This window comes from Gavia stellata, chromosome 2, assembly GCF_030936135.1.
Source record: "Gavia stellata isolate bGavSte3 chromosome 2, bGavSte3.hap2, whole genome shotgun sequence".
NCBI lineage: Eukaryota > Metazoa > Chordata > Aves > Gaviiformes > Gaviidae > Gavia > Gavia stellata.
Window position 1 is genome coordinate 47,585,860 of NC_082595.1, and position 143,837 is coordinate 47,729,696.

Genomic DNA, 143,837 nt, shown 5'->3' on the forward strand with positions numbered 1-143,837 from the left:
TTATCTTTCAAAAATACCCTCTCATAAGAGAGGTGAATGCCTCGTCCTCTCCCTCTGCGGTGCCCATCTGTGGTTTCCACTGGTGCCGCAGTGGTCTTTCGCCTCCCATCCCCTGTTGTTAAAGCCCCTAGCTGAGTGCCCAGCAACGTCTGTGCTGCAGATCCTCTCTCCTCAATGGCTTTGGCTGAAATTCAGAAAGCAAGAGATGAAGTGACATCGGTTCTTCAGCCCACTCTCTCTAAGTAGTTTTGGTCCTACAAGTCACTTACAATTTTTCCAAAGTAGTGTTATATGAGTCCTTCCAATTTTTAAGACAATAAAAGCTGGGTTTCCTGAAGCATCTTTCTCTGCCCTTAATGTGGAATAATGGCAAGCAGGCTGTTCTCGTCACAGTTGGTCAGCGAAGTTTGCCAGGGAGAAGTGGTTTAATCAGCAAATGTGAACTACTCAGCTCAGAAATGATGTGTGGCAACTGGCTGAATGCATTCTCTTGCAAAGCCCCAAGTGTTTTTCAAGTCCTGGGAGCTTCAGTTCCAGAGCAGCACATTCAAAGCTTTTGCAACTACTGAGGGAAAATCGGCACCTTCCCTGCTGCTATTCAGAAGTGGGTAGGTGACGAAGTTAAAGGATATTATATCAGTTTCTCATAGTTATCGCTGAGATGGCAGGCAGTGCACAGATTTTCCAAGGGAATATCATGCATCTGTGAAAAGTACCCATTTTATGCAAAGTTACAAAACACAGAATTATCCACAACCTGGAAATTTTTTCAGTTCTCCATGAGTGTTTACTGCAAAGAAGTTGTTAGCATTTCTTCCAGGCATTTCCTAACAAAAAAAAAGGAAGCACAACATGTAATCTGTGAACTGTTACTCATTCTTTGAACAATGGATGCTATTTTTTGCAAAGACCCCAAGCGGCGCAGGGGCAAGTTTTCTCAGCATCTGTAGGAAGGTGGTATGGCAACAGTTGTTGAAGGAGAAGGGACAAAGAAGTCTTCATATCGCTTTTGTGGTGTTTACTTTTGAAAAACCAGATTGAGTTTCCAGACATCCAGTGGGGAAGTATTTGCCATCCCTGGGACTTGTCTCCTACATTGAGGGGAGCGGCAGGCAGGGGATCAGACTCCTGCTGTCACTAACTATGTGTAAACACCTGGGTTTGGGGATTTATAATGAGGTCTCCTGAGATGGGTTCTGCTACTACTAATTGCTATTACTCATTTGAACGGGAAGAATGTTTTAGACATCTGTGGTAGCGAAACTGCAAAGCACTGCAGAGCTGTAGGCAAAATTAAGTGAAGTGGTGGAGTGTGCAGTTCCTTGTGCTCAATGAGTTTGAGCACAAAGGTCAAATAGGTGAAGGTCCTGACTCCGGCAAAGCGAGAGCGTGATGTTCAGCTTGTGCTGAAACCCGTTCCCGTCACCTCAGACCTTATTTCGCGGTACTGGGACCAGGGCAGCTGTGGCCGCAGCACAGGCACGGGGTTTCTCCAGCCCCCTGAGCACACCCAGGGCAGCAGGCTTACCTGTCCCTCCCCAGTCACAAGGTAAAGCCTGGCATGGTGATAACGGTCAGTTATTCCATATTCCATGTCTGAAGGCATTGCCGAGGTTTGTAATAATTGCATATGCCCTCCGCTGTAAGCAGCAGGGCAGGCTGAGTTCAGCACTTGCTGCGCTCCCACCATCCTCACGCTTGCAAACAGATGGGCCTCGTGTACAAGTCATGTCTCAGTTGCATTTAGCTAACAAAAGCAGCAATCAAAATCACCACTGCGTCCACAAAGAATAATGAGGATTAGAGTCTCGTCCAGTGTGCCGGGAGGCTCATTTGCATTCCCTGATCTGGCTAGTCCCCATTTTTCCATTTTATCAAAGGACCCCCCCCAACGTCTTTCTGTCCCCAAGACAAGAGAGCTAAAAAGCTTTCGTTGATGGCGGGGCAGGGAAGATCATGTTCATCACATCTCCTTTATACATAATTCTTACACATCATATACTTCTGCCACAATTATCATTTAATTTATGCCTCTCCAGAAAAAGACACCAGTCATCTCCGTGGCTGCCCTGTTTATCATCTCCGGCTGCGGGAGCCGGTACCGGCCAGGTGCAAGGACAATGGCTGGCTATTCATTTCTCTGCACCAGCTGTTCCCCTCAGCATGCGCCGAGTCTGGGTCCTGCTGATGACAACCCTGTTATGGCTGCTGCTGTGAGTTCCATTTTATTTTAAGAGCTAATCCAGACTGATCATTCTGAAAGTGTGTGTAAGTATAGCAAGAGGGAAGTATATTTTATAGAAAGGCATGTATTATAGAGTAGCTTATAGGCCTGTGTGAGCTTTTGGGTTTTTTTCCCCAGATTCACGGGAGATGTGGACTGGTATGATTGATCATGCCACGTAGTGAATCAGTGTCCACCGAATTCTGTGTTCCAGTATATGGGTCAAATCTTTACTTAAGCCACCAGCGATAGCTGTCACGAGTGCAGTACCTGATAAAAATGGGTGGATGCCAAAGAAGAGTACATCTCGGCCCCACAAAGACCCCGGAGCCAGCAGAGCCTGTTTCCTTGGATCTGCTTGTGACCATAGGAGTCGGTCTGTACCAGCAGCTTAGAGGTCCTAGGACAAGGCTGCTTCTGGCTTTCTGTTACATGGACCCCCAAACAAGAAGAGGAGAGGAGAGGGTGCTGGTGTTGAGGAGTTCATAATGACTTGATGGCACAGGAAAGAAAAGAAAATTTGCGTACTAAATGTCACGAGGCCTCAGAAGCCCGGATTGAGGATCCAGGTCCCAGGCATTTGCTTTCAGGAGCATGAAACCCATAGTTTCCCATTTAAAAAGCAAATAAGACTACCTGGGTTTTCAGGGCATTTCTGGTTCTGGTTTCAAGTTCTGCTCTTCACCAAAACATTATCTGCTAGCTTTTTAAAAATTGCTTTGAACAAGACATTTTGTAACAAAGGGGGAGATATAATTTGCAGCTGTATGAAAACAATGCAAAAAAATGAGAAATTAATCTCAGAAAATCTTTACTTAGCCTCAATGATGTCATTCACAGATCTCTTCCAACTTTAAATTTTAAATTAATTTTTCAACTAATTGTTTTGTTTCCAAAACTTTTTCATTAACATTAAATGGAGACAAAACCCCCTGGCTTATAGCTATGGCAGTTACATCTAACTTACATCAATGGAGATTTTCCTCCCCCTCTTTCTTCTCCCAGCTCATTCTACTATACTCTCAGTCAAAATTCCCCACCGAAGAACGTGCTTCTGCCTCTTAAGATTTCTGCTCGCTTCCCTCCAGCTGAGAGGAGGAATTTGCCAGTACTTTGACCTTTCTCTCTCTACTAATCTAACTAGAGTTGGTAGATGCCAAAGGTAGCTTAGTTATTTCATACTTTTCCAGTTTTATCTGCCAATAGTCTGTCATTCTTTGTGTAGACTCAGGTGTCTGCAGAATAGTATATTCTGTTCTTCTACAGGCCAACAAGACAAATGGGATGATGTAAATATGGCAATAGAACCCCCGAAAAAAATTAAACTTTGAGAAAAGTCACTCAAAAATAGCTTAAATTCCAATGGACCCTGTATTAGTGACTCAAAATTGTGTACAAAGCCAATTAAACCAGTAGTTCATGCTGAGATACAGAGATGGGGACCGATGGCTATTTTTTGCGAATATTGATTTTCCTTCCAGGAGATCTGCATTCTCTTCCCAGCCATTCCAGAGGTTTATGGTGTGATGTTGAGAAGATCATCCTCTCTCCCTAGTTTAAAATTTCCCATTCATTAGAATAAGGACCATGATATGGCTGTCCTTTGTAAAATGCCTTGAAATCCATGGATGAAGTCAAGCCTTACACTGAAAAATCATCAGCAGTATGGATTTACATAGCAACTTCTAAGAGCCTCAGAATGCTATCCTGAAATTATACAAAAATACATACATTAATTCAGAAGTGTTCTAGTTAGATAAAGCTGTCTGAAAAGGCCATATTCCCAGTTCATGGACAATTATCCTTTTTTTTTTTTTTAATTGGGTTTTGGCCCAAATCACACCAAACTCAGAAATTATTAATATTTCCTGCAAATGGGAAATTCCAAGGGAAAAAAAAATAAATCAGAAATACCGAGGAAGGATGGCTTCCAAAAGAAATTACATTCCCGAGTGAATCCTGCATTATAGACAATGGGTGTCTTGGGTGGGGAGTAAGGAGGAAAAGAAAATTAGTCTTGCAGGATGCCTGAAGAGAACCAGACACACCTTGTGTATTTAAATTACTGTTCCTCTTCTTTTTGTGTTTTAAGCCTAACGCTTAGCCAAAATTCAAGGTTCTGTAGTCATTTTCTGTTAGGAAGATAAATTAATGATAAGAGGTGGGTGTCTTTGACACAGCTCGACTTGTTTACAAATAATGTATAAAATCTTGTTTCCTTGAACAAGGCAGAAACCAGAAAGCTGGAGACAGCTTCTCAGAAGGGGGTCCGGAGTGGCCAGCTGCCAGCGCTCGGCTCAGCAAGATCCCAGGAGATTTTCCCAGCACCATCTTCCCCCTGCTTATTCACGCCGTAACTTATGCTTGGCTTTACCTCCTCCCTCTCGGGTACGCAGGTGCTCCGGGCTGCTTGCACGGAGGCACCGTCCAGGCAGCGAGTCAACACTTGAGGTCTCTCTCAAAGCCCCCACTGCTGGGCACAGCATCGAATTAACAGAGTCTGCCTCGGATAATTTCAGAGAAAAAAAAGCTCTCAGGGCAATCTGAAAGCTCAAAAAAGAGAAGACAAGAGAACCCCCGATGTACTTTCTTCACCATAGAAAAATAACATTAATGTGAGGGCATTTGTTACTCTGGGCCTGGCTGCTGCTTTGAATATCTGAGATTGGTGATTTTCAGGATCCGACTCCATTAGGTAACAATTCAGTACACTTCTGCCACAAGATGTGCTGGTTTTGGCTGGGATAGAGTTCACTTTCTTCAGAGCAGCTAGTATGGGGCTGTGTTTTGGATTTGTGCTGGAAACAAGGTTGATAAAGCAGGGATGTTTTAGTTACTGCTAAGCAGTGCTTACACAGAGTCGAGGCCTTTTCTGCTTCTCACACCACCCCATCCACGAGTAGGCTGGGGGTGCACAAGAAGTTGGGAGGGGACACAGCAGGGACAGCTGACCCCAACTGACCAAAGGGACATTCCATACCATATGGTGTCATGCTCAGCATATAAAGCTGGGGGAAGAAGAAGGAAGGGGGGGACATTCGGAGTAATGTCGTTTGTCTTCCCAAGCAACCATCACACATGATGGAGCCCTGCTTTCCTGGAGATGGCTGAACACCTGCCTGCTGATGGGAAGTGGTGAATGAATTCCTTGCTTTGCTTTGCTTCCTTGCGCGGCTTTTGCTCTACCTATTAAGCTGTCTTTATCTCAACCCACGTGTTTTCTCACTTCTACTCTTCTGATTCTCTCCCCCATCCCACCTGGGGGGAGTGAGTGAGCGGCTGTGTGGTGCTTAGTTGCCGGCTGGGACTAAACCACGACACAAGGAATAGTCAGGATGACGCAGGCAGGATGGGGATGGGCAAAGGTGATAAATAGCTTAACACAAAGGTGGTCCACAGATGCCAACAGCATCTCTGCTTGACATAGCCGTCACTGCCAGACTCAACCTCCTCACCATTACTGTCACACGCTGAAAGGTCTCTCTTGCTTAAGAAGTAGAATTCTTTTTTCAACTCCCAAAGGAAAAGTGGATCCTCTCACACCAGGAAACATTCATGAACTCAGTGTAAATGATAATAATGAAATTGTAGTATATATGTAATTTCCAGCAGCAAAAAATCTGCCACCAGTCAGGAAGGATGAACTGGAAGAAAAATCGAGAGGACTTCATTATCTAATTTGCCATCATTCCTTGGTTTCTCCAAGTGAGGCTGTGGGCTCTGGGGTAGATCATGAAAGCTCCTTCCCTCTTTTCTTTATTATAGACCTCTGCACTACGCAAAAGAGAAGCTGGCATTGGAACCTGTAGGGATGCTATGAGCTCTAGCAATTCTAGCGAATCCATAGAGATGTTATGGAGGATAGCCCCAGGCACATGATCAAAAGAGCAGAGAGAGTGAAGGTGACGTTCAGTCTTTGGAAACACTAAGAATAGCTGAAGTTTCTTGGAAGAGCTAAACTTTTTTCCTAAGTTCCCTCATCTCTAATGAGCAAGAGTACTTCCGTCAGGTATTGAGTTTAGATGTAGATTGCAGTGTTGTTCACTACTCTGTTACAAAAGTCAAATAGATTTAACGTCCAGACCTGTAAATCCTCTGCAGTGAAACAGTGGAAAAAAATGAAGTTACAGAATGAAGACCAGTTAATGGGAGTGTATGGATGAATGGTTTGTAGGGTTTTCTCATTAACTGCCGGGCTGATTTATATTGTTGTCATTGCAATCTTTTTGTATTACGTTTCATTATGTTCAAAGAATATCATTACAATTAGATTGAAATTTGTCTTCATGGGAGGCATTGCCCTCACTGAAGGACAAGCATGATATTCCTGGGCAACCTGTAATGCAGTTTGCCACCTACAGCTGCCAGCTCACGTCCACTGGATCTTCATCACGATGCACAGGGCCAGCCCAGAATCTGGGGAAGAGTTAACAAGGTGATTTCAAAACACCCACATCTGCACTAAGCCTTCAGGTGAAAGACAAACAACCACCTTTGTGCAGGACTGAGGAAGGGAAAACCCAGGCACCTCCTTCCCTGGTTCAGCAAGGGTTGAAAGCAGCTGCTTCTGCTGGGGTCCATGCTCATGCCACCAAAAGCAGCCTGAAGACAGCCTGCCCGGGGGGATGTGTGCACACATTGCAACTAATCCCACCCTATACATCAGACTGCAAAACCAAAGACCAATTATTCACCATTTCACCTTGCCAATTAAGAGAATACTACTACCCTCGTCTTACATACAGGAAAAACGAGTCATCAAGCTATCACAGAAAGAGCTGGGGCCGGTGCCAGGACTGGGAAACAGGTATCCAAACTCCCCAGTTTGATTTCACCCTGCTTCTCTCAGGCAACAAAACCAATTTCCCACAGAGTCAGGCTCAAGCTGGCTCCTCTGGAACAGGGGAAGGCAGCAGCCAACCTATCCTGATGCCCCATGGACCATCATGGGCAGCAGGACCCTGCTGTCTGCCAGGAGCACATTGCACTTCCTAATTTTTGGCTTCTCGTAACTTGTTATTTGTTGAGAGGAACTGGGGTCTTGAAGAGACCCATGCAGTAGTTCTAGGGGCTTCTGGTTGCCTCTACAGTAGCAAAATAGCAGGCACAAAAAATAACAGTGACAAGCTTTGAAAACCAGCTTGAAAACCAAAATGTTTCATTTCCATTTAATTTTCAACATTTCATATGTGTGCATACAAGCACAGGTGTGTATTAAAAGCTTCACATGAAAAAATAAAACCAATAGCCTGGACTTCCTTAAACTCAGAGGCATCACAGTAGGTGCCTCACAGGTCCCATAGCTGACTCTGTCCTTTTCAAAGGCAGGCCAATACAAACTTCTTGCTCCTGCTGTTATAACTCAGTTCATCCTATAGACTCACAGCTTGTAGGTCCATGAGACTGCTTGTCTTGAAATAAGCACGCAGGTATTTTTCAGCTTGCAACCCTTTCCTCTTACAGCAGAACAAAGAAAGAAAATATAATAAATAAATAAATAGTTTAAAAAAAAACAACCTGAAACTTAGCAGAGAAAACAAGATGCTTGGCCAAACCTAGTTCTCTGGGGGAGCTGACAGTTGATTTGCCCTACTAACACATCTGTAATTCTCCATGCTGCAAAATAACTTCGTGGTTCAGTTTGTTTGCTCTCGGGGTTGGTGCTGAAATCCCCTAGCCACGTACTCAGGAAGGCATTCTTTTATCAAAAAAGCTTGGCTCTCTGCACTGCAAGTATTGTACGTAGCTGATATTGCCCTTCCATTATACTCTTGAATGGGATTGATCGTAGTGATGTGGCAGCAATGTGCTGACAGCAGAATTTAGTCCCAGTTTGATGGGATAAGGCAAACAGACAGATTTGGGCACTTACATTCAGGAGTGCTAATATCAAGGTGTAGATCTCTGTGGACATTACTAGCTCAATGGCAAAACTGCTGAGCCAAATTCAAGAGGCTAGTCCCAAGGAAGACATTGTATTAGGATGCTGGGAGAAAAGGAAAGGAGGGTTCAGAAGCTGAAGTCACTGGCCCAGGAGAAGCAATTAGAGTTCACTGTAGTTCTGAGGTTACATATACCAGTGGGGACTCCAACTGAATGGGAAAACAAAAGTGCTGTAGAGCAAAAGGAATATGAAGAAGAGACAAGGATTTGAACCTGGCTGGAGGAGTCCATCTCCAGGCAGACCCAGCGTGAGTGAAGGTGGTGTTTGTACGCACAAGGATAGAGGGGACAGATTCTGTGCTTGCAGCTGGTTAGGGAAGGCAATAAGCTCTGCCCTTTTTTTTTTTTGGAAGGTAAAAGGACACCCTGTTCTGCATGTTAAAAAAAAAGGAAACCAGGAGAATTTCCACACTGGAAATTCTTACACCACCTGTGCAAATACCTTTGTATCCATTGGCAACAAATCTGGAAGGTCCGTCTGCTTCCAACCAACACCCACTGATCCAACCTCACATGCTCTTACTCTATGCCCCCTCATTTTACTAGATCATAGAAAGGGAGGAGGAGGGAGAAATCCAGCCGATTTACTCTAATCCCTGAATGCAGCTTTGGATCTGCTTTGTATGGTCTCTGACCCACCCCCTTTTCTATATAAACAATACCCCGTGCTGAACAGGCGATTCTGTATTGCCCGTGGAGAAGAAAAAGGAGAGAAGAAAGGGTAGTGAGAAACAGAGATAGTATATAGTTTAGGTAAGCATATTATAATAGTGTCAGAGTTTCCATTTTATGCAAAAAAAAAAATCCCACCAGTTTTCTTAGCTTTTTTACTAGAACTTGCTGAAGTTAAGAGCAGAGAGTAATTTTATAGACTCTTACACGTTTAGCCGAATGATAGAGCAAAAAGCTTGGGAAATACCTTTCACATTTGAATGTACAAAATAATACATCTTGTGGTTTATATCAGCCTGGCTTTCTACACGCCTAGGATTTAAATGTAAATCTTTGCCAAACATAAGGAGTTTTTAAGGGTGTTAATCACATAGCCCTTTTTACAGTGTGCGAAGTGATTTGAAATCATTGGGGAGCATTAATACCTTGCGGGGAGAGTTCCAAGTTAGAAGACTGCAGTTTGCAGCACTGCTAAGACATATAAATAATTTCAGCTACAGTGGAATGTGATGATTTGAAACCATCAGTTTTGGAAATGGAAAAAAGACATGATCTTGAAAGATTCAAACCGCTGTGAATATGCTCAGCCCAATCCTACAGCGCTGATTGAGACATATTCAACAAACATCAAAGTACAAGCTGCAAGATCAAATACTTTCTGCTGGAAAACTTCCAGTAAAACTTACCCTTTCTAGCTGTGCATATCTTTAGAAACACTGGGCCTAATTGTACAGCAGTTTGCACTTGGCGTAATCACCTGCTGTTGTGTAAACTGAGCATAAAACACCTTTTCTGATCTAGTAATAATTGTACGTCATTTTGCCATCTTTGTGAGGTGCAAAGCCACAGTGAACGAATGCTTTGTTCTGCAAGGAGAAAGAAGTTGGAGAGACAATGTTCTTGCTCCCACGAGATTGCCAGGCTATAATAAGCAGAAAAAGATGGCAAGTTGAAGGGCATCCACAAAATTGTGGAAGTTACATGAAACTGAAGTAGAAAAAAAAAGGAAGTGCAGCAGCTTCATCCCTATGAGCAATATCAGCCGGAGAGTAGGAAAACATTATCATCTTTACCATCTTGTCCTTTAACCTTTCTCACAGGCAGTCTTGAGGACTGGAGGGAAAACACAGCTTGCATCCAGTTTATGTATTATTTATGTTGGACCTGCACTGTTTGAGACCTAGTACTGCGCTAATAGGAAATTTTAAGAAAAGAAAGCTCTAAAAGGGTGTAGGAACAAACAGCTGTCAACTGTTGATGCTCAGTAAGATGTAATTAGTGACATTGGATCAGATGGGATGTGTTTAAACATTACATTTGCTTCTAAAAGCCATTGTGTATCTACAGAGAAAAGAATAAAACATATTTCTAAGTCTACCAAATTTCTAAGTATACCGAAATCGTTCTTCTGAAGAAGTTTCCCTGCCTTTTGCCATGATTTAGTTCAGCAGTAAGGATGGTATGAGAGAGCAAACTGGACTTGTATGTGCAGGTTCTGAGGCATTGCATATTTAGCTTGATGAATATTTGCTATTGCAAAAGATATCTGACTTTTTTTTGAGGAGCTTGGTTGCTACCTCTGCCTCGTAGCAAGCCTTTGCAAGTCTGGAGGGGAGTGGCGACAAGTGCTCTGCCTGCCTTCCATGGAGCTCCATTCAAGCTTGGATAACAAACAGCATTTTTCAGGTTGCTGTGGTCCTTCTGCCATCTGCATTTGCACCGCCAAGATCCTGCCAAAATAACTGAGCACGAGCCCTTTCGAAGGCGGAGGATGGAGTGTGCTACCAGGAACAACTCATACATGGATCCAGAGTGAGACTCTGCTTATCCATCTTCCTCATGGAGGACTTGTATGTATAAATGCTTATGGAGCTATGCTTATCAATATGTATATATGCTCTTACATACAGCACTTACATAATATGCTCTAGGCTGGGGTTAAACAGTCTAGAATTATAATTAACACCTTCCATGCAGCCTTAATTCAGTTCCTTGTGTATGTGCAATGGGAGATAACCTCTAATTAAATGTGGGGTTTTTTTCACAGGGATCTTGTCATATGGGGAGAACCACGATAAGAAAAAGAAGCAAGATTGGGAAGTAATGAGGCTTCTTGCTTCATTTCCTCCACCGTGTAGAAAATGAAACTTCTGCAAAGAGCAAAGGAAGGAGACTGCAGGAGAGAGCATGACTTTTGGAACAAAGCAAGTGAATATTATAAAATAAAACTCAAGTCATGTCCCGGCCACTGCTGCAGAGTCCCGCCCTGACCTTAACCACAGTTCCCTCATACTGCTTCACCGACAGTGAATCTACAGTTTAGGCATGACAGGGTAGAAAAGAAGTGTGCGGGTCACTATAACAGGGTCCGACATTAGAGTGCCTGGCAGCTTTGAAAAACAGAAAAGGCCAAGTCTTTGCAAGAATAGGAAGGCACACAAACAGGACATGACACCCAGTAGGATTAGGTACCTACTAATATCCTAACTCTATGTGATGTGATATAGTTCTTTCACAACAGAAAATTTGCATTTGGCAAAATTCCCCTTGGGACAGTTTTTAAGCTCCACTCCCACATGTGAAACACCCAAGACCAGTTACTCTACTTGAAAACAGCAACAGAAAGCACTTCCCCAATTTTTCTTCCTATTACCACCGGTACATTAAATGACTTCATTTCGGAGGCAAGCTAAGGAGTAGCTTAGCAGTTTGTTAGAAGAAATAAACTAAAGATTTGAAAGCATCTGGGTAGTGATCCTGACCGGGAGACCGCTGTGCATCGAGGAGTCGGTCATCCACATCACAGCAAACCTGAGCAGTCCCAGGCCTGGGCCATGCCGTGCCACATGTCCAGCGTGGCCTTCAGCCTGCGTTGTGCTGCGCAGATCCCTTGGCCATGGGACAAACTCGTTATAACAGAGGAGCCTGAGGGCAGCTCCCGCTTGGTACCAGCGATTACGCCACCCGCCTGGCCTTGCCCTTATCTGAAAGTGCAGCAAGAACTCCTCGTGCAAACATCCTTTAGGAATAGAGTTGTTTTCTTGTAAGGCAATTATTTAATAGCTCAAAGGACCAAAAAGGAGGAACCTCTCCTTGGAAGGATCTGCCATGAGAAAATCCAGCTGGGGCCTGTCCGATGCACAAACGTGGGGTGCCCAGCATCTGAAGGAACATAAGAATTACTCACTATCTGTGTTCCTCTCTTTATTCTATCTTATTAAAATGGCTATTTTATTAACATGTTTGTTATTGGGCCTTTCTTACTGAGCTCCAGAAAGAGCCCTGCACCATTTTTCTCTCTCTCCATTTCTCTCTCTCTCACCTCACCACCACCCCCGGTGCAAAATAATGTCTTATACAGATTTTTTAAGAAACATTTTGCTGTATTTGTGGGAAACTCTGACAAGAAAAAAATACTTGGAAAGCTACTAAATGTAAGTTTAGATGATACTATCATTTGCACCATTACATCAGTAAAAGCAGATGTTCCAGTCAGGACTAGGTTGGTGCATAACATGCATGGACTAATTCAAAGAAACAATACTAACTATGGAGAGTTTCCACCAAAACGCCCTGGTGCTACCTGGAAAGCCACAGGGATGGGCTCTGTGATCAGCGGCCTTTACAAGAGCTTTTTCTATGATTTATGGGCTAAGACCTCTCAAAATAACCTCAGGTTATTTTGCCTACCCGTTATGCAAAGACGGAGACATTTTGCAGTATAACAGGTAGGGGTATGCTGCTTGGGCTTTAGGGGATGGAACAGAGCACGGAGGGATGTAATTCTGTTTAATTTACATGTTTACCCTAGAGATGTGAACTAAAACAAAAAATAGAGACCTGTAAAATGGACTGCTGTTGTTACAAAGACACAAACTCACACTTTACTTTCTCCACCGAGGGCAGAGATAGATAGTCACGCTTTTGGACAGTCACCCAAAGAGCCACATCTCAGAGCAGCGGGAGGTGGGCGCAGCACACCCACCCCTCATACTGCAGACCACCGAGCGAGGAGGAGCTAGGCGAGTGTTTCCCAGGTGGAGACAGCAGTGTCCCCGGAGCAGAGCCCCACCTCGCAACCGTGGGCAGGACTGGGCTGAGCACCCAGCGGGACCTCGGGCTCACTCAGGAGTTTCAGCCTGGGCTTCTCCCCCAGGATTGCTGCCTTCCCACAGCCAGGGCACCGGGTCACCCAGCAGCCTTCACACCTGTACTACCCCAGTGAACCTTTAAACCTGAAACACATCTCATGCCAGGTGTATTTTTTTTAAACAGTAATGTTAATGGGTTAAAATGGTAATATAAACCTCTCTCCTGAGACAAATGTATCTAGATTATGCTTGTATGTCCAAGCTGTGGCCTTGGTACCATCTGGTCAATGGTATGGTATCACTAACTACCATGGCCATGAAGCCACAAGATCATGACGTTGTGCCTGAATGGCTCACAAACTACCTGTGCTGGGGATGGCAACGTGCATAAATAGTGAGTGCAGTGATGAGACCTGTGATTTTCACACCTATTGCCCCCTTGCTTCTATAGCCAGCGCCATATACATGGCATGATCGCGTGTGAACTGCCCCATTGACTCCTAAACATTTGCAAAGATAAAGGTCCTATGAAAAGCAGAAAAATTCTTAGAAATTTGATGCAAAAAAATTTATTTCTCTTGTGGCCTCACCTTAACCATAGAATACACTCAGATTTTAGATTTAATGAAAAACCTGCCCTTGTACTGCAGACAGTGGCTTGGAAATATGACCCATTCACAGCCCGAAAAAAGGAAGGCAAAGAAAAAGCACCTCAAGCATTCTTTACAAAAGAATTTTCCAAAACCTCATCTTTGCATCAGCCTCTTGATTTTTTCGCAGCCTGACTCATAAAATGCTGAGTGTGTGTGGGAGAGGTAGAGTAGGAGTGAAGGGATGGCACTGCCATTTTAAAAATGATTATAAATAGATAAAATGCCAACTGCCTGCATTTTACCCTCAAGACATCATTAACTGGCCAAGATTACTGCCATCGTCTAGAACTAATAATGCAAAGATGATTAGTTTTGTTTCTTAGATTTAAAGGAGAGTGTCATAAGATGACAGCAACACATGCAGCTTTCAAGGTACGGCTCAAGTCAGGATTTTTCTAGACAGTTTCAGTGATGATCCTTTTTTTGTTTAAAATGGGGGCTATCAACATGGCAATTTAAAATATGTGCTTGCATGATGACTAGCAGTCTGGATTGCAATAAAACAAAAATTCGCAGTATCATTTACTTTCCACTGTTTATACCATTTACTTCCTCTTGCTTCTGCTGAAGTGACTTGGTTTCGTTTTCCCTTCTGCAGAAGCCCAGAGCGGGTTTCACCCCTGGCTGTCACCCACCGCCACATCCTGCCAGCGCTCGGGCTGCGGACTGCGGAGGGGAAGGTCTGACTTGGACATCCAAATGCAAAGCCTGCTGTTGTTGGCTGTTTTAAAAACGTAACGGAAGCATGTTGGGTACAGGCCTAAACTTCGTGATGACAGCGGGACTGTGCTATTGCCATTTTTTTAACCCTTCATTTTCTGGACCGCGTGTTGTTGCACTTTGGAGACGAGATGTGTTCAGTAATGTTAACAAAGCTGTCAAGACCCTTACTAGGGTGCACACCTATGAATGGGGTCCCAAGCATGATTGGGAGCTCTTTTGCTCACTGTGCAAGGTACTTGAGAGGGACCCAAGCTGATGTGTTCTACAAACTTATAGGTCCCTTCCAACTTGAGATACTCTATGATTCTATAAACTGCCAAGTGTGTTTATAGAGAAGAAAACAATTCTGAGAAGTCCCACTACGGCAGTTCCCTGCTATCAGGCCAGCTGGCGGGGCTTGCTTGAGTGTAACACAATACAAATGTAAGCACACAGAGCGTGCATTGTTTTCCACAACACAAAGTAAGACACAGGTTAGGGAATCCCACTCTTGGCTCTGAGCAAACCGTTCAACCTCGGTGTTGCTAACACAGGCGCACGGACCAACTTCCCAAGGAGCCCGAGGCACAGTTTTTTACACAGTCATTTCTCTTGATCTGCTGACATGTTTTTCAGCGCACCAGGTGCCATGCAGGGGGTAAGCACACAGGGCCTAGCAGCAATCTGCGCCCATCCACTGCAGATGCTCCCACACCCTTCAAGCCAGAACCATTTGCCAAAATAACGAAAGGACTCTTACGAAGAAAATTACATACATTCCTGTACAGGGCTGAGGACTGCTCGGTGTCTATGCTTCCCAGCACAGATCCTGGGGGAGTTTAGGCATGAGTGTGTGCTCATCCCCTGTGGACTTTAAGTCTGAGACAGGCACTTTGGCATTCAGCACAGACAAGGTGGCAATGCCTCTGGGTATATTGAGGCTCACATGATTTTAGGTTCCCAGAAAAGTTTTCCAGTCAAACCTTAGATGCCTGTGGACTTAGACCTAGCCAAGTACCTTGCAGATGTTATGAATCACGTACTTCAATTCAGGGACTCAAATGCCACCGAAAGTGCCTATAATGCAACTATTTACATCTTTGGATCTTGACTTCTGTGTCAGCTGCTACATAGTGCTGAACTCCTGCTGAACACTGGTGTCTTCAACTGTTGTTGCCTTTATGTCTTTTTCTTTCTAAGAAAACTGGAAGTAGATTTCCAAGAAAATCATACTGTGCTCCAAAAGACAGCTTTATAAAGGAAGCTTTTTATAACGTTAGCTACAGAGAGAGACCAAGGCCTCTTGACTAAAAAGACCTGGCAATAATATGTCTTCTATCACCAAAGCTTCACAAAGACCTAATTCTGCAAGATATAAACTCTCAATTATTCTAATGTGATCTGCTGTGGCATTTAGCAGACTTAGCAACGACCAGAAAATGCAGCTCACTAGATTCCCATTCAAACATAATTGTCATTTACTGAGTGTTTCCCCACTGGGAAAAAATAGTCAGGTTTTCAGTACATGTTGTACCAATATGTATGCATAATATGCATATACAAATACATAGCACATACTGTCCCCTCTGGAGAACAGCTTTAAGCATGGCAAGGTGACCTTAAGACTCTTAGCGTAACTCAGCTTCCAGTGGTTGTGCAGGAAAAAGGTCCGAAAAGGAACAAGGTCATGGACATAATGCTGCTATATTTGTGAAAATGCTGTACTGGAAAATGCCCGGGTCTGACTCTAAGCATTTCTCTGAAAGGAGGTTTGATCTGGATCTGATCTGACAAGACTCTGGAGCATGTTTGTAGATTACACTACTCCCTCCCCAGGTACCAGGCTGGTATTTAACCTCTGCGAGTTGCTCAGGTGCTCTGGCGGAGATAAGCATAATCTGCAATGACATCTATGCTACACCGCAAGATAATGCTTCTTCTGGTGCGTTATTCAAAATACCTGCCAGGAGACTAGCTTCAGCTGCTTAAATATGCATCTACAGTGCATTTGTGGCTAAAGCTGTACTCAGAGTGGCAGAATTAAACTGAACTGCCACCCTCAGGAAAACTTCATTAGAACCATTTCACATTAAGCAGTTTATGTAACTAGATCCTAAATACACCAGCTTTCTAGAAACACTGTCAAGCACTTATCCCTAACTAACCCATTCAGCTTTTTTTTAAAAAAGGAGTACGTGGAAATATTGACCATACAGATTCCTTGAAATCATTGCACTGGCGCAACTCTTCAACCTGCTATTGATTTTCTTTGAGAATACCATTTCAGATCAAAACACTGAAGATATCTTGCCTTGAAAATCAAATCCTTAGGTGATCTAAGTTGGTATGGGTGCTGGACCTTTGAGCAAAGGCAGACCATTGTTTTTTAGTGTCACCTGTAACCTCAGCAGTCTTGACTTGGATCCTGTCTGCATGTATTGGAGACCATTAAGAAGTTCTTTTGTCCTCATCTTTTTCTCTGGTACATAGTAAATGCACCAAAGGGGACAGTTTGGGTCTTTTTCATAAGCTTAATGGACAGTTTCCAAAGCAAAATTTGACTGCTCTGTAGGGAAGCAGAAAAAAACCCCAGAGTACTTGGGCATCGTCATCTTTTGGGTTGCAAAACAAAGCAAGTCTTACTGACTTTTGTCCTGAAAGGTATTCAGGCTTAAATATGTCACTGGGTCACCAAACTCATGTTCTTCAACCTAGCCAGATCACCTGTTCCAAATAGCTGTAAGAGCACTGAAACATACTTTTTGCTCTAGGGTTTCACTTTCCCTCAAATTGCTTTGTTCATATTTAGTTCGACTGTTTGTGGCTGGCTTTGGACTGAATCACTTTCTTACACATCAGAAAAAAAGATCCACTACAGACCAAATGTCCCATATTTGCTTGAGAAGGACATGAATGAGAACACAAATTTTGCAAAATTACTGACTTTGCCAGCTACCAAAACAAATGCATGTTGGGCTCTTTTGCTTTTTTAAAGTCTTTGAAACCATGATTCCCATCAAACGATTATGAGACAGAGGATTTTAGGCAATACTGAACATGAATTGTGCTGCAGCGTGTAGACCAAACCTTTAGGACTGTTCTTTAATATCAGGCGGAGGTAATAAAAAAATATCATTAATGGTTAGTGCTTTGATATGGAGCCACAAGGCTCCGTGGACATAATGCTCCATGCCATGTCCTGTGGCATTCATTGGTTCATGCTGTGTCACCTTAGCAAAGGCTCTGCAACTATTTAAACATGCTTAATAGTCACTTCGTGCTGCTGGAGTAGAAGAGAATCTCAGCCTATTTCTGAAACATCCAACTATTTTAAAATAAAACTGCTAAGTATCAGTGGCAATATAATCAGTTTTCAGCATGTTAGAACTTCCTTCTCCTGTTACTCTTTTTCTTTCATTCAAGTGTTGTGACAAAGAAACTAAGTAAAGATAACCAACTTTACACAGATATGAATGGCAAAAGCGACATTCATTGTCACTGAGAGAAATCCCTTGAAGCGGAAAGAACATCTCCAGCAAAGCTTTGGAAGCAAGATGAGAAATGAGCAAAACACAACATGCATTTTCAAAATTTATTCCAACATGAGAGGCATAGAAAAGATAGTATCATATACATTTCAACCCCTCCTTTGCAAAAGTTCCCAGCAAAAACCTATGCTCACAAGAGAAATAGCTGTAATGTTTAAGATGTTACCACCCCTCGCCAGAAGTTATGCAGACGTGCGCCTCAGTGCCTTCACAGCTTAGTCAAAACTGCTTTGAAAAGCACATTTATCTCCAGTCACTGGATTTTGCATGGAAACAGCTGAGGTGAGTGCATACACTCCACTCCATCAGTTTCTCTAACAGTCCTTGCAGAAGACATACAGTAGTAACATCTTAAATTGTACCAGCTAGATTTGCCTGGGGCTCATCTAAACTCTTTTCAAGGTTCCACCATGCTCTCAGAGCTTATGTAGATGGAGACTGAATTAGCTAAGCTACTCTTTCACTGGTTTCCCAGCATTATGAATGGTGAATGGAGTGAAATCCAGTTGGCAGCCAGTCACAAGTGGTATTCCCCAGGGCTCGGTACTGGGGCCCGTCTTGTTTAATATATTTATCGATGATCTGGATGAGGGGATCGAGTGCACCCTCAGCAAGTTTGCAGACGACACCAAGTTGGGCGGGAGTGTTGATCTGCTCGAGGGTCGGAAGGCTCTGCAGAGGGATCTGGACAGGCTGGATCGATGGGCCCAGGCCAATTGTATGAGGTTCAGCAAGGCCAAGTGCCGGGTCCTGCACTTGGGTCACAACAACCCCATGCAACGCTACAGGCTTGGGGACGAGTGGCTGGAAAGCTCCCCCGCAGAAAAGGCCCTGGGGGTGTTGATTGACAGCCGGTTGAAGATGAGCCAGCAGTGTGCCCAGGTGGCCAAGAAGGCCAACAGCATCCTGGCCTGTATCAGAAACAGTGTGGCCAGCAGGAGTAGGGAGGTGATCGTGCCCCCGTACTCGGCACTGGTGAGGCCGCACCTCGAATCCTGTGTTCAGTTTTGGGCCCCTCACTACAAGAAGGACATTGAGGTGCTGGAGCGTGTCCAGAGAAGGGCAACAAAGCTGGTGAGGGGTCTGGAGCACAAGTCTTATGAGGAGCGGCTGAGGGAACTGGGGTTGTTTAGTCTGCAGAAGAGGAGGCTGAGGGGAGACCTCATCGCTCTCTACAATTACCTGAAAGGAGGTTGCAGAGAGGTGGGTGTTGGCCTCTTCTCCCAAGTGAGGAGTGACAGGACAAGAGGAAATGGCCTCAAGTTGCGCCAGGGGAGGTTCAGACTGGATATTAGGAAAAATTTCTTTACTGAGAGAGTGGTGACACGCTGGAATAAACTGCCCAGGGAAGTGGTGGAGTCACCCTCCCTGGAGGTATTCAAGGAACGTGTGGATGAGGCATTGTGGGACATGGTTTAATGGGCGTGGTGGTGTTTGTTTTTTGATGGTTGGACTTGATGATCTTACAGGTCTTTTCCAACCTTTGTGATTCTGTGATTATCACAGGCAGGTAACCGCTCTACTGACCACTCTTTTATGCTGTTGTCAAAGATCTCTGTATCTTCCTACTTCCCAGCAGTCAGGAGAATGACTTGCTATTTTGGAATCGCTGGTGCTCCTGGCTGACCCACTAACTTCCTGCAGACCCACGGCTGGCAAGGTCATGAACCCATCACAGGGGACTGCGGATTGTCCTACTGTTTAGAAAAATAGGTAATGCCTTCCCCATAGTTAGCTTTTCCATTATTGTGTCAGGTGCTCCAGGAACTACATCTTGTATTCAGGCCATTTGTTGTAGTAATTATTTCCTTAACAGAAATGCGGTCCCATGCATGTGAAGCGATGTTAGTATCTGATTTTCTCTGAAAAAATATAATTTAGAAATGAAGTCTTGAGTTCTTGTATACAACCTGAAGTGAAGAAGCCTACAGAATTCTGGGGCCAGTAGACACATTAAGTGTTGCACTGAGGGCAAGTTCTTGGATATATGTCCTTGTTCATGCTGTTCCTCTTCTGCTTTCAGAAACAGAGGGAAAATGAATCTCAACTCCCCCAGGCAGTACGCAGTCACACTCTCCTCTGGTTGTTACAGATTTGTTTTAGTTCCAAGTTTCTCTGTCTCTTTCTACACAGTGTTCCCAGAAGACCTGAATACATTTATTTGCATTCTTAAGAGGATAAATCCAAAATGAGACATAAAGGTCTCTTCATAGCCCCATCTCAGCTCCAACCCAGCATCGAGCCTTAAATTTACCGGTACCTAAATTTTCAAGATGGAGGCCCCTTCAGTGCTTTAAAGAGCTGTTGTGAACACACACTGAGAACTATATCCTGGCTGGGGCAGGCTGACGCCCTCCCATACCAAAACGGGCATCTCAGACAATCACAAAGCACTTGGTATCTGTCAGCATACTCAGGCTATCCTGTGAACCCAGACAATGACTCAGGCTGTCGACAAAATAGAGGCAGAGGAAAACACAACTGTGGTTATTTGGTAATGCAGAGCTGTCTGGTCTCACCCCTAATGCAGAAGGCCTGGGTCTCAGTCGTCCTCCTTTCCACCTCTGGGGCGCAGTGGTGTAGGCACTTGTCAGCTCAGATCTGGAAGCAGAACAGCTGCATTGGAGTGACAGGGCACTGGAGCCAGTAAGCTGTGCTGAGCTCCTACTCTGCTTCTGAGCTCCTACTCTGCTTCTGAGCTCCTACTCTGCTTCTGAGCTCCTACTCTGCTTCTGAGCTCCTACTCTGCTTCTGAGCTCCTACTCTGCTTCTGAGCTCCAGCTGGCTTGGACCCAGACAGCTCAAGTTTCTCTGAGTATCACTTTCCTGCTCTCCAGATTCTGGGGCCAGCACAGGCAGAGGCAGCCCAGATCTGTTTGCACACAGGATTTGAGTTGTTTTCCTGTTGTCGAAGCAGAGCAAACAAAGATGAAAGAGGCAGCAGCTGGAATTACACAGCTTTGTAGAGATTCCATAATGGTACGTGCATTTCCTGTATCTGGAAATAAGGAGACACTTTCCAAGCATTTTGCACTTGTAAAAGGCTGCTAAGTAAAGGGAAATTCACCCATCTTGCAACTTTAAGATCTGCAGCTGCAGAGTGGAAACACAGAGCAGTAAGCAGTTTGCTTACCCATTGCTGCTTTCCCCATGCAATTCTTTCTCCCTACTGGAAGGAGCATTTTTGCCAGCAAAGAAGAATTATCAGTAAGCTAGAAAACAATCAAAAGGGCTTTTTTTCCTCCCCTTACATTTTTTGACTGGAGTGATTTACAGAAAGTATGATTTCTGTGGGGAAATAATCACAATCTGAAGCTGCTGTACCATCTTCTGGTTAACACTGCATGAAAGTATTCAGGGAGCTCCCCACCCACTTCCTTCAAAAGTTTAGAGGACAAAAAAAATGAAAGCATATTACACTGCCAGAGATGAATGAGGTACATCTATCATTCATGGCTTTTTGTGCACAATCTGGTTACTGCAAAGGAGAGTGATTCCTCAGCTGAATCGTGGTGCAAAATTACTTCTATCTCACCGGCATGCTTTCTGTACAGTTACTTAACTATGTTCCTTACAGGAATTCAGTTTGCTTTCATTTTAGACTGCAAATAAAAAGAGAAACAACAGCAATTAAGAATTATATAAATTTAAGTATGTGCTTTTATTTTATACTTTCATGGCACATTTTGATTTGTAAACATTAAATTACCAGTCCCCTTCTTCATATGTTGAAAATAACCACCAGACATTTAATAGCATTACCTGAGATTAAAAAAAAAAAAAAAAAAAGGGAGATCTGGCATCTTTTACCTTACTCACATACAGTACCATTTTAGAAAGAATTACAAAAGGGAATGTTATATTTTCCAAAATAGGGCAGTTTCCTTTTGACTATAAAGATATAGAAAATACATCAAAACACCTTAGAATGATCAGCCTTATTCAGAGGATGTTGGAAGTCACTGTCTCAAACAATTCTATTAATGCATAGCTGAAACACTGCATCAGTCCTGCAGTAGCATGATATCAACGTTGTCATGAACACCTTGTAAAAGTAGCTCCCCTTGATAAGTGACAATCTTCCGTCGTTTTGCAGCCTTAAGAGTTCCCACTAGGGCTTCAAAGAGGTTGGCACACTTTTCATCAGCAAAGAGCACACCAAATTTCACGCTCACTTGTCCATCAGCATCTAAATCAAAGATATAACATGAAAACACATGCAGATTTTCTTTCAGTTAGGAGATTACTGGGGAAACGAAGTGACACGTAGTCAGAACGTTGCAAGTAAACCCCATGGTGTTTCCCAATTTATTGGGGAACATATTATGAATGCTGCTATAAACAGTAGGCAAAACTCCTGCCTGGTATGACTTTCCCTTTTTTCCAGAGACTCATCAAGGACTGCCTATCTGCTGTGTTTGTTTTTACTGATGACTTTCTGAAATCTGTGACCAGCACAGGCTATTGAACCTCTTCAAAGCATAAGGAGGAAATTAGTTTTAGATAATTAAAATGTTAAAATATTTTTTTTCAAATATTTTTTCCACTTATTAATATTTGAGGTTCACATTGGAGAAGGTGCAATGTGAATTCATTTGTCACACAAAACAAGAATTCTAAAATATATGTTAGGGTTATTCCTAAAAGGCGGATGCAGTCATACAAAATGCAAGGTGCACGTATCTATTTAGGCTTTGAAAAACGAATGGAACTGAACGAAATTGCATCAGAACGGAAATACATGACTAGGTAGCACATCCACAAATTGCATGAGTATTTGTAAAGAAAAAGAAGTTTTAACAACGAAAAACAATCTTCAGAGAAAAGGTTGCCTTTAAGCAAGTTTAAGGAAGGTTGGGACTACACCTATAACTCCTGGTTTAGTTTTAGGCATACAGATCAATTCCTTCCAAATAATACTATGATGAACAGAATACTGAAGTTCAGAAGTTACCAAGGAAGGAGTGGAAGGAAAAGGTGCAACTTTCTTCTTTGATGGCTGTAGCGAGTATTGGAAGTCTAAAGAAAAGGGTAATTTTGCAGTTGATTTTAGTGGGAGCAGGATTTCAGGCCTACATCCTCTGTGCTGCAGAGGCTTAAATGTTTAACTTCATAACAGAACTACTTCAGAGGATGGGACACAGGGAGTACCATACAGTCCAACATCAAGTATATATGCAAGTTTTCAGGTTACCTGAGCCTGCTTAATTAAATTTGCCAGGTTCATAGGTTAATATAACATGACTACATCTGTATGACATGTACGTGAAACACATACATGTATGTATAACATGACTACATCTGTATGGTCAGAGAGATTACAATACTTACTTTTGGTTCCCAACCGCCGAATCTCCTCAACTAAGAGGCTAATTTCATGTTCCACATTCATTGTGGTCTAAAAAGTAAAATAAATTTTGACAAAGTTATTAGGAGACCTGTAAATCCTTTGCACCGTCTTGGCCTGTTCTCAGTTCATCAGAAATGTAACAGCACTTTGTAAATCCCCATAGCCTGGAGACACATGGCTACAGGATAATCTGAGATTTCAGCCTTGAATGGATAAGGAGCCTCCACATCTCCACATTTGAGGGGAAGTGGACAGAAACTACAACCTTGGTACATTAGGAGCTCATCTCAAAATATGAAAAATGTTGGAAGGTCGGGGCAGAGGGGGAAGGTTGTTTGTTTTAAAGAATGAGCTTAGGCTGCCACAAAATCAGAGCATCCTGGTAACATCACAGGTCTTCAGGGGCTTTGCAACTTTCTACCAATGCCCTCAATAAAATTGGAACATCTTCCTTTAAATTACACTCTGGGATATGGAATATGTGGTAGATTTGGGGTTTTTTTTTAAAACACGCCACAGCTTTCCACTTATCCATACCGCAGACATCCAGCTGGTTAGAGCAGGTCTACACACGCGGTGTCTGAAGGGACAGCAGCTACTGTACGCCTGCTACTGAGAGCGGAACTGAACCAGAGACAAACCATGCAAGTGTCCTAAGGAGGACAACATTTATTTCCATTCATAGCGATCCCAAGGAATTGCTACACCCCCAAACATATCCTGCGCACCTCTTTGCTGTGAAACACGGCAATTTTCACTAATGTGCACCAATGCCTTGCAACAGTTTAGCCATACGCAACTTCGTAGATGCCAACACTACAGTCACACAAAACACTATTTGGCTACAAAGCGCCCATGGTTAATAACTGCAGTCACCTGAAAGGTGTTTTGGGATCTGTGCTGTGCAAAGCGGCATCAACACAATGAAACCTTTAGATGTGAAGCTCCTTATGCAAATACCGGCATCAAGGTAAGCACAAGAAACTGGGCCGCACAGACAAAGCTAAGTGTCAAATGCAGCTTCCACAGGCGCTAACAATGCAGCCTGGAACAAAAGCTATAAAGAGAGCTTCTGGAGCGGAGCACTGTCCCAAAGGGGCTCAGTGAGCACTGAGATAGATTCATAGAATGGTTTGGGTTGGAAGGGACCTTAAAGATCATCTAGTTCCAACCCACCTTCCATAGGCAGGGACACATTCCACTAGACCAGCTTGCTCAAAGCCCTGTCCAACCTGGCCTAGAATGCTTCCAGGGTTGGGGCATCCACAACTTCTCTGGGCAACCTGTTCCAGTGCCTCACCACCCTCTTGGTGAAGATGGTGAAGAGATGGTCTCTACTGTTGAAGAAACCAGGATTTCGGCACTGATCTGGTAAGTAAGCAGAGTTAAAAAACTGACATTTGTATGCATGAAAAACTCTTCCTAAGAGAAAAGACTCCCCTTCTTTTTTTTTTATTGAGTTAAAGTAGGAAGAGTGACATAGTTCCACCTCCTGACCCCTCATGATTTACCCAAGCGGCAAAAAAGCTTTGTCACAGAGTCTGATTTTCAGATCCCAGGTTCACTTGCAAAAATATGTCTTTTTAACATGCAAAATTGAGCAAGCTTAGTATCAGCACGGGTTTCAGGCAAAGCCCCATCCAAACCACAGTTTCATCCCTAACACCTGTAACAACAAACTCTCAAGTGGATATTAACAGGCTAACACCTAACATTGCAACAGGATGTGCTGCGCTGGTACCACCTCTGCAAAGCTGCCTGAAAAGGGCATGGCAACAGGACCGCAGAATTTTAATTGCCTTAGATGAATTCTACAAACTTTCAGATTTTGTTTAACTGAGCACTAACTATACTGTTAGAAGTCACCGGGGTAAATATGACTCATGTACCACAAAGCTTACGCTATCATTATTAATTTGTCAAATTGCCAATTTTAATATTGGTCATTACAAGGTCTCTTTAAAGATGTTCTTTTAACTTTAAAAGCTTTTTTACTTTAACTTTTAACTCTTTAAATTCACGTTAATTTAAAATTATTTTCCCTCATACACATACACTGTCAATTTAAATAGCAACATTTAGAATTTAAAAAAAAATTAGTTCTACATTATTATGCAACACCTTTGAGATCAGAGAACTGGGCTGTATAAGAAGTAAGGAAGAAGGGATTCTAGGTATTTTAAGAACACTTAAATATTTACTTTAAATTGTCACATACTCAACACACCAACTATCAAAAGCGCATGGCTACTATTAAACCCTAATATTTCTGGTGCCAACACATTGCTGAAAGCCAGCATGACTTTTCAGTACGAAAACTCAACTTCTCTTTAGTTGCCGGAAACGCACCTAACCGTTATTGAGCACAAACACATCTTCGTAACCAACCGCACCGACCTCTCCCGTTGCAGATACTACAAATACCTGAGAAGATGGCTCCTCGGTGGGCCCGCGTTTGGGGGCAGAGCGCGGCCCCCTTTCCACCGAGGCACCACCCGGCAGGATCCCCCCCCGCCTCCCCGGGCTCTGACGGGGCACGGCCGGGCCGGGGCTCCCACCGCCGCCTGCGCAGGGCGCATCGGGAAACAGGCCCCGCCCGGGCAAGGGGCAAGAGCCAGCCGGCCGCCGCTGCCGGCGGCTGCCCGGACAGCGCCTCTCTCTCTCTCCGGAGCGGAGAGAAGGACGGCTCACCTCGGCACGGCGCCCCCGGTCCGCTCCCGCTCCCCGCCACTCACCCGCTGCCGTCGCCGCTCTCGCCGCGAGGGGCCGCCGCCGGCGGAGCCGCGTGAGGCAGCGCGGGGGCGGCGGAAGGCGGGGGCAGGACGAGGCGGCGGTTACCCGGCCTCCGCCGGGGCCTCGCCCCGCCCGGCCGCCGCGGGGCCAGGCCCCCTCCCAGCGCTCAGCTCCCCGCTGCCCCGGTGCGGCGCCCTCGGCCATTTTGGGTTCTGCCGTTGCTCGCTGCAGTAGGCGTTGCCCTGCCCTGCCCTGCCGGGGTCCCTCTCCCCGTGGCATGCGAGGGCTGCCGGGCGGCAGCGTCCGGCGGGCACCGCGCCTCTGGCGCCAGGCCCAGCTCTCCCTCGGCCCCTCGTAAGGGCCTGGCCGCGCGTTCACAGTTGAAGGAGCGTGTCGTTCTCCCTGCTGCGAGGATCTCGCTCTTTTCCACATCAGCGACTCCCAACTTTGTGCCATCTGCAGGTTTCACCAGCACGCCTCGTTCTTCTCATGACAAAGGCATTAGTGAGTTTGTTAGGCAAAATGCCTTCCAAGGCCTGCCCTTCAGTAACTCTCTTCCAGTAGGCCAGCTTTCAACACACTGTGTTGCTTCAGTCACTTTCTGTTACCGTACTGTGCCTCGCACTCTCCATCTCTGCTGGCTTCCTGGGGTGACATCAGGCCACATTCTCTTCGTATGCCCCCCCCCCCTTTTTTTCTGGGAAAAAACCCTCTCTTTTCAGAGAAAGTGAATGAGCTAGGTTAACATCATTTACCTTTGATAAAGTCATGTTGCAGTTTATCTAATTTTTGATTCAGTGCTGCATCCTTGCACTCTACACTGTGGAAAGACTGCAATTCAATTTTTGCTGTCTCGTATCTTGGTATTTGCTACTGCTCTTGTCTCTCTTGCTTCCTCTTCACCACACAGAAATGTTTACATCTTTTCTCAAGGAGACAGGCATTCAAACTGAGAGCTGCATTAACTCCTACACAGCAATGAGGCTGCCGCAACCTGCTAGTCAGAGGCATGCTCACACCAAACGTCTCCAGAAAATTCTCACTGACAGAGCTCAAGGCATTGCCGTTCCCAGCTGTCTCTCCCACCTCCTTATCAGGCGTGACTGCCCATAAAGCAGATTTGGTATGAGAAGCTATTTGCAGCCCTTGCAATTCACATTTTCATGCATTAGCTTCTGAAGGTGAGGCTGAGATACTTTCTGAGACTGTGAGATGTGTCAGCTAGGTCTGGTCCCTTACTACATTCTCCCATCCCTGGCGTAAGGATGAATAAATAGCTAACAGCACCCTAAACCACTACAGAAAGCTCTGCTAGGGGTCGTTTGGCAGAACCTGCAGCTAGATACATTGATTTGCACATTGGAAATGATGCTAAGAAGATCACATTTTTATCACTCCAAGGACGTATAACTGGAGTCCCAAGCCCTTTGCTTTTCTGAGGGGTTTTTTTGATGTTGGTGTTTCTATTAAAAGATTAACTTTTTCTTAGAATAATCACTATTTATCAGTAACAGAATCTTTGATTAGTCAAAAAAACCCCACACTGCCTTCTGTTTAAGGAGCTATATATTCAGCAGGTGACAGCATATCAAAACATTTTCCTGAACAGTTTAGCTGTATTTAAAATCAGTAAGGGGTGCTCTTTTAAAAAAACCAAACCCTGATAGTTAGGAAAACGAGTTAAGACTGAAAGGGCTACATTCCTAAGTCGATAATGAAATGAATGACATTTAAATCCATCTGAATTGAAGCAAAAGACAGTGGAGAATTCTCAGAAAAATGTAGTACCTGAAGAGCATTGATGCTCTGTAGATATGATGCTGTATGTTCTTATATTAAGGCATACTGCTTTTCCTAAGATTTTCATTTTGTTGGCCAACACAATGCTAAATACGACAGTAAAAAGGATAGACTTTTAAGGAAAATCTGAGACAAACCTTTTAAAAGATAATGTAATTAGCATGTTAGAAAATATGGCAAATATTCCAGTAATTTAGCAGCATAGAATAAAAGTGCTTCTCTTCTGTTTTTATTGTTAACAACATGCTTTCAGTTGTATCATGCCCATACTGTAGATTTCTTAATCATCAGAACACCATTACATTTGCACAAATAATGTAGGCCTTTGCTTTGCATAATGTGATTGTTATTATGGATAATTTATGTTTGATCAAGTAATAGTTTGGGACTTTTCAGACCAAAGGTATTATTATGATGATGATGAAATCTATGTTAGAAATTCTTTTCTTATCTGTTTTGAATCATAACCCCTGATTTATAAGAAGCAGATCAACTATACATCTGAGAAAGATGAACAAAAATCTGTAATTCTTTATTTTATTTTTTTTAACCCTCTTTTTTGAGGAAGTACTTTTTTTTTTTTTTAAATTCTGTCTTCTGAAAAGAAAGTCTTATGTCCCCAGGAACACATCAGGAGATTATCAAAACACATTACTTTCATTACTATTTCTTTCAGGGCCCTTCCTTGTCATGTAATGTTAAAACAATTCTAGGTAAATAAGTAATCAAAACCATCTGTTACCATGACAATTAAAGGAACAGTGATGCTGCCAAAGTATGAAAATGAGCTGGGCAGCATCGGGACTAAGTGACTGATTATGTCCTTACAGGGGCAGCAGCAGAGAGCAGGAAACATGCAGATTATGGAGCTGGTGATTGTAGGTCGTTCTGCTTCCACAAAATGATACTTTAAAAAAAAAAGAAGAAGTGCAAAGCTGTCCTTTACAAGCTGACAGGACAGACATGGAAATGTTGCCTATACATATTTCATATCACTGGTTAAGGTCATAATCGGACTCATAATTCATTATGCATTTTAGCTGCATTTACTAGGAGTGGTCCCTGAAAGTCATGAGATTCTGCCTTAAAACAGACTATTCTAATTTGACCCTCCTTGCATCTCGCTGTACTGTTACTGTCCCCCCAGATGCACAGTTTTACATGAAGGCAACCAAACAGAGGAATTATGCAAGGCAAGATTTAAAAAACATAGCTTGAGAACACCACAGTAGATGTACTGGATCTGATCAAACAATCAATTTAACCCAAACTTTGCCTCCAGCAGTGACCAAGAGCAGGCATTTGGAAAGCAGTATAATCAACGAAAACTATCGGTTGATCCCCTGGTTTCTCTCTTGGCTCCTGGCACTTATTGGAGCAAGTAATTATTCCATCTTCTTCTTTCCCAATCATGTTCATGCCTATAGCTCTCCCATCACTCATTTATTTTCAAGCTGAAGAGCCCTAGCTTTGTTTAATCTCATGTAAAATGAATGCCTTTCCAGGTTGCTGATCCTTCTTGTTCTGCTTTAAAATTTTCCAGATAATTCCATGTTCTTTTCCGGGATTGAATTAGTAGAACTGTCAGCATCATTCAGCACGTGGATATAGTACATACAAAGACATAACAATGTTTTCTGTTTTGTTCTCACTCCTAATAATTCCCAACATTATACTTGCCTTTTTGAAAAGTGTTGAGCACTATCCACAGTGGTTTTCAAAAACTGTTTCCAAAGTAATAGTAATTAATTGTTCTGTTACAGATAAGTAGGATTATTTCCCCCCCAGTATATTACTTCACATTTTTCAGTACCATTGGCTGTTTTACTGTGTGATTTGAAATAGGATCACACAAACTTTCTCACCTCTTTTCCCATGTCATCAATGACAGCTTTGAACAACATAGGTCCAAACAGAGATGGTATTAAGAGTGCACTAGTAACTTCTCTCCCTCATGAAAGTTGACCATCAGCTCTACCTCTTTGTCTCCTACTTTTCAGCTGTTTATTGATTCTGAATGGAGCCTGTCTTCTTACCCCCTGAGAAATTAGTTTTGTAAAAACATTTAATGTTTACAGTAAATACATTGTAAACATATCTGCTGTAACAGGCTTCTCCAGAAACAGGAGTGTAGCAGCACAGGCCAAGCCTGAAAAATGTAGGAGAAAGTTACAAGGTCATTTGATCGGTAATGGCCATTTTTTCTGTTTTCCAGCATATATTAACTAAATATTCTCACTTTACTAGTATATCTTGATAACTCATGCTATTTTTGTTTTGTACAATACTGTTCTCTTGAATTTTTGTTGCATTATATGTACTTGTGAATAGGCAGACGTATGCACCACACATGCATACACACAGTTTTCTGTTGAGATCCTCCCCAGCTAAAAACAATTAGAACTGCCACCATGATTTTTCACTGCCAGAAGAGATCATCTTATCTGTCTTCTTACATAGTCCAGGTCTTACTTTCAACATATTTTCTTTCAACATATTTTTGTTTGACTTATTAATTTAATAGAGATATGAGTTCCTGCTGCATGTGCCTCTGTCCCATCCATTTGCTTTAACACCAGCAACTTACACCTGTGCAAAGTGCCAGAGATTCTCCTTACTGTCTCCAAAGCTGGACAGAAACTACAGCACTGTGATTCAACCAGGAGTGTGCGTACGTGTCTTGTCTTAGCCCAGCCCCACCACGTATCTGTGTCATTGGCCTGCCGTGAGTCACTTCTCAACATGGGTGTGCCGTATTATGCAACCCACTGTAGGGTTATGACTCAACATGAAGTCATAAAGCCACTTCAGCCCAGGCTAAACCAGGTCTTTAAAAATATGTCTTTGCATGATTTAAAGGTTTCAAGTGGTAGAGGGTATACTACATTCCTTAATCCTGTGGACTTCGTAACACCACAGAAGAAGTAAGATATCCTAGAACAAGACAAAAAAATAAAAACCACTGCAAGTTAATTTGGCTGCAAAAAAAATAAAAACCACAGCAAGTCAATGCTGTTATGGAAATCTGAGGGGTGTAAGCAATATTCAGAGAGTATGGCTGTTATAGATAGTCAGAAGAACAACTATATTGTTTGAGACAAGCCAATCAACCAGCGAATACCACCCTATTCTCTTACAAACTCCATATCCAAAGCATCTCCATCATTCTTGGTCCAATCATTAGTCTTACTTGGCCACTCTCTCTGTCTTAAGTCAGCAGTTGTTTCAAGGGAGAAAATCATTTTACCTAAATGTAAAGCATAGTGATGGTCTGGAAAACTTTCCAAGAATTTTCTTGTAAAGCTATGTTTTAGAATATTAATTGTATGGGCTTTTAGCTTTACTTTTCCTATAATGACCAAAAAAGCCCAAATCAAAACCGAAATAGAACAACAAAAAAACTGCACTTTCTCTTTTTTCTCTCTCAGTGAGTTGAAAAAGTAATCTAGCAAAACATACGCCTTTCTTTAATGTAAAAGCAAACACGAAGGACCAGACTCAGAACATGAGACTACAAATACAAACACAGTGACTGCTGACAGTCTTGGCACTTGAACGAGCACTTCCATTGAGGTAAATGGAGTGATTCACTTATGCTGTTACTCACCTGTGTCTATGCAGCAGAGGGGACTTATTTCAGAAATGGCCTCAGGGCATCATACCCTTCTTGTTATCCATTAGGTGCCTCAAACAATGTAATGCTGCTTCTTCCTAAATTAAGCATGTAAATCTTTACTACAGTTCACAGAATCACAGAATGACAAAGATTGGAAAAGACCTGCAAGATCATCAGGTCCAACCATCAACCAACAAACACCACCATGCCCATTAAACCATGTCCCACAATGCCTCGTCCATATGTTCCTTGAACACCTCCAGGGAGGGTGACTCCACCACTTCCCTGGGCAGTTTATTCCAGCGTGTCACCACTCTCTCAGTAAAGAAATTTTCCCTAATATCCAGTCTGAACCTCCCCTGGCGCAACCTGAGGCCATTTCCTCTTGTCCTGTCACTAGTCGCTTGGGAGAAGAGACCAACACCCACCTCTCTGCAACCCCCTTTCAGGTAACTGTAGAGAGCGATGAGGTCTCCCCTCAGCCTCCTCTTCTCCAGACTGAACAACCCCAGCTCCCTCGGCCGCTCCTCATAAGACTTGTGCTCCAGACCCCTCACCAGCTTCGTCGCCCTTCTCTGGACATGCTCCAGCACCTCCATGTCCTTCTTGTAGTGAGGGGCCCAAAACTGAACACAGGATTCGAGGTGCGGCCTCACCAGCACTGAGTACAGGGGCACGATCACCTCCCTGCTCCTGCTGGCCACACTGTTTCTGATACAGGCCAGGATGCCGTTGGCCTTCTTGGCCACCTGGGCACACTGCTGGCTCATCTTCAGCCGGCTGTCGATCAACACTCCCAGGTCCTTTTCCGCCAGGCAGCTTTCCAGCCACTCTCCCCCAAGCCTGTAGCGTTGCATGGGGTTGTTGTGACCCAAGTGCAGGACCTGGCACTTGGCCTTGTTGAACCTCATACAATTGGCCTGGGCCCATCAATCCAGCCTGTCCAGATCCCTCTGCAGAGCCTTCCTACCCTCCAGCCGATCAACACTCCCACCCAACTTGGTGTCGTCTGCAAACTTGCTGAGGGTGCACTCTATCCCCTCATCCAGATCATCAATAAAGACGTTAAACAAGACGGGCCCCAAAACGGAGCCCTGGGGGACTCTGCTTGTGACCAGCCGCCAACTGGATTTCACTCCATTCACCACAACTCTTTGGGCTCGGCCGTCCAGCCAGTTTTTTACCCAGCGAAGAGTGCACCTGCCTAAGCCACAATTCGCCAGCTTCTCCAGAAGAATACTGTGGGAGACAGTGTCAAAGGCTTTACTGAAGTCCAGGCAGACAACGTCGACAGCTTTAATAGTTGAACAGAAAAGAGAAGGAGTACTTAAAATCTTGATGTAAATCACCAAAATTACTTGCTCTACCCCCTAACCCAAGAGTAAACCTCTGTATGGAGTGACAGAAAGATGCTGTATCAGCACAGGCTAAAAGACTGGGCCCATAATGTTAGTTATACAGCATGCACTGTAAAAAGAATTACAAGATGGCCCTAATCATGTGTCTGAGAGTAGTTGCTTGAAAACTGTAAGACTGAACTCAAAACTTCCTTAAATATGCACAAAGTCAGAATTAGTAGAGGGTGTATTTAGAGCTTGGGTGATGCTTTTCTACACAACAGGATGTGAAGTAAAGAGGATGTGCAGTAATGTCTTGAGGGAGCAGAGTATCAAAAAGTATTTGGAGACAGTTTACAAAGAGAAAAAGAAATATATAAATAGTTGATTATATTTAATGTGTTTTATGGTGTTCTTTGCTATAACAGCTGACTATTTGAGAGAGGAACATGAAGACTAATTACTGTCTCAGATTCCTAGTATCAACAAATCTCTTCTAGCAAGGAAACAGCAGTACATCTCCTGATCTCCAGACAGCATGGTAACAGCTGAATCATCCAGTCCCTCTGTCCTCTTCTTTGGTATGCATCACGAAAAAAAATCACCTCCCCTTCTCCCTTTCCCTCTACACATATACATACACATACTGACATTTTGGGGACTTCTTCAGAAAGCCAAAAATACTGCCTTTGCATAAAGATGTCAAGTAATGGTAGCAGAGATGACAGTTACATTAATATAGAATTACTATTCACATCCACATCAAATACAGCTGTAGGTGTAATATCTTTATTTATTAGTTTCATATAAATTTCCTTCCTAAAGCTCAGGCATTTATAATGACTCATGACAGAAGTACATCAAATCTTTTCCTGAAGGAAATCTTACTGAAATGGAACTGTGGATTGACGTTTGTCAGAATGCATTTACTTAACATATGAAATCTTGTCATGGCAAAAGTCATTACATTGATTTTTTTTTTTTTTTTTAGTTAAATGTCAAGACATCCTGCTGGCCATGCAAGCATGGTTCACAGAAGTTTATAGTCAGTTAAAAAGCATAAGAAAACTTTCTTTATCGCTCGATTAATGACAATTAATAATAATTTAATGCAACAATCCTGTTTATAAGCATTTTTAGGGAGAAACCTGTAATTTTGCTAGTCTACATTCCAGGTTCTGAGCTCAAAAACTGTGCTGAAGGTGCACATTGGATCATTTGAATCTGATAATCTTTGCAATTGCACTGAGTTTATATTTTGAAGTCAAGTACAGGAGCACTTTATTGGTTCCTGCATATGTGAAGTGTATTTTTAGGGTCAAATTTATATATGAACTACCTTTTAAGAATTCTTTTCTGGCTTCAAGATGCAATGCCAGCTCTAAAATCCAAATGAGGTTCAAATTCATAACTGATCAAACTTTATTCATTTCACTGGCACTGCAGCCACAAGTCTTTTCATCCTAAATCATTTGATTTCATGCTGTTTGAAACTGCAACACAGAACAATGATCAGACTCCAACACAGCTTCCCATAGAGCACTGCTAATGGTCTCACCTATTGACCTAATAGCCTAGGAGGAATTTCTGTCACAGTGTAGGTCAAACTGTATGCTGATTTCAAATAGTAGACAAATATCTACCATGGGACTACTATGAGAACACCAAATAAATTTACGCTTTTAAACACACCATATGGTTTGATTACAAATGGCGTGCCAGTTTTCTTCTTCATCTAACACCTAAATTTTATAAATTTTCATGAATTTTTCATCTGCAAAGTTAATTGTAATTGTGAATCCCAAACTTCTGGGATAAGTCTTACCCTTCCTTATTTTTCCTCGAGGAAATTTTGTCCAAGCATCTCTGACATCTTGGAGAAGCTTAGATTTAAAAACATAGTTCAGAAAATTAAGTATAACCATCTTCTTGTTTGGTTCATAGTTATCCTATGTAATTGTGTTACACATATATAAATAATATTTGTTTCTCAAGGTGTTGTAACGTAGTATTTTGAAGCAAATATTATTTGTTCTCTGTCACACAAATAGCACAAATGAATCTCACTTCCTTTGTATTTACTGAAGGAAAGCACAAAAGCTGTGCAGACAAGTGTTTGTGAACTGTTACAGAAGCTTCCCAATGCACTTCCTCTGAATCCAAATCTTCCTTAAGCAAGTTTAGACCAGCTTCAACTTCCTTCCGCTATTAGGAACCAGCGTATTACTCCATTTTAAAAAGTTCATCTCCATTCTGAATTTAATGGAAGCTTATAAAATAACATTAGATGACATGGAAGTATGCTTCTGATGGTCTGCAAATTTGGCAGAAACAAGGCGGGGGGCTGATGATTCCAGAATTTATGTATGTATTTCTGCTCTAAAAACCATAAACTGTGTAATTACAGTGCTAACAGGAAACAGAAACGGGAGGGATAGTTTTATTTTTTCTTTAGGCAATCAGTTGCATCATAGATTGGGTAAAGTAAGTCAATGTAGGATGAGGAACTTCCCAGCTCCATAAACAAGGTATGCATGTCCATTAGAGGGAAAAGGTGCAGGTGGGCACAGGTACAGTATTTGGGATAAAGTATAGAGGAAATCATAGCTGTCTTCCTCAGGAGTACATTCGGGAGAGGTGGGGGTCTTAAAGTGGAAATAAAAAACAAAACAAGGACTTATTCTCAGTTGTTTTACACAGTGACATAGCTGGAGCTGCAAGAGGACAGTTGACGGAAGTCCTCTGGGTGGAGAAAAACTGGAGAAATGGTCTTTAAAACAGAGGCAACCAATCATTACATCAGTCAGTGGATCAGTTCTGTCCAGTACTAGGGAGGCATGCAAAGCCAAAGTCTCCAGCCAGCCAACTTTCCCTTTTTCCTCCTATTGAATCATTTCACTTGCCAGGGGAAGCAAAGGAGAAAAGAGATATGATGGGAAAATGTAATGAGAGCCTAACCTCTTGTTTTTCCTTAAAAGGGTGGGTTGTGACCCTTCACACTCTAATTTTTTAGAAGACTTCCCTTGACCTCAGTTGGCATTTTCTTAGTCCACTTTTCAGAAGAAAGACTGACCATGATGAACACTGTTTAAAATGGCTGGCATTGCATAGGATGTACATCAGCCATGGAAAACTCTTTCTCTGCAGATGCTAGCAAAGTAGGACTGCTGTCAACTGTGTAGAGAATGATTAACAATCTTCCTGAAAAGTCAGCAGGTGTTTAAGAAATCATTGGGTAAAGTGCAGTGGCTAAGATTTTGGGTAGGAGTTGAAAGATCCCTCATTTTCAGTCAGGCTTTTAAATTATGTTACTTGTGTGTACACCTTACATCAGTATTCATCTCACCAGACTTTAGCTACCTGAAAGTAAGGTGTCTATTTTAAGTTAGTTGCTTGACTAACTCTCTGCATGTATACATAGTTATGTCTCTATAGTAAAGAAGAGAGATAAAGACCTCACCTTCCAAAAAGCACCACTATAGAGAGAGCTTCAAGGAGTAGGTCAGAGGTGACAACTAACTAAAGACACATGGAACAAATAACAGTTCTTTGGTCACAACTGTAGGCTAAGAGACACATAAACTAAAGTACCAAGGCTGTATTGTTGACCCCATTCTATCAATTAACCAAGGATTCTCTAAGAAAACACAGAAATTATCCTCAGTATTAACAGCTTCTTACAATAGCAGATAGTCATCAATAAAGACTTGGTACGTCGGTTAATTGGTTACTATAGATCAGAATGTTTCCATCACAGAGGCAAACAGAAGATGGAAAGACTAGTATCTCACACCAGAAGAAATGCAGGCATTTTTTCGTTCACTTACCTTCTAAAGAACACACATCCTTTATTTCATTACTGGGAAATAGAGTTTGTATGCGTTCCCAAGCTGAAAACTGACTGCCCAGGCTATTTTTCTCACAGGTCAGATGTGAGGAAACAGAGCCATTTCACTTCCTTCAAAATCTCTATATAAAGAGAGGAGGAAAATGGGACCAGACCTATTGTTCTTACAGTTTCCTGCCTCCTTTTTCACTATGCCTCATTTGAAAAAGCAAGGGTCTGCCACTTTGAGTGCATTATCTCTATTTAGTGTATTTGGATATCTAATAATGTATAAATGGCTCTTGTAGTACACAGAAAAGCCTTTACTTGATAAAAAGGTTGCACGTCAAAGCTAGCTGCTGCCGCTGCTTTTCTTTTGCATAAAATATAGTACCTCTTCATTCAAAGCGTTCTCTCTCTTCCAAGAGAATAAGATCAAACTATACAAGTAAATTACCTGCCCACAAAATCCCGATAAACTATTTCTGGGTTTCTTTTTCTCAGCTGTTTTTCCCAAGTCTTCAGTCCTTTGAATGGCTGGAGTATGATGATCAAATATAAACAGGAGAAAGGTCTCAGTTATGAAGTACATTTGGCCCACTCTTGGCTACCCTAGTCCCAGGCTTTTTGCCAGGGTTGCAACAATTCCCGTTGGAATGAACTGGGAGGCAGTACAAGAAGTTTCTGCTCTCACTTAGCAACGAGCTGTAACTGGAGATTTGGAGAAGTAAGCATGAGACCACTGTACGCTCCCAGCAGGCCCTGCTTTGCTGTCTGGTGCTATTTCTTCTATCTGTACGAGATCCTCTGCAAAGGAATTGCAGTGATCATGCCTGAGGCTTGTCCTCACTCAGTCTCTCAGCCATTTGTAAGACACCTATAAAAACAAGCACTAGGCAGACATCTCCCAAACCTGGCCATGAAGAAACCTACTAGTACATCTCTCTGGGTCAGGAGAGGAAGAGGAAGATGAGATAGCCTGCTACTTCCTAGCACCTGTTCAAGCTAGGAAATCGAGGCTACCGCCTTAGCCAGGCAACAGCAGTGCTTGGATTCCTGCAAAGAATCAGCGTTGCCTTTTATCACAACCATTGTTTGATCTGTTGGGGAGTATGGGAGAGGTACCAATTCGGGACACAACCTTTTTATCAGAGGGGTGACTATACATTCTAATCCCTTCCTAATGAAATTATTTTCTCTATAAGAGAGCCAAACTGCTCTTAGCCTGAAAGAAAAGGCAGGTGGGATGAGTAATGATGCAAAGAGCTGCTTTTCTTCACCTTTTATTTCACCCTCCAGTAAAAGAGAGATATGTGCTTCATGCACTCAGAGCATTCTCTCTCCTCTGTCACAGACACAAATCCTGGCAAAGGACTTTGGTGGGAAGCACACACAAGGGCACACACAAGTTAACAGTTACATGAAAAAAATGTGTGGATAGCAAAAGGTGATTGTCTCTCTGTATTTACACACATATATTCATTCCATCCTGCCAGTTTCTACTATGCTCATTTTATGATTCATTTCAAGAACTGTAAGATCTGAACCTTTTTCTCAAAGGCACAGGGAGAAATAAAGTACTTGGCAATGATTCCACTTAAATTCAGAGAGCTGTAGCACTATGTAGGCTTAGCACCCATTCTACCAAATATAGTCCCTCTAAAATGACTGGAACAGAACATGATGTTTCAAAAATAAAGAAATGTCATTTCTTTAGAACATCTGAATGTATGTTAATTAAGTATATTTCCACTCTGCTCAAATAATAGGTTCAGTTCAAGTAACATTTATTGATTTTACATTACAGAACTGTCCTTAGCATTTGCTAACTGAGTCAAGTTTAGCAGGAAGTTATGATGGTAAGAGCTATGCTTCAGGAATTATTGATACACTAACAGGAAAACTACATCTTTCTTTTCTGACATCTTGAAAGTCGTAATGCAAACAGAAGTTTCAGTTTCTGTGTATGTTGTATATATCTTACTGTCAAACTAAAAAAATGGGGGTTTTGTGGATAGGAATGGCAGTGCAATGAAAATGCAACCATATTTCAAAATCAATTTCTGCTCCCAAGTACACTAATGTAAATGCAAAGTTATACTCCTCAATGTGATGGAATTATTCTAGCTTTTACAACAATATATGTAAGTTGGGGACATGGAGGTGAGGTCAACAACCTAAAGGTAAGTGGGGGTTTGGCTGTGGGGGTCAGGGCCAGCTGCAAGCCAGCTGCTGGAGGGGTAGCCACAGCCAGGGCTGACCTCATCCCATGGGAGCTGCCTTCATCTGAGGCTCTGCTGTGGGGCCTGGCTGGAGCTCCAGCCCCACCACATTGCAACCATGCCTGTCCCTGGCCATGGGCCGCTGGTCCAGACCTCCTGGCCCTGCCCAGTGCCCTGGCTGGCTCAATCTGGCCATGGTCGTAAGGGATAACGAAATATGTTTTTACAAATATATTAACAACAAAAAGAGAGCCAAGGAGAATCTCCATCTTTTACTGGATGCCGGGGGGAAACATAGTGACAAAGAATGAGGAAAAGGCTGAGGTACTTAATGCCTTCTTTGCCTCAGTCTTTAACAGCCACACCAGGTATCCTCAGGGTATTCAGCTCCCTGAGCTGGATGACAGGGATGGAGAGCAAAATAAACTCCCCATGATCCAGGAGGAAGCAGTTAACGACCTGCTATGCCACCTGGACACTCACAAGTCCATGGGGCCTGATGGCATCCACCCAAGAGGACTGAGGGAGCTGGCGGAGGAGCTTGCCAAGCCACTCTCCATCATTTATCAACAGTCCTGGTTAACAGGGGAGGTCCCGGACGACTGGAGGCTTGCCAGCGTGACGCCCATCTACAAGAAGGGCCAGAAGGAGGATCCAGAGAACTACAGGCCTGTCAGCCTGACCTCGGTGCTGGGGAAGATTATGGAGAGGTTCATCCTGAGGGCGCTCATAGGACACATGCAGGACAACCAAGGGATCAGGCCCAGCCAGCACGGGTTCATGAAAGGCAGGTCCTGCTTGACCAACCTGATCTCCTTCTATGACCAGGTGACCTGCCTAGTGGACGAGGGAAAGGCTGTGGATGTTGTCTACCTGGACTTTAGTAAAGCCTTCGACACTGTGTCCCACAGTATTCTTCTGGAGAAACTGGCGAATTGTGGCTTAGGCAGGTGCACTCTTCGCTGGGTAAAAAACTGGCTGGATGGCCGAGCCCAGAGAGTTGTGGTGAATGGAGTGAAATCCAGTTGGTGGCCGGTCACAAGTGGAGTCCCCCAGGGCTCAGTTTTGGGACCGGTCTTGTTTACTGTCTTTATTGATGATCTGGATGAGGGGATTGAGTGCACCCTCAGCAAGTTTGCAGATGACACCAAGTTGGGCGGGAGTGTTGATCTGCTCGAGGGTCGGAAGGCTCTGCAGAGGGATCTGGACAGGCTGGATCCATGGGCCCAGGCCAATTGTATGAGGTTCAACAAGGCCAAGTGCCGGGTCCTGCACTTGGGTCACAACAACCCCATGCAACACTACAGGCTTGGGGACGAGTGGCTGGAAAGCTGCCCCGCAGAAAAGGCCCTGGGGGTGTTGATTGACAGCCGGCTGAAGATGAGCCAGCAGTGTGCCCAGGTGGCCACGAAGGCCAACGGCATCCTGGCCTGTATCAGAAACAGTGTGGCCAGCAGGAGTAGGGAGGTGATCGTGCCCCTGTACTCAGTGCTGGTGAGGCCGCACCTCGAATACCGTGTTCAGTTTTGGGCCCCTCACTACAAGAAGGACATTGAGGTGCTGGAGCGTGTCCAGAGAAGGGCGACGAAGCTGGTGAGGGGTCTGGAGCACAAGTCTTATGAGGAGCGGCTGAGGGAACTGGGGTTGTTCAGCCTGGAGAAGAAGAGGCTGAGGGGAGACCTCATCGCTCTCTAAAACTACCTGAAAGGGGGTTGCAGAGAGGTGGGTGTTGGTCTCTTCTCCCAAGCGACTAGTGACAGGACAAGAGGAAATGGCCTCAAGTTGCGCCAGGGGACGTTCAGGCTGTATATTAGGAAAAAATTCTTTACTGGGAGAGTGGTAAAGTATTGGAACAGGCTGCCCAGGAAGGTGGTGGAGTCACCATCCCTGGAGGCATTCAAGGAACGTGTGGATGTGGCAATTCGGGACATGGTTTAGTGGGCATGGTGGTTTTGGGTTGATGGTTGGACTTGATGATCTTACAGGTCTTTTCCAACCTTAATGATTCTGTGATTCTGTGACTTTTGTCGGCAAAGATGGATGCTGCCTGTCTTGTCATCACACTCGGCTCCTGGCTTCCCTTGCTAATCCCTGATGATAAATGTGGATAAAGAGATGTAACTTGGAAACAGATCTTCAAAATAGGTCAAGATGTTTGGAAGAAAAAAAAAGGAAGAAAAAGATAAGACAGGGGACAGAAAAAAGTAACAAAAAATTTAGAAAGTGAAATGAGTCTGTAAAACATATTAAAGCAAAGCTATATATAGGGAGAGACCTTTAATTATTAGACTCCTTCCTACAGCCACCACAGACGGAGTATACAGCATTCTTAATATCCCTCCTATACCTGACTCAAACATCAGAGAAATGTCATTGTAAGTTTTTTTTTTAACAAAATAAGCAGATCTGAAAGCTCGTTGGGGTGGTTTTGATCTAGAGGACTTTAAGAAAAATAAATAAATGAGATTATTGCTATCTTAAACAAATATAAGACATAGAGGGAATTTTACATTTTATTTATCTTAACATATCAAGAGCAGCCCACATCACCATGGAGAAAAAGGAAGGGATTAAAATCCTAGGGAAACTCATCTTAATGGAAAACAGCTAAAAGAACAGGCTGAATCAAATTCTGACCAAGAGGCAGAATCACACTGTGAAATAACAAACTGGTGAATCCAGAATAGAAAAGACACCAAAGCACAAGGAAAAGGCGAGTTGGAGTACGAATCCCAAGACCGTCAATATTGTGGAGGATTGTATTGCTAGTGTGAAGAAGAAATATGTAGAAAGAAAGGTTAAAGGGGGAAATTAAAATCCTTGAGTAACTGATTTTAACTGACAACTGCTAAGGAAAAAAAAGATAGCAAGATGGAAACTAAAATATTAGAAGTGAAATGGAAAAGGAAACATACATTTATATATACAGCTAAAAGCAGAGAACAGAAGAAGGAAGAAGGTGTGAGTATGCATGTAATATGGGAAAGACAGATGTGCAATTTTGCTTTCAGCACTTCTTCCCACCTCATAACCAATTTCTGACAAATTCAGTAATGTGCCAGAAGTTTCCTGAAGTAGCCATTAACAACCGTCCCAGATGGAGATCATTATACAGTGGAATAATGATCCATTAGGAAGGGCTAACATCCTCTTCCATCAGCAAGTTACAGTGCACTTCCACATTCAGGGAGCAAGAGGAAAGAGTAAAAAGTATGAGAACAATGAGAACTGCTCAGGAATCCAGGGAGACGGGAGCTAAGTAAATAAAGGTAGTGATGGAGGTATAAGACTGTTTTCAGACTATCTGGGGCTTCAGTAATGTAAATTTTAGGGCTTCAAAACAAAGAAAGATATTGAGGGACTACAAAGGTAACCCAAATTATTAAGGAAAAGTAATTTGCATATATCCTCATCATACTTCAAGGCAGTTGTTATCAATATATAAATAATTTGATGAATAATTATGTATGTTAGATAGTGCCAAAAAGTACTAAGAAATGTTAAACTTACCCCTCCTGACTCTATGAAATGCTAGAGAATTTCTTTATAAAAGAGGATGTAAACACTGTCATGAATAATCTGTAAATAAACACAGCAGCAAGACCAGATGGATTTATAGTTAAATGTTGAAGGGCTCTAAAAGGAGTTTTCATTTCTGTAAGAAGAGATTTGATAGTATAGCAGGAGACGTCCTCTCCTTTTGGAAGAAACAAGGATAGTTTTAAAATCTAAAGAGAGGTGGGATTTGACCAGCTGCTCAGGCTTTTGAGGTGCTGAAGTTAAGATGAAAAGTCACTCTCCCTTCAATCCATTCTCTAAAGGAATTCCTCTCTGGAGCCTACCAAACACCTATAGCTGTGCTGGGGTGAGGGTAGGTGCCCCATACCTTTTGAGATGTGGAGATGAAATCTCATGTAGAAATCTGCCGAAATCATAAAGGAGTAAAGGTTTCTCCTTTCCAGTATCTTCCATGTCAATTGTTTTAATCAAACAAGTTTTTCTTTAGAGGCTTTCATTTGACTGCTTACTCCTTTCAATCAATTGACGTATTTGGATGAAAGAGAAAAGGAGGCAATTTTTTAAATATGGGCAACTTTTACAAGGACCATGATAGAGATATACAAATTAAAAGCTTGAAGGAGAGACCAGGGAAAACTGAGCAGGCACAATGGTGAATGATATGGAAAAGGTATTATTCAGTCTCCACTGAGGACATTTACGCAGAGAAATATTATTAAATACTCCACAGATAGTAGATGTCTCCAGCCAGGATCCCATCCATATTTCAGTGGTGACACAACACGCTAGGGAGGCTGCTGAGAAAGAAGTTATTATTTTCCTTTATGGGATGTGCCTGCGAGAGGTGCAGGAGGGACCAGAATGACCACATTGTGGTGAGTAACAACATTGCTTTAGTTCCACCATTTGCTTGCTGAACGCTCCTTGCAAAGGCGCTCTCCTTGTACAGAAGGAAAAAAACCATACCCGCCTTGTTGTTACTGTCTGCTCGGTGGCTCTGTGTAGAAAGGATTTTTTCATCCACCATGGAAAATCTCATAGCCTTAAATGTGGGATGCCCTTTTGATGGAGAAACAATCCCAGCAGAACTGGTAGAACAGAGAGTAAGTAAGTTCTTTGAAATATGGATGCCATTTCATAGAAAGTAAAAACAGCAGCAAGTGAAACCTGACCACAAGACAAAACTGATGTTTTTCAAAATTGCAAGAATGTAAACATCAACGTTGGAAAGAGGTTGTAAACTGGAACACACAGAACACACATGCAGAATTTTACAAAAGTATGGGTACAAACATCTCTGAAGTAGCTACATTTGCATTAAAATGTTGCTTCTATACAAAGGAAATAAGGATGCTTTTAGAAAAGCAGAACATTTAATTTGTAAGTGTTAACACTACTCTCAAAATATTCTTCTGTCTGGTAATAAAGTACCCTACCTCCAAAGGTATCTTCTTTTTTGAAAAGATCAGGCAGTAACAACAAAACAGCTCTAAAGTCTGAGACAGGTGTTTTTTTAAAACATGTCTTATTCATTTCTAGCCTTAATCTACTTGTCTTTGCACTAAAGAATCAGGACAGAACAAGTTCCTGTAACTCTTGATGAGCTGCAAGTAAAGGAGTATTATTGACAGAGATTGTAAAACCTGCTCCACAGCATTATGTATGCGGAAGAATTTAGAAAGGCAATGACAAATAACCTCAGGGCCATTTTTCTAAACTTGAGGAACCAGGTGCAAGATCGAAAGTGAACCCAAATACATACTTTATAAGGTTGAAAGTTATTTGAAGGTGTTTTAACTAAAAAAAAAAATAAAAATCTGAGCATATAACTTACTGAGCATATAACTTACTATATATACTGAGCATATAACTTACTTCCCAAGTGACTAGTGACAGGACTAGAGGAAATGGCCTCAAGTTGCGCCAGGGGAGGTTCAGGCTGGATATTAGGAAAAAGTTCTTTACTGAGAGAGTAGTGAAACATTGGAATAGGCTGCCCAGGGAGGTGGTAGAGTCACCCTCCCTGGAGATATTCAAGGAGCGTGTGGATGTGCCATTGTGGCATGTAGCTTGATGGACATGGTGCTGTGTGGTGTTGGGTGGGTTGTGGCTTGTTGTTGGTGTGTGGTGGGTTTTGGTTTTTTGTGGTGGTGGGTTTTTTTTCTTTTTTCTTTTTTTTTTTTTCCCCAGGTTGGACTTGATGATCTTACAGGTCTTTTCCAACCGTTGTGATTCTGTGATTCTGTGATTCTGTGATACTTTAGTGGAAATAAAATAGTACGTGAGACCCACCAACTGTAATAAGAACTCAGAAATTCAGAGGCCCATCAAAAGCAGGTAGACCCTAGACATGGCACTCCCATGACACTTGATGAAAACTAGACCCTGCATATGTGTATGAATTATATTTATTTTCAGAAATGAGTCTTAGCATGTGTAACAACTAGTTTTTAGAAACCAATAGTAATTTCATAGCTGATAAAAGATACTGAAACCTGAGCAGTGTTTTAAACATTTTTTTTTTTTTAGTAGCAATGGACATACATATTTCTGGTAATATATCAAGTTGTAAAAGTATTCCTTTTCTAAAAAAAAAAGTGTTTTATTGATGTATAATTTAGCTCTGATTCTAAGAGTTGTTATGGGCAGCAAAATAACCTTGCACTTCCTTCTATCTGGGTCATTAGACTTGGCTTTCCTATGATGATGATGATTTTCTCTGACTTTGATCTCTTAAAAGGATGACTGCTTTGATATCAATATATGTCATCTAATAATTGCTTCACAGAAAATACAATACAGTAAAAATGTGGAGAATAGGTTAACTCTTAGGTATTCAGAGCTCTGAATTCTAAGAAGATACATTAAAAAGAGACAATAAAAGGTACAATACCTAAAAAGCCAAGAAAAGTTCCTCTTCTTGCTCTGTTTAAATCATAATTCAAGGCAGTTAAATCAAGTTTTTCATGTACCAAAGGCTCAACCTTCTATATCAAAAGTGTATCACCAACAATAACATTTTGGTGGGTATTTTGCCATAACCTTCTTCTTTGCATATCTAATATGAGCTCTGGGAAGTGCTGTGATACTGATCTTTCCAAAACAAAAGAACTAAAAATAGAAGTATCGTTTTATTGTTTGGGTCAGTTGCATTGAAAAGTGCAAATACGGAGAAGTTAAGATACCTTGCAAACATGCAGGAATACTACTTTCCTCAGTTCATCCTGTAGCAAACAGCATATCCTCAGGCCAAACAAAATGAATCCTCATAGAGAATCCACAGAAAAGGTTTTATTGTTTTTTCATCTCAGTAAATGCTAAGTCTGGCTTGATGGGAACAGGTTAACGTTCTGAACAGAAGATCCCTCCTCAGCCTGGAGGTTTGCAGGGGGCCAATCAGGCAAAGGGAGATCCCAGAGCCAAACACAGAAACATTTTACTGGGGCTCTCTGAGGCAAAGATGCTTCTCCCACATGTAGATCTTGGGAATCAGAAATTAATTTGCTACATGTCATGTCATTCTTAGTCTTTCTGCTCAGTCTTTGACCTAGCACAAAGCAAGAAGGTAAGTTTATGGTATGGGAGCTGAAAATGATACTCAACAACGTGTTTTCCAAAATAGCTACCTGAACGGCTTCAGAGTGGTGCTATACAGAATGAAAAGCCTGTCATATTCCCCCAAAGTATTCAACTCTCCAGTAAGCAATGACATGACATTTTCACATAACACATCATGGTTTTAGTGAAATACAGTTATTGTCTGCATTTGGACATGTGGGAATAGTCCATACTACGGAACCTCCTCCCTGTATTATTCTTTGTGTCTTGTACAAACTGTTGCAGCCAAGTGATCCCCATTAACGTCAAAAGAGTGCTCCTGCTGCAAAAATGCAAATAATAAAATGGCAACTCAATTAAAATAATGAGATGTTCAGATTACTTTTAGATATAAATATCAAAATTATTTTGACAATAAAAGTATTTTGGCGTCCTTACACTAATTTATGAAAAACTTTATAGCTACATACATATATTAATCTTTCAAACTCCAGTGCCCGAACTAGCATACAATTACTGAACCTGTAAGAAGCAAAGGCACTTGAACCCAATCATCTGCTAGTAACTAATAGATTTGCAGTATGCAATTTAGCTGTGGAGGAAAGGTTACATTTGTTTTACTTGCCGCAATACTGATGTGACTATAGCTCCAATTAAGTGACCGATGTTGCTAAGCTGGCCTTATCTAAGTCTATAAAATCATAACAACTAGATATAAAAAAGTTAATTATTTCTTCAGTATAGCCTATTTTGAGAATTTTAACTAACTGAGAAATGTGATCAATCTGTGTAGTTTCATCATTAGTATCAAATGGCCTCAAGTTGTGCCAGGGGAGGTTCAGGCTGGATATTAGAAAAAATTTCTTTACTGAGAGAGTGGTGAAACACTGGAACAGGCTGCCCAGGGAAGTGGTGGAGTCACCATCACTGGAGGTGTTCAAGGAACGTGTGGACGTGGCAATTCGAGACATGGTTTAGTGGGCATGGTGGTGTTAGGTTGATAGTTGGACTTGATGATCTTACAGGTCTTTTCCCACAGTAGTGATTCTGTGATTCCGTGATTTGGGGTTGCAAAAGCTTGATAACGGTACATTTCTGGGAAGATCCTTTTGCCTGTTACTTGAACTATAAGCTAACATATCAGTGATTTTCAGAAACTTTAGTTAGCAGCAAAAGGATATACTGTGTATTACAAATAGTAAGGAAGATGAATCTCTGCTTTAAGTTTAGAACATCACTATCTTAAGAGGCAGAAAGGGTGAGGCACTCAAGGGAAGTAGAGCGGTTGGCAACAGCAATCTGGAAAGAGAAAAATTGGAAGAGTTGTGGAGGAAGGTGAAGTGGAAAAAGGGAAGAAGGATAAATTAAAAATGAGAGGATGCCTCTAAGTATGAAGTACTGGACTGCCACCTCAGCAGGATTTAAATCAGATCAGGTAGTCAAAAGGGTCTAGCAAGAGACTATGGCATTCTGCATAGGCCCTTTACTCTGTCAGGGATGTTAGACTCACTCCAAAAGCCAAAGTAGCTTGGAGGGAACTTTGTTATGGTACTGCAGCGACAGCATAGATTTACCCAGGGAAACACACAGAATCCAGGAAAAGTCAGGAGAGACACACAGAGCAAGAGCTCTGGCTGAAGAGATAAGCGAGCTCTTGCCTGTTCTTTCTTGCAAGACTGATGTATGGAGTTATTATCCAGGCCACTTCATGTTGTGTGTTATGTGGTGTTGCTGCATAAAGCATTGACGGTGGGAAGGGACAGCGTACTTAGGAAGGCAATCATTTATAGCAAGGGCCTACACAGCAGAATGGGTAATTCTTCACCAGGTACCAGGAGAACCTGCACTCGTGATGATCCCGTGTGCCCCTGGAAGGTGGGCTCAGCACTGCCTCAGCCTCTCACGCGACCCGCTGAGCCTCGCGGGACCAGGACGGCTGTGTGGGCAGGGCTGCCGCGCATCCCCGCGGGATCTTCTGGGGAGCTTCCCTGGGGGCCTGCGCAGCCGGCGGCCGAGGCCCCTGCGGCGGCGGAAATCGCTGCACGCAGTCACGGCCAAGCCAGAGAGCGAGACGCCAACGCCGCTGTCTCGAGGAAAGCGGCGGTTCCCCGCGGGGAGCCGAGTGCCTGCGCACCGGCGCTGCAGGCCCGGCACCCCAAAGAAAGCTCAAGGGGTCCCCGAGGAGAGCTCCCAGCGCGGAACCGCCGCCGCCGCCCCGTCCACCTCCCCGCACCGCCTCAGCTGTAGGGGGCGCTGCCGCGCACGGCCTCACCGCACATCCAGGCCCGGGGAAGGGGGCGGTGCGCCCCGGCTGCCACCACGCCCCCTCACCCTCCCTACCGGGGGCGCCGCCGGTGGCGTCGGCAGCGCGACGCAGGGAGGGGGCGGGCCCGCAGGTGGCGGGGGACGCTGTTGGCCCTTTTCCCCGCTAACCCCGCCCCCGGGGGCCTGGCGCTGCTGCCGCCGCCGCTCGCGCAGAGGGGACGGTGACGCTCGGCGCTGGGCGCTCTGTCCCGCCTCCCTCTCCGGGGCGCGCGCTCGCCGGGCGATCGGCGCAGGCGCGGAGGAAGGCGCGCAGGCGCGCCGCTGTGTGGGCGGGAGGGCGTGGCGGGTGGGCGGTTGGTGGGGGGAAGGTGTGAGCAGCCGCTCGCGCGCGGCGGTTGGCTGGGGCGCGCGGCGGCGGCCGGCGGCGGCGTTCCCCCCCCGCCCCACCGCGACCGGCTGCGCGACGCGAGGCAGCCCCGCGCGCTCTCCGCTGCCCCCCCGCCGCCCCGGCCGCCGCTGTTGGATGCGGGGCAGCGGCGGTGCAAGCGCCGCGCGGAGCCGGGGTGTAAGATGGAGGGCCTGACGCTGAGCGAGGCGGAGCAGCGCTACTACTGCGATCTCTTCTCCTACTGCGACACCGAGAGCACCAAGAAGGTGGCGTCCAACGGGCGGGTCCTGGAGCTCTTCCGCGCCGCGCAGCTGCCCAACGACGTGGTCATGCAGGTAGCCGTTGCGGGCCCCCGGGGGGCGGCGGGCCTGGGCACCGCCCCGCCGTTACAGCCCGCGGGGAGACAGCCCCGTTCCGGTGCTGCCGCCCCTCCCCTCCGCCGCCTTCGGCTCGGCCCTCGCCCCCTTGCCCGCCCAGCAGCCCTTTGGTGGGGGTCGTCCCGCCGGCGGTGGCGGGCCAGGGTGGAGAGGCCGGAGCGGGACCCGCCGGGAGACTCGGGAGCTGTTGTCCGGCCCAGGAGCCGGCCACCTGAGCCAGGGCAGGAGGGGAAGGCTGAGCCTCTCCGGCGGAGAGGTGAGGGAAGGGCGGCGGGTGCAGCGAGTTGCAGCGCTGAGCATGCCTGTAGCAGGCCCCCGCTCATGTACTTGTGGGGTCTCTGACTGTAAGGCTAGGAAGGGGCTGTTGATAATCTCTGCTGGCGACGACCAGCAACTGGTAGGAAAGTGTCTTGTTTGCTTTGTGTCGGTAGAGGCCATCCAAAGCGTGAGAACCCCAAAGCGTTTTGGGGATGTGAGGGAAATGTGTCCCACAGTCTGCCGATGAAGAGCAACACGGAAGAAAATCTGGGTTTGTATCGTTGGGTGCTACTGATGCTAATCCACTTCACCTAAGCCGTGCAGTCTCTTTTGGACATCAGTTCCTGGCAGGTATTAACGTAACCTGTAGTCATCAAAACACTTCTAACAAAGAAATATGCAGTGCTAAGAATGACACGGGCCCGTACTTGCAATATGTATGTGCACAGTTTTAGCACTTATTTCCTTGGCCAGGTTACATCTAAAAGGTGTAGCAGTATTACAGAGCTACTGACATAAAAAAGTGAAAGTCTGCTCTGATGTGCTTTGTGTAATTATTTGAGGAAAGTATTCCTAGTGAACCATTCTTATGAAAAGCTATTTGTAATAACTTGCTGCTTCTGCAGTTCCCTCTGTCATTGTTCAACGCTTTCAAGTTTATGTAGTGTTTTGAGCTGCTGTGGGTAAAACTGCATCTAAAAAGCCATGCTGCCTTTTATGCAGTTTCATCCTCAGCCTAGTGAGATAAGCAGCAGCCCTTTTAACAAAGCATTAAAGTTGGTGTAGGCAGAAATACAGTACACAAATTTCAGCATTCTGCAATTTAGTACCAGGTTTCAGGAGAATACTTACATGTAGCTAGGGTTACTGTTGGTGTGTTTTGGGCTCCCAAGAGCAACTTGATTAGTTAAAATGAGTTTAAGCTGCAAAAAAGTGGAAGAGAGCTGAATAAGAAATGCTTCTTACTAGTAAAACTAGGAATCTCTTATTTGATGACTTGCTAGACTGGACTTAATGGTAAGAGAGTCGGCATGCTCAGTATTGTAAGTGAGGTTTCTCAAGGGCCACCCGCTGCTTCTCTTTGTGTGTGGCCAACCAATTTCAGAAGAATCATCTCAAGAAAGTGAATGTTTACATGTTTGTTGTATTTATAATCTATTTTCAATAAAACTTGCCTGGATCACTGTAAAGATAAAGTAGACTAGTGTTAGAGATTTTGTTTTATGCAGGTATTTAGTGCAAGAACTAGGAAAGACTTGGAATTCTGAATACAAGTGGCCAAAGATTGTATCCTTATCTGTTGCAGAGGAGGTCAAGTATTTTCTTGCAAAGTAGATCACATCTGAAGAAGAGAAACTACTTGGGCATCATTCCATGGGTTCTAAATAAGTTAGCTCAAGAAGCAGACCTGGCTTATCGCTGTAGTCATCTCAAGGAAAACCTTGCAGTTAAAATGGCAAACAAGATATTAGATTGCATGAGGAATGAGACTGTAAATAATACAAAGAAAGTCAAAATGCCCTTAGCAGTTTGACCCATTACGAATATCTTGTGCAATCACTGTTGGTCACCTGTAAAGTACCTTGTACTTGCGAGGGAGTGAATCTAGTTGTCTAGTGATTTTATGTTCCCCTTGAAGTAGGGCTGTACCTCAGGTTAACACAGGCATGAATACATTGGGTGGGGGTTCCTCCAAGGGAAATAGCATTTGATGCTTTGGAAGCTCTGACTATGTAACTAAAACCTCAGATGATACAGCTTAAGAAATAAGGAAACCCTGTGAAGGAGATGGAATTTCTTTTGACCACATAGTGCTGTGTTCTTACCCCTTCATTTGAAGCTCATGGGGAAAGGAACTTGATGCAGTTACCCAATGCTTATAAAATCCTCAAATGCAAGTGTAGTACCAGTCATGTGAATGCTAAGTACCTTTGTAGGTGTGCAAAACATAGTACAAAATTACTGCTCTTCAAACTTGCAGGGATCAAGTAGTCCAGAGGAACTACCTCAGAGTTTTGCCTCTTCAGTAGTACAGGTCTGTAGATACCTTTGAATAATTCAGAATAGATTCTCTTGGAAATGAAAAGTGTGTGACAGTTTCATTTTTAGACCCATAACTTGTTTTGCTTGCAAATCTGTTGTTTAAAGGCTGGATACACATGCAACTTTTCCTGCAGAGAGTTATGTTTATGTGAGATTGCTGTCTTGCAACAGGAAAAGTTAATACATGTGACTAATTGTTCCTAATCATTCTCATTTCTGCCTCTAAGGGACACTGTTAGCTGCCTATTAAATGGGAATAAATGAACAAATAGAAGACTGAAACAGTTATAGTTGCTGTATACAAATCATGTGCTCACAAAGCAACAAAACCCTGGAAAACAAAAGCTATATGTCAACTTAATACACATCTACAAAAGGACAGCCTTATTACCAGAACAAAAATACCACAAACTATGTTACAATCTTAACTGCACATGTGAGAACACCAGCCTTTATTGACCCATATTTCTGCCTTTTTGTGCACATCCTTGAAATCAGCATTAAGGTAGATTTGCATAAAACAGTGATTAAAAGTACATGTGTTGGGATAACAAGTCCAACTACTTCACAACAGTTACATGAGTCTTTAAATTGCTCTCAGGGTGTGGTTTCCCACTGCAGCTAAACCCATCTTAAGGTGAGCTGCCACTGAAGGAGGTGGTTCAGTCTTCCCCCTTCCCCCAGCCATGTGCTCTTGCTGCTGCTTCTGCTTGCAAAAGTGCTGGTGCCTGTCTGATGCTGTTGTACACTGGCGTCAGGGGCTATGCAGGCAGAAAATTAATCACAATTTTTTGTTGATTTTAACTCTGTATCACTAACAGTGAGGTTGAATGAATGTCAGTGCTGGCACAAAGAAGGAGGCAGGAAAACCATTTGCTGATGGAGGGGAAGAGGAGAAATTTCCTCTTTCTAGAGTAATTGGGGATTTCAGTTGTGATCTAGCATGGGTTTCACAGTAGCTTAAACCACTAGAAGCTGGAGCTGCCTTACGCTGGCACTGACATTCATTTGAACAGACAGTGAGCTGGTTCAGGGAGCTTGTTCAGCCAAAAGTTAGGGCTTTTTTTCAAGTTATTTTTCACTTGACTCAGCTGCCTGAGCTCGTGGCTCAGTTGCATCTGTGTCTGTGTTTGTATTAGCAAGTAGTATGACACAACACAAGTGATGCTGAGGAGCTGCCACCCACCCTGTACATGTATATCAAAAGCTTTCCTTTGATCAAGTTCTGGCATGGTCCCGAAGACTGAATGTTAGCTGGGATTTATTAGGTGCACTCCTAGAGTGTATCTTCTAGGTTAGCTTCATACAAAAGAAATCTAGTTGCTTATTCGGGAGTGGCTGCACAGTATGAACCAGAGCAGTGAGGGTCATCAGGAGATTGGTTTCAAAGGCACATTTCACATCTGACCTAAAATGCTAATGTAGGCATGCTATTAAAGTCAGTTCTTGGTGTCTGTACTGGTGGTGAAGTTGCTTGTAAAAGCTATGGTCAGCCAAAAAATGTATTGTGTAGTTCATTACTTGTGCATGGGATTAATATAATAGCTGTCCCACTTGTTCAGTTTGTAGAATTCTTATTTAGGTGATTTAATCACAGAAAGTTTTTTTTGAACTTGCACTCTTTTCTTTGATTTTGAATCATAGAAACTTTGCAAGACAAGAAGCAAATCAGCTGTGCATATGATACTCAACTGAAATTAATGAGTCAAGGCATCTTACTTTAAAATACAACATTACTGTAAAACAACAAATATATGAGAATTTGCATGTACTTTCTCTAAAACGAATGAATTGTCATCTTCAGTGTTGGCAATGTACGGCACGTAACCTGACATCTAATTTAGTGTTAGAAAGTCTTTGAAATGACAGATAAATCATACAGTTATGCCCAGTTTCTTTGATTACAATATGCTTTTTGTCATTTCTAAGGAGTCTTTACAGACAGATTAGTTTTGATTGTTCTTGTATCATTGATGGAAAAAATTACTGTCTCTGGTTGTCTGCCTCAACTCTCTGACAGAGTTTGCTGCCTTTGTATGAAAAGTTGTAAGAAAGTGCGTACCTGTGATGCAGCTGCTTCATTGCGAAGTCCAGACTCTTAGCGTAAAGCCTCATTCATCAGCTACAATTTCTGCACTGTGCAGAAAAATGGCTAAGGTGCCTTCTGTTGTTCTTGGGGTGATAGCTTTTGGCAAACAAAGGGAACGGAGAACATGGAATGCTAGTTTCCTCAGATGCCAGAGCTCATCAGTGGCATGCGGTGCAATTATAATTGGAATTATAATCCCCAGGCAGAACAAGGCAAAACAAAATTGCAGGTTCTTGATTTAAAATGTTGGCCTCTTTGTTGGCTATAGAGAGAAAGGGATCTAGGAAAATAAAAACTTGTTCACAGTGATTTTATTGTTGTACTTAGTGTTTCAGTGAATTCTCCTACACAAAGACTACCTATTTATCAAATCAGTAGAATTTACTAAATGCGAACTGCCAATGGAACCTGAGCCAGGGCATGTTTAGGATTACCTGTGTGGTAGAGACATGTAGAAGACTCAACCTTGTTCTGGTTAATTTGCTGAATTTATTATCTTTTCAGAACTGGAGGGGTAAGAAGTTAGAATTCCTTATACACTGCAAATCCCATGCCTTCCTTTCAGCGTTTTGGAGTATATTTAAAAACACATTGCAGTTTCAGATCTTTTAAAAAAATGTATGCTGTATAAAAGCTTTCCTCTCCTAATACTGACCTTTACCTAATCTGCAAACAAGCACAAATTTTAAAAAGAAATCACTTAATTGAATCCAACCCATACATTTTGGGTTTATATTTTTTATTTTAAAGCTTACAGCTTTTCTACATGACATTTTAAAATAAAATTAGTTTAGATTTCTTCTGAGGCAATATTCTCAACAGATCATTATTAATGTATTCTTCCAGTGTAGAAATGTATAACTATAGCATTTTTCTTACTCATTCTTAATATTGTGTTAGCCTGAGCCTCATAAAGTTGATGAGTCTGTAGCCTTTTAGGATTATAATAATATGTAATTTATATATAACATTTGTGTGTAATATTATATGTATTTAAAGGATGTTTGTACATACCTTATGCTGTATGTCAGTTCTTGTTTAGGACATAAGAATTGTTAGAAAGCTGTTGTAAATACAAACAGTGCCTGGATCCACAGTTAAGAATATCCAATTTGTGAATTATGTATTTTTCTCTCTCAAATGTTATTGTAATATTTCTTTCCTCTCAGCTGAGCAGTAGGTTTGTTTTGTTTCTCTGTAATGATGAGATATATAAGCAGTCTACTTTCTGTTAGTGCCAGAAATGGCTCTTAGTCTGCTTTGTATCCTGTGAACTGTGCTTTGAGTTTTCTGCAGAATTCTGGTAAAAACGTTTTTTAATGATGTTACCTTCATAGCAACTATAGTGGGCTGCAAATTGTTTTCTCTGTACAGTTAATTAGAGTAGTCTCATATCTCAGCAGCGTTTAGTCAGAGAACAATCATTGTTTTTGAAACGCAAGGCAGGAAGTTAATGACAAACCTTTAGGGAGTATAGATTAGGTCTATTAGACTTAGATTTGTTTTCAGCTGGTTTATCAGTGTAATTGACTGGCATTCATACTGTGTAGTCACTTATTTCATAATTCTATATGCCAACACAGCACTCAGCTAATTTCAAGTATCGCAGCTCAGCTTTGTTTGAAAACAGTTTATTTTTTTCTTTTTAAATTTGCTGTCAGATGACAGCAGGGATGATTAATATCCATTCTGACATGACCGGATAGAATTCTAAAATTACTCAGAAATATCAGGGCCTTTGGCAAATGCAGCTGTCTTAGAATCAAGTTAGTTGTACAAAATTATGTGTTGTAAACATGATCTTTTTCCTGTAAAGAAGATTCTTTTCTATTAGAAGTTGTGAGCACTTCACCCACTGTCTGTAAAAAATTGCAAACATGCCTTCATTTTAATCTAATCTTCAATAAATACTACTGCAGGTAATGTGAAATTGTAGGACTTTTCTGGCAGTCTCTATGACTTTTCAATTATATTTGCTAGCTTTCAAAATATTAGTCCTTACAGACAAGTTTCACACCTACCAGGTCATAAATATTTGTCGTTTAGATTAGTCCTTCTTGTAGAATTCCTAGACTTCAAATTGGAGTTCTGCTCTTTGCTTAAACGAGTTTGAAGTCAGAAGTGAGTGTGGGAGCAATATGTTGACTACCAGATTTTTCTCTCTGGAGTTCCAGTAACAATTAGTGTAAGAATATATTTCCAATTTGTGCTTTTTTCTTTACCATTTCTTTAGACCATAGGGATACTGGTAAGCCAGTGGTGTCATTTTTTTCTAAACTTACTGAGTTGGTGACCATGTGTTTTACTTGCTTGCTTTTCCAACTGGGCTTGATGTCTAAAGAGTTAAATTATCCCCTGCACTTGTTATACAAAAAACACATTATAACTTAGGCATGCCTGTCTGTGTATAGGAACTGTGTTTTGATAGATTAAAGGACTTGGAAAAGATGACGGTCTGACCTGAATTTCTGGAATGATTGACTTCTGACATCTAAAATGCTCCTGCAATATGGTAACAGAGCAATTAGTAGACTCGGTTTCAAATACCTCTTTCAAATTCAGTAGTCCCAGAAAAGGGTGACCACAACCAAGCTGTGTAAAATGTAGCATTAGGTGCTTACTCCTGCTTCAGACTATTAGTTGTGAATGTTGTAGAAAGATCCGTTCTTACTGCAATGGTGTGTATGACTTGTTTTTTCTGAATTAAAATGTCTTAAATCATTAAGACCTAGTGGTAGCAGCTCTATTCTGAGTTTGAAATGTAGCTCTGTAAACATGCAGTTTTTAAAATTTTAACTGAGGTTTGTTTAAACTTTGGTAGACACATTGTTAAGACTTGTAAAGGCCTTACTGGGACTAGAGCAGTGCAAAGCTAAGTAACTAATTAACACTGGTCAGATTGATGCTCAGAGGAAAACAGATTGAGATGGGAAAGCAGTGTAAATTAATGAGCACAGTAGCTTCAAGTAGACTTGTATGGAAGTGCTCAGGAATAACAAGATCAGATCTGAGCAGTCCTATTTGACCAGGCCACAATACGACCACTAATTCTGGGATCAGAGAATGCCTTAATCTTAATTTTTCATTAGCAAAAAGCTGGAACCTTGTTCTCATTCTTTGAGGCTTTTCTGTCTTACGTTTGTTCTGGCATAGTGATGAAAGGTGATGTGTGGAGAAAATATTAAAATCAAAAAAGAAAATAATTATTAGCAAGGAATATCAATCACTGGAACGCTTCAATTATAAAGGAGGTCTGGAAGGAATCAAAACGTCTATATAAATACTGCTCTCTTCATCATTTAGTGCTTAAGTAGAAGTTTTGCGGGAAAAATGTTCAGCTTAATGCTGCATGGCAGGAGCATCCACAGTTACAACATCCACGTGACCTCCCTTGCGCTATTTGTTATTGGAGTAATAATTTGAAATACTAAATATGTTATTGATGTAAAATATCTCTGCCTGCTGAAGCTAGATGCTTTCTTGGTGTTTATATGGATACTTTGGCTGCTACCATTTGTTCCAGAAAATACAATCACTTGAGTGTTATAGAATCATCCTGGAGTCTCAAAGTGTCACAGACTGGCTCAGGCATTGAGAGTTCTTGCTAAAGTATGTTTCTTCATCTCCTGTTGCTTGAACTCTTTGTGGCACCACCAGGAGAAAGGAGACACCCTTGTTTTGAGTGCAATTCTTATCAGCTTGATACGTGAATGTATCTTTCCTTTCTAAGGAGGGTTTCTTTGGGCAAGGCAAAGAAGTTGGAGTTCCAAGTGCTCTTGATGTGACATTCTGTTCGGTTGCCTCATCTCAACCTTTTCTGCTCCTCTTAAGTGCAAAACATAAAACTTTCTTGAGGCTGCAGCCTTACAAGAAGTTTAGGGTCAAATGAACAAACTTGCTACCAGCCACATATTCCTAGGTATCTTGTAGCTGCTGAGGTGTTCATTGGTTGTACAGTAGACAGATTCAGTTTATTAAAAGAGCAGATAACTAACACAGCAACTTTTGGTGGCTTACTGAGTGGAGTAATCATACTGTGTGATCAGATAGATGAGCAACAGCAAGTGCTCAGGAATGGGGAACTGTGCAGCTGAGAGCAGAGGAGAGAGGGGCTATTTAGGTTAAGCAGTAATATAAAATTGCATAGGAAGAGGAGGCAGGTATGTGGAGTATCTCCTTTTAAAAAACCTCTCTTTATGCATCAAGAATAAAAAATGGTTCTTGTAGGTCCTCAGGCTGTCTTTTGCTGCTTCAGATTTTTTTTATTTCCAGTTCTTCTTGCTGCTTTATTACCATTACTGCTCGTAAGGTACCTTTCTCATGAGCACCTACTCTGCCAGATGAACATCAGTAGAGAGAATCTTAATGCAAGCAAAGAGCAACTCTGCCTTGAGGTCTTCCAGCTATGACTTTTTACTTGGGAGGATAGTAGTTGCTTTCTAAGTGAGTGTTCATCTGGCTGTCTGGATTTTCCTTTGTTGGTGCTATTGAACATGTCAGAAGGGAATATGCTTATTTATTCTGTCCTCTTTTTGAGGGTATTTGGCAATAATTTGTTATAGTTGAGCAGGACAGTCTATGGCTCCAAATCTTTGGGGAAATGGCCCCTCTAAATCAGCATCTTGAACTTTTTTGTAGTTGCATGTGGGGTGCACCTGCCTCATCTTTGTGGATTGATTGATGGTGGTTACCATGTACTACCAAATCAAGAAGGGAACCACTGACCTCTAAAGAGCTGTGGAGCTCTGCATAAGAGGCTCTGCAGGTATGATTCATGTGTATGGCTTGTAACAGCTTTTGCAGGAGCTGTTAGCAAGACCACAAACTTTGATTGCAAATGGAAAAGTCAAAGCTACTGTATTAGGAAGTGTCTTTGATAAGTGAGGCTAATCCACCATGAACATACGTGTTACCAGGAATAATAGGAGATGCTGCAGACCACTTTTGGAATGGGTTGAAGTTAGGAATGACCTAAAATACAACTAGTTCAAAGAGTGCTGCAGTAGGTGAAAATTCTGTGAGTATTTGTGTGTGCGTGTGGTGTTCAACATATTCACTTGTTAAGATACGTATTTATTATGTGCATCTGTCATAAATCAGAGTTTTAAATTTTCAGTGCTTTTTGTCTGCTGCTTTTCTATTAACACAGTGAAAGCATGACTCCAGATCTGCCAACCGTTACTTAGGGAGTGGACATCTTTGTAAAACAGATCCCAAAGTACGGGCGCAGAATCATTCCTCTGAGGCTTAAAATACTGGGTCATTTTTTGACCAGCTAATTATTTCTGATGTGATTAATTCTGAAATTTCATTTGATTGAAACATATGTATGTTTGAACCTGAAATGACCTGTGGAATGGGAAAGTTTAGTTCTAAGTGTCTATAAAGAACTAATTGTCAGAGCCGATGAGTAGTTTTTTCTTCCTGTTGGTGTTTTAGCAGTCTGCTTCCACTGTGGATACCTGCAGTGTGAAAATCAAGGGCGGAGAAGTATTAGGAGAGGCTCAGACAGTAGGAGACTCTAAATTAAAGTTCATTGCAGAGAGCGTGTGTTATCTTGGAAGTCCTCCAATACTATTGGTTTTATTTCTTTAAAGGCCTGTGTTCTGAAGCCAGGTTTGTGGCATTGACTGAGCTCCATCTTTGTGGGTCAGTAAGACTTAAAAGGAAGACCTTGCTATTTGTTATGCAACAAAGTACAACAATGTTCCAAATATACCCTGTGCCTGGGAATTCTTAGTATCAACTAATTAAGTATATTTACTACTATGCTTCTTAAGTATCTAAGATAAATTTATGTATTAGAGGTAATAATATACTTGCTGTTCAGCACATGGACATTGCCTACTTCACACTTAGTGAATTAAATATAGCAATTCTTAATATCCTTCATAAAAGCATTTTGCAAATTATGTTTGGATAGGTTTAAGGCTGTTTAAATGTTTGTCATATAGTGCTAATAGTGCTGAAACATAGAATTCAGAACAATACTTTGACTGTTTCTTTTAGTGGCTTTTTTGTCTTCAGTTTTTTTCTTGTGTGCCACCATGTGCCAAGGTTTGTGGAGCCTTGCGGAGAACTAGGTCAGAGACTTGACTTGGTTAAAAATAACTCATCAAAAGAAAGATCTTTGTCAGTTCTCTGTCTTGTTCCTGCTACGCAGTGCTGTTGTCAACTGTTGCATCTGAGAAGCTACCTGTCAAGGGAGATTTTTCTGAAGAAAAGTTAAAAATCCTCGATGAATAACTAATCAGTATTGCTTTGTCCAGTTGATGATAGATGAGAGACTGTAGTTAGAAAACTGTGTCAGTCTATGGTCTGCAATTAGTGAGACAGACTGAGAGAAATGAAGTGACAGGAGTTGATCTATTGAACAGTGGTTGCAGAATAACAAGATTAGAAGGTAACTGATTGTGAGGAAAGAAATGTGTTCAGTCTAGGAAAAAAGCATGAAGGAAGTTTTCGTAGGTATTTGGTATGTAGTGATGGTCATGCTTTTTTCTGCTACAGTAGCAATGATTAAGAAATATTCTTCTACTTCCCTTATACATCCCCAGACTATATTACACTCTAGAGATATGGTAAATTTTTGTTGTAGCTGAGGTCAGTGGATTACATGACTTCAGGAGAGCACCTTTGTAGGACAGCATATTCTAGTACCCAATTTGAGGCTGTATTCCAATAAACTTTTAATTTGGAAAACATCCTGTCATATTTGTTTGCTTGCAAAGAGCTTAGAATTCTCATCAATGAATTGCTGCGCATGGGATACAGAAATAACATTGTTGACATGATAATGTTTTTCATTTTAAACTGTGAATCAAAATTGATCTGTATTCAGTTACATTTTTATTATCTTTTTAATTTTTTAGCTTTTTAAAATTTATTGCTTGCTTTTCATGAAAAGGTTATTGTCAAGATGCACATAAACTCAAAAATCGTGTACTAAACACTGAAGCACAAGTATATTCATATGGTCTGGTTTAACTCAAGTTTGTATCAAATATTGTAAAATGAATGCGAAAACTTGTTTTGCACCTCTGGTCCATGGTTTATATGATATTGTTCCTGATGATTGTTTCATTTAAACGTAAGGGGAAACTTTCTTACTGTAAGTGTGATCAAACATTGGAAGAGTTTGCTCAGAGGGGTTGTAGAGTCTCCCTCCTTGGATATACTCAAAATCCACCTGGGCATGGTCCTAAGCAACCTGCTGTAGCTGAGGCTGCTTTGAGCAGTGGGAGTGGAGTGGATGATCTCCAGAGGACCTTTCCAAGCTCAACTATTCTGTGATTCTATGTAGGGTTTCTTTGTGTTTATTTAGGGGGGGGGGGGGGGGAAAGTCTTACACCAACAATACAAACATGAAAATTCCTGCCAAGTCACAGTAAGACTACTAGAATACCTCAAATTAAGAATGTGTTAATAAAATCAGGACCAAAATGTATATTCTGAATCCCAGTTCTTCTTTTTTGCTTCATATCAATATGTGATATTTTTTGAAAATTTTTTTTAGTGGATAGACTTGTGTTTAATGTCATAGTTCAGATGAGGTGATACAAAAGGTCCTCCTTTGAGTTTGTTCACTCCTCTCTCCTGTCAGCATAAACGATGTGTGTTGTAACTTCCAGCCTTCATAAGTTGCCTTAAAGTCTTGCCTCTTACCACCCTCTGGTATGGAACAGTAGGTACTTCAGTAAAGTCTCTCCAAGCAGATGAAGTATTTTTATCTCTACTGTGTAGGTGGCATACATGTTGCTTCATTTATTGTTTTGCCATTGAAGTCATCCCTGCTTAAATACTGTTGTACTTTTGCATGAATAGTGTTTACAGATAATGGGCTTGATTTGCCTTGTAGAAGAACCTGGGGGCAAGGAGCCTGTGATATTTTGGAAGACTCTTCCAGAGAGGTTTTCTGAGTTCTGGGAAGTGTGTTTCACCACATTTGATAGAGATGTGATTGATTCCACTTCACCTGGAATTTTTAAAGGTTCTCAAGTCTTAGTTTTTTTGGTTCACAAACCTTTCCAAGTTCAAGGACCTCTTATTTGAAACCTGTAAGAGTTCTAGAAGGTATGTGTTTGAAATGGTGCCCTTTGTCAACATACGGCTTCCTGTGCATGTCTGATCGGTGCCAACTCCTGATACTGTTGATGCTACTGTTAATTCTTTGCAGTATGATGACTGAGTGTGCAATTTCATAATTTACAGCTACTGCACTGAAGTTTTTTTCTTTTATATCAACAGCTTCCAGCAATTCTGGAGCTTCACAGAGTTGTTGGCCTTAATCTGGTTAATTGCAGTAGTGTGACCTCAGGATCTTCATATCTAAGGAGATGAAAACAGTCATGGAACATTTTGTCTTGAAGATGGCTCTGCATTCCTTGAAGAGTTTAAGGAAATTCCTTGCCCTCTCTCTTCCTAAGAAGATGAAAGCCCCAAACACAAATCTCGGACAACCAATCCCTTGATTATTTTTTTATTATTATTCCCCCACCCCCCCGCCCCAATCAGTATAGTTATTACCTGTTGAATGTTTAAATCCTCCTTCAAGGAGATTATAGGTAGGTTGTTTTGGGCATGCTGTCAGTCAGCTGAGGAGTCTCCACTAGATGTTTGCATTTAACGATTTTACTCAACCTTCTTCAGTCATGTTTCTAATTGGGTTATATTCTGTGTTTGAAATAGAGGACTCCTTTAGCTAGTTATGGGTGGATTTGACAGCTACTTGTTCAGCAACATAAGGGCATTCTTTTTTGTTGGTTGGGGTTTTTTTTGTATCCTTAGCTTTTTCCTTTTCTTGATACTTACATCCGGCGTATTTTGTACATTTATATTTATTTACTTTGAATCATGCTTGTCTTTGCTTTCTACTACTTATCTGCCATGGTAGCTTAATTATTAATTCAGTTTTTCACTGAAGGTTTTTTCAATCTGGCAGTACTGACTAGCTCCAAACAAGATAATTTCTAGTCCAGCACTGGCTTTGAAATTGCCCAAAGCCATTACTGGCTGATGATTCCATAGGGTCCAAATGATTGCTTCCTTTCAAAAGAAGGTTTTCCACAGTCTGCTCAGTTATTCATCTGCAATGCTAGGCCACTGGATCCGCAAGCTTTTTCTGTGTTAGGGGTGGTAAAGTACATGGATGTTCATCAGTCTTCCAGGACACAGTGCTTTAAAGGAATTGCACTTGCTGTCACGCTGGTTTCAATTGCTAGTTGTCACTTGAATCTCCACTGCTTCAGTTCTGCCAGTTATTTAAACTTAGTGTAATTATTTTTGGCATTAGATTGGGTACAGGCAATTTACTTTAGATGTTGATGCCTTAAAGTTTTTATTGTTTGAATTGTCACCTGTCAATTTAGACTCACTTCTTTCCTCGTGGCACTTTTTGTAGTCCAACTAACCTATTGAAACTAATGTATTGTATTCAACTGTATTGAATTATTTTCTTTTACTTAATGAGCTTTAGAAAGTGCCCTGACTTCTGTCCAGATATCATGCTGCAGAAATACTATAATGGGAAAATACAAATAACACAGGTGCTGTAGGACTATGTGGGAGGTGTAATGCAGACATAGCCAAGTGATTTAATGCAGCTAGCTTCTGTCCAGCAGGATTTGAGCTGCATGCACAGCCCTAGACCTGCTGATCCTCTTGGGACTTCTTTGGGACTAAGCGTTTGTCAACTTCCCACACCTTCCTGTGACAGGTTTTACAACAGCTTATTTTCATGAGGTCCTAGAATCCTGGTGCTTGGTAAGGAAATACCCAAGCAGCTTTTTGTTGAGCCATATCTAGCTCAGCTGTCATTAATAAACCCATCCTTTTGCTTGATTGTACAGAGTTACCAAAGTCTATTTCCTGTTTCGGCAGTGCTGAAGCATACAGGCTAACTCCTCATAGATCATTTGGTTCAGTTGCTGCTGTGTGAAAATGTAGTTGACTTTTTCAGTTGGAACTTGCCTGCAAGCAGACTGCCCTTCAGAACTGTGTCCTCTGAAAGCTGGGAAACCTTTCAGCACAGCTTTCTTTAAGCCCAGTAACAGTCCATCCAAGTAGTTAGGAAAATGAGCAGATGTGTCAAGAGACTGGATCTGCCAAAGGGGGAACTTATGACTGAGCTCTGGTGGGAAGGGTGAGGAGAGAAATTAGAGCCCATGGATGTACATGAGGCTGAGATTCTCAGTGCCTTCTCTGCATTGATCTTCACAGACAAGGTCTCATGGGCCTTTGTGCCTGGAGATAGGATTGAAGGAGGAGAGAAACTAGTAGTAGTACAAGAAGCTTGATGGATCTCTTGAGGCTGAGAGGGCTAGCTAATGTCATTGCAAGTCAACTTTCTCTTTGAATAGTTGTGGAGATCAGGGGTGGGCCTCAGTGACTGGAGAAAGACAATTTGCAGCCATCTTCAGGAAGGGCAGGAAGGTTGATTTGGGGAACTGCAGGCTGGTCAGCTGCACTTTGGTCCCTGAGAAATTGTGGAGCAAAACTGCTTGGAAGCCATTTCTAGGCCTATGAAGGTGAAAACAGTAATTAGGATTAGCAGGCATGGATTTACCAAGGGTACTTGTCAACCAGATTGCCTGCTGGGATGGAAAGACTTGAACTGTGGTTGGGGAGAGAAAAGCAGTGATGTCCTCTACCTTGACTTCAACAAGGCTTTCGCCACGGTGTCCAAAAGCATCTTTGTGTCTCACTTGGAACATTACAGTCTAGATGAGGGTGCTAGGTAGATAAAAAGACAGTCTGTATCGTTGAGCTCAGAGAGTCTCATTTGGGATGTGTCATGCTTAGTATCTTATCAGGGACCTGGTACAAGCAGGACTGCACCCTCAGCAAATTTGCAGGTCTTCGATGTGGGGGGATGTGCAGTCAGTATGTTTGAATACACGGCTGCTGTCTGGAGGGACCAAAATTTCTCAAAAGTCATAACAAAAGACAAAATCACCTTTCTGTTTTATATAACACCAGGAGAAGAAAAGGGAATAAACTAACACCAATTCTTTGTTGTATTTCTTAAATGGAACAGCATCTGTGGCATTGTTTGGAGAACCTGGAGTTCTGCATTCTCCTTCGGTGCTGAAATCCGTGCATATGTGTGGATACTTCTTTGTGTTCTGAATGAATGCTTTAGAGGTTTGTCTTAAAAGTTGAACTATAGCAAGCCTGTGTCAGAAAAGGCTGGAAGGTGTCATTTGCAATTGTCTAGCTTTTTCACTTATAAATTCTAACGTTGTCACTGAAATTTTTCAGGCAGAAATTTGGGGGCAGACCATTTCTCTAACTTGATCAGTAAGACACTGTTCAATTTTGTCTGAGAATTATTTGAAAATCTTCATTTCGTGTTTCTGGATTACATCTGACAATATAATACTAAAAATGTTGAATGCTATTCCTTTTCTGTTGCAGCTACTGAAGACAGACAATATAGCTGCTAATGGAATAGCTAATAGTGACATAGGATGTTTATTATGTGCTTTCTTGGTGGTTTTGGGGGGATTTTTTGTTTGGTTTTGTTTTAAAGGAACATGACACCAGTTACTCTCTCTTACTGTGTCCCGCATCAACTCTGTAGAACCTCTAAAGCCTAGGTGAAAGAAAGGGTGGATAATTGGGAAAAACTTAAGTTTTAGACTTGGTGCTTTTGCTGGTTGTGAGGAATCACGTACTCTGACTCAGGTCACAATATTCAGAGATTGCATGTGAAGTTGTTACTGGAAGACTGTATATAGGAAGTTGTTAAGAGCATTTAATGCAAGGCATGCTGCTCTTAAATGTATGAAATCACCTCTGTAGAGCAGTTTGTGTTTTCACTTTCTTTGTACAACTATGTGTTGTAACTATGTGTTTTGTTTCAGATTATGGAGCTCTGTGGTGCAACAAGACTTGGCTATTTTGGAAGAAGTCAATTTTACATTGCTTTGAAACTTGTAGCTGTGGCCCAATCTGGTCTCCCTCTAAGAGTGGAAAGCTTAAATACAGGTAAATCACAGGACTGGGGTGGAACTGAGTTGCTAAGCAGAATTACAGTACTTGGCTTGCAGATTCTTGTAGAGTAACCTTGTAAATTAGTGTGGTATGTCTTTTTATACATGCTGCTAACTTTAAAAAAAAATTGTGGAGAGACTATGAGGGAGTGTATTCTTACTATGCAATAAATATGAAGTGAAATACCTTACTCTTATTGAATAAGTATTGTGTTTATCATGGAGAAAAGGAACAACTACTGCTGACTGTGTAGGTAACAAGTTCATTCTGTAGATACTAATGTGAGAACTTGTGTGCTCTATCGTCTGAGTAAAGTACTGATAGGACTAATGTGAATTGGAAGGAGAAGAATGCAACATTTGCAGGCTTTTATAGTTGCTGAGTTTATGAAGCCTTGATTGCAACAAATGAAAGGTCATCTTTTCTAAAGTCACATTCCTTCGCACTTGGTTTGACAGTTTTCTACCTTCTTAGTGCAAATAAGATCAGTGGTTTAAGATTTTTCTGGTGAAAAAACTGACCTGTAAAAGATGTTTGAAGTCTGTTATCAGTCAAAACACCTGTTATCCTACTTCTCAAAGGTCAGCTGTGGTGTGGGTAGTGAAATAGGAACAGGAGAAAGACTCACTCTAGGAAGGTGGTTCAGAACAGCAGAAAGAGCTTTGATATGAGGCTCTACTGTAGCCTTCTGAGTCACCTAAGTGGATCCATGTCGATGCTGCTCTGTGAGATGAAAAGAGACTTAGGAAGATGAAGTAGTGAGTTTTAAGTCACCATAGCCCTTTACAGCATAGTACACAACTCATAACTTAGAGGTATCTTTGGAGAACAGCTTTGCATTAAGGTGACTTCCCTAGCAGATTTTATGTCTGTAGCATACATGTTAAGATACAATTTATATATGCTAGCAATTAAAAGAAAGCTTGAGAGTTTTTTTGCGTCTAAAGAATGTAGATTAAGCAGACTACTTAAGGAGACTATGTTAAAAACAATCTGATAGGACTGAGGTATTTGACAAATCTATAAGAAAGACAGGAATCATCATGTATACTTCTACAGTTAAGTTTATACTAGGCTCGTACAAACAGTATATACTGCTTTCGTGGGGTTTTGTAGCTTTTTGGAAAAGTGCGTGGTTTCAGTCAATGTTTTGCTAGTATTCAGGTTCCCTTTCTGCTCATAAGCCACCTTATGTTTATAAACAGTTTCCCTAGTTTTCCCGATGAGTGTTCCCAAATCTAAAGCTTCAGCAAGTTGTAGCAGAATGCCCTAGAATCAGAAAGTTGGAAAAGGGACCTTCGACTTTTAATATCCGATAGAACTGGGACTTGATATAACAATTGTGGGATTTCTCATCAAATGGCTGTTGAAGAAGGCAAAGACTAAAATCTGTGTATGTAGCTTTTTCCAGGGTTTTTATATGCTTGGTTTTATTTTAATGCAAGATACCTTAACTGGAAGGAGTTTTCCTATTTAAAAAAATATTGGAAGAAATTTGAAGGAAGGAATTGAAATGAAGGTACAGAATTAATTCCAAAATACAAAATATGTTGCTGTACAATTAGCAGCCATTGGAACTTTTATAATGGAATACATTTCCTTGATTCATGACAATACTAGAAATACTTGTAACAGTTTCTAGACTTCTAGGAATAAGTTTCTGTAATTGGTTCCAAACCTACTAAATACAACAAGTACAATTGACAGAACATTTATTTTTACCCTAACTGTTTTTAGCTTTGGTTGTCTGTTGCCTTGGTTGCAGTGGTTCCAGCCCTGCCTATGAAGTTCCTGCTCCTAGGATGATTCAAGTGTTGTTGTAGCAGCTACTAAACAACTAAAATACAGCAGGCTGAAGACTCATAAAATGATTCTGAGCTTGGGTTACCTTCCTTTGAAAACTGGGGTTCAGCAGCCTGGCCAGCTGGGTTCTGCCCACAGTCCATCTCCAAGAGGTCTTGAACTCCAAGAGGTCTTGAAGAGGAACTATTAGAGCCGTCCCAAACCAAACCGTATAGTCTTTCTCTCTTCAAAGTAAAACATTTAAAATTAGTTACAGCTTATATTTTAGGACATCTACTTTTTCGCTCTGCATTCTATGCGTGTTTTATTCAATGATTGTCTTAATGTTATTCATTCTCTTCTCTTGGTATTTTCTCTCCCTTTCTCTTCTTGTTTCTTTTGCTCTTTGGTTCACTGTATGTCTCTTAAGTAGACAGAAAGCTTGCTTTGTGTGAATTGCTGAGTGGAGACTACAGTCAAATTTTGAGTCCTAGGTCCATCCAACACAAGTGTCATCCCTTTGATTGTTAGTTAACTAAGAGCTTTTTTGATTACTCACATGTGCAGTGTAGTAAAAATACTGGCTTTAGTTATTATACTACAAGCCTTTAAATCTGTTGTTCCTTTACTGTCCCAGAAAATTTTCCTTCCAAGAAGCTAAAAATTGAGAAATTAATGAGCAGTGTATATTTCAAAGTAATGTTTATTTTTGAAGTATGGAATACAGTTTTTGGTGGAAGAAAATGTTAACAAGGATGTGGGCATAAAAAGCACAGATAACTTTATAATTTATTCAATATCAAGATTTAATTCCATTTATAACAGCTATCACATTTATAATTGAGGGATTTCTGAATGCTATCAAATGTTGTAGTGTTAAAATGAGTTTTTTCTGCAGTTATGGGGAAAAGACAGAGAGGAGAGAGGTAAAAATGGCAGATTTAAATTGGCCATTTAGAAACTTAGTACAGCAAAACAAACCTGTATTTATCTAGTCTTGTTTTTGAAGAAGATAGTAGAGTATTTTGTATTCCTACTGAGCCCTCTGTATTATTTTGTGAGATAGTGCTAGATACCTCATGCCAAAGCCTCATGTTGGAACAATCGATTGTATAGACTTCCCCCGTGTCAGTTGGATGTTCTAATGTCTGTATTATCCCCTGTTTTGCAACCATACAAATTTTCACTTGTGTGCAATGACTTTTTCACTTCTTGGCTGGCTGTGTAGTTCACGGTTTAGTTACCTGAATAACTTTCCTAGTGCAACATGGGGTATGATACTAATGTGAAAATGGGCATCTAGGAATGAGAAGGGCATCAGGAATTACTTTAACGGTGTTTCCATGTGATGGGTAACCACAAATTTAGTGAAAAGGCTGTGATGCATGCTCCTTCCCTGTGACGAAAGCTGTTTGGCACATTGAGTTGTGCTTAGTGAGAGGCTTAAATCAAGAATTTATGTTCTTACTGGTGCACTATTTTTTAATACTAGATGGATACGCAAAGGTGTCTATAGTTGTTGAATACTATGGATTCAAATGACACTCTTCAAATACAAATCAGTTTAATGTTTATGTAATAAACACAAAGATGTTTTATGTAATAAGTGTATGCAATTTCATCTCTTATTTTAATACAGTTATTAGTACTACTGACTCATTTTTGATATCAAAAGTAATAGATGTAATCAGTCAACAAGAGAAATTAAATTTGAGCCATGCTTGTAAATTTGTTTTGTTTTGGAAAAATAATTTCCAAGTAAGCTATACAGCAAATTCTCCGTTTATTTTTACTCACAGTGAACCAGTAAGAAAGCTGTGGTTGGGATTCAGAAAAATGGTAGAAATCCTGCAGAGAAAAATTGAAGACTTACATAACCTCATTTTTATATCAGACTACTCTGAACTGTGGTACATAAAGCCTAAGGGCCTCCAAGAATTTTGTAGAAACTTTGCTTTACAGGCATTTGTAACAAATATTCCCAGTTGTATCCCAGTAAAACAGCTAATTTAGCTTCTATTGTAGGAGGGTGTACACAGATGTGTTTGAGCAATAGTTGCTGGTTTTGCAATAAGACTAGATTATATTATCTGTTGTAAACATAAACGTGACATCAACTCACTAAAATATGATGTTGACTATACTGCAGGATTTTAGCATTTGTTTTGCTGATGAAGCGTTCTGTATAAAGACTCTCTACTTTTATTCGTGTGCTAGAAATGGTGGATGAATTTTGAAAATAACACTTCAATAATTAAACGTTGGCAAAACTAAGAAAAACTGAGCTAAATCCAGATTATCTGATTGGTACTGCATTTAATGCAGAGTTGTAGTGCAAAACTGTTATGGAGCTATGTGAAGTGCTCTTTGTATACCAAAACCAGAACTTTGGTAGCAGAATCATGAAGTATAATGCAGAAAGGGTGTTTGCTTTTTTCATACTGGCAGATGTTGGCTTGACTATAGCAGCAGTCTCAGTGTTTAAGTAATTGAGGCATGTGTGAAATCTTAACTATGAAATAGAACTCCATTTTTATTTTTAAGCATCATACTTCTGTATAATAAATGGCCTGCTCTCTTTTTTTAACAGTGAAGGACCTCCCTCTTCCCAGATTTGTTGTGTCAAAGAATGAACAAGAATCAAGACACACAGCCTTGTATTCTTCAGATGCTGATAACCCAGCTTCATATTCAGGTGTGATTCCTCCTCCACCTGGCAGGATACAAGTCAAAAAAGGCTCTGTGAGCCATGATGCAGTTCAGCAACGTACATCAACTGATCAACAGGTAAATTTAAGTTAAAAGATTAAATGGGACTCTTAACCATTACTTTGCTGCATAGGTGTCAATTTGATAGGGCTTCTAAGCTTTGTTGCTTTCAATATAGGTTCTTTTTAAAAAAACAAAACTATACTAGTGTATATTATACAGGACCACCATATATGCTTCTGAAATACTTGCATGTAGGAGACACTTTTTTATGAAGTCTTATAATCTGTGTTTAAAATATTGGTGGTAATGGACAAAGAATTGAGCTAGAAAAGAAAATAAACATGTAAGATATAATAGCAGATATCAAGTTGTAATCATTATGATGTTGATCTTGTTTATTAGATAGTTCATGTTGGCTTCCTGGTCATTGGAACAGTGGTAATGCCATGGATGACTGGATTTCTAGTCCTTCAACATGTTCCAATACCTTTACATCTGTAATACTTCATTTAGAAATTTTTTTTTAAAGTCTTACAGTTACTTTTCTCTGCCTTCCATTTTTGTTGTTCACCTACTTAATTGTTAAGTAGAGACAATGAGAACCAGAAATAAGACAGAAGTTCTCACGTAGCTTTTTACTGTGTTCTAATAATGAGAAAACTGATTTCCTTTTGCTCACTGGTTCTTTCATCTTCAGCTACAGGATATCTGAATAAATGAAAACTGTGAAGGCTTACAACTCTGTGCTTCCTCATAATTCCTTGTTTTTTATAGTCTTTACACTCTCCTTCATTGGGAAAACTTTTCTGATTGTCTTTTCTACAAGCAAGAACACTGAGTGCAAATATTAAATTTTGCTGGGTATATGTGTGTCTGTGCATAACTGCTGAATGACTTGTTTTCTTCCCCATGGTATGCTCTTTTCTGGGCTTGTTTTGTAAAGAAATTAGCAGAGGCCATCCATAATCAGTGTTTGGCTGCCACTTCCTTCCTCCCAAACAGGAGATGGGGACTGTAACGAAAGGAGGGCTGGCAGTAGATCTGAAGATAGCTGCTTGTCTTGTTTTGGTTAGGTGTGTTTGAGAGAGCTCCCAAGCACTTCATGAAGAAATCAACAATTCAGATCATCTTCATCTGATGATGGGGTTTTAGTTTGGTTGAAATAGTGTTTCCATCATGGTGTTGAGTTTATTTAGTGAACAGCTGTAATTTGATATAGGAATCTGTGCTGGTGTAACTTTAAAATGACAGAAAAAAACTGGTGTTTGAGGTCTTCAAGTTCTGGATAAAGCAGCCACATATTCACAAATGTGTAAAAGCATCCAAATTTCATTTCTCCATCTTGGCTGATAGAAGCAGCTTGGTATCTCTTTCACACAAGTCTGTATGGGATCATGAGAATAAAGAAACTCTGTGTATAAGTCCTTTGAGAGATCTGGCCCAGAAAACAGACTTGGAGCAAATGTAACAGCACAGCATTGAGTCCAGCAGTTTTAAGCTGTATTCATGGTCTAGAACATCAGGGATGTATTGTCTGATTTTGCACCCTATTGTAGAACTGCGTTTTCTGTGGCTGATTCTACATTTCTGACTGTACAATGAATCCATTCAAGCAGCCTTCTTGTCCCAGTCTAGTATTTATTGATTCAGATGCCACGTTAGAAACAAGCCGAGAATTTGAATCTCCTTAGCTGAGAAAGGGACTTCAGCCAGGTTTCTTGCTTAACCACATAAATACTCTAATTGGGTTATTTTCCAAAAGTTGGATACAGTTTTTAATCATGTTTTTGTAGAAATTGTTGATCCAGTTGACTTTACCTGGAGATACCGCTCAGATATATAAAATCTAGAAAGAAGTTCAGATTGTGAATCCTCATTGTATGCCACCTCTTTCAGTGATGAGGATGAGAAGAGCTGAAGTCTAAGTAGTAAATTATGGCATGTCATTTTCCTAGGGGTCACTGTTCTTTCTGGAGGAATTTAAGTGTCAAAGTCAAGCTTGGATATTTCACCCTTAGAGCTTGTCATGTAGCTGTTAGATACTCCATTAGTGAGTTTAGGTTTTGATTATTTCTTTTTTTTTCTTAAACTGTTTACTGGCTTTGGTAATATGCCTGGAACTTCAAAATATATTGATTTCATAAAATACTCTGGCTGAAATATTATTTTTATGAAATCATAAGTTAATCTTCAACTTTAAAAACTGGGTTCATTCATGTGCAGCTTTCCATATTGGTGAGATTTGTCATGCATGAGTTAATATCTTATAATTACAAATAATTTATTTAAAATAATTTAACTTAAGAGTATTGTCTACGGAAATGTCCTAGCTAAAAGTCTTTCTTTATCAATGCATTGTTGTGGCAGTTCCCCTCAGAGAGCTTCGCTCGGAGGCAGGGTATCAGAAAATGGTAATTGGGTTGTGTTTCCAAAGAGTGGCTATAAATGAGTTTGTCTTTTAAAGTAAGCATGAGCTAAGTTCAGTAACGTCCTTTTTCTATTTCTAGCCATTTTTGTGGTGGCATTTTTAGTTTATAATGGCAAAGTAGTATGTAAATATAGCACTGGCCAGAAGTTAGTATCTTTTTAATAGTGTTAATAGAAGATGACTGAAGTCACACCCAGCTGTCATGGAAGCTGCAGAACTGATTCTAGGGGTCAAGCGAAATAGTGAAAGATGCCTTTACTCACTAGATGGCATGTTGACCGCACATCCTAGCGGAGATAAATCATTGGGGGGAAAATATTATTTTTCCTGCTGGCATAATTTCTTCTTCCTAAATAGTAGAGGCTAAGTAGATTGGAACACTTCTGCTGACAGTGTGGCATACCTACGAGCACTTTTTGTTGACATAGGTATGTTAACCACAGTGTATATACATATCTCTATGCCTTGGTAGTAGCAGCTATGCTACTAAAAATGTTAATTTAGGCCAGTCTTGAGAATGTAGATTCTGTTGAGTTCTTGTGCTTTTTTAAAAGAAATCCTCCTAGTAGAATTAGGAGCTGTTGTTGTAGATGAAAGCTTTTTTGGCTTTTTTTAAAGGAATAAGGCATGTACTGAAAGCAGTTTCTTAGAAGAAGCAGCAACATTAATATTAGGAAGTATTTTCCGTCTTCTAAAAGTAGCTTACAAGTGACCAAATGTTCTCATAATCAGTCTGTTAGATATTGCCTTTGGATGTTTTGTGTTTTGTTGTTAATGCCAAAAAGCAAATACTTTTTCCAGTGTCTTTAAGTGTGATACAGGTGTTGATCAGGTACTGCTTTAGAATACTTTTACCTGGCTTGCTACCTTTTCCAGGGAAGGGGGGTAGCTAGTTTCAACAGATGTTGAGGTTCTAGCAGATGAAAAACATGTATGTGGCAAATGCTTATAGACTGAACCTTGCTATATCAGGTGAAAATAAAAGGTACTCATCTACCTATGTGTGTGTTGAACATAATACTGGCACTCTAAATTATATTGATTTATTGCCATAACAGTGCAGCCTTAGGAGGGGACAGCTCAAATTTGGCACCTGTAGCAGTCAAAATTTGATCATTTCTCACGTGGTTAAAAAAAATTGAAGTTACATGACTTTCTTTTAAGGTTTTGCCAGTAGTCCATTTCTGTTTGCTTCTTTTCTGTAGATTGAACAGGTAATTCCAGGTAAACTATATCTGGTATTAAATAAACTGTTTAGGAGCACAGAGCTGGAAAAGACCTCTTGTGTCATTGAGTCTAACCCTCGATTGTCATGAGAAATTTTATTAGGTAATGAGTTTTAAAAAAATAATCAGGTTTCTCTGAAATCTCAACCTTTTATCCACACTGGCCATGTTGGGGAAAACTATTCCAGCGCCTTAGTAGGAATATAGTGGAATATTTGTGGGAATATTATGGGAATTCCCACTTAACTTTACTCAGATCAGGTAATACCCATTCTTTTAACAGCTTTGTCCTTAGTATTTGCTGCAGAACACCACCAGTACTTACTGGAAAACCAGTGTACTCCCCTTAGCTTTGTTTTGCTTGAAAAAACAATCCATAGTCTCAGTTTTGTCCCATAAAGTAGTTACTAGTAATCCTCATAATCCTTCTCTGCCTTTGATCCAATTTGAATTTGTTCTTATTGAAAATATTTTACTAGATTTGTATTTCTTGTTCCAAATGAGATCTCAGCAGTATTAATACTATCTTGTAGGGTACTTCCCTGCTTCTGCTTGATATATCTCACCTCGTATACCTTAGGAGCTGTGAATAAAGCAAATCTGTCATATTTGACATATTGTAGTGGTCTGATAGTTGACCTGTGCATCCAGTCTTCTGTTTTCAGCTGATTGATTCTCCTTATGCTCTTTGGTATTAATTTCCACTATGCAAGAAACTGTATTTTATATTTTAAAACGTGATAGTTTACTGTTACCTGTGTCCTGAAAGGAATCCATCTGTCTAATGCCTCCTTACATTTGTCAGAATTCATCAGTGTGCTATTTAGTGTGCATAAACAGTTACCTAGAGTACTAAATTAGGTCATTCTCCAAATCAGTCATTCAGGAGCATTATTAGAAACTTCCCTTCAATCCCATAGTTCCCATTCTAATACAGTCCAGCTTTGCTCCTTCTGTAGCCAGTTCTTTTGCAGCTTAGATTCTTGTATTAATCTCCACATTGTTGGGATTACCTTGTATGGCACCCCACTGAAGTATGCTGAGGTTCAGGTTAAATGCAATGTAGTTCCTTTGTCTAGAAAATCACAAAAATATCAGCCAACTTAAGTAAAATTTCCTATGGTGTGATTGATCCCTTTTCCATTTGTCTCTGTGTTTTTAATTGTTCTCTTCAAAATGTAGTCTAAAACCTTTCAAACCATTGAGGTCAGGCTAGTAAGTTTGTAATTGGCTGAACCACACCTCCCCTCTCTAAAAATGTCTAGTGCTGCATGTGGAGAAGTTCTCATTGAACCTTGGACTGTTTTGTTCTTCAGTATAAATGCTAGTTGATTACAAAAAACATGGGTTCTGCCATGCAATTACCATATCTAGCATAATCTTCATGATGGATCTGTTCCCTGACTCTTATGAAGGCTGTGTGGTATCAGGACCTGGACCACAACACCCTTAGAGCTACTCTTCGGATACCATGTCTGGCTTCACTGTCTGTCGAATTCTCTTTAGGAGGCTTTCTTCTGGCCTGAGGTGTGAGATCCAGGAAAAGGTTTATAATCTCATTTGACTCATGTATGCTTGCAGTGCCCTTTTGAGGTTGAGATCCCTCCAGAGTTGCTTTAGCACAGTATTGTATTGCCCTATGCCAATTTGTTTGACTTACCTTCATCAAGGTTCTTCTTTTACAGCCATATATTATATCACCTTTTTTAATTAACATGCTGTTTTTAGTAACTGCTTGTCAGTCCAAAAAAGTCCAGGTTCCAAATCCTTCATAGTATCTTCATTTTGTAATTCCAGTTTGAAAAAAATCATGCTTTTTTACAACTTTTTTTAATGTGATTTTTTTTAATTAAGATGGATTACTTAATTTTTGCCTGTTAGCGATAACCTTATTTTTGATTAGTTATTGAGAAGATTGTTCTCAACATTTTGATTTAACATGAAAATGTTAACTAGTTATTAACTATTAACTATGTCAATATGCTTTTATTTAGATTTATTTTCTGGAATAAATTAAAGCGGAAAAATAAATGTCTAAAGATAGTAAAAACCAGAACATTGTAATGCCGTGATTTTTATTCAGGTTTGTTTGGAGAGAAATTAAAAGCTAGTGTTTTAAATGTTTTAGCACTTCCAATGCAATTCTATTTGAACAGTTTATCAAAATAAGATTTTAATAGTAGCTGATCTAATAAATGATACATCAACTACAGTATGCAGATGGTGAGTAAAATTGTCAAAGTTCCAAAGAGATTAGGTGGGTAACTTCTTTTAAAGTTGGTGAAATTCAAAATCGCTGTTATCAGTAACCCAAATTAGGCAAACTGTTGTAGTTATTACATGTTAGGATTTTGAAGAGCAATTAAGTTAGGTTCTGTACCGTAATACTCTCAGAAAAATGTGGTCCTGGATATTTCAAAAATAGTTTATTTTTTCTTTCAAAATTAGTTTCTTTTATGAATCAGACAAATTGAAGTGCACAGTCCTGCCTCCTCAGGTGCAACATATGCTCTCAAAACATTCTTGGTTTATGAGAGTGTATGTTGCAGTTGAGGAACAGAGGTGGTTCTAATGAACATATCACCTCTGTTTACTGAAATGTGAAGCTTAGTGCAAAATTGAAGTGGAAACTTTATACAACAAACCATGTTTTCTGAGCATGAGTATATGAAAATGTCAACTTCTGACCCACTGCAATGTCAGATACATGGTTGGTGTTTACCCTTACAGAAGGGATGAATGAACCTGTATGTAATTAGTTTCAATAAATCCCTACTTACTGTGTTTTCCCATCACTGCTTTTGAATCTGAGTCAATGTTTCTACAGTCCTGCCTCCCCTCCTCTCCTGTCTTTTCTGGCTTGGATCTTCCTTCTTTACACTCGCATTGAACCATCAGTACTTGGCTAAGACTTTTTTTTTATATATATATATATACACACACACACATATATTTGTGTGTGCATATATAAATATACACACACATATACATATTTAAAATAATTAAGGAGTTTAGCTCTCCTAAGCTTCTAGTAAGCTGGATCCCATGGCATTCTCCTGGAGAAACTGGCTGCTCATGGCTTGGACGGGTGCACTCTTCACTGGGTAAAAAAAAAAAGGCTGGATGGCCGGGCCCAAAGGGGGCATGGTGAATGGAGTGAAATCCAGTTGGCAGCCAGTCACAAGTGGTATTCCCCAGGGCTCGGTACTGGGGCCCGTCTTGTTTAATATATTTATCAATGATCTGGACAAGGAGATCGAGTACACCCTCAGTAAATTTGCAGATGACACCAAGTTGGGCGGCAGTGTTGATCGGCTGGAGGGTCGGAAGGCTCTGCAGAGGGATCTGGACAGGCTGGATCCATGGGCCCAGGCCAATTGGATGAGGTTCAACAAGGCCAAGTGCCGGGTCCTGCACTTGGGTCACAACAGCCCCAGGCAATGCTACAGGCTTGGGGACGAGTGGCTGGAAAGTTCCCCCGCAGAAAAGGACCTGGGGGTGTTGATTGACAGCCGGCTGAATATGAGCCAGCAGTGTGCCCAGGTGGCCAAGAAGGCCAACAGCATCCTGGCCTGTATCAGAAACAGTGTGGCCAGCAGGAGTAGGGAGGTGATCGTGCCCCTGTACTCGGCACTGGTGAGGCCGCACCTCGAATGCTGTGTTCAGTTTTGGGCCCCTCACTACAAGAAGGACATTGAGGTGCTGGAGCGTGTCCAGAGAAGGGCGACGAAGCTGGTGAGGGGTCTGGAGCACAAGTCTTATGAGGAGCGGCTGAGGGAGCTGGGGTTGTTCAGCCTGGAGAAGAAGAGGCTGAGGGGAGACCTCATCGCTCTCTACAATTACCTGAAGGGGGGTTGCAGAGAAGTGGGTGTTGGTCTCTTCTCCCATGTGACAAGCGATAGGATAAGAGGAAGTGGCCTCAAGTTGCACCAGGGGAGGTTCAGGCTGGATATTAGGAAAAATTTCTTCACTGAAAGGGTTGTCAGGTATTGGAACAGGCTGCCCAGGGAGGTGGTTGAGTGACCATCCCCAGAGGTATTTAAAAGACATGATGAGGCGCTTAGGGACATGGTTAGTGGTGGACTTGGCAGGGTTAGGTTTATGGTTGGACTCAATGATCTTAAAGGTCTTTTTGAACCTAAATGATTTTATGATTGTATGGATCAATGAATGCCATGAGTCATATATGAGAATGACTGGGATTGCACAGGGGAAAGATGGTGCCATAGTAATGCCATCAAAATTTGGTTTAAACTGTTTTGGAAATGTGTCTTGTAATGACAGTAAAACTGAAGATGTGGCTTGTCCCTCTTCCAGAAGCTTTTTGACATCAGAGTTGGTGACATGCTTGTGCTGTTTATTAAATTTGGAGTCTGTAAGCTGAAGCTACAAATCAATTGTGAGAAACCTCTAAATGTTTAGGATTCTGATAAAACATTGACTGAAACATTGGGAACAAAGTTATTTATTATGCTTGTACTTCTGATGATCTGATTACTTATTACTACATGCTTTACAGAATCACGTGAACCGCATGTAAAGTAAACATTTAGAAGTATTGAAGTTGAGGATCATATTTACAATTTCTTCCTATGCCTTGAGCATAAGGCCAAATGTTAGACAGAGGCTTGCTGAGTAGTGACAGTTGTCAGCTTCGTTAGGGTAAGGCTGCTTCATGAGGACTATGTGTCAAGAGTTTTAACGTTCATATGAGGTTACTAGAAGTAGTGAGTAGTTTCCTTTAGGTGGACTATCATACATTTGTCTGCCTCAGGTTTTCTCCTGCGTCTTTCTGGAGCATCTGACTTATCAGAGGAAGAGTACTGGAGTAAACAAATAGTGTCTGTGACCAAGCATAGCTTTCCCTAGTCTTACTCATGGTATTTTGTCTAAAAATTCAAACACCGTTCAAATCTTGTTTGATAAAAGATGGCTTGTATAAAAGCCAGTGGAAGAGGAAGCTTTTCATTGATTTCTGTGATGCATTATCATGGTTCTCCTAGCACCTGTTGCACTATGCTAAGCAGACTAACCATTCAACCTCGGTTCTAGTTTCCAGCCTGTAAGTGGCACTCTGGATACTCTCTCTCCTTCCCCTCTTGCCCCCATGTACCTGTAAGGGTAAGAATGTACTGTCATCTGAAGTAAATTCCTTGTCAAGTAAGATGTTCAGAGGCGGAATCTTCAGGCAAATTTCAGAAAGGTATGTAACTGCAGCAAAAACTCTTGAACTGGTGGAGGTACTGCGGAAAAAACAGTGACTTTGTGCAATCAGCTGGTCCCTGAATTAAAAGTTGAAGTGAATTAGTACTGCTCCCAGCCACTTTGTAATACTCTTTGCCAGTACATATGGGCATCATTTAAATGCTTTGAATAGAACGTTCAAAATCTTGTGGCCTAGGAACTTATTTAAAGAAATCTGACTCAATAGTCAGAACTTTCAGAAAATTGCAGAATCAACCAGGCTGGCCCTGTATCCTAGGAAATACGAACATCAGAGGGGGGAAAAAAGGTGAAAGTTTACATCAATGCATTAGACAGTAATCCAGTCATCATGGCCTTAAAACCTTTTGTTGGGATGCATGTAGTTTTAGTATGTACCTTGCGTGGAGAAAAGCTTGTTTATGGCACTTTCTCATTGACATTTAGACTTTTGCAGATGTAACATTGATTAAAATGCATAATGACCTTTGAGTATCCAGCAACGTAAACCAGTTCAGTTTTGGGAATCATGTGGAAGCCTACAGTCAGTCTGGCTATGGGTACTTGATAGTATTTTAACAGTTGTTAACCCCGAGTACCAAACTTCTGTCTACTGCTGAAACAGATTTTGAGATTTTTAGCTTTTGTTTTTCCTTTTTAGGAAACTCAAGAGTTCAGCCTTTGCTTTCTTGTTGTACTTGTTTTCACTAATACAGTTTAGTTCAAATTGGGAGATTTGGCAAACAGGAATTTCAAAAGATCTAGATACAGGGAGGAAATTACTTTCTACTATACAAATGCTTTACTTTGTACAATATAAATGATTTTTCCTGTGTATTTTATTTGAAATGGAACAATCTGGTAATCTGAATGTCTCACGAGAACTGATTCCAGGCAGAAATTGCACGTGTGATTCTCTGTTTTCCTACCTGTTCAGGGAGAATATAGTACAAGATGGGATTAAAGAGAAGCTGAAGCCTTAACATCAGCACAAAACTACCTTGTAATTTGTACAGCAGAGAAGTATATCCTAGATGGCATCGTTCTTTGAGAAAATTACATCTATGTTTTTGCATATTAAAAAAATGTTTAGTGGTTTATTTATTTTTCCAGTGTTTAATTCTGGTTTGTTTTTTAAATGGAAGTAACTGATTGTGAACCACTTGATGAAAATCAGGTATGATAATAAGTTGTATAGTAAGTAATCTTTTCTTTTGAGACCTGGGTTCAAATGTAACTTTTATCACAAGTGAAAGTAAGTCTTATAATCTAGTTTCCTTTGTAGATAAGTCATTTAACTCGGCATTGCTGTTGTCTTAAGAATGCCAAGTTAAAAATACATTAGATGACATTGTTTGAAGTGAATATGTCCAGTTCCAGTCATACTGTACCTGACTTCTCCTGTTCCCTCATTTTAGTAAGTACTAAAATTTTCACTCTCTGAAATGAGACTTTAAATGCAGTGATGGTTGTTCCTAGAAATAATGGTTCTAGATAGGCTTTTATGTATTTAGTTATTTAGTAAGAAACTTAAAAGGTTCCTTTGTTTTATTAGGAGTCCACATCTCCAGTTGTTTCACCACAGCAATCCCCACCAACCTCTCCACATACATGGAGGAAGCACAACCGCCATCCCAGCGGAGGGAATAATGAACGACCTCTTGCTGGACCTGGGCCTTTTTGGGCTCCATTTAGTGAAGCACAACCAGGTATAAATGTCTTCTGTTACGCTTCAGCTGTAACCCAAAGTTGTGGAATTCTTAAATAAGTATATTAAATGAGTTTAGGGCAGTTTATCTTTGTATTTTCCGATCTTGGAAACCTTCTTGCAGATTCAAATGTTCATTCAAATGTATGGCAGCACTGTGGAATCTGTGGTCTTGCATATGGCGGATCCATTTCTTAGTGTGGTGTATGGGAAATGCTTAAGAGTTTGGAGGGAGGGAAAGAGTGTGAAAGTTTCCCCGTGGAAAGTTTTCTAATACAAAACTGTGACATCCTGTTGAAATTGTGCAGGAACTGTCAGTGTACCCAAAATCATGGGGAGCTCAAGGGAAAGCAGCAGATAATATATTGGTTGTTTGAATAATGTTTCTGGTAGATTAGATGAATTGTCAGAACAACTAAATCTCTAAACATTTTTTTTGCTTTCTTCAAAGTTTACGTAAACATAACTGAAGCTACTGTATCTCCAGTCTTTCAAGGTAGAAACACTTGTTTCAGTACAGCTTTTCATCCTTTATTGTCCTTCATTTAACACGAAGACCCTCCCTGCTGTTGTATCACTGTGCTCAGATTTAAAAAGCTTTCCCCCTTAATATCTCATATTTCAAAAAGTTCTGTTTTCTTTTCTGATAGACTTCATAAATTTGGGAACAGCGGAGCAATTCTAATTCAGGTTCTGGTTTTGATGATACTGCTGAATTTCTTGACTTTTTTCTTGCATAGTTTAGTTGATTTGCTTTTCTTGCAAGCTGATACATAAGTTTGTCTGAGAGCTGATTTCTAACTTGTGGAATTTTTCTAACTTATGAAGACAAGGACTCCAGGAAAGTACGCAAACTATTCCTACTGTTGAAGAGTTTAATATTTTCCTCTTAAAAATAAAGTTATAATACCATGTTAATATTTAAGTCTGGCAATGCTTTCCCTGTGATGTCTAATGGATACGTTTTTCAGTAGTAGTTTGAAAACTTTTCTGAACTAGCTCAATATTCATCAATTTTGTATTCCATACTGAAACACATTCATAGTGTGTTTAAAGTAATTTGGAGATCCTGTTACAGAAGGATTGTCTGTTCTGCCAATGCTAAGGATAGAGTGGATTTTTGTATATTAGTTTAACAAAAATTGTCATCCTGATTCACTGTGGGTGATTCTTTTGCACTGCAGATGATTAATTATTCCTTTGAATTCCAGCTGTTATAGACAGTTTGTCATTCTTTTTCCCTCTCTTGAGCCTACTTTTTAAGGACAGTATTTTGTAGATAAATGATGTTCTGCTGACATTTAGGTAGAACCAGATAGACTTGGTTATTTTTCTTAAAATCGGTGCTGCAAGCTCATCTTGATTCTGATGCAAGATGTTCTTGAGAAATCAGGTGAATTGCAAGTACATGATATTATTTCAGTAGGATTTAAGGCAGGGCTATGCTATTTCACTTGTGATCCAAGAAAAATAAGAACCCAGGTCTCTGTTTCTATTTCACATTATGTGAAACGTTGTTTGAGGTTAATGGCATTGTCAACTGAAAGCATGAAACCTCAAGTGTGAAAATGTTTCTGATAGGTCTAATAATAAACAGCATGTTGTCTTAAACCAGAAGGACAAAAATCAAAACACATTTTTTTTGTTTGGAGAAAGATGTGTTTAAACAGGAAGATTCTGACTTATATATAGTAAAGACACTCCAGTGCATCATCATACTCCCACCATGAATAAAATTAAATACTGCATTCTGTATCGAATTGGGCTGTACAATAATTATTAGATAATGACTCAATTGTTGTTTTTAAAAATCTTACACCTTGTCTTGTATCAGAAGTCTTAAGCATAACTTATAGCTGTAGTTCTCAATTTCTTGAGGAAGAAAACCTGTTCTCATCTCAGTAGAGCAAACGAACTTGGATTTTAAAAAAATTTTACCACTGTATTGACCAGCAATTCAGTTAGGATAGTGTTAGTGATGCTCCATAAGTAGCTGGTCTCTGAGGCACTGTCATGACTAGCTCAGTGTGCTTACACATAAGTGACCTGAAATCAGAAGCCAAGGCTTGTTACCATCTTTCTTGAAGGTTTTCTGTAAGAGAGCCCCAAAGGGTGCACGTATTTTACTTAAATATTAGGATTTAAAAGTTCGGTGATAGATGTTGATCACCTGTGTAGAATGAAGTTTAGAATTAGTTCAGGTCTCATCCTTAAATGTCTGAGTCAATTCTGTTAAAACCTGAGTCTCTGAAGTCTTCCAGGTGTCTTTAGTTTAACAGCTTAAGATAAAGCTGTTCAAAAATCATGTTGTTATGTCTCAGTTCTGGCTTGCATCTCTGATCTCTTTAACATTTCTTCTAGATCAGTTTTCATAGAATAATACAGTGGATAGCTGAACCCTTTGTAGGAAACAGAATTGTGTATGAGATGAGAACCTCCTATTCCTATAGTTACAAGAGAGGGGAAAAAATACTTCATGCTTTTACCTTTTCAGCTCATTTTGCACTACAACTTCAGCTGCTAGAAGGATTCTGACTGTGACAAGCTTGGGAGAAAGAACCCCTTCCCCACTTCAAATGATAGTTGAGTGGCATGTCAGAACAGGAGCTAGAAACTATTTTTTATTATCTTGTAGTCCGTTTGGACTGGAAGCAAAGCAGAGCATTTATGTTGGTAGTGTCCAAATAATGATTCCAAACTAGTCAAAAAATCTGAGGTTTTCTGTTCAGTCATAGGACCTCTGATAGCTTTCCTTGGCATTACATGCTTCTTTCTTTTCCTTGTTGATGAAATCAAGAACTAGAAAACTTCATGGACAGAAGTGGAACACATCTACTCTGCTAACAGTTTACTTGCATCTTTAGAGTCCTAAGATATTACTGTGCTTGCAGGGAACTGAATAGTCCTTTGTCTCCTAGTTACTGCTTCAGTAACTGTTGATAATTGGCCTTGTTACAAGTTAAGGATTATTCTTACCTGGACATGATTATTCAGGGAGGGAAGAGCTCTACAGCATTTTATCTTATTGCCAAAATTGTACTCGCCTTCTGGTTTTGTTTCATCACAAATAGGTGGTAAGGAGAGCTCTTGCTAGTTTACAAAGTTAGTTGAAAATTTAGTTCTCAGTTAGTTGAAAATTTAGTTCTCAGTTAGTTGAAAATTTAGTTCTCTGTAAGTAAACCCATATTTGTATAGTTATTGAAAAGTACAAGCTACTCAGATGTTACCCAGATAGACCATTTCCTACACTTACATTTGTTGTTTGATGCGAGGGGGTAACTTTTCTCCCATAGGAAATGAGATCAAGTTATCAATGTGTTGGTAAGATATTCAAGCTGGAGGAGAAGGGTATAGGGCAGCTACAGCAATTCAAGTTAGGTTTTCATAATAAATATAGTCCATTAGACTTCACCATCCAGTTCATATCTGATAATTGGTCTTAGGCCTACTCTCCATTCAAAGTGCTGTTAATGGTGTTCTCACTGAAAATGCACAGAGACCCTTGAAAGTTGTTTCGTCATTGGGTTACAAATCGTAAAAAAATAAAAAGACACTGATTGTTTCGAGTCTTCTCTGTGACCCAGTTTTCTTCCACCTTGCCTTCTTACCTCAGTGTTCCCAGTCTGGTTTTGTAGTTTGAGAAGAAAGTGAGGGGTGACTGTGTCTAATTCAAATGTGAATTAGATGTAGTTTTAATGATTGAGAATTGAGTTATTGGCTGGTGGCAGTCCATGGGTATGTGTGTAGATCCAGGTGTCCGCAGTTACTAGTAATCTTTCTCCAGTGTTCTCCAGCCTTCTCACCTCGTATCCTAAAATATTGTATCACAGAGTGAATAACAGGAACAGTAAAGCAAGAGTATTCTTGTTGGGATGATTTCAACGGGGGAGAAAGGGAACATTTCTTGTAATACTTTTACTCGGAAGGTGTGACAGTTTGGTGCTACTGGCATCTCCATCACTGTCAAAGTACTGCTTTGGAAGAAGTGCTGTGCTAAGTGGGGTACAAATTGAACTGTACTAAGACAAGCTGTTGGGAGAAGTAAAGGCAGAGTAAGCATATATAAGGTTAGTGGTAATAATGTCAGTGTCTGAGGGGCAGAGAAGGGGAGAACCATTGTATCAAAAGTAAAATTTGAGTGTGGCACATCCATAGGAGAGATGGGAAGGACTTGTCTGAATCTTACTGCCTGTTAGCCCTGTGCTGAGAGAGACCAGGTGGAGAGAGACTGAGCTTTTCTGCACGTTTCATTCTAGTGTTCTAGAGTTAGGCCAGCTACTGAAGAAGAACCCCAAGGCAAAAAGTGTTGTCAAAGTTATTGCCTTTATTCTCAGCAATTTTGGATAAAGTCACTAGAAGCTCCAGGCACATCAGGAGCTTCCAGAACTGGAGGACAAATCTGGGAACAAAAGGAGTAGTTAATAGTGGCTTTTTATCCTAGTAAAGCTAACTTTAAAAAAAAAAAGGGGGGGGGGGGACACGACGGACGACACATCCACACCACACACAACAAAAAAAAAAACCCTTGGTGTTGTTCTCATATTTTGATGAAATTCAAAAATAATATAACCTCTCAATTTTGTATATTTGACTTATGTCCTCATTCAAAAATCTTTCTCCCCCTGGAAATCTCAATTTTTACTCTACGTAATGCAAGATTAAATGTGTTGTGCACAATTATGGCTATTGTACATAGGAGAAGAGCAAATATAAACCAGTTGTAAGTGTTTCTCTCATTACTTTCTCTTAGGAAAAGTCATTTATGGAATGAAAGAGTAATTGCATACTGCCAGATATTAAAGAGCAATTTTGTATACTAACAATGTTGCTGTCAGTTTAGATGTTAGCCCTTAGTGTGCCTCACTGATTCTCAGATTTCCTTCACTCTGTTTACTGCAGATTGTGTACTAGCAGTGTCATCAGTCTTCAAGAACCTGAAATTGTTGATATTTGTCAGCTTCATAAATATATTACCTATATATAAATGGACTTCTCATAGCATTATTTTTTAGTCAGCATCTTGACAATAAATTCTTGGGTTTTATTGCTTCAATTTAGATCTTAGTGGCAGGATTAAAATTATGACATTAGTGTCATGTTTCTTGTCTGTGGGTTGTGTGGAGGGCTTACAGAAACTCACAAGAAGTTGACCTGCCTTTTAAAAGGAAATCTACTTCTACATATGAGGCAGAAATTCTTATTGAAGTATGACTTTATATAACATATTTCAAGAGAAAGCATTTAGTTGTGCAAGAAGAGTAGATTAAAGTAATCAGTTTCACAAATACTGTTTAGATTTAAGGAGTTCAGCATTTCTTTTAGGAGTCAAGGAATTGAATGGATTCCTGGGATTCTTCTAGACTTGTTCTAGGTGGTTTGTTTTCCCTCTGATCAGAGTTCCTTAAATTTTTAATTTGCAACTGCAATTTAAGAGAATTTTGAGGGTTTTGTACATAGAGCAGTGGGTGGCCAAGTATTTCTGTAGTTGCTTCATCATTATTTTAATATTAAGACATGGAACATCAGCAGTAATTCAGAAGTAGATTATAACAAGGCACTGCGTGAATCTCAATTACTGTGTTCCAGATAGTTAATACATAGCAGATGTCGGCACTCTATATGGATGCCTTTTATTGTTCTTGGACGGTTTTTAAGCAACTGAGTTAAGTTAATCTAGAAATAATTTAGAAAAAAAATTCTGTGCCAAAAAGCCTGATTCACTAAAACCTAAGGAAGAAAAAAATGTAATAATAGCATTAATAAAGTTGCATGCGAGTGTCATATGCCACGTTTAAATAGCTGTTTGTCCATACAAGAGTTGCTCATTTCAATTAAGTGAAAATGTGGAGTATTAACTCATTCAAAACCCATTAAATGTGTAAAACCCAATTTACATTTTGCACATGTTGCAATAAGCTTGTTCCTCACTTCTGTCTTTTTAGTACAGACTTAAGCTGACCTAATCTAAAAATCTACAGGAGTGAGTTGTCAGGAGGTGAACTTTGTAAACTTGGTGCAATTTGGTTTTCATTTTCTTCACCATTCAACAAGTGTATAGCTCCCTGACAGGAGCATGTGTTTCAGGATTTTTTTTTTTTTGACTGCTTTCCAGATCCATAGTTCTTACTCAGTTTTCAAGGTTGTCTTTTGAAAAGGGAATGTTTCTTCTACTTTCAGGCTCATCTACTTCTAGTGATCCCATATGGTCTGGACATTCACCACCACCCCATCAAGAAAATTGGGTCAGTTTTGCAGATACCCCACCAACCAGTGCTCTTTTAGCCATGCATCCTGCTTCTGTCCAGGTGTGACACTTTATTGGTATTTGATTTGCTTCATTCAGATTGATGTTGCAATCCTTTTTTCTTTTTTTTTTTTTATAATTTTCATTGCAGGTGTTTACTGTGTATCTGTGCTGTGGTCTGTTCAGTGCTATTTACCCATCAGACACTTGTTTTCATTCAGTCGACTTCATTTGGAATGATTAACTGAAAGCTACTGATTTCAAAAATGTCAACAATCATGACTTTAAAACATTTGTGTTTAGCTTTTTTGCATATGTGCCATATTTTTTTTTTCTGCTTACCTACCTGCAGTCATTCCTATCCGTATGTATCAGTGTGCAAAAATACCCTGTCATTATCCTGTAGATGCAATCTGCTTATAGTTTCCTGCAGTTTTTAAACTACTGCGAGATTTAATTGTGCTTTATTTTTTGAAGGTAAGAAGTTGAGAATTCATAGAAGCATTTTAGGTAGATAATACTGAGGAAAAATATTTCATTTCAGGACCAGACAACAGTACGAACTGTAGCATCAGCTACAACAACAAATGAAATTCGTAGGCAATCAAGTAGTTATGATGACCCCTGGAAAATAACTGATGAACAGAGGCAGTATTATGTTAATCAGTTTAAAACCATTCAACCTGATCTAAATGGATTTATACCAGGTAAGTTACTCTTTAAAAAAATATAATTGGGGGTGCAACAGTTCTGTTACAAAGACTTCGTTGTTTACTTAGGTTTGCATACTGTTTTGAAGAAAGTTCTGCATTTTACTGATAATGTTCTAGTAAAGTCCAGTATAATTCAAGAAAGGACTTGAAACTGATTTGCCTTTTTCCTTCATTTAAGCCTAGTGATTAGTGCCATTTTTCCCAAAACCTTTGCTAAATAGCTCATCTCCTTTACCATAATTCTAAGTCTTCTACTGACTTAACTTGCTTTAAATATAAAAATGGTTCTTGTAATTTTTCAGGATCTGCAGCTAAAGAATTTTTCACTAAGTCAAAACTACCTATTCTTGAACTTTCTCATATTTGGTGAGTGCGATGTATCTTCTTTATTTGGGATAATTATTTAGAAAGATGACAGCTATCTGGAAGTAATCTAATAATCTACTTACTAGAAGGTGTTTTTAAGTGAAATTTCACTAGTACTCTAGTATGTTCAGTCCTACTCATTTATGCCAGAATTATTTTAGTGGCCTTTAATGTGTCTAGGCTGGCACTATTTATAAGGCATTTTGAGCTTTTGGAGAAGTTTCACAAACTTCAGAGTAAGAAGTAATTTATTTAAGGTTTTTATTGTTAAAGATGCAGTTAAATTTAAATAATTAATTCCTTATCTATATTTATTTATTCAAGTCCAAGTTTAAATGAAATGTACAGATGCAAATATTTTTAAATGCATTTAGTGGGACTTAATGACAAATTTAGCTTTGACTTGGTGCAAAGCTTGTATTTCATTGTATTCTAGAATTCGTACTGCATCATTGCATGCTATTGTTAAATGGCTTACCTTGGCAGATTTGATCTATCTTTCAGTGTAATGATTTCTAATTCAGGTATTTTCCCATTTAAAATAAATCACGTTGCCTCAGCACTACCGTTTCTTTAGTATACTTTGCCAAAAATCTGAGGCCAATAATATTGTGTAGTACTGTCTTAAATGAGTTAAAAACCTGGAGAGATAAAAGTGAGTTTAAATTATCTTTAAGCTCTAAGAAATGTTATTAATGAAGGCTCATCTTCTTTGAAAAGTAAAGCATGTAGCACTAATATGAGGTGTTTAATAGGGTAAAATGAACTATAAACTGCATTCTTTGATCTTGCAAGTAGCACAACAGAAGTATGTCTCTTGGAAATAAAATAACCTTAAGAAATTTTATTTATACTAAGTTTTCCTTTTTAGGGAACTGTCAGATTTTGATAAAGATGGTGCACTGACATTGGACGAGTTCTGTGCTGCATTTCATCTGGTAGTTGCTAGGAAGAATGGGTACGATTTGCCAGAAAAGTTACCTGAAAGTTTAATGCCCAAACTGATTGATTTGGAAGACTCAACGGGTAAGACATGCTTCAACACAAGTTTCACTATTTTCAAATGATGGTATAGTTAAGGTTACAGTATATCAGCGGATATTTACAGGTTTGTATGAGCATAACACATTAGTCAGTATGAAGTAACACAATGTGTAGTTTTTAGAAATCTTAATCACTGCTCAGAGCTAATCTGAGCACATACATATTTTGGTACAGGGAGACATTATTTAGGAACAGTACACATATTGACTATTACATCTGGAAATACTGCCTGTGTCCTTTAAAGGTTAAGGAAAACAAGATTGTCACAGCACGGATTTTATTCGTGATCGGCTGTTGTGTTCCAAATTCCCAATATAGCTATACTTCAGACTTGCTTTCAAATGAATATGCTTTCTGTTCACCCTCATTTCTGAAAATACGACATGAGTTTCTAAGGCTTGAAGGTACTTAGAAAATAGTCCCAGATTCAATGCTAGGGGTAGGACTGTGTAGTTTAGAGGTACAGGATCAGATACTTTTTTTAATTCTACTCCTGACTTGACAGCAGGATTTATCCTCCATTGCTTTGGCACCGAGTCTTTCCTTTGGAAGCTCCTAGATAAACCATTGAATGTATGAGTTCTGCTTGTTAATATGTGCCAGAAACTCAGTCCCATAACTGAAAAGCAAACTACTGTTCCATGTAAAAGTAGTGTTTAAAAACAGGATGCTTCTGGCCATCTTTCTTCAGTATTTTAAAATAGGTAAAGGAAACTGAATATTTTAAAACTGCTTTAGATTACTTTTCAACAAGTAGTCCTTGCTTGGAAGTCAGGTTGTACTGCGGGTTCACAAGTACTATGGTTTTCTAGAATTTTATTTCTTTTTACGAAATACTTCAAAGGGGTTCTCTTCACACTGGGTTTGTAGGATGTCAAAGACTTCCATATGACATTTATTGATGAGTTCTTAAACTAAAAAACTGTGGCTCTTACTACCTCTGCTTTAATAATTAAACCATTTTTTGTGGGAGTAGCTTGGCTTCTCAAAGAGCCTTCCAACAGCAGTCAGCTGCAAGTGAAGTGTTTTTGGTATGAGTAAGCGTTTTACTATGATGAAGATATTCATAAGAAATATATACAATTAATTGGGTGAATACCTAGCAAGTGTCTAAAACATACCCATTCTGTCTATTTTTGTGTTAAGGTGATGGGCAAGCAAAAATCTTGATAGGAAATGGAGTCAAATTTATTTGTATAAAACATTGTTAGTTTTTTTTAAGAACAAAACCAAAGACCAACAACTATATCTGTACCTGATCTTCTACTGCCTTTATTGGTAGTAGATTTCAAGGCTTTTATCTTTTAACTGACGTTGTCTGGAAACTTTATAAACTGGACATTAAACCAAAAAGTGTTTTGTGTGTTTATTGTTCTTATTTTACAGGCAACTTTGTTCATATAAAACTTTGTGACTTATTTTCATGATGTAAAAAGTGGTCTTTCAATTTGAGGAAAAACTACTTTTAAAAGTAGTAAAAACCAAAAAGTTTTTCCCTCTGATATTAAAGGGAAGTTACCCTGTTCTAGTGAATGTTAAAAGGTTGCTGCGTAAGTTGTGCTTAAAAAAAAGAATTCTGATTGATACTTGATTCTGCTGTTATTAATAGCTACAGTGAAAAGTGACAGTTCTTGCAAACTTGTTGAGTTCTATTGAATTAACTAGATTTTTTCTAATTTGGGCCACCAGTATTTGAAATAGCAAATCTTTTCTAGCACCTAACATGATTTGTCACCAAAACTCCTAAAGTCTTTTATTCAACGTACAAAAAGTTATTGACTTGACCATAGTTTTGCTTGTAGTTACAACAGTTCAAATCTCCAATATACATTTACTATTTTAATTTAAATTAAAATGACTCATAGGTCTATGTGCAGACTAATGTGCATGTTAAATTACATGGGTTCAACTTAAGGACTGTAAATCAGCCTAGAAAGATCAACCAGTTAAATTTCTGTAATTTTTTCTTTTTAGTTCCCATAAAAGCTGTATTTCATAATACTTGGTTCCAACAGCCTTCTCAGAAATAGAAACTGTAAAATATGGCACCAGAGTGTCTTTTTGAGTGCGCTTTTTTCATGGGGTACAGCTTTCTCAAAGAAAGAAATTGTTAGTGATCTTCAGCTGACTGAAGCCTCAGTGTGAATAACATACTTTCAAACTGTTCAAGAAGGTGAACTACTTGAATGTCTTTTTAAACCAATGTGCAATATGGTTAACAATTATTTCAAAAGTATTAACAGTACCCTTATTAATTCTGTCTTTTTGTTAGAAACTTTCCCCTTGATCTTCCACACTTCTGCTCTGTGCTTGAAACTTGCTGTCTCTTTGCATTTTGACTTTTGAACTGGTGGCCAGCAGAAAGAAAAGTAGCAGAGGGCTCCCTGCACCCTCTGTCTCTGTTCAGACAGCGGGAGGGAAGAACTCTTGTGGTCTACTCTGGCAGCCTCTCCCTCATCAGCCCCTGTGAATCTATTATGGGATCACCTGCAGGTGTCCCAAAGCCATTAGCATATTGGCTTGTCTTACGTCTGGTTTCATGAGCAGGGATATGTATTTCTCTCACATGATACAGACCTGTTGTATAATAAAGCATTTGTATAGTTGGTAGCACTATGCTCCTAAAGAATTTTAATAGAAAAAAAAGTTAAATGAGGTGCTAATATCTTTCTGCTGACTAGGGAGAGAAATGAGGTGGTTAAAGTTCTTAGAATAATGTGGTAATTCTACAATGCATTTGAACAGTTTTAGTATTTTGAATTGGATCGTATACTTCAAAGAATTATTTGGATTGCAGCAGCTCCACTTAAGATTCAACGTTGTGTTGTGGTATTTGTAGATAGACAATGTCAGCTGTTCAGAATGAGCAAGATCTGTCTGCCTAAGAACAGACCGTAGAAGAAAACTGCAGTGGAAGAAAATGGGAGCATGAAGTCAGGCAGTTGTACAAATACTTCTCTAAGTGCTTATACATTTATTTTATGAATTGAATACTGCGCAGATGAATAGCATCTGTCTTGGCAGAATTTATGATCTGCAGCTGAAAAGAGTACTAGTCTCACTTCCTATTATGTAAATAAATGTGAATATTTTCCTTTAAAATTAATTTTATCTCAGTTAGTAAAAGCTACCAATCCTTCACAAAACTCAGAGCAAGTTTCACTTTTCTGTAAATTTGTTTTTTGTTTGGACTGCTGCAACAATGCCATTTTTTGTAAGAAAAAGAATCTGCCATGTTTTGTGTCTTACACAACTTAATTACCTTAACCCCTGAAGTTTTCCATAGGTGTCTTATGCATGTTTCATGTAGGTACTTGCAAAATTCCTTGAATTACAGGTAGCTGCATGGCCTATCCACAGCAGTTTTCACCCTTATCTTTTGACCTTGTGTTTAACACTAACAGTTAGTTCAGTTACCTAGCGTACCAACACTGAAATGAGAATGTTGAGTGTTTAACTCATTAGAAAATTTTTATTCATATTACACTTCAGAGCAGTTGATACACAATACGCATTCCCAAAGCACTACCACTGGCGTATTTTGAATTTAGCATATTATTTTGTGTACCATGACCACGGCATGTCATCTAACTGCTTGGTGACATCATTGCACCTGTAAATATCAGCTTGATGTAGCCTATTTTTTATTGCCAGATGGTTTTTGCCTGAAGCAGGTATTAGATGCAGTTTCTATCTTGAATAGTTTGTAAAGCCATTTTCCCTAAAGGACAGTAGTACAAGATGCTAGGTGCTGGCCACAATTTTGGAAACACTGTCAGTCTCAACCTGATGCCTGGCTATTTACAGGAAGTTTACAAGACCTTTAAAATTTTGTTGAGTTACTGGTTTCTTTGTGTGGCTTTTTTCGTGTCAGTAGACCTCAGCCTCCCCTGGCCTCAAGATGGGGGAGACAAGTCTTTCTGGACTTCAGTGTTTTGGCTATTCTTTTTAGGCTGTGCCTCTTGCTCTCCCCAGCAGCACTTTGGAGACAATAATGGATTGTTAATTGTTTTCAAAGGTGCAGTTGGTCACCATTGATTATTCAAGTGTTTCCACTTCAAACTTTTTGTTGGTGCCAGTTTTACACCAGCACACACACATGCCTCCTCCGCTGCCACAAGCCACACAGCTCAATTTGACACTGGATTTGTTATGAGTTTCTTCTGAATGGAAGACAGCAGACAGAATATTGAGCTGTCATAGCAGAAGAGCAGGCTGCAGAGTTCAGCTCTTCGGGAGCCTGAAACCAGTCCTTTTTATAAATTTTAACCAATTTTTGTTACAGTATATCACATGTTCTTGTGGCAATCATCTTCAATCACGTATCTATCAAGCAATCCTTTTAAATGGTGATCTAATTAAGCCATCTTTCCTCTTGTGCAATATTTTGTCTTGTTCAGAGTTTTAAGTCTTTGGACTACAAACATCTTGTTAAAATGTCTAGATACTTACCAGTCACTCTTTCAACTGTTCCTGTTAAGTTTTACATTTGTAATCTGAACTTTATTTTTTTGAGGCTTTCAAGGCATTGCTTTAGCTTGTATTGTGGTATCTAGCAAAGTAGAAGACACTGTAAGGAGGATTTTACTGTGTTATGCAGAATGCTTAATCTGCTGTTCAGATTTACTTTACCCAATTCTCTTATGGTTTGAACAGAACAAAAATAAGTGTGCTGCATCATGAAAATTTATACAGCTCTGAAGGAGTGTTTCTGCAAGGGACTGTACTTGGTGAAAGCTCAGGGAAAACTGAAATAATAGTAACCATGTACAGTTGCAATGTGACAACTGCTAGACTTACTCAATTTGCGAAATGTAGTGGATGGAAACACCATGGTTTTAGTAAGGAGGCTTAAAACTTAAAATATTCTTTGGGAATAATCTAAGGAATGGTTTTCATCTCTGTTATATTTTTGGTTTGTGTTTGCATTGATATTGCATTGTTTTGCTTTAACCTTTCATATAAGGAGGTATTTTAATCTTTAAGATAAACTTCCTGGTGCTGGATTTGATGTAATAAACATTAGTGGGAAGTTATTTTCTCATAATGTAAGGAAGAATTTTATTTCTACATGTAATCAAAATCTAAAAATGCTATTTAAAACCGAAAGTACTGGGAGATAGTATGGTACAGAGTAATCTTCGAAGTCCATTCTTTAGAAAGATCCTCAAAATAAGAGTAGCACCTGTATAAATAGTATATTTGACTTGAATGAGTGTTTTTTGTCTGCTAAGTATTTACTTGGAAAAGATGAAACCAAAGGGTGCTTTGCACTTTCCATGAGATGTGAGCAGCTCTTCTGAGAATAAAATGAATGCACTTCGTGATTTTGGTTTATAGTGATTCCTGTCATTTCAGAAGTTGGGGAACAGACTGGTGAGGTAGGTTACTCCAGCTCTCCAGCAGAAGCACCTCCAAGCAAGTCTCCATCAATGCCATCCCTAAACCAGACCTGGCCAGAATTGAATCAGAGCAGTGAGGTTAGCACTTTTATTTAAGAGTTATTTCATTGCCAGTCAATAACTACATTGTGTATGCATCCATAATTCATCATAAGTGGATTGTTGATCACAAATTGTGAAGTTCAGCAGGACAATAGACACAGGAAGGTTCTACTCATGTTAAATAGTAAAAAAGGTAATGTTTTCCTTCTGATTTTTCTGTCTCATTGTGAGATGAGCTACTGTTTAAAATGTTGTCATTAATGGTAATTAAGCTTTATATTAATCACAAAATTATCTCATATCATTTATTGGAGAAGTTGAATTAATCCTTGATGATTTTTTTTTTCTTTTAGGGCAGGTTTTTGGCTGGGGTTTTTTGTTACATCTGAAGCGCTTTTATAGCCAACACTTTTGCAAAACTTCAGAATAAATTTCTGACAAATCTCATTTCTGGAGGTGATTTTACTCTGAAATATAAAATATTTCACCAGTAATGTAGAGAAGTCATAGCTCTGGGTTAGGTTCAGAAGCAAAGACTCAAAGTTGAATCTGAAGCCACTGGCTAAATTTATTTAAAATTTAAATTTTTGCTGTTATGTACTGCTGCTTTATCATCCTTTACCATACATATTTGCTATATAAGCAGTCTTATATAGTAGAGCTGTATTTTGTCAGAATTTGAAACTGAAGTTACCAAACAGGTTTTTTCTTCACCTACACCCCGCCCACCATATCCATTCTTTAAAAAGTCTGTAAGGGATTGATTCCTAGAGTTTTTCTTGTTGCTCTGTTTTAACATTTTTGCCTTTGTGACTTAGAATAAACCAATGTTTTATTCTGAGAGCTACTTCAGAGACTCAGATGAATTCCTGACTGCAGCCATACTATGAAGATGATGTAGACTTATTTTTCATTCTAAGGGGGGAAAAAAAGGGAAAAGTATTGAAACTATTTGTGGAAAACTCCTTTCATTTAATAACTTCTTGAGAGTCTCAAGAAGAATCTAAAGCTTGTTTTGACATAGAAGATACAATAGTCAGCTACTGATAGAACTCTTACCTGCTTCTCTTATTGAAAGAGCTTTTTGTGGCTTTCTTCTTTCTTCATTAGACTTCAAGTGAATAGAAGATTGGTAGTAAAAGAATTAGACAAACCAAAGGAGAGTCAGTATGAAACAGAATATAAGCAAATTTTTAGGATTAAAGTTAGGAGCAGAGGAAACTTTTCTTGTCTTTCAGGAGGAAGGCTTTCATAAAGTCTGCTGTTCCTTTTAAGGGCAAATGCTAGTCTCACAGTGATGTCCTAACAAATAAAAAATGTAGTAAATGATTTAGTGATTCTTAGTTGTTCTATTTGACAGAGTGCCTCTTAGACTGCTGGTAGGAAGCTATGTTTTAGGAGGGAGGTGACCAGATACTCAGCTGTTGCTGAAAAACTGTAAATGTCTGCAACTGTATTAAAATTTGCATTGAAACATTCCTTCATGTTTGCAATAAAGATTTAATAAGCTAATAATTTGGTAACCTGCATCATAATTGAACAGATTCCTTCAGTGTCTAATGCAGCTCAAACCAATGGAATAGGATAATTGCAGTAGAGGAACAAAGTTAATGACAATTCTCCATCGGCCAAAATCTTGTCTTACAAAACTGATTTTGTCCATTCAGATAGATTATGTGGTATTTTCTTTCTGAAAATCTACTAAAACTTTAAGAGGTTTGGAAAAGTTCTCACACTAAATATACTACCGAATACTAACTATACTAAAATAAGAGTTGAACATTTATTAAATGTCCAGAAGTTTTTGTTCTAACATAAAGGAATTTCTGATTTTTCAGCTATATTGCTATGCATGCTTCTTGCTCCTCTGCATTTTCTTTTCAGCATGAGTCTCAGGTCAAAGTCCTCAAGGTTTTAATGCCATGAAAAAATTCCTAGTATTACTGCAAGCACCAGTCTGTTTGTTTCCTCTTTGAACCTCTTACAACTGTCATCAACAAATTAATTGCTTGAAAAAGCCATGCATCTTTGGATCATCTGCCTTTCCAGGCAGTTTCATCCCAGTTAGTTTCAAAACTGTTGGTTACTCTGTTCTTTCTAGCTCATAGTTGATTTTTAGACTCCAGTTGCCAGGATCAGTTACTGTAAGCTCACAAGTATGGACCCAAGGCATCAATCTCAGAATAAACTTCAGAATAAAGAGCACCATGAAAATCCAGCTAACTCTGAATACTACATGCTTCACATTCTCATTTCTTCACTCATCACTTCTTTCTCACTTCAGACATGTTTTCCATCCAGTCTCAAGGCTGAGCACTTAGTTCTGAGAGCTTAAAAAAAATTGAAAAGCCTATTTAATTTTTGTTGAAAACAGTCTAGTGTCATATGATCATACCAGCTTTGACACAGATACAGAGATTTGCTTTTGAGTTCACAACTGTTACACCTTTCAAATGTCTTGGTGTTCTTTTAGTAATGGTTCAGGTTGTTGTGAGTTTTAGTTTTTAATAATAATCTTTCAAAAATACTTTTAAAAGTTTTTTTTGCAAGTCTAGTATTTTAGTTTCAGCTAGTGGGAGTTTTATTCTAGCTAATCAGTTGTATTGTCAATGCTCTTAAACCTTGCACAGAGTTTGAGATGCAGTCCAGTAGATCCTTAATATATGTAGCTTTCTATTAACCAGGGAATTAGCAGTATCTAGCTTCTGGTAGTATTTCAGGATGGAGCACAAGCAGCATATTCCCCAGAGCAGTCAGGAGGTGTTGGTGTTCATTTGTCTATGCCCAGCTAGGGAGCCTAAGGACAAGTAATAAATGTCCTGCAGCTTGGCTTCAGAGGAGTAGAATAAGAGCTAAATTCAGCATCCATCTCTTAAAAAAGTATTATTTTAGCATTGATCTTAAATATAACATAGATGCTGTATGCCTTTATGGAAGTTTTGAAAAATTAAGAAACAGTATTTCTGTAATCAAATGGTCTGTTTGCCAGTCTCACTGGTAACTTTGAAGCCACTGGCCAAATGAAGTTTAAAAGGGTAGTGGTTGTCCTAAAATAAATAACGCATGTTTCATGAAAATGAGCAGCTGTGTAAATGCAAGAGGCCAAATCAGGGGAAAGGCTGGCAGAACTTGGCCATTAAGTTTCTGACTTTGTGGCTCACTCAACGCATTTGTATAGCTCCAAACTACTTGCAATGCTGCCTCTTCACAAAGGGATGGAGTGACACAGAGATGAACTGTTTAATACAGGGAGTGGGACAGAGCAGTTAAGAAGGGGAAACCTTACATCCTTACTAAAAAGGTTTTGTTAGATTTTTGTCCATGAAGGGAGTAGGTTTGTGTGTTTAAAACAAACAAGCAGAAAAAAACCCCCAACAACAAAAAACAAAAAACCCCTACCCCAAAAAACTCTATATGAACAGTATCCCATAATCTTTGCCTTAATTTAAAGTTTGAAGTGAGGAGATAAGGCTCTTTCTCTACAAGGAGCAGCACCACGCATGATAGGAGTTACAAATTTAGTTGATTGTTTTACGAATTTAATTTCAGCTGATTGAAAACAGTTATTTAGGAATTTCCATAAAGAGTTATTTCTGAAATAACTCTTTTAGACTAGGTTCACATACAGGCCATTCACTGGATATAGTTCGGTGTACAGGAGTGCATGAGATTAGGTTGACTAGCACCATATAGTTTGTCCTGTATCTCCTGGAATCATTTACATTGATTTGCCTATAGAGATGGGAAAAGAATATTGATTTGTTTTCACAACTGTAACATAATTTTTGTCAAATTTTCTGAGCACTAAAAATTTTGTATTTGTAATTTTTGTTGTAGTGTTTGAAACTTGGTTTATATTTACTTGTTGTTTTACCAAAATATAACAAGTTTAGCATTCCTATTGTGATTTGTAATCTGGTGTCTGGATCACAGACTACTTTTATGTACTTTGGTACTTTGTTGATCAGTTGTGACTGTAGCTTGACTTACTAAGCATGAGGACTCTTGACAACCATGTATTGATACAGCATGCCTATATCTTACAAAATTGTTCAGAGGTTGACTTATTTGCTTTTAGCAATCAATAGTATGTTTGAATTTAATTCTTTGCCTTGTCAGTGATTTAGACTTAAAAAAATACTCTTTTACAGCATAGAATCACTTCTCGGGGGTTGCACTGGCAAGCTGAACTGGTGTAATGGGAGTACTCTGCTCAGTGTTCATTTTTTTCTGGCATTTTGTAAGAAAAATCAGAGTTTACAAAATACGTTTGAAACTTGGCTGCTACAAAGCTGAGGTACCTTTCTGTGGATTTTATAATGACAAATACACAAAACATGTGGCACTGATTTTTATCTTTACAGTATTTGATGGCTTAACCAGGTTTTTTTACTTGTATGATTTTCATTGGCAAACATGAACTCTGAAGGTACTTCTATGTTGACTGTGCAGCTGTATCTTCATTATGAAAAGTGAATGTAAAGATTAATATTGACAAACTTGGTTGCACAACAATCTCAGACTCAAATAGAAATACTTAATGTGTATTACTGTGCTTTCCAAGTGAAGTACTGTCCAGTGCAAATATAGTAGTTTCCAGTGCAACCTCTGAACTACTATGCTAAATCTCCTCAGTGATCTTTTACTCCCATCTTTCTCATCATGCTGACTTCTCTCCTCTGTCTGTTCAGCAGTGGGAGACATTTAGCGAACGCTCTTCAAGCTCACAAACTCTGACCCAATTTGATTCTAACATTGCACCAGCTGATCCTGTAAGTCAATCACTTAGCTTGCTTGTTTGAAATTAATTTTATTAACACTGAATTTCCATTCATTGTATTAGCTGTTATGCATGATTCCATGGACTGCTTTTTTGGGGAATGGTGGCAGGCTTCTTAATTTTTTTGCTTATTTTAGGAATACAGATTTTCTAGTACTGCTCATGCTTAAGATCTGAGTGCAAAGAACACTTTTTTCCCCTCTTGATTTTGATGTAATACAACACTACTATCAAAACCTGTATTACACAAAGTATTCAAATGTAAAGTTTTTTTAAAATATTTGTAATTTAATGCAAGGGCCACTCCCTATGATAAACCAGTTCCATTTCAGATTTTGTCTTCAGTGTTGTTTTGTTTGTTTCAAGTTGCAGAGCTTGATTTGCACAAACCCTTAAGAGTTGACAATGCCAACTTCACTGAAAAAACTACTGGGCTTTAATGGGTGTGGTATTTCATATGCCTAATGTTTTCACCAAGTTACTTTATTAATAAAGCTTTTAGTATTTCTCCAGCTAAATCTGTGCTGTTCTAATGCTTTACTCAGTGAGGCGTGCTGAAGGATTATATAGGTAAATATCTTGCCGAGTTTGAGAGCCAGAAAGTCATTACAGTGTTTCAAGTTCTGCTGGTTTTAAACTTCTCAGCATGTGACATAAATGCAGTTCTGAAATGCATTAAAATTACTTCAGTATTTAGCTGCTGCTTTCATCCTGCTTTTCTTACACATTTAATTACCACTGTTAGTATCCATTTTAATTTAATTAATTATGGTGTTAGTGTCCATTTGATTATATAACAAAATATAAGAGGTATACATAATACACATTTAATTGCTGTTAGCATTAAACAGGTCACTTCTGAAAAGATACAATACATTAATATACATACATTTTAAATACATCAGTGCTCCACTCTGAGTTAACACTGATATTTATGTGGAAATAGCATTTTTAGATGCTGGAAGCTAGAATTCAAACTGCACTGTTCCCTGTGCTCAGAATTACCCTTAGTAAGCATGTCATACTTAAAGTGAAAACTAGACCTTTTTCATCTGAGAGAGACTTTTTTGGTTTAAATGTACTTGTTTTATGTTTTAATGAAGTAAACCTGATGGAAATCAATTTATAGTTGCTTCTTACTGTGTATAATTGCTTGACAGTAAACATCTATCACTGTCTTGTTTCCACAATAAGATATTAATTTATTTTTACCCATAATTAGTAAATGACAGAAATCTGAAGTTTGACATTTTTCCCATACGTTGATAATCTAAAAAGCAGAGCAGTGATGATACACAGAAAATTCATACGTAGCCATATATGTGTGTGTGTGTATGTACAAACAGAAATACAAAAAATATACTGGGAGATCACATTCTTGAGTCGTTTTCTTACAATGCTTGTAGTGGGGAAAAAATTTAAGGAATGGTGAGCATCTTTGATACTTGCTAAGGTAACAGACTTTGGGAATAGATACTTCAGAGTCTTTATTCTCATAAGAAAATAAGAACAAATGACAGCAAATTTTCAGTGGCAGTGTGCAGACTTCTTATTCTAGCAGTCTCAACAGTGATGCATAGGAGTGATTTATTGAAAAACTCCTGCTTTCCCAAAGGAGAGAATCAGCTTTCTCAAGCAGTTGTTAATAAGTAACTAAAAAGTAAATTCATAGACCAGTTCTTTTCTCTTTTTGTTGGAAAAGCAGCTGCTTTGGAGGTAAAAGATAAGTGGAAAGAGTAAAACAGTACATTCATCCCCCGGTATAGACACATAATTTGCCGATTGTAAGTGAAAGTTGGTAAAGCGTTGTTTTGTGTAAAATTAGATTAATGATCTGAATTAATACATTATATAAAAATCCATTTAACTGTTCAAGACATGTTTTTTGTAGTAGCTGCACATTAGATTACAGCAGAGGACTGAAGTAGCTACAGCAAGAGTCATCTTTGCATGGTAATCCCATTACAGGGGGAAAAAACCACAACATATTTTAAAGTGATAACTATTCCTAAAAGCCTGGTGCAACAAAAGAGTGTTTGAGCTGTGACTAGAAGGTGGTTTTAAAAGCTTGTATTTGCAACAAGAGTAGTGCAAGTCAGTTTAAACAGGTTTAGAAAATATTAATGTAAATGTATGCTGCTTTGTGAAATTGATCTACTTGAGTAGTCAGAAGAGATTAAATTTCTGATACATGGGTAGCTTTGAAATTTCTTTTTGTTTCTAGGGACAGAATATAATCTGGGATTTTTTTTGTGCTGTCATTGTCCCACCCATTCATATATTCTGAATATAGATGTCAATAAAAAAACCTCAAACAGCTATGTCCATATTTTTAGGTTACTTGTGAACAGACATGAAAGTTTTGATATTTTTTTAGCTATCTACACTCAGCCTCTAGACCAAGTGGAAAGGGCTGTCTATAAAGTACATTAAAATGGAGTCCTTGTCTGAACTACAAAGGAAGTGCCAAAGTGTAAGGTCGACAACTATCTAGAGATATATTCTCTAAACTTTATTATACTAAAGTTTAGAAGATTTTACTATTTTAAAGACTCCTGAAACCATTTGTCCTAAACTACTACAAAGTACCTCTTTTATAGAGAATTACTCATACTATCTAAAGAGGCCATAATTTTCTGAGGCATCGTGAGAAAAGCCAAGAAGTGGGGTTTTGAAGTTGGTTTTTTTTTTGAAGATGCATTTGAAGTAACCGATATCTGGTATGCCAAAAATGGTGGAAAGCTGGTAAAATTCAGGTCCTATTTGCAACACAGCAATCTATAGAAACATTTCTAGGGCCCTTTTAAAGTAGTATGCTAGCTTATACCTTATAAATCGTTAGAGAAACTTCAGCTTATAGAGCTTTGGTTTTATGTGTATATTCAATTCCTTGGAACTTTGTAAAAAAAATTAAATTTACAAAATTTTGTTTAGAAATTACTTTTCGCATGGTGTCAGAGACTGTTAATAGAACAATTTAAAACTAGATTAACATCACTTAACTCTCATCTCCACAGGACACTGCGATTGTGCACCCAGTTCCCATAAGAATGACTCCAAGCAAAATTCACATGCAGGAAATGGAGCTAAAAAGAACTGGAAGTGGTAGGATATTTTCTCTTGCTAATGAGGAAAGTTTTGTAAAATTGGAGTTGACTTTGCTTCTTTAACATGCTGACTTTTTTTCTTCTCCTTAGATTAATATATCTGGAGCTGTAACCAGCATAATTAATGAGAGTCTCTGAGTTAAGAATTAGAGTACTGTTCAGATAGATGCAGTTTGAATTGGCCATTTGCTACAGTGAGGATTTCACCATCTGTAGGAGATCATTGCTTGGAGTAGTTCAGGAGCATCATGATGCAGATTTGATTTGGGCCTCCATGATAATGTCTGGGTTTCCTTATTGAATACTGAAGGAGACTGTGAAGATGGAGAACATAGCCTGCATTGATAAAGCTTGTTCTACTGTGGTCAGAAATACTGAGTTTATTATTTTGTAACTTGACAGCATTTGGGAGTATTGGCAGGCCTTTTGGGTTTTTTTAATACTCTGTTCAAAAATAAGCAAGGTGGTTTGATAATTTTTCTTGAGAAACACTGCAGTCTCAATTTACAGATGTGTCCCAATATGCCAGTATTTCCTAAAGTCATTTAACTCATGCACAGGCTTCAGCATGTGAGAATAAACACATATCCACAACACGTTTCTTTTAAAATTTCCTTAGCCTTGTAAATAGGTAAAGATTCCCAACTCTTAACACTGAGAAATAGAAATAACACTATTACAATGTAAAACTTCAAAGTTAAAATAATTCATAGACCAAAAGTGTTAAAATACAATAATTTTAGTCTTGAGTGCAGCACTTCAGGTGTGCACAGAAAACTAATGTAAAGCTTTGGCATCAGAAGTAAAGGCTAGTTTGAATACATTTGTTTATTACGCTTGTTCTTCCACCTAGATCATGCTAACCCTACTAGCCCACTACTTGTGAAACCACCTGATCTCCCAGAAGAAAACAAAATGAGTTCATCTGTAAAATTTACAGCTGGAAATACAGTTAGTAAGTATCAAAGTACTTTCTGATCTCATTTTTTACATTATGCAAAATGTAGATCTGATGTATTCTTCAGTGAATGAAAACTTGCTAGATAACAGCAGCTCTAAAATTATATAAACTTATCCTAAGAACAGAGACATTTCTGATATGAAGTATATATTAAAAGTAGTAATGAAAGTTCTGCTGATGTCACTGGAGATGTTTTCCTGCTGTATGTATTTGTGGTGAATGGGGTGAAATCCAGCTGGCGGCCGGTGACAAGTGGAGTCCCCCAGGGCTCAGTTTTGGGGCCGGTCTTCTTTAATATCTTTATTGATGATCTGGATGACGGGATAGAGTGCTCCCTCAGTGAATTTGCAGACGACACCAAGTTGGGTGGGAGTGTTGATCTGCTCGAGGGTCGGAAGGCTCTGCAGAGGGATCTGGACAGGCTGGATCGATGGGCCCAGGCCAATTGTATGAGGTTCAACAAGGCCAAGTGCTGGGTCCTGCACTTTGGCAACAACAACCCCAGACAACGCTACAGGCTTGGGGACGAGTGGCTGGAAAGGTCCCCCACAGAAAAGGCCCTGGGGGTGTTGATTGACAGCCAGCTGAATATGAGCCAGCAGTGTGCCCAGGTGGCCAAGAAGGCCAACGGCATCCTGGCCTGTATCAGAAATGGTGTGGCCAGCAGGAGCAGGGAGGTGATCGTGCCCCTGTGTACTTGGCACTGGTGAGGCCGCACCTCGAACGCTGTGTTCAGTTTTGGGCCCCTCACTACAAGAAGGACATTGAGGTGCTGGAGCGTGTCCAGAGAAGGGCGACGAAGCTGGTGAGGGGTCTGGAGCACAAGTCTTATGAGGAGCGGCTGAGGGAACTGGGGTTGTTCAGCCTGGAGAAGAGGAGGCTGAGGGGAGACCTCATCGCTCTCTACAGTTACCTGAAAGGGGGTTGCAGAGAGGTGGGTGTTGGTCTCTTCTCCCAGGTGACTAGCGACAGGACAAGAGGAAATGGCCTCAAGTTGCACCAGGGGAGGTTCAGGCTGGATATTAGGAAAAATTTCTTTACTGAGAGAGTAGTGAAACATTGGAACAGGCTGCCCAGGGAGGTGGTAGAGTCACCCTCCCTGGAGGTATTCAAGGAGCGTGTGGATGTGGCATTGTGGGGTGTGGCTTGATGGGCATGGTGCTGTGTGGTGTGGGTAGTTTGTTTTTGGTGTGGGTTGTGGTGTGGTTTGTGGGTAGTTTTGGTTTTTTGTGGATGTGTGGGTTTTTTGGTTTTGGTGGTTTGGGGTTTTTTTGTTTGGTTGGGGTTTTTTTGGTTTTTTGGGGTTTTTTTATGGTTGGACTTGATGATCTTACAGGTCTTTTCCAACCTTAGTGATTCTGTGATTCTGTGAAAAGTTCGGTTTTGTCAGCTCTTTTCCATCTTCCTGTTTTCTTTTTTAATCTTAGGATGAGAAATTGAAATGTATAGGAAGTGGAATTGACTAAGTAGCATTTGTTTCTGCTTCCTCAGAACCATGTAACAACATGTTTTCTGAAGAGTGAAAACCTGTTGACCACAAAATTTTCAGGCACTTCTCATCTGGTTCAGCTACTAAGAAAATATGATAGACTTCTAGATTTCTTTTTTAGGTATAGCTTTTCAAGTGTTTATTTGCTTCTAATAGCCGTTTTGATTTTCAGTATCTCCTGTGTCCAAAGCATTTTGCATTATTTTGGTTTGATTAGTCTACTTGTCTAATATTGGGAGAGGTCCCCAGTTATATGTAGCCTGAATAAATCTCTGGAGTCTGTTTCTTGAGGGTATTTTGTTTTCTTTAAGCTGAGAACTTTTCTTCAGTAAAAATAAGGTTTGAAGAACTCATTACTTTGAGTCATTTGCTGTGCAGTATTAAGACAGAAGTATTTTGGTTGGTTTGTAATACAGGAGTAATTTAGAAGGTGCCTTCTTGCAATGTGCTCTGTTTTCCTCATGAACTCTGTTTCAGTGGCAGTCTTCATTCTGAGCAATGTCTTGAGCCTGTCTGTCTTTTCCTTTTCAAGCAGAGCTCTATTTTTTTCACAGAATCACACAGAATCACAGAATCACTAAGGTTGGAAAAGACCTGTAAGATCATCAAGTCCAACCGTCAACTAACACCCATGTCCATTAAACCATGTCCCACAACGCCTCGTCCACACATTCCTTGAACACCTAGGTAGTCTTTTGATGCAAAAGAATGAACGAACAGATACGGTCTTTTAGTGGGGCAACTGCTACCATATGCAGGATTTAAGTTCTGAGAGCCCTTCTGTTCTACTCCTTTTTCCTTATCCAAGTATAGTGTAACCTTTGAAAAAGGGCCTGTAACTGTGATTATACCAAGAAGCGTTCTTCCCTCAACGGAAGAATGTAGTGAAATAAAACAAACCTCATTGCAGTGTAACATAAAGCCACCCTGTAGTACCTCAAACTGTAGTTATCATGGGATGCCCATCCTTTTTCTGAAGAAATGGTTCTTCTCGATATTGTAAGTAATTTGGATAGTTAACACATTTCAGGTGAATCCTGAAGAAATCATTCAATACACACTAACTCTAGAAAATTAATTTCTGATGCTTAAAAAAACACTATAAAGCTAACAGGATTTCTTTTTTTGTGCAGACTTGCTGTATTGGTAATTACATTTCTTAATGTTCTTTAGTGTCATGCTTTAGTAGTGTATCTGAACACTTTCTATACTAAATCAGTGACAATGTCTATAGTGTGCTTCCTTGAGTTATTGGGCTGGACTCATTTTTCAGTGTTTGCTTTAGTTGCTTGTTTTTGTTTAGTTGTGCTAGAATTCATCTGAGAATAGGGAGTCTCGGTATTAATTTAAGCAGGTCTCTTTCGAAGTGGTTTTATATATATATATCGCTGTTTTGGAAGTGTTTCATAAATCAATATTCTTAAGAACATTTCTTCTAGAATATTTTGTTCATAGGTTCACATGCTTTTTTCTGCATTGTACAGAAGAGTAAAAATTTTTTAGTGTTTTATTGATAAAAATTGAGATGCAGGTTAATTATTCTACTTCTCATAGTCTACTGTTCATGGGTCAATATGTTAAAATAGTACTTGAACTGATAACTAATAGAGATTTATAAGCATCATCTTGATGTTGAAAAATTAGCATTTTGTCCTTATTTTCCATGCTTTACATCAACAGTAATTCAGCTTGGAAGTTATGAATTTGTAGATAGCTCAGACCTAAGCCAGGAAGCAGGGTCAAACTTTTCTGTTGCATGAGATAAGAAAGAAGTCAGTAGGCATATGCACTGCACAGTTGTGTTTCTGTGCAAGCTGTGTGATTTGGAACAAAGGAGGGGGGATCTATAACCTCAGAAAGTGATAACTGGAAAAGTTTGTCAATAATTCTTCTGATTGCTGGACACACACAATGTTGAAACTGTTATTATGCAAGTAAAAATAAAAGCAGCAAAAATAACTGCTGTTATCCCGGATTGTTTTAACTTTAAAGCAGCATGCTACTTCAATATGTCATTAAGGACAAGTTTGTGAATATGTTATTTTAAACTCCTGCCAAATGATATAAACAACATCATGAATACTGCAATCAGAAGATAAGGATAATCTAAATTACCTTCCTTCATAATGAAATACAAACAAAGCTGAAGACTAACTTGTATTGCTAACATTGAAAAGTAGAAACTTCCCTTGAGGACAAAAAAACATTGCAAAAGTCTCTATATCCTTCATAATAAGAACTTCACCGGACCATCATGCTTATGTTACTGGAAATACTGAAAAAGGATTCTGTAACACTTAAGATGGTGTTCAAACTCATGAGTTTGGATTAGCCAATATTGGTGCAGTATCAAGATTACATTTGCTAAGTGACTGTCCTTTGCCTTATATAACCATTGAAATTGTTTACTGTCCAAATGTCTTTGAAATTGATTTAGAAATACTTTTTCTATTATCAGTGTAAAACCAGTTGGTTTGTACTGAAACGATGTAAAACCTTTTGGTCCAGAAGGACATACTTTTTCCTCTTTAGAAGTGTGATTACATGAATTCTTGTTTGACTAGGTTATATTACATCCTGAATGGCTTGAGAAATATACTCAGTACTAGAGATGTTTGGATTGGAGAGAGATAATTTCACTCACCATGTAACCAACTTCTGCTTAAAACTTAATTTTCCCACTTGATCTTTGAAAACTTAAATGTCATCTCATGGTAGCCATTTCTGTTTCTTTTGTTTAAAGAATGTGTATGTAGATACCATGTTTTTAATTCTCTGTAGCCATCATTGAATAGACACAGCTGTAAACCTGCAAAATAACTTTTAATCTGAAATTCACTTGAAGTGCAGTATTCCTTAGCTGACTGTATGGTAAAGGTCTCAAGCCAACTTCACTAGATTAATGTAGCTGCAGTTTTAAGGAAAAAAAATAACAGATAAGAATGCACCTTGCTAAACAGGAAAGTAATCTCTGCAGGATTCTTGTCTCTGGGTCCTGGTCAATGTGTCTTAACACTTTGGAGAACTTCAGTGCCCTGGGAGGTTAAAGTAATCCTTTGAAACTAGGTAATTAAGAAAAAAATCTTGATGTTCTTGAGTAGAATTTTCCTCTTTACTGATAACTAATCAGGTGAGTTTCATTGCTCCAGTGACTTTCCACCTTGAATTGTGCTTTACCAGGTGCTCTGGAATGATCCCTTGTGATAGATTATTCTGAGAGCCATTTTTCTGTCTACGTTTATTCCACGCAAAACTTGTGGGGTTTTTTTTTTTGTGAGACTCCTCATTTCTGGGGAAAAAACCTCAAGCTTTGCACAGCTTTTGAGGGTAAGGATGTCCTTAAGGAAACTGACTACCTGGTGCTGTAATAGCATCTTTCATTTTTATAGGTTGCCTTAATCAAAAGCTGAAAACTTCTAAAAAGATTTATTCCAAAACAGAGCTGACTACCAGCCTTGAAGGTACAGAATTTACGGAAGTAGCAAAGCTACTGAGTTCATCTGTGTACTGTGCCTGTCTCTTTCTTTTTCTAACTTCTAAGGTTGGTGACAATACTTCAGCACTTCTAAAATCAAGCATGTCCTACTTCTTGCTTTTTTTTTTTGATGCCCCTTACTCTTGTTGGCTAGATTGTTGACCTGATAGAATGTCAAGTGTTTAAAAATTATAGCTTATGAAACTTACATTTTGTATTTTAAATACAATGTTATTGTCATTGTTTATTCTTCGGTACATCCCAGTGGTAACCAACAGCTCAGTATTGGGCGAGGAGAGTTGGTTTGTATTGGATCCTTCAATTATTCAGACTCAAGGATTTTGAACCCTGCCCAAATGAAACCTTACAGAGAAGCAATACAAGGACATAAACCTTTTTTTAAAAAAATATAAAAATTGGATATTTTAAATTATATATTACCTATATCTGTTAGCGTATATTAATGATGCAAAACAAATACGAAACTTTGTACTTTCTCTTACCAGCAGATGGTTACAGCAGTTCGGACTCCTATACTTCAGATCCAGAGCAAATTGGAAGCACTGTAACGCGGCAACGGTCAGTAGAGTAGCAACTGAAAAAAAATAAATAAAAGGTGTTTAAAGAAGCCTGTTCTGAGCTTCTGGTTGTTTGACAACTAGCTTGTAAAATGATGGCTAAAGAGATTCTTAACTTTAACACTTGGGAATCTGGAGGCAGTCTGTTTTCTAATGCATTAACAGTGTATGCTGTTCCTGTTAATTTGTAAAGTGAAAATTAAAAAATAATGTAGTCTAAAAAGTTGTTTGGGATTGGCCAGTCAAATGAAACTCTTGAAATCAAGAAATCTTGATAAAGACTTTCTTCGTAAACACAAGGGAATGTATGCACAGGAGATCATGATGTTACTTGAAACCAGTTTTTTGTATTTTTAAAAATATCTATTAGGCATTAATGGAGAAGGACATTGTGACTTTGTAGCATAAAAGAAGAATAAAACATAAATTAGAAGTACCATGGCAGTAACTCATCTTTTTTAATAATGGGCTTTTATAAAACGAAGGGCAGTCATAGGCCCAACATAAATTAAGGGACTGGAGGAAGCTATGCAAGCACATAACCAACAACTGCATTGTTTGACAAAAGAGAATGTGCTGTACTAGCTGGTGCTAATTGTTCCCATTAAATCTGCCTGAATAGGATTAAAAACCAGCTACGCCATTAACCATCTTACAATCAGTTTCAGAGGTAAGTTTCAAAACAAAAATAATTAGGGTGACTTCAATAGCAAAAAAAGATTTGCAATTGCCTTTCAGTACAGCAGCTTGAAAACGTCTTTCCTCCATTGTTACTTAATGGCAAATCTGATTGTCCTGCTTCTGTGTGTTTCTGCACAATCAATATGATGGGTCCAACATGTTCTTTTCATCTCTGATTTTGGGTTGGATTCTGTTGCTGAACTTGTGTAGATGAGTGAAGTTTTCTGATGAGTTGATGCTTTATGGCACAGGTAGCTTCTGTCCATATCTGGCAATTCTGGCACTGTCCACCCAGAAAATTTTTCTCCCACTTCCTCTTTTACTTCCTTCCACTGATATCTCTTCTCCCCATTGCAGCTTTATCTACAGAGGTGACATTGTCCTTAACCCTACCATTAGTCCAGAGTACTTTTTGTATTTTCAAAAAGCAAAAACTGACAATGGCTATGTCAGATAATGATATTTCAGGAGTGTCCTTAAACTCCTTCCTCCCTTTTTTATCTTGTGCCTTTTATACTAGACTAGCTAGAGTGATGACCCTAGGAGTCAAGGTAATTAGATTTCTATTTCATCAGCTGGAGGGTTACTCAGTGTTAAAGAAGCATTGTCCTGGAGACTATATTAAGGAAGCAGATTTTTCTATTGCGTTAACTCAATTTTCTGTCTGGACTTTTACACATTCAGGAATTTCAGGTTTTGCGCGACTTAAGTACCTCTTACCTCTCCTAGTTTTATATCTTATGATAGTTACAGAAGAATGTTACAGAAGTCAGTCATAGAAAAGATTTTATCACTTATTTATGAGTTGAATAAAAGAGTAGCCGTATTCATGTCAATGATTCAGTAAATCTGTCTTGCTCAAATTGGACTAATTAGGAAGTTTCTGCAAGCTGCTTTTAAATGGAAGCTGTACAAAAATTCTGTATACAATAAATCCCACCTAAATGGCACTTAGTGCAGTAGTTCATCCTTCTATCCTTTCTGCATGAGTCCTCGATGAACTTACAATAGGTATCCACTAGATGGTGATCCTACCTAAGAATGAGTTAAAATTTCTGAAGATGCTACCGAGTATATAGATTTGGAAAATTTCAGGCAGAGAATTAAATAGCTATGTCGTACACTGAGATATATCCTTAAGCTTGATATACCTGGAGGCAGGTCCAACAGAAACTTAGTATTTTTCTTCAGTGACGTTGAACTTAACCTGTTTAAAACCTAATCATGAAGTTGACTACATCTTACATACTTTGCAAATTATAGTGACTACCATCTAAATGTAATTACCATATTTAGGATTCTCTGTTCCTGAACTATCATTGTTTGGGATGTGTATCAAGCTGTTGGTTTCCTGAAGATAAATTACTTGTGGTAATGTAAGAATAATTTGGATAACGGAGATTTAAGTAAAGAGAAATATAAAAACAATTGTGAAATCAAGGAATACCAGAAGTTTAAAACTGATTTTGCAATCTTCAGAATCAATGGCAATCAGGCTCTTTTCCATCTGTCAAACTTTATTTTTTAATTGCATGCTTTGAAGAACTTTTGAATTTTGATTCTGTTGTAGCTGCCTAAAAATCACTACAGAAGCTTATATGTTTTGCAGATCACATTCAGGAACATCTCCAGATAACACTGCGCCACCACCACCCCCTCCAAGGCCTCATCCTTCTCATTCTCGATCATCATCTTTAGATATGAACAGATCCTTTTCAGTTACCCCAGGTAGCTATACTGTATTCCTAGTGTATATTGTTTTTCAGCACATATATTCCTGAAGCAGACAATTTTTTTTCCTCTGAAGAAAGATTTAGTGTGTGTTTTTTTTAAAACACTGCTTCTGAATGAAAACACTGAAAATGCTGTCACTCTTCCTGTCTGTATTAAAATTTGTACTCCACTTTTCTTAAACAGGTAATTTAGAAGTAAATTCTGAATGCTGGCATTGTAGCCCTTTAGATGAATGTGGGAAGCAAAGTCAGGAAATAACATTTTGGTAGTGCACCCACGTGCAATGAATTGCATCTGCCAGTAAATTTTCAAGAGGAGTTCTTTTGGTAATAGATGTATTAGAGAGGGTTGTTATGTATTTCACTTCAGAGGAAATGATTAAATGTCACTTCTGATGCTCTGCTTAAGGATTTTTATTGTACTTCTGACTTGTCAGTATTTCCCAATTCAGGATGACAAAGTATGAGAAAATGTTAAGAGTGTATAATAAGGGCAAAAGAAAAAAGGACTAAGATCAGAAAAGTATGACCACGACTGTACTTCGAGCTGGACCAAAGTATGAGATCATGTTCTGATTCCTTGTTTTGTCTGTTTGAAAATTTGAAAGGAGATGACGTTGCAGTTATGGTCCTCAATGTGACAGGTTACTATGTAGGCAAAATGCAGGATTTCTTCATGTTGACAAGTCAAAAAATTAGATAGCACTTTAATGTGAAGAGTAATAATCTTGGCCGAATGCAATGCCTCTTTTACAGGACAGCAACAGGCTGGAGTTGTTGCCTATCCCCCTGCAGTGCCTCCAAGACCACAGCCTTCACAGGTGATGTTGTCACTGTTGAAAAATTGTACTCTAACTTGGTTCATCATTTTTATCTAACTCCGAATTTTAACTTCTCTCTAAAATGAGTAGTATTGCTTGGTATTTTTTGAAACCACCAGGATGTGAATGATGGCAAAACCTGGACTATAGTCAGATGTTAGCTATTCCTGAATAAAGAATTGCTTCTGGTGGAATCATGGGAAGGGATTAACGTAGAGATTGAGGGGGAGTGAGTGGCTCTGGAGCTCTGCGTTGTAGGAAAGAGAGGAAAGTTACACTTCCATGTTTCTTTACCTGTCCCTGTGTAGCTAATAGGCTGTAACACAGACTGTGAGAGCAATCTTTCAAAGTTTTGCAAAATAAGTGTTTGTCTTTCATCCTTGTCTGGCACAGGGTATAGTTTTACATAACATGCCTGCTCCCAAAAGGAGTGATCCCACTTCTTCCTCTGTCATAGACTTGGTGACCTTTAAAATCCTGGTCTGAGTCAGTTCAGTTAGCTGATTTCGTAGAAAACAAATCCTGGAAAAGTTGTTTTTTCTTTGTCTTAACCAGCTGAATCCTTCAACTGCTGTGCAGATCTGATATGAGACAGATAAAATTGCTTTTCAGTTGTTCTTCAGCAGCAGCTACTTGTTACAGTCTTGAGTTAGCAGCAATTGAAGTCATTCAGTGGATCCAGAAATCGTCTTCAAGGAAAAGATGGTACAATGACCATACATATTCCATACAGTGTGATCACATAAGCATGTCTCCCTATGGAACTAGGCTAAAAATCTGTATCAAGCCTGACAGAGCCAAGCTGGACTGTGTTACAGCAGAAACATCTACTGTCCAATCAGTCTAGATAGTCCTACGGTGCATCTTATTCTCTGGATAATACCACATCTGATTGAACTTCCTTTTCTCTTAAATATTTCTCTATTTTTATAAATGCAGAGAGTGGTCTCTCTGTTCGTGTCTTGGGTGAGATGCACTTTGTCCTACTGACAGGACATAAATCTTTGCCCACTAAAAAGGCAAATAATCTTTAACGTTCTGTCACAAACTGTTGTTTGGCAAGATTCTTTGCATCAGAAAACTATGTTAAGAACAATGTCACTAAATATTTTTGTTACTTTATTGCAGGGTGCAGGTCCCCATGTGCATCGCCCAGTAGATGCTGAAGGCCTAATAGCTCATACCAGTACCTCACCTCAGCAAATACCAGAACAGCCAAATTTTGCAGACTTCAGCCAGTTTGAGGCATTTGCTGTTTCAGGTGTAAACAAAGAGGAAGAAGATGAAATAGAAACACACTCAGAAGTCTTGCAGGTGAGCAGAAGTGAAGATCTTGTCAATTGCTTAACACCACCTACAGTTATGAGACTTTGTTAAAACCTACTTCTGCTGTTTGAACTCAGTGGGGTTTTTTATGGTGTCCCAATCCATTGCTAGAATGCAATTACATTAGACACTGCTACACTTTTTTAGTAACTGCCAACTACCTAGGCAGAAGAAATTTTCTTCTCAGTTATTGATTGTAATTTGAAAGATTTTGTACTTACTAGCATATATGTGCACAAACATAACTGTGTTGGTGCATTTAAGACTTAGCACAGGTAAAACTTTTTTCTTCTGCTCAGTCTTGCCAGCCTTCCGAATGATTTGCTGGTAAGTTTTAAAGTAGTCTATACTAATAAATGAGATGACTGTCAGGTATTGTAAACATCTGCTAAAACCCTACTAATTTGGTTTTGTTCAAAGCCATTGGACAGACAGTTAAAGTGAATAGAGTTCTGGCATCCTTCTATAATAGATTGTTAGAGATGTTTACAAAACCTTGTTTCCTACTACAAACACAGGACTTAAAAGTTTGGAAGCCTCAGGGTTTGTTCCTATTAATGTCATAATAGCTTACTGCTATTACATTAATTACTTCGTATTTTCTTTTCCTAATTTGTAGGCTTCATCCAGATTGTAAGTTCTCTGGGGCACTTCTGCATCCTCAGTTGCAAAAGTACCTGTGGTGCTCTAAAGTTCTTCCAACTATCAGCAGCATGTTCTTGCTTCCCTTAATCAGGAAGGTCAATGATGTAGAACTGTTTGAGCACTCTCCGTGTACCTCATTTCAAAATCAGCTATGTTAGCGTAAGCTGCCACTGAAAACTGCTTAAGTTAAGCTTGCTGATTGTTTTGCTTTGAGGTGGATGGGGAACAGTTGCATTGTGTTCCACTGGAGGGATTAATCTTTGGCAGTAACAAAGAGATAATGGTGGTAATGTAATAGCAGAAACAGCTGTAGCAGTTTTATCATCAGGACACAGCCTCTTTTTTACTATACAGTGCCTCATAACATTGGGGATTTGACTTTATTCGGAGGTCTTCCAACATCTGGAATACAATGCTTGAGAGCAGAGTACCTTCAAGTAACTATTTAATCTTTTTTTCATAGTGGTTTTTAGATTCTGTATCGAATCTTAATTTCTGCATCAAAATACAGGTCTGACTACTGATTCTGGAAGTACAGCTTTTTACTATGTGCCTCTTCTGTAAGCTGCTCCCAGGCCAAAACAGTGTTTGGGACCAAGATAGTTTTAGATGGTTTTGCTCCAATGCAGGTGTTGTTGTATTCCAGCCTGTGCTTCTAAAGAATTGAACTGGAATTTTAGGTGTTAACTGTATTAATGTATCAGAAACACAGCATACTTCTATTTATTCTGACTGTTGCTGAACAAAATATTTGTTAAGAAGTAGTTTTCTAAACATAGTTCATATCCTTTTAGGTTGAAAAGCCCTCTGATTCTGCAAGTTCTCTTAGAGTTGCCAAAGCAGATGGAAGAGTTGAAGACAAAGCACCTGCTAATGTCCCCACTAGTGCGGTATGCAAAGTACACTTGGAAGGAGAGTGCAGTTGTCTGATGTATATGAAATTATACAACTGTTTTGATTTGCAACAGCAACTTTATACACTTCTACCTGAACCCAGTTTTCTTAGGTCCAATATGTGCTTGAAATAGGCATGTGTATGGTGAATTTTTGCATCAGATGATGTTCGTGATTAGCTTTATTCTTGAGATAGCAGAAAATTAAGATACTTGTAAGTGTTCAAATTTTTGAAACGGAGCAAAACTTTTAGTGCAGAACTTCGTTAATAGTAGCTTGTTTTTGTTACAGACACAAAATTACTGGGGGGAAAGCGTGCTCTGACACATTACGTATTTGCAATTGTCAGTTGTACCATGGTGTTTCTGCTCGCACGGTTCTTCGTCAGTGTGTAGCAACTTACTGCCCTTTCACCAGGGGGTAGGATTTAGTATGTAAGGTTTTTTCTAGACCATAAGCGAATGCAGCTAGATGTCCATCAGAAAATATCTGATAGGTTGTAAATTCAGCTAGCTCAGTAACTGGTTTAAGAATATGTAACACAAACGAATTACCAGGTTATAATCTAAGTAAACCACGGTTTGTGAGAATTAATAGGCTGTGTTTTCCTCTTCAGGGTAAAGGCACTACCCCACTTGCTCCACCACCAAAGCCTATTCGCAGAAGATTAAAATCAGAAGATGAGCTAAGACCTGAAGCTGAGGAACATACACAGAAAACAGGTGTCATAGCTGCTGTTCTTGCTTCACAGCCATCTATTCCTAGGTAACCCAAGAAGTGTATAAATACATCTGTTACTGGAAAGTTTACATTTAAACAGCATATACACTTTGTTCTAGGAGTTGCAAACCATTTCAATGTGTTTGAATAAGATTAATTTAACAGTTTAAAGATTTTTGGCTTTAAACAAGATCATCCCAAAGCCTCTACTACTGAGTGACCTTTTAGAGATCTTGAATTTTGGAATGTGAACTCTTTTAACTTCTGCAAGTATGTTGGAAAGAAGTGGTGGAAGTATTAAGATGCAGTGTTTAATTTTAAATAACGGTTGCTATGAACAGCCCAAAATGTATAGTCTTTGTGTCCTAGCATGAAAGTAGACTATTACATTAGTCACTTAGAGGTAAATGCATGTGGTACGGTGTGTTGGGACTTCAGAAAATTGATTATGACAAGTTTTTAAAATGTGCTTGTTTAAAATCTTGCTGTTTCCTTGAAACCAGGTATATGTGGCTTCCATGCAAACAAACAAGGTTAATCAAGCCAGGCAGAAGAGGGAAAATTAACAGTGTAACAAGTTTAAAAAATTTGAAAAGAGGATTCTGCTCATTTAAAAAAGAGGGACTATAAATGAGATATTCAGCTAAGCAACGAAATGACTTATTACAATGCTTCTAATATATTCTCAGATCAGTGGGGAAAGACAAGAAGGCAATTCAGGCATCAATCAGACGTAACAAAGAAACCAACACTGTTTTGGCCAGATTGAATAGTGAACTACAGCAGCAACTAAAGGTAATTCCATAATCTTTGTTTAAGAGAGGAGCCCGAGAGGGCAAGATGTTAGTGATGCACAGTAACAGGCATCTCTGCAAACCAATGATAGAAAACATGTAGTTGTTTTTGTAGATCATAGAATATAACTAATTGTGACAAGCTTTGTGAAGTTCCAAAGGACACTTTTACTACTACAAAATACATTTTTCGGTGTATTTATTTTCTTCCAGCTACACTAAAAATAAAAAAGCAGAACTCTTAACTTAATAATTCAGGGTAGCTGTTGTGGTCATCAGATACTTTAAAAGCAGTATTGAGAAGAGCAGCTGAAGTGGCCTGCTTTCTGAAGGAAAAAGCAAACCTTAAAGTCTTAATAAAATTATAAATATTTTAAAATAAATACAATAATCCGGAATACAAAACTTGCCGTTTAAGAATAGTCATCTGTTTATCTAGGTTAGCTATTATCGTTTTGGATTTATCCTAGGCACCATCTTAACATCTTTATCTTGCCATCTTTCTTACCTTAAGATATCTAATTTTAATTATTAAGTTAATTAAAAAAAGAAATCTTAAATGTAAATATGAATTAATGTGGTACTGTCTGGACTGGAAGATAGGCCATTTTAAAAGCTATCAAGCCTGAATTTCAGTTGTTACTGTTTGAGACTCAAGGTGCATAAAATTCATGTAAGAGGAAGAACTGGGGAAAAAAAATTGAGAGTTTCAAATCCTTTAACTGAGATGAGAGCTTCTACCCCCTTAACATTTTAGACTTCATTTGAAAATATTATAGTTGGGTTTGCAGCTGGTTACAACTTTGTGGGTTTGGGTTATTTGAAAGGAATGAAGAAATACTAAATGGCTTCATCTTTGAGCGAAGTATTGATTTTCATTTATGAGGAATTACTAGCTAGCCAATCTTCTATTCAGATTACGGGAAGAGTTCTCCAGATTCTAGAAATGGATGTTAGTTCTCAAAACTGAAGCTGACGTTTACCAGTTTTAATCGCATGAGGGAATTTTTAATATTCATTCTCTGAGTAGTCAGTAGAAAATTTTTCTTTTGTAGGATGTTCTTGAAGAGAGAATCTCCCTGGAAGTCCAACTGGAACAACTTCGACCCTTCTCTCACCTCTAAGCCTACTGCCGTTAACTGTGAATTTACTAATTTTGAAAGGGGTATTGGTTTCAAAGCCTATTTAAAGATCCATGCATCTAGCTCAGTGCACTGTATTCTACATTAAATGTTGTGGTTCTGTTTTGTCAATTTGTCCACTCTTGTATTTAAGTATTTTAATTTCAGTACAGAGAAAAAAAAACTTTTTCCTTGAATGTGACACTGCCTCTCACATCATTTTCTGTGGGCATCCGTGATCTTTGTTGGCCTTGAGTTTGCAGAGTTTGTCGCCAAAATTTCCAACTGGAACTTTTTAGTGGTTTCTTTTTTCCCATTGAAACATCTTTGCAGAAGAGGATTGCTAATCAGTTGACTTTAAACTTTAAGCACATAAACTCTTCTTTTGCTATGGCATTTATTTTATTGTGCCAGAAAAGAGGAAAACTAGTAATCTGTCATCAGCCAATGTTACTTCCCGAGCTGCCTTTCACAATTGGAAAGTTGTTCACAATTCTAGAAAGCCTGCCTCTTTGCAATAAACCAACTTATTCAGGTTGACAGAGTTCTTGCAGGCTGTTTGCCATATCAACTGGATTTGATTTTGTGGTTTTGTGGCATACATTATAGAGTATGTAACCACAGATTGCCAGGTGTTCACATTTTATCCCTTCATGATCCTGATTCAGCTGCATGCATATAAAGATTTATGGTACAATTGGTGGTCTATCAAACAGACCTTTTTCAGTCCTCCCTTTTGTGAAAAGAGTTGGGTGTAAATCCCTAACATGTTAATTACACATTACCTAAGCAGCACCTGTAATTGCATGTTTCACACATTACCTTCTAATAACAGAACACATCCACCAGTCTTCACTATAACAAATTGTATTGTCAAGTAATGTGTCAATACCTCTATGAACTTCTAATTCCCAGCAAAAAAAAAAAAAGGTAAAAAATGAAGTTTGCTTCTTAGGAATTCTGGGGTACCTTCTGTCATCTTGTTTCCAGGCCTTATTTCTCTGGCATATAGACAGGCTTCACTTAACAGAGTTCCCTGAGTGAGTGTACCCTGCTATTCAGGTTGATGTACTGTATTAGGATTTGTTGTATATTGTATGATACACACCTTTTGATCTCATATGTAAATTTGCATTAATTGCTGACTAACAGCAGATATTCTATTTAATGGCTTCTTCTGGCTGTGGGATCATAGATGTTTAACTGCATGGATGTATCTCTGCAGAATCAGAACTAGCAATTGTGTGATTTTTACACCAATAAAACAGCACAATATTTTAATTTTGTTGATTCATCTTTACCTGGGAATTGAACCTAATTCAAATAGGGGGGAGGGTTTTATTACAGGTCTGCAGGGACTTTTTTTGTAATTTTGTGGCATGTACGAGAAACAGTTGATCATAATCCCTTGACCATTTTCGTCATTTTTTAGCTGTTGGTCAGAAGTAATCAAATTCTCTTGGTAATCTGTGGCTATACTCCTTTTGTATCCTCCTATAAGCAAACTTAATATAGCTGTAACTTCTGAAAAGTAAATGCTAGTACTGACTTGGATCAAGGAAATGTATAGTTCTTTAGTATTCATTTCTTGTTTGATTTCCTTGAGAGTATCTTTCCAAATTAAAACTAAATGGATTGCCTTTTAGCAGTCCTTATCCTCACTGTCTCACTTCTGTGCTTAAATGAAATTCTCTTAACGTCTACTTCTCTTACAAAAAGATAGCTCAAGTCAGATTTTTCTGCTGGATATGCTGTTTGTTACAGTGAAAAAGAAATATTTCTTTTTGTTTATCATATACAGACTGGATAATTAGGGTTCATTTTTATTACTGTAACTATTCCAACATTTTTTCAAATGTCGTGGAAGTGTTGCAGATGGCTTATGTATATAATCCAAAGCAAAATTCCCTGGTATGAAAGACACAAATGTCATAGTTGCATGAAAGATGGTACTTTCTAGTTGCATGTAAAGGGATTAAAAAATGGTAGCTAAATGGGCACAGTGGTTACACATAAATTGCATTTCAACTGTGTCTTGCCAATTAGTAGATAAAGTGCAAGACTTTGACTTCAAAAAAAAAATGTAACTAGGGAAATGAAAAAAAAACCCAAAACAAAACAAACCCCAAAAACAAACTAAAACCTGAAACAAAACTAAAAAACTTTCAAGTTGGACTAACCACTTCTATTATAACTGCCAAGCAGCAAGAACAGTGTTTGGAAAAGTGGGTCACTGTAGTTAAATAACGTTGATTTCAAACCAACTGTATCTTGTCCATAGTTTATTTTAAAGTTAAAAATACATTTTTAAAATAGAACTATTTTCATATTAATATTTAAGTATTAAGCCTATGTTTATAGCAGCAAGATTCTTAAATCAGAATTTAACATTTTAAGCTTAAATGTAAAAAGCCTTTTACATTCAAATGTGACGTGTACATATGAATTCCTGTAACATCTGTATCTGTCTAGTAGAATAACAAGTTAGTTTCTCAAGTGAAGAACTTGGGTAATCTGAACATTTTTGTCTTGCCAACAAGTCTTTTTTTAAGAATTTTTGTGGATTACTTTTAATGCATCTTTCAGTACGTTTTAAACCAGTTTTTCATAAACAGTAGAGCTTCTAACTGAAAAATTACTTATGTCTTAAGAACATCACTGCCAAAGATGTTCAGAAGTTACCTCATTTAGTAGTGTAACCCAACTTTAATCCCTTATAAAATTATTTTCCTGTCTTCTCCATTTGTTTGATCTTGATCCAGCTGCTTGATGCATTCTTTTTTATGAACTTAGATTGTAAGCTCTTTGGGGCAAGGAATTAGGTACTGTACAAGAGATGTGCTTTATATATTGAAAGTATAAGTGTAGACTACTAAATAATATGCAGTGTGATTCATGTACCCAGCAAGGATGGATGGACAGCAGGATGCCTTTCTGAAACACCTGCAAAATGTGTTTCTTTGGACTTTGTGATTGGAGGAGTGTCTTTTTTCTTGTTTGATTTGCATTTCCTTTGTTTCTTTTACTAATGTGCCTCTTTCTTCATTCCACCTGCTTTGGAGTTGCTTTTTTTCTCCATTCATTGCCTATCTTTGGACTGCAGAGAAGATTGCCAAAATGCAAAGGTAAAAAGCTGAAAAGCCACTTTTTTTGAGCAGTATCTTAACTCTACCCAATGTAAGCTAGTATTTTCAATTTTTTTGTACTTCACATGCCCCTCATTTTACTTGCAATTGTATAGTACATGAACTAGAGGGTCTCTTATTGCTGAAAATATGTCTTATGTGGGATAAACAAAGTTGAGGTTATAAAAACTTAAAACTAAAAAAAAATAAATTTGCAGCATTGTTTCTTGTGTGAGATGTCTCTGTCCCTTATGGATGGGGTGTGCTGTGTTTCTGCTCTACATCTAGGGCAAAGTTGAATTACTCTCCTGGGTTCAGCTGTGCACAGAGTTTGTCTCTAAATGCAACTTTACAGATGACTTAGTCTGAATCACTTTTTCCTAAAAGAAAAAAAAGAAGAAAAATAAAATTGTCTCCTGCCTTGTTTGAGTGTTAGTTTCTAGTAGAATGTAGTTTCATGAAATGGTAATATGTTACAAAAACATGTTACTCCCAAGTGAGTAGTAACACTGCAATTCTTACCCTGTGTGGAAGATTAAAAAAATAACTTCTGTATTTTAAACATATTTGCGTGCTTAAGTTGCTTAAATACTTTACAAAGCGGTCCATGTGCAGTTGAGTTTTCAGCTATATGCCCCAAAGTTCCATTTTTTTGAGGCATACAACTTAATTTCATAAGCATAATTCCAGCATGTTTTGCCATGCATATTGATGTACTAATTATTTATAATACAGCTCTCTAGAATAAAACACATGAAAACTAAGGACTTTATTCTCTAATAACAACAAAATGTTAAATGTTATGTTCTCTTAATAGTCTTTGAAAACACCTAACTAGCAGTTGTATAGGAACAATGTTAAAAATGTCTATATACTAATCAAATGAGACTATACAGTGTTGTCCTCATAATTAGTACCCAAGCAAAATATAAACCTTTTTTTTTTCACAGGAGTCTTTGCATTAATTGCTTTTCAAAATTCAATTATGCGTTTGGGGGGAGGGTTTAATACTGTGTAATATCCTTTCAGTAATATTTCTTTAAATTGGCAGAATGGGTTTTAAAGGTGCGATTCCTGCTTTAAAGCTAGATTGTACACTAATTGTACCTAAACTGTACACTGCTGATTGTACACTAATTGTACCTGGTTGTACACTAATAGTGTACTCCAAAGTGATTTTACAGTACTTTTTCCAGCTTACTGATACATAGGTATTCAGTGTCTTGCATTTAAGTTATTGTCAGAAACAGCCTTTGTTTCATTATAATACTAAAAAATTCAGAATTGTAACTCTACGAAATGCTAAGTGTGTGATCTCACAGCTTATATCCAAAGTTTTAAGATGACTATCAGTACTATTTATCACACTTTGACAGCACTCTGTAGCGCAGAAGGCTACATGAATTCTCTTCATATTCTACCAGAGATGGTTCTTGACACTGTCACTTCTATGGTTACTAAGAATGCATCTAATCTGGAAGCAGCTGAAATTACTCTGTTGTTTTGACTGGTCTTGATTATGAGTGACCTAGGAAATGAACAAAACATCCTAATTAGTGAAAGCAATTTAAACCGATGTTCAGTGGTATATTGATGAAAAACCAAACTCTAGCAATACTGCAGTTGAACCTTACATGACTGGAGTATTTGTTTCCCAGTCTACTGAGGAGCTTAGAGAGATACATCCTACTCTACAATGCATGTAAACTCTGAAATATCCCATGTAGCAGCAATGGTGGCTTTTGCTTTCTGTCATCTGACTTTAGACGTCTAACTGTATTTCTGTCTTTGGCTCAAATAAGACTGCATTTAAACGGACAGAAGAGTGTATGGTCCACGGGGTAGGACAAGTTAAATGTAAGAAACAGCACTTTGAATCTGCAAGGAGCCTGTTGTCTTTGATACCCATTCAAAGGCAAGTAAGAAAGACTAGCATTTGAAAGAACAGTTGCATACTGAGAAAGGAGGCACTAAAATCAGTGATCTGCCCTGACAAATTTGCAGTTGCGGGAGTGGGGAGTGGAATAAGTATTACAACAGTTGCTGTAAACTGTAAACGCTTGTTAGGGGCTTCTGAAGATCTAGCATACATGACTGGCTGTGTCAGACTTAGCAAAAAGGTATGTATTGTAGGTAGGTTCAGCAATATATAATTTCTTAGCAGACGTTGAAGGAAATACTTTTGGGAACCACTGTGGCGTCTTAGGAGTGTTTCATTAAACTGCCATGGAATTCAGCACTCTGTACTAACTGCTTTTGTGCCTTATTTTGCAGATCTGCTTGAACTGATACAAAGCCTGAGTTCAGTCTAAGTATGAAAGTACAGTATGTATTTCAAGAGAAAGATTATGAAAGGAATTTATAGGAAGCTGTAATTCAGTGTATTCTGTCAGAAAATGCAGAAGTGACGTACCTCCAGCTTTAACTTTTCTCTTCTGTTATGTATCCCTGCCTTTGGAAGAAGAGTGCTGCAATTTACAACATACCATTCTCCCAGAGCTTCAATCCCATTGTCTTTCACTGCCCTCATGAAGGAACTTAGTCACCTGCTTTCTGCTCAGAAGGAACCAAGAGGTCATAGAAGAATCAAGAGGTCCTTTTGCTATAGAAGGGTACTTCAAATGAATATATTCCTTGGTTTGCTCTGGACTTCATCTTTGTGGATAAAGTAGTGTTGAAGCAAGAAAATTCCCGTGGAAAAGCAGTATTAATTCACATGTCATTTTGTCAAAATTAAGAGGCTGATCATTATGGTGTCTGCCAAGTTGCTTCCATAGGTGGACTCACTAGCCAAGAAACATGCTAAAATTGATAATTTCTTAGAACTTTTCATGCCAAAAGTATCAAATGTTATTTTGTGAATGGTTTTTTATCCTTTTCTCCTGTACCCTTTTCAAACAATGGAATCCTTTGAAGTTTTAAAACTTCCTTTTTGCAAGTAGCTGTGCATGTAGAATAGTAGGAAAATTTTTGTTCCACTTGTGAAAAAGAATTCTATCCATTGATTTAAGTGGGGTTGCACTTCAACTGTCACAACTCAAGACTGTCCTGATCTGAATTAATACAAAGTGAGTACTGTCAAAAATTGAACTGAAAATAGATATGATGTTGATTCCAAGCTAGAATTTTGGGTTTAAAATTTTGATAAAGATGGCATTATGATGTATTATTTTACGTATTATTTTATATTCGTGTTCTCACATTTTAAAGCCAACAGTAAGGACAAGAGAAAAATGGGGGCAAATAGATTGAATGCTGGATCCAAAGGAAGCTTGCAGCTGTGTGTATCAGTATCTACAGATGTAGTGCTATTGTCCAACTCGGGTACTTGATACTACATGCTTAATTAGAAGTCTGAATACATATTTACCTAGTCTGTTTAAATTAGGTAGGAATAGGGTTGAGATTTGCAATGACAGGCTCTTGCATAATAGCGTATGATTTTATGCTGCATCTACATGTTTGGATGATCAAGCTGGTAATTTCAAAATTAACTTACTGAGTGAGTCTCTTGGTGAATTATGTGAATTTCTGTGTACTCCTCACGTGGGCATATAAATTTACTAATAGACATGTGAAATTATGCATGTATACAGCTTTCTTTCCAAGCAAGTCTGTATTTTAAGTGCATTCCTGAAAACTTGAGGTGAAAGTACAGCCTGATACTGATAGTAGTACAGTACATCTAGTTGCTATGAAGTTGCATGAAGTTAATATTCTTAATACAGAATTCATTCTTGTTTCATCTGGGTTTACAATCTGCTTGTAGTTGTCTTTAGAAAATTTCAGTCCTGACATGGGATCCTGTGGAATCAAACCTTCATTCAAACTAACTCTTCTATCAAACAGGCTGTGAGAAATTCCTTTTCATTTCCAGCACAATAAATGTGGACTTCTGTTGTCAATCTCAACTTTACCCTGCAAACTACTGATTCTGCAGGATAAAGCTTTTAAAACTAATTTTACTAATTTAAAAACACTTCCAGCATACTTTCTGTTTCTAGACTGGTGCTTAGCATATGTTTATAGTATTGGGACTAATTATTCTTTTTCATTCTTGAGTTAGGAGCTAAGCCAGTGAGAGGCTTCTGGTTTTGTTGTTAAGATCCACAGGATCCTTATGAATTCAAGACACTTTATAAATGTACAGCTTTGATCGCAAACTTTGTTTGACTTGGTAGCCTATTTAGCCCCTTGCTACTCTTCTGAAAGTATTAAGATGCTTATAACTTTTAGCATGTACAAAGTAAGAAAAAGATTTTTTTTTTCTCCACTAGGTTGCATATTCTTTCTTGTAAAACCAGTGAAAGTTGAAGTAGGTCTGCCAAGGTTACATTTTCATAAAATCATTTAGGTTGGAAGGGACCTTTAAGATCACCAAGTCCAACCGTTAGTCTAGCACTGCCAAGGCCACCACTAAACCATGTCCTTAAGCGCCTCATCTACACAGTCTTTTAAATACCTCCAGGGACGGTGACTCAACCACCTCTCTGGGCAGCCTGTTCCAATGCCTGACAAACCCTTTCAGTGAAGAAGTTTCTCCTAATATCCAATCTAAACCTCCCTGGCACAACTTGAGGCCATTTCCTCTTGTCCTGTCGCTAGTCACTTGGGAGAAGAGACCAACACCCACCTCTCTGCAACCTCCTTTCAGGCAGTTGTAGAGAGCGATGAGGTCTCCCCTCAGCCTCCTCTTCTCCAGACTGAACAACCCCAGTTCCCTCAGCCGCTCCTCATAAGACTTGTGCTCCAGACCCCTCACCAGCTTCGTCGCCCTTCTCTGGACACGCTCCAGCACCTCAATGTCCTTCTTGTAGTGAGGGGCCCAAAACTGAACACAGGATTCGAGGTGCGGCCTCACCAGCGCCGAGTACAGGGGCACGATCACCTCCCTACTCCTGCTGGCCACACCATTTCTGATACAGGCCAGGATGCCGTTGGCCTTCTTGGCCACCTGGGCACACTGCTGGCTCATCTTCAGCCGGCTGTCAATCAACACCCCCAGGGCCTTTTCTGCGGGGGAGCTTTCCAGCCACTCGTCCCCAAGCCTGTAGCGTTCCATGGGGTTGTTGTGACCCAAGTGCAGGACCCGGCACTTGGCCTTGTTGAACTGCATGCAACTGGCCTTGGCCTGTTTTGAACCAGCTGAAATGCCAACTTTTAAAACTAAAATAAGAAATGCTTACTTTTTTCTTGTAGTTTCTGTGGGGTTTTTTATTTTATATTAAATTAGATTGAAAATCCTGACAGAAATTGAAACATTTTTTATTTGTTGTAATGGTAGTCTGAATGGTTTTAACCTGGAATGCTGATTTTCATTTTCCTCTAACATACCCCTGTTTTCTTTCACAGGTGCATTGCAATTTTAAGGGTTCCATATAAATATTTCTTGTATTGGCACATGCTCAACTGTTAGACTGTATTTGTTGTAGTATTTTGAAACTTTTAGTCTTTTCAGTATTTTGGCCTTTGGCTTAGTGCTGCAATACTGCATTGATCAGGGTGGTCAGATTATTTGCAAACTACTCTTTTTCTTTCATTCACTCTGGTCCCATTCTTCCAGTTTGTGGGAAAACAGTTTGTTCTCGATTGTTTCATGTTCTGTTTTTTGTTGTTTTAATACTGTGAAATATTTACATGTTGGTCTCGTACTAACCTTTGTATTTCTAAACAGGAGGGAAAAAAATTATGGTCTGTTACAATGATTAACGTTTTACAATTCAAAATTTAGACCTAATGTCAGCCATTAGAAATATCAGATGGAGGTTTTTGACTTGGAAGAGAAATTTACAGCGCTCATGGAATTGTGCCACAAATCTCTGTAAAGCCTTATTTCAGCAAATTCAGTGCTAATGTGAAAATCTGCCACACCAGGTCTCATTGCAGAATCAGCGCTGCTGTCATTTCTGATGTATTAGAGCTCTTGACTTGTGTTATCTTTTGCTGTTGCAGATTGTCGCTGAAGAAAAGAAAAACAAAACCCTTCCAGAGATAGGGGTGTGAAAAGCCAGCAGTATGAGCAAAACTGGAGTAACAGCTCCTAGCTCAGTCCAGTGCCCCAGGCAGCGTTATAACTTCAAGTCACTTGAGATGATGGATACTATCTCAGCAACTCTTTTGAGCGGATTTGTGCTTGCTTGTCTTAGTTGCTAGGGCACGCTTAGTCAGTTGCAAGGTCATGGTATCAGAGAAGATCGCTTGAACGTTAACATGACTTTAGATGCTGCTTTCCATGGAATAAAATAAACCTTCAGAGTTTCCAGTGCTTGCACATAGCTCTTCTCACTTGCGAGCAGCTTATTGGCAAGCTTGGTTCACATGTCTGCTGTGTCTTCACCCTAAAATCCAAGTTAGTTGTTCCAGACAGTAACTTTAAAATAGAAGGTCTGTGACTGGTGGAGCTTTAGAACAATACACTAAGAGTGTAGTAGAATTGCTTTACATGGCTCGAGAAGAAAAATATTTTTTTTAACATTTGCATAATTGTAAAACAGAAGGGTGATGGCCTCTTAATTGAAAGTTGCCCTACAGTTATTCAGGTACAGTTACCCCTTTAATGCAGAGATCCTGAAAAAAAATATTGTGTTCTTTACTAAGTAAATACAGGGCAACCTGTCAAATCAACAACCTGAACTTGGGTTTAAAACTGTATAGCAGCCCTGGCCATCAGTGAAGTATTTTTATTAAAATATATAAAATTTTGTTCTAGGATTGATCAGATGTTGTGGTGAAAACGTGATGTTAATGGTATTTGAAGAAAGGTGTGTTCTCTGTATTCCTGCATGGAGCAGGACTTTTCACTCTGAGGCTGAGTAACATTTTGGTGCTGTTAACCTTTTTGGCTGGCAGAAGTCGTAAAATATGTATGTGTTGCAGTGATTATGATTATAAAGATTCTGGTAAAAGCTTTTGAAGTAACTATTAGCAATGCAATCAAACTTACTGCAGTAACAAACTCCTGAGAAAAAGCTTTTAACGGCTCTACATCCCCAGCATAAGTGTCTGAATTCGTCCTGTATGACAGATTTTAGTTACAAGGAGCAAACTTGGCTCATATATCTTCATGCCTCCTCTTCTTGTAAGACCCCAATGGCAATCTGTGTTTCTCTTTGGCACTGCTCCAATCTGAGCAGTGTTTTTCTGACAGAGGCGTGAATGTCCTTTAAGAATGTTTGGTGAGCCGTGAAACGTTGATTTGACCTAAAACAGACATTGAAGCTAAACCCCAAGAACTGACAGGTAGGTGGATTATCTGACCAGATAGCCTCTGGGTACACATTATACTGAAAGAGCAGTACACCTGACGGCATGGACCAAGTCACGCCCCATGCAGGGATAATTTCCAAGCTCTGTGTATATGGTTGTGTAGTAGGGAAAAAAGCAAATACTAATTGGTTTTCTTTATTAGCCAACATTAAGGTGACCGCTTTATCCATCAAAAAGTCAATGTGATACTTAGTTGGATTAATCATGCAGTCCTTATCCCAGTACTGTACATAGTGACTCCTATGTGTTGTTTATGTGGGAAGAGTTCGTAAAACAGAGCTGTGCTCATCCACTTTCTTTATCTATTTGCATGTGTTAAAAGTGCTTGATGAGGCTTTAACAACTTGCAGATACCTAGTCAAAACTAAAAGGAAATGAGCTAAGTTGTAAGTAAGAACTATGCTAGTAACACTATTATTTTCAAAAGATGTTCCATATTAATAGTCAGACTCTGTTTATTTTGGGACTTTGAAAACTAAAGCATTTCAAACAATTGTTTGACTAGTCAAAAACAGACAATGCAAGAACTGTTACATAAACCTTGTTTTGGGTCAAAATTAAAAACCAAGCTAAAAATTATCAAAACTAAACTGACTTTTTAGAGAACCAAGTAGCATTACGGGGATCTGCAGTTATTCCAGAATCTGAGACCTGCTTAAGCAAATTGTAAAGTACACTGTTATTACAGGAAATTAATATTTATTGTATTAAATGTGGTCAGCCTTAATTCCTTAGTAAGTGTTATTCAAAGTGCGTCACCGTTTTTCAAAACGTAGCTGAGAAGGATCATTAGGAAAACTATTAATCTAAAACTGATTTTCTTGGCTGTAGGTCATGAACTGCAGCTTTAATTTTTATTGCTCTTCAGGATCCAGACATCATGCACTTAGTCTGAGAACAAGGCCATCAATCAAAGGATACACCTGGAGTGTGCCATTCATTGGGGAGCAGACAGATGCCTTTTTGAATGTTTAATCATGTGGGTAGTTTTAAAAGGGAAAATCTGAGTTTGCTTACACAGGAATTCAGGCTCAGTTTTACTTAAGGCCTTTTGTACAGAAAAATGGTGAGAACTGCTAGTTGAGAATCCTTTTCTCTCTTCTTGTCTCCCAGCTTGGCAATACAAGCTCTAGTGTTACTCTGGCTGGAGTGTTGATCTTTGTACTTAGTCAGGCTTTTTTAGACTGATGTTCTGACCAGAAGAAAAAACTTCGTAAGTAATAGCAGGCAGTCTCTGCAAGTAGTTTCTGTATTCAGCAGCTACTTACCACAGAGACTGCTAATAAGGGTTCCAGTCTAGGGAAAAGAAAGGAGGAATGCCTCGGTATCAGATCCAGGGACGAACATCTAACTGAACATTGCATAAATATATATGGCACAACAAAGTTGTTAATGTAAGAACAGATATTGAAATAACTATTGTTAATTGAAATAAGCTATTGTTTCCTCCAGATATTAAGAAATAGTGTTTTACTTGTATCAATTTTATCTGACCAAGTTCAATTAACCCCTTACCTAAAGTCTGTTCCAGCTCTTGCTCAGTGTCATTCACAACTTCCCATCAGCAGGCAGATGTTTAGCCATTTGCAGGAAAGCAGGGACTTGGCACACATAGCAGTTGCTTGGGAAGACGAATGCCATAACCACAAACATCCCCCCCCTTCCTCTTCCTTTCCCTGAGCTTTTAGTGCTCAGGTCACGAATATCCCTTTGGTCAGTCGGGGTCAGATCCGATGGCTGTGTCCTCTCCCAGCCTTTTTGCCTGTCCCCAGCCTACTCGCTGGGGTGAGCAGCGGAGGAAAGCCCTTGTCACCTACACTAGATTTTTCCATTGCATCCCTGTAGTGGCACCGCTTTCCATGTGCACATGGTTTCTGTGTCTGCACTAGTGATGGGAAGTGATGCCGCTACAGCGATGCAATGGAAAATCCAGACTAGGTGACACCAAAGCACGATGTGTATGTGCTCTGTTAAGGACTCTGGTAATGGCATTGTTGGGTTCCCTCCTAGCATATTCATGCTGTTGCAAAAGAATTTATTTTACAGAGTTAAACTACTGAAGTGAGCTGGACATTAGAGACAAAAAAACATTTCCCTGATACTGTCATGCTAGAGAGAGAGCTGTTTTAAAGTTTGCATCTTTTAAATATTTTTCAAATTCTATATGAAGACAGCGCTTACCAGTCTAAACAGATATCCATGCAAAACAGGCGTGATGATCATGTTGAAGTGCTGGATAGTAACAAGGAACAACTTCCTTTCCTTACTCTATTTGAGGGTATCCCATTTTTACACACCTTTCAAAATGACATGGTACATTCCAAATTTAGTAGTGAAACTTGAAAAATGAAACTTGAGGGTTTTGAAAATACATGCTGTAGAGTTGTTTTCCAAGCAAACGCCCGATAGAGTCAATGCTTTAAAAATCTCCCACTGTTACACCCTGCTGCTGTTTGTTAGACTTCTTCATTAGGGAGGAGTGAAGAGTCAGGAGCACCCTAACGTGCACGGTTCTAGCCCTACCAGGCTGGGGTTTTTTCAGCACACACAATTTTGGAGTCTTGAGAATGTTTCTGAAACCCTACCCAAAGAGAGCCATTGGGGTGGTTCTGCTCCCAATCCAGCTCACCAGCAGTTCTTCGGCTAAATACATTTACAGAAGTAATAGTGTGTTCTGTTGTAACATGTTTTTCATTTGCTGTTGAAGACCCAACTTTTGTGGCAGAAAAACCAACTTCATTACTTAATAACGTGGGATTGCAGATTTGCAAACTTAGGCAGTTCAACAACTCTGTTTATTTTTATACCATGTCTTAGTGGACTTGATGGCAGAGAAAGCCTTTTCCAGTGCTGTTGTCATATGGGGAGCAGAGAGTTTAAAACCATACTTTTGATGTTTGTTAAAGTACAAATTGCTGGTAATAATTTTCCTTGTAAATCCACACTTGGCGCACCTGGTTTTTTCTCCCAAGGTAGATTTAGCCCAAGGGGCTACAGCTTTTAAATGTGTGTGACAAAAATTAAGAAATGGCTATCAAGTTTTCATTTCAGACTAGCAACCTCTTGAGTGCTAGGCTGCTTTGAGCGGACCGCTGTTTTTTGATTATATGCATTTCCGAATCCATGGCTGTAGGTTTAAATTAGATCCGCTGAGGTAGTTTCATGAGCTTCTGAGAACAATTGTTTCAGGCCAATCTTGCCTTAGGAACCAAATCTCCTGACAACTTCAAATTTCAGTCACATTCTTAGGATAAAACCCTCGTGGTTTCCATTAAATTAAAGACGTTGCATTTTACAGTGCATGTATTGCAAGTACTTCTGGCACAGGAGACAACAATCACTGATGCATCAGAAGGCAAAGATGGGTCAGCTAGTTCATTAGTCTGAAGAGAGAGGTTGAACTCCTCCATCAAGCTGTTTGTACACCAAAAGCCTCATCGTGTGAGCACAGGTATTTGCATTTTTTATGCTGTTTTTTATGTGCAGTATACTGTTACCCTTATTAATCATTGTGTTCTGAGTTGCTTTATATTTTGTGTTGAAATTATCTCCAGTAGTTTGAACATCTAGAGCAGTGGTTTTTGAAGAGTGATACAACTTTCTCTGCTGCCAAATTAACACAGATACATCCTTCGTTTCTTCAAAAGCAATGCTGAAAGGATGTGATTTGGAGGAGTACTTTTTTCCTACAAGCAAGTTATATAACATGGTATAGTAATCGTAGCACATTGTCAAGAGCAAAGAAACAAACATGCAACTAGCATGAAGTCTTTCTAGGTTGGTATCTACAAATTAAAAAGTGCTGGCTGATCTGCAGCTTGTTTACATTCACTGTGACAATTGGTTGCCTGTCACAATGCCTCGCTATGAGCCAGCTGAAGCCTAGGACTGTATTTAGATTGCTCTGCTTTATTGATGCAGGTCTAATAAAAATACCTTCTCTCCATTTGCAGTGCAGTTGTCACGTGGGGCCTGCTTTGATGTCTTGTTCCAGCTATCAAACGTTTCGTGCTGCACGCTCATTGGTACTTCTGGGCAGTCAACCAAGGTTTTAGTAGGTACTCATTCATATTAAATACTCTATCTTTTCATAGTGAGTGAAGATAAATAAAGCCCACATTTTGTGATGACGACAGTAAGATTGCCCAAGGCATAGATCACTGACAGTGCATTTAATTATTTGTAATTAAAAGGAAATTAATTTCCAGTATTGCTGGCTAAAATATGTTCTGTGTTAGTAATCCTAAACAGTCTCTGAACTCAGAACTCAGTGTTTGCATATGGACAGAACTGATTCATGTATGTGACATTTGACATCAAGTGCCAGATTCGATCACACGAGGAGTGATGAAATGCAAGTGCATTTAGAAGAAACAAAACAACCCTGTGCATTTAGAAGAAACAACTCTAACACATGGTAAGCCTGCTTGCTTCCTTGTGTGGTTTGGCATCGTCTAGGCCAAATTTGGCTGCCATCTTCATTTCTAGGAAGTGAGCTCTGCGCCCAGCTTCCCTGTGATAGGTGAGCTCTGAGCAACTCCTTTCTAGAAAAAAGTACCCTCAAAGCACCTCTTACACCTACAGTAGTTGGTATTTATGCAAGGGAATAGTTGGGGGCAATCATCCACATGAAAACAGGAGTTTTGATTTCACATGAGAAGCTTGAGACTTTATGTGGAAAAAGCATTTCCACATCTGCTCCTGTCCTAGGGCAGGAGTTGGGTTTTATTGCCTTTTATGGGAAATGTGTTTGAAGAAATAAATAATAAAAAAAAAGAAATACTTAATTCTCTGCTTTGGGAAGGTGAGGAGAGTGAGGTAGCATTTTTAGATTTCTGTAATTAATAGAACTAAAAGTTAAAAATACATGTTTCAAGAGTTGAAGCATATTGAAAATGCTAAGCATTGTACACTGATGCTTCAGAATCCCTGTATAGACTGTGTTAAAGTTGAAACACTGAACTGCAACGTAACCATGAACTGGGACCAATGGGTCCCAATGAATAGGTATTAACAATCAATATCCAATATAAAATACAAAGAATGTGATGCAGTTGTGAAGTCTCAATATGTTATGTGTGGTCTGAATTCCATAGTAAATACTCCAATTTCTTACTGATTCAACTAAATTTACAGAAGGCCATGATCCAAATTTAATCAGGCGTGCTTTTTTTTTTACTTTGCTCTTGTGCTTTTGCTTCTTGTACCTTTGTGTTACTCTATTTGTAAAACAATCTGCTGAACACTAATACAATCAGGTCAGTAGGCCTTGATAAATTTATGTTTGTTCCTTTACAGAAATGAAAATGTCAAGACACAGCTCAGCATGGGTCTGTTAGCGCTTGTATACGTTTGTCATCTTAATAAACTTACTGGTAAAAAAACAGTCCTTACCTATTTATGTTGAAACTTATTTTTAGAGTTCAGTATATTTTCTAAACAAGAAATGTCTGTCTTAATAATTTGACTTGCTGTTTTCGCAGAAAGAGGCAGTTAATTTAATACAACTGACTCTTACCTCACAGAACCATAGAACGGTTTGGCTTGGAAGGGACCTTTAAAGGTCATCTAGTCCAACCCTCCTGCAATGAGCAGGGACATCTTCAACTAGATCAGGTTGCTCAGAGCCCAGTCAACCTGACCTTGAATGGTTCCAGGGATGGGGCATCTACCACCTCTCTGGGCAACCTGTTCCAGTGTTTCACCACCCTCATTGTAAAAAATATCTTCCTTCTATCTAGTCTAAATCTACCCTCGTTCAGCTTAAGCCATTAGCCCTTGTCCTATCGCAGCAGGCTCTACTTAAAAAGTCTACCCCCAGCTTTCTTGAAGGCCCCCTTTAAGTTCTGAAATGCCACCATAAGGTCTCCCCTGGAGCCTTCTCTTCTTCAGACTAAACAACCCCAACTCTCTCAGCCTTTCTTCACAGGAGAGGTGTTCCACCCCTCTGATCATTTTTGTGGCCCTCCTCTGGCCCTCCAGGTCTGTGCCCTCGTTATGTTGGGGACCCCAGAGCTGAACACAGTACTCCAAGTGGCGTCTCACCAGCGTGGAGTAGAGGGGCAGAATCACCTCCCTCGACCTGCTGGCCACATCTCTTCCCCATCTCTTCCAAGTCCTCTTCTCGTAAGACATCTTCCTTTCCTATTAGCTTTCTTCCTGATTTTTATTTTCTCTTTTGGTTCATTGAGGTTCCACAGATGTCTCTTGAAGTGGGGTAATCTAGATCAGGAAAGAACATCATCTTTCAAACACCGTATCCGTTTTATCAGTGTGAGCTTAGACCAGGAAGCATTCAATGTTAATACACTTTTATCTCCATAAACAACTCTTTGGGAAACAAGATAACAAAAGGAGCTCATTTTATGCAGCTGCTTGTGTACTTTTATAATTGCAAAAGACTATCCACAAGTATGTTACAGTAGACTTTTTCTTTTCCTGCAAGAGCCTAGAAATGTGATTAGTTTATTACCACCTAAAGAGAAGCTCAGTCTCTCAAAGATCTGGCTACAAAATTTTCTTGTATGAATCCAAAAGATAATGACCATACACCATTAATGGATTGTGTAAAAGATGCTAATATGTATCCAGGAGATAAGAGAATATTAATTCCTTAATTATTTGCAATTAATGCATTCTTCATGACTTGCGATTGCCTGTGGGCTTAAGGTGGTTGAAGAAAATAGGTGCTAATTCTTGTATAATTCTAAACAGCTGCTCAAGGAAGGGATTTGTTTATGTCTGTATCTTGAATTAACCTATGCGTTATGTATTTGCAGAAATTGCTACAGAAATTTAGAGATCAAGATATCCAACAGACCACACATTTGTAAGTTATTTGAAATGTATTTGAAGTCATAAGCCTAAGCAGAGTTAGATGATGGAGCCCCAAAAGGAAGAAGAATTCTCTTTATTGTAGAATAGCTCAAATTATGAAAACTACTGGTTAAAAGCATGTTTTTGGGACCAGTATGCATTACAGTGCTGCAATCAATATACTGCACTGGCAACAAGTTCCTAGTGAGGGTACAGCTGAGCTGCAAAAATGTCTTTTTACTTGTATAAATGTAGCTCTGTTAGTGACTTTTGCCATCATAACTAGCATCACACCTTAACAGACCTTGAGGCATGAGGCTAAACCATGCTGCTCTTTTGCTTGCTGTTCAGAAGTCTGCACAGAAACGAAGCCATAGAGCTGACAGTGAGAAGTTACTGCGCAGAAAAGGATAATTGCCCAAAGTATTGGTTAAAGAGTGTGTGTGGGGTAAACAACTTGGCTTCAGTTTACGAGGAACATGTAGCATTCTAATTCTCTGAAGCCGACTTTGGATTTCACAGTATCACAGGTACAAACCCAGCAGCAGGCTGGCACCCAGAGGTAATTTTACCAGCATGCAAAACTCCTACAGAATCTCAGCAATGAAGGAGATGAATCATGCAAAGAACAAGAACATCCTAAAGGAAAAGCCCACCTTTGTTATCCCTACTGGTTCATTAATCACTGAGATTTGCCTGATAGATGAGGCAGGGAATAATGGTGTCTGAGGCTGAATTTGTAGCCAGAGCAGACTGTGGTGTTTGAATGATCTTTCTATCCCCAGCTGTAGAGTACAGACTTGGCGCTATGTGTGATTCCAAAAGGAGCTGGAGCTAATGGAAGCCACAACTACATCTTGTGGCTGAAGAAGCATCTTCTCCAAAGATGGCAAACAAAGTGGCCACATGCCCACTTTGGGCTGACAAAAACTTTGCTCTCAATTAGAAGGATGAAGATTTCATTCCTTGTGCAGTAAGTATACACAATATAGAATCCAAATATATTACCTACAAACTGCATATAAAATAAATCTAGAACCGAAGGCATAGTTTGATGGACCAGAACAGACATTTTGGGTCTAAAACCAGCCTGATTTTACACTAATTGAGATTTTTTTTTCTGACTGTGAACACAAAGATGATACCAATTAATACCAGCCTATTTATAACAAAGGAATGACTACAAAATTGCATATACTGTATTTATTGAACAATAACTGTTTACCCAGTTTTGGAATTTCACAATACTTAATCAAATTATGTGGACTGCTAGCATACATGCTAGTTCTAATTTAGTGACACTTAATAATTATTTACAGTAATGAAAAAAGTAAACTCTGCAAACATTCCAACCATACACAAACTCCTGTCTTCCTAACACAGCTGAACAGATAGCAACTTCTCTAAATGAAATGTCATATATTTAAAATGTTTTACTTTATTAACAATAAATTAATCTGTGGCATCACTGATCAACAAAACACTAAAGATATAGTGTGCAGATTGTCTACATGCTGATCAGAAAGGCAATATCATCGCTACACTCGTATAAATTGGAGGAACACTGAACTTATATACATATATCATTTTCAACCATATGAACAACACTAAGCACAAGAAATGTACTTCCAAGTTTCTCCAATTTTTATATTAAATAAGGCAATAATAAAAAGCATAGTATCACAACAACCTACTTAAAACTCTAGATACTGAGTCCTGACATAATGCAGTGCTTAAAGAGGAATGTGCAAAAATAAGCACCTGGATTTGCACTTTGATTCTTCATTGTGTAAAATAAAAAAAAAAACCACCACAAAAAACCCCCCAACAACTGTTCCAGATTCCACTGTCAGGAAAAACAAAAGAAAGGCTTCTGGGAGAATGCAAATTGACAAAGCTATTCTTTCAGCTCGGGGCACTATTTGGAATATCTTGAGCATCTGCTAAATGTAGTTTTTGGCTGAAGCAAACCATTAAGGAATAACATTTTCACATATAGATAAGGTATAAACAAGATAGCAGTGTTACACAAAACTATACTTAGTCCTGTGATGGCTGTGCACCAGTCCAGATGAATTTGGTTCTATTAAGTCCTAGGCTACTTCTCAACCAGTAGATTCATCTTCTGTGATGAGACTTAAGCATTACATTCCTCCAGAATTAGCTGGTGGATCAAGAGGGGTGGCAGATTATTTTTATCACTATTATGTGATATTAGTATCACATTCCACTTCTGTTCTTTGAGACCTAGCCTTAAACAGCTTTCCACAGACACAGAGAATGTATGTACCAGTACAGTATCTTAAGTCCCAAACCACAGTCCTACCTTCCTCAATGTTTACGAAGTAACATCAGAAATAACCAGACTGCAGTATAAACTGAATGCAGCACTCCTCAACTGTGTTCTTAGCTTATCAAAAGCATGATGTAAAAGACAAGCTAAGACATTCAGATTTATCTTCTTCTGGGTGGGCTAAGAGCACACATTTGTTCAATTACCAAAGCTCCGCTGAAGCATCTGACTCAACCATAGTCTGACCCTAGAAATAAAAAATTAGGTCTGTCACTATCCACAGTAAAATCAGTGATAAACAGCTGCGTATATTTCTGCATATAAAAGGTAAGGATTCACTTATCAATGGGACGAAACGCTTCTGAATGCTATAGAAGGAATATTATTAGGCATGTTTGTTCCAGAATGTCTCAGCAAGAAGCATGTAGAAAGCCCCTGCTTCTGACAGGCTTTGCCATCTACTGTCAACCCATTGTCTAAAGCGGTACACACTAGCTAAATAAATCATCATATGAAAAACCAGCCTGTAGCTGTAAGTGTTAAGATCCAGTCATTCATGTAGTGGAAGGACCCAAAATTCATGCTGTATTACAGTACTAATTTAAAAAAAAGGATGTTATTGAAGCAATTTGACTCCTGTAAAGACACCAGTTACTGGGGAAATATACTGTAATTTGATTACAGTTAACAATAATTATAATGCAAAATAGTCATTTAAGGAAAAGGATACATAGATGAATTCAGTTCTTCTAGCTGCAATATAAATGTAGAAAGTATCAGAAATGGCATTTCAGTTAGTCAAATAATATGCTGATATGATGAAATAAATACCTTAAAACAATGAAGGAAACTAAGTTTGGGCTGAAATGTATGATTTTATTACAAAAAGCAATGCAAACCTGCACTGAATTCTACACCAACAGAGCTAAGTCCCAAATTAAGTTTAAATCTGCTGATCTCAGGACATGTAAAGAAATTTTAAGTTTTGGAAATACACTAGAGAAAGGAGAAACTGAAAGTACAGAGTATACAGATCTAAATTCCTTGTTATGTGTGGTCTTCCCCAGATGTAGGAGGATGGATCACAGGGAAAATAGTTGCTGTTCCCTGGTACATTGGCTGTCTCTAAACAGGCCTCCATCCTCAGACAGTTTACAGCTAGACTGCTCTACTCACCAAAACAAGCAGCAGCCTATAAAAAAAGAAAACAAGGTACTGTGTTTTCTCAAAACCAAGACGAGGGCAGGACTTATGTCTTGGTTCATTACAGAACTATGTTCTCCTCAGCTGTAAATCACTGCCTGCCCAGTAGTGTTGTTTTCCTGAGCTGAGTTCCGCGGGCAAAGCTCCGTGTGTTCTGCCTTCCCAGTACTTACATCTGATAGCAGCCTATCCAGATTGGAGTCACTGGCTAGTTTTCTTTTATCTTCAGGGAGTTCTTCCAGCTCCCCGTAGAGCTCCAGATTGAGGCGAGCAAGTTTCTCCTGCATACTCCGCACATGCTCCATCTGCTCTATGGAACATTCATTTCCTGAAAGGATGAACAACAGCTTTAGATAAAGAAACCTGAGAGAGCAAATGAAGATGCAAAGATGCAGCTTTTTACATCAGAGAAGAGGAATTTAAACACCAAATTTACAAGTTAATTTGCTCTCTCAGTGATTTCTTCCTGTTTCACTACCGAAGTTTCTGTCATCCTGTCTGGTGTTATGTTGTGCTGAACTTACAATAACTACTCAATGTACTAACTGGTTTTTAGAAGATACGTGGTTTTTCTATACTCCTCAATTTCTCTCTGATTCTAGGAAGGCCCTGTTTTTTAACTTTAGATATGATCACAATAAACCTTCTTTCTAATTTTGATTAATCTCGGGAGTTTCTTTCCTGTAACTGATGCTTTATATAATACAGACTTTTCAGGTTCTCTTGTAAAATCCATGTGGAATTAATGTGACATGCTGACCTAACACTAAACTTGCAAAAGCACGTATGCATCTTTCTACTCAGTACAGGGAAAAAAAGGAAGCAGAAGTGTCATGGTTTTTCCGAAACCTCCATCACATTACAGAAGAGTAAACTGGGTAAAATGCAACTTGCATCAGATTCCATAGAAGTTGTTACCAGTACTCTGAAGTGTTAATATGCAGCAAAATCAAGTGCTAAACACAGTTACTTCTTCTTATTCCCATACTATCATAAATAAGTGGCTTTAAACTTGGTATCTTAAATCCGTAAGCCAAGGTATTGCCTTTGGTAACCCATGCTGGAAGGAACAATGAAATGGGGTTTGAATAATCTCACACCAAAGACCACCTTACAATAGGACTATAATTTAAAAATGCATTAAGATCTATTAATTATGTTAAACTTCATTTCATATGGCAGACTACAATATGACAAACTGGCATACTGTCCATACAGCACACTTGTTTGCAAATGTTACCATCACATAGCTATAAAAACAACTACTGTATCCAGACAATTCATGCACTTACCAAATGCTTGAAGTTTGCCAGAGTGAAAGTCATTCAGGAGACTCAGAAGTCCCCTTTCCATCTCCTGGACATCCGATACGTCTGTGAGAAAAGAATGCTGGATTGGTGCTGCCTGTGCCCCTTTTGCTTCACCTCCTGGAGGTTTGGCTTTCTCTTTTATTACACTGAAAAAAATAAATTATTAAACAAAACAAAAATTGCTTCCTGCTTTCACTGAGAATCTGAAACATAAGATAAGTGCACATCTGGGCTTTGAAAATGAAGTGGAAAATATAGAACACATATTTCATTCACTCCTTTAAAGTTAAAAAAATGGATCACCAGTTTATTTTAAGAATAAAGAACAATATCACTATCTTGACAGTTTGATACTGCAAAATGAAGGGTTCCAACAATCTGCTTTCCTATTAATAGCGGGAAACATCAATGGAGCACATGTATGTAATGGCCATCTTAATAATCTAAAGAGGACCATTACCCAACAATGACACATGGGACATTATCTACATAAAATCACCCAAAAAGCATCTGCAAAATCTCTTTAAGCCAGAGAGAAAAACGCTCAGCAATCACGTGCTTCTGTTGTCACAAACACCTACAGACTCCAACCAGTGTGGAAAACAGCTCGTTAAAACCTATACAGGAAGGTGACCTTGCCTCCAGATAAATCCTCCCAGAGCTCCTTCTTCCCACCTTCTAGTAACATCCCCATTTTGTAAAACTCACCACTAAAAGCAATCTCCCAGTCCTCTAACACATAGCAAATGGAACTAGTCCATGCCTGAACAAATGTTAAACGTACTAAAAATTCTCTATAGCCCCCTCTGCAACAAAATCTTCAAAATTCCTGGATCCATGCATTTTTCCCTACACACAAAATGTACTCAGAGCACCATGTGCCCACAGAAACTACACGAATGAAAATGAATAACCATTATAAATCCAAGTGAACACGCAAACAACGTGGAAGCTAAACACTCAATTACCAGTAAGAAGTAGCATATTCCATCTCTGACCCAGAGACAGACAGACTGCATCCTAACCTAATACAATTCAGGTAAGGGGCTGTTTTTATCCCCGATTTGCCCATCCATGTGTGCACACAGCCTTCCTCTCACATTAATATGGCTGATTCTGCAGCCTCATGGTGAGTCTGTTCAGAACCTGATTCAGTGAAAAACTGTGAGCCTAAAAATTAAAATTCAGAATACTATGGGATATGGGGGGAAAAAAAAAAATCACAGGCTTAATAAAGGGGCTTTATTTAATTAGTGAAGATAACAGGGTTTACAGCACAGTAAGCTCCACCCTTCCCTTGAATACTCCCATGCTCTGCAAGTCATAAATTCTCGCTTTCCTGTGGGAAATAATAATTCTTTTTCCAGCCTAACAGTGTCTGTAGTCTATAAACATTGTATAGACTACATCGTCTATATGCTGGAACAACTAACGGTCCAACAATGATCATGTCTGGTTCAACATGTCTCAATTTTGGTTTAACTTTGGCTATTTCTGCTTCAATTTCAGACTTAAAGAAAGGTTTGTATGCCAGAAAGGTCATCGATTTTTTCCACCTGTATCTTAAGTTTAATACAGTATGTTACCACTCCTGGAAAACTTATTAGATTCTTGTCGATGAAGTGAAAATGAATTAAATACTCCTATTCCACTATGGTAACAGTAGTTCATCCTTGCATTGTTATGTCAATTACCACTCCGGCTTGGAGAGTTCGAGAAATTGTCTGTATTATCACTGCTTGGTAAGCTTCACTTCATTGTTAAGTAAGAATGTCCTGTTCCAAAACTTAAAGCAAAAAGGACATTTTCTTCTCTAGCCAATATTGTGGGCTACAAGAAATTAATTTCTAGTACATTCCAGAACAGTGTTGAGTCTTAACACAGTCAGCTGCAGGCACCATCAATTTATAGCACATTAGTATGTATTATCTCCCTCAAAATATTAACACATTTTCCCGGAAAAAAAAATGTATAGACTTTACATTGCAGAAATGCATTATGTTTCCATCAGGCCAATACTGGGTCCTTTAAATAGACCATCTGTGCCAAAGAGGACAGTTCAGTATTAAATCTTCAGCTAATATTTACAGATCAATAAACTCTGCTGCCTCCCTGTAGCTAACATCTCACTTCAAAATCCCTCTTCACTCATTTATCTACTGTATCTGCCATGGCCAAGAAATGTATTTTCTAACATGCAGGAAAATTAACATTCTCAAACTGAAATAGATGCATCATCAGTAACACACAAACTATTCCAAAATGTTACTTTCTGAAGAGCTGAATGCCTCTCTCTGCACATGAGTATGGCCTGGGAGCTACCACTGCCCCCACTGATGGGTCCCCAAACAAAAAAATGCACGGAAATTCCAGTTCTAGCTCATCCTGTTCAATTTACATCCTTCATTTCCTGCCCTACTTGCGAGTTCCAACCTTGCAGTCATGTAATATTTTATTTGTTCCTCACAGCTGTACATCTGGGGCTCTGCTATTTCCCATATGATGCCCACGTTTGCCATATTTGATCACCCAACTTTTGTCTTTCACCAGCCACACCGGGCTATCATCTCTTCAGCTAAACTGTTACCAGTGTGAGTCTGCAGCATTGTGTAACATTTTACAAAGCTTACAAAAGTACTATCGAGCACCTTCTTTTTCTGTAAAATAACCATTATATTGCATTAAACACAATCTGCTTTGCTAAAACAGACACATCATCAAAAATTCTCGCGAGTCTGAAGCTTGCTCTTTTCATTCTGTCCCAGCCAGCCTAAACACCCGTTAGACTGTCTGAGCATTGGCAGGTTTCTGGCTCTCACTTCCACTGAGCTTGCAAGATGCTTACCGTTTTAACTTTGGTTTTTGTACTGCAGGCTGTGGTGCAGGATTTGAAAAGGCTGTACTTTTACTGACTGGCACTGAGTTTTTCTTGGAGTTAGTAACCTGAGCAGGGTGACTGGTAGATGATTTGGGGCTCCTCCTCTTGATTTTCCTTTCTTCCATTTCTTCCAATTTATTGCATCTACACTAATTTCTTGTCCTCCAAAGGGAAAAGTAAAAAAAAAAATCCATTAAAGTATGGGAAAAAAGTAAAAAACATCCATTAAAACTGGCATTTACAATAAAAGCAAGGGGGAAAACAGGTCACAGTACATGGAAATACAGCTTTATAGTTTCTTCAAAGATAAGCAGTCACTCATTTCTTCAAACAAGAGAATCCAGTTTTCAGAAGCTGCCCAGGCCTGCCTGATCAGCAAAACAGGCAGGAATTAAAATCTTCCGCGTCAGCTTCAGCTGACAGGTACCTCACAATGATCTCAAGCTTTGCATCCCGTGGATTATTGCTAGAAAACACCATGACTACTCAAGTCCACACCAATCAAAATGCTGAGAGACAACAGTGGCATGAGGATGCTGCGATTCATCCTCGCCAAACCACCTCCTCTAAAGGGAGGGCAATGGTCATGTCGAAACTCAGTTGATGCCGAGTTATTCTTGCTATTATATATGCTATTGATGGGTGCTACCCAATAATACATATGCTATATTACTGCCGTCATATACGCTATTATTGGGTGGTACCTAATAATGTCCTTGCCCGGGGAAACGCCGCCTCTGAAATCCGCCGTCCCACGGAGGCGGCAGAGGGTACTGCGGCACAGCCACGTAAACCCCAGGGCGCTATCGCTGACCCACGGAGGGCCGCTTCCCCGCCGCTGCCCACTCCGGACCCACCGCCACCTCCCGGAGTGACGACCCCTGCCCTCAGGCACAGACAGCTCCTGCTACACGTCGTCATTTTATTAGCACGGAGACTCGTGACGCTGCCTGTCACCCTCCCTCCCGGCTCACTCCGGGAGGAGCACGGCCACCCTCCCCCCAGGCCCTCACCAATCGCCCCTCTCCCCCGCACGGCGAACGTTAAACGGTCGCCGAAGCGCAGGCCCCGCCCCCGGCCAGCACCGCCCCTCGGCCGCCCGCTACCTGTGGGGAGGCCCCGCCCCCGGAGCCACGCGCGGACCCCCGGCCTCGCCGGCCCTCACCCCTCCCCCAGGGCAGCGGCCTGCTCAGCCCGGCGCGCAGGTCACATGACTGCGATTTGGGGCGGAGCGGCCCGGCCCCGCCCTGCGAGATGCGTTGTGGGAGTCCCGCCCCCTCCCGGCGGCGATACGCCCTTGATGGGCAGGGCGACTACCGTTCCCAGAATCCCCCGCGGCAAGCGGCGGCCGGCTCGGGACGCGCGCAAAGCACCGAAGTCGACGGGAGAAGGGGCCGAGCGCTTCTCTGCGCATGCGTGAGAGTCTAGCTTCTCCCCGCCCCCCCCCCCCGCGTACAGGGGCGGGGCCGTGCCGGGTGGAGGCGGAGCAGCCGTTAACGGCTGAAAGGGGCGGGGCCGCCAGCCGCCTCCTGCAGCGCTCCGAGGGACAGCCCGGGGGGGCGGGCACGGGTCTCTGTTGGCACCGCTGCTTCCGAGACGGACAGCTGCCTCTGGACGCAGGGCCTTCGCAGGGGCGGGAGCCCTCCGCTGCGGGCCCGGCGGGTGGCTGCGGGCCCCACCGCCGCCTTGGAGCCCTCCAGTTTGCACATGCGTGTCAGGCTCGTCACGGAGGCGTGGCTGACCG

At 39.7% G+C, this 143,837-nt stretch overlaps 3 protein-coding genes across 9 annotated transcripts; 1 reads left to right on the forward strand and 2 right to left on the reverse strand.

Annotated features, from left to right (window-relative positions):
• Window positions 1–21,622: 21,622 nt before the first annotated feature.
• On the reverse strand, window positions 21,623–25,951 carry ABRACL (ABRA C-terminal like). 3 transcript variants are annotated; one of them, XM_059835697.1, is made up of 3 exons: window positions 25,919–25,951; window positions 23,165–23,231; window positions 21,623–22,022 (listed from the first exon to the last, which is right to left on the reverse strand). In XM_059835697.1, exons 2-3 carry the CDS (start codon window positions 23,223–23,225, stop codon window positions 21,838–21,840), a joined length of 246 nt encoding a protein of 81 aa, XP_059691680.1. In that variant the 5' UTR covers window positions 23,226–23,231; window positions 25,919–25,951; the 3' UTR covers window positions 21,623–21,837. The 3 variants fall into 3 exon arrangements, with proteins under 3 accessions (XP_059691680.1, XP_059691681.1, XP_059691683.1); XM_059835698.1 differs by lacking the exon at window positions 25,919–25,951 and adding an exon at window positions 25,875–25,908; XM_059835700.1 differs by lacking the exon at window positions 25,919–25,951 and adding an exon at window positions 25,608–25,661.
• A 22,678-nt stretch (window positions 25,952–48,629) lies between these two features.
• On the forward strand, window positions 48,630–118,846 carry REPS1 (RALBP1 associated Eps domain containing 1). Of its 5 annotated transcripts, none has more exons than XM_059828555.1 (20): window positions 48,630–48,782; window positions 65,079–65,202; window positions 69,581–69,777; window positions 80,114–80,267; window positions 86,444–86,571; window positions 87,055–87,217; window positions 87,526–87,589; window positions 88,461–88,615; window positions 93,992–94,113; window positions 98,769–98,849; window positions 101,875–101,962; window positions 102,818–102,919; window positions 108,396–108,468; window positions 110,758–110,876; window positions 111,638–111,702; window positions 112,831–113,016; window positions 114,468–114,563; window positions 115,184–115,332; window positions 115,977–116,082; window positions 117,137–118,846. In XM_059828555.1, exons 1-20 carry the CDS (start codon window positions 48,630–48,632, stop codon window positions 117,203–117,205), a joined length of 2,394 nt encoding a protein of 797 aa, XP_059684538.1. In that variant the 3' UTR covers window positions 117,206–118,846. The 5 variants fall into 5 exon arrangements, with proteins under 5 accessions (XP_059684538.1, XP_059684545.1, XP_059684554.1 ...); XM_059828562.1 differs by having other exon boundaries at window positions 108,399–108,468; XM_059828571.1 differs by lacking the exon at window positions 98,769–98,849.
• Window positions 118,847–135,638: 16,792 nt separating this feature from the next.
• Window positions 135,639–143,234, reverse strand: CCDC28A (coiled-coil domain containing 28A). The gene is made up of 6 exons (XM_059835473.1): window positions 143,200–143,234; window positions 142,061–142,255; window positions 139,198–139,361; window positions 138,079–138,233; window positions 137,433–137,455; window positions 135,639–136,369 (listed from the first exon to the last, which is right to left on the reverse strand). The coding sequence occupies exons 2-6, from the start codon at window positions 142,216–142,218 to the stop codon at window positions 136,315–136,317; spliced, it is 555 nt and encodes a 184-aa protein (XP_059691456.1). The 5' UTR covers window positions 142,219–142,255; window positions 143,200–143,234; the 3' UTR covers window positions 135,639–136,314.
• Window positions 143,235–143,837: the final 603 nt, after the last annotated feature.

Bases quoted from the DNA above. Each gene is read 5' to 3' on its own strand.
- ABRACL (XM_059835697.1), bottom strand. From the start codon at position 23,225: ATGAATGTGGAACATGAAATTAGCCTCTTAGTTGAGGAGATTCGGCGG. The intron at 22,023-23,164 runs GTAAGTATTGTA...TCTTTGATTTAG, and splicing joins TCGGCGGTTGGGAACCAAAA to ATGCTGATGGACAAGTGAGC.
- REPS1 (XM_059828555.1), top strand. From the start codon at position 48,630: ATGGAGGGCCTGACGCTGAGCGAGGCGGAGCAGCGCTACTACTGCGAT. The intron at 98,850-101,874 runs GTAAGTCAATCA...TCATCTCCACAG, and splicing joins ACATTGCACCAGCTGATCCT to GACACTGCGATTGTGCACCC. The intron at 111,703-112,830 runs GTGATGTTGTCA...ACTTTATTGCAG, and splicing joins CAAGACCACAGCCTTCACAG to GGTGCAGGTCCCCATGTGCA.
- CCDC28A (XM_059835473.1), bottom strand. From the start codon at position 142,218: ATGGAAGAAAGGAAAATCAAGAGGAGGAGCCCCAAATCATCTACCAGT. The intron at 139,362-142,060 runs GTAAGCATCTTG...TATTTTTTTCAG, and splicing joins CAAAAACCAAAGTTAAAACG to TGTAATAAAAGAGAAAGCCA. The intron at 138,234-139,197 runs GTAAGTGCATGA...TCATCCTTTCAG, and splicing joins TGGCAAACTTCAAGCATTTG to GAAATGAATGTTCCATAGAG.